The following is a 121,896-nucleotide window of genomic DNA, read 5'->3' as shown; positions in this document are numbered from 1 at the left end:
TCACTTTCCCAACGCCCGGTGGCTGAGTGGTAGCGCATCGCGCTCCCGAGTCACAGGTCCTGGGTTCGATCCTCGGGCCGGGCAAGGTTGACTCAGCCTTTCATCCCTTTTCAGTGGGTCGATAAAATGAGTACCAAGCATGCTTGGGAATTAAAAACACTGGTTCACTTTACTTTGTCTGTTTTACGTTTAATCACGTCAGAATAATTTGTATTAAATTATGTAGGAGGTCGCACTTTCAAAATAACATAGTCAAATTTATTACTTATTTGTATTTAATTCATTTTGCGATAAAAATTTTCTTATATTATTTATTGAAATTTAAATCTAAAACAAAAATAGATTTTATGTTACTAATTGAAATCTTCCTTAAATTCTTTCATAGTCGTTTTAGCATTATTTTTTTGTATATTTCTAAAATCTGTTTGAAGTCATTAATATACTAACGGGAAATTTGAATCTTCACCTGAAGGTATTTTCCCCCTTTATTTTTTCAAATAAAAGCTTTCTTTTCTTTACGATAACAACAAATGTTTTCGAATTCCAAGTTATAAGCACCGCTTCAATTTGTATAAAAATACATTTAACAGACATGTGATTGCCGGACAAAAAAATTATCTTACATTTTTTTCCCTCAATGCGCAGATTTTTTTGCTCCTTTTTTTTGTATATAGAAGAGAAATAAAAGACTTATTTTTATGCACGAAAGTAACTTGCATGAAACTTAAATTTTTTTTTTATTTAAAACAAAAACAATTATTTATTTATTTTTTTCACATCAACGCATAAAAGAATATAAAAAGATTCTTTTTCTTACTTTGCGAGTCGTCATCGTATACGAAAAGTAATAAAAAAATAACAATATGTATTAATGACGAAATCACACGAATCGGAAGCGTCACAAAGAGGTTCATCAACTGTATATTTCGAGATTCTCGTTTGCAATAAATATTTTAAAAATATCGAGAATTCAAAAAAAAAATAAACGAAAATAAGTAATGATAACTGTCATAAAATTAACTTAAATAAACATAGAATTATCGCGTCAAAGAGCGAATCAGTTGCATGATACAAATTTCCTTTATCATAATAATATCCGGATTTTTTTTCAAAAAAAAAAAACATAAGAAAATCAACAGCGATAACTGCCAAAATAAAAAATAAACCGATCAAAACACGGCATGGATTTAGCTCAAATTGAATGAGTCAAAAAGTGATGACTAGTTATTATCTAGATTACTCAGTCAGGGTGGGTAGCCAAATCTTTCAACAAAAAATAAGCACCTTTTAAGTACTTTTTAAGCACTTATATATTAAAACGTTTTTAAGCACTATAAACATTAACAAAATGCAAAATAATTTTCAAAGACTTTACATGATCATGATAAAAAAAAAAACTAGTTTCTGACAAAGAACTCTTTTTCTTGATTACATTAGCCATCATAAAAAGATCTAGAGATTTTCTCATTTCGATTTCAGAGAGTGGAAAATAAAGCCTGAAATTGAGAATATCTTGCAAAATGTAACTGAGTTGCACATTATAGTGCAATAATAATTCCCACTGAATCGAGCTCAGTATATGCACATGTTAACACCGAAAGCATTTCATCAAACATATAAAATGATTGGCGCAACGGTACGTCAAAATGCATTGTGTTTGAATGATTTGTTAAAAAGTTAATTAGAACAATGTGAAAACCACGCTTTAGCATAATATGTGGCGAAAATAAACGTGGTTAAGAAAATAATCTCATTTTCGAAAAGGGAAAAATTAAACACTTTTTAAAAACACCCGATAAAAAAAGAACCTTTAAGGACTTTTAAAAAACGAAAATAAGCACTTTTTAAAAACGTTACTCACTCTGCCAGTAGTTCATTAATTCCAATTGAAGTTATTATGGATTTCCCTCCCCAGAACTCGAAGTTTGGTCACCACAGGTGGCTAGCCAACCCGCGGAGCGGGTTTTCGACTTTTTGCGGCCACTGCGTAAGTCTACATCCTACAACCCTACTAAGCCCATCTGTCGAGGCTTCTAAAAGTGAAATGGTTAGTACATACGAAATTACAATTTGAGAAAAAACCAATTACAAACAAAATTACAAAAGTTCATCCAAAGTTGCGTTTTTCTCTAACAAATCAGCATAAAAAAGTCGTTATTGTGCGTGAATGAAAACTTAGCGAGACATTAAATCTGCCCTTTTGTTTTTCTCCTTAAGAACATTTTGCGTAACGAAATTTAAATTTTAGATTAACGAAACTCCGAACAAATTTGTCGGAATACAAATTATTAATTTATGGAAATCGGTGAAACAATAGTTTTGAGAGTCGTGAAATTCTGCGAATTGGCAGATGATGTTGTAGTTGTAGTTCATTTATGTAGCACTAGAGCTGCATAACGGGCTATTGGCAACGGACTGGGAAACATCCCTGAGGATGATCCGAAGACATGCCATCACAATTTAGATACTATGCAGAGGGGATGGCACCACCGCATTGGTAGCCCGACGACCTGCACGCAAAGTCCAGCACTTTACAGTAGAACAGTTTAACGAGGACCAATACCGCACAACCTCGATCCCTACCTAGACTAATCCAGGTGGTCACCCACCCGCACAGTGACTGCAGCCAGTGATGTTTAACTTCGGCGACCTGCTGGGAACCGTGTCTTAACGATCAGTCCAATGCGGGACAATTGGCGGAAGAATCACATGCCTGATTTAATTTTTAGAATGGCATTCATTTTTGTAGCTTTTTAAGATTTTTGTTTAAGTTTAAAATAAAAATTTCACTTATAATCAAATTAAATATGTAATAAAGCCATCCAATATATGCGCTGTTGCAATATGTAAAAACTGTTACCAAAAAACTCAAGGGAAATAAATTAGTCATTGTGTTCTGAAACAGGAATCGTTATCAAAACTTAAGAAAGAGAAATGTAAAAGGGAAGATGCATTTAATTCTAGAGCATCTAACATTTGCCCACAATTCTAAAATTAAATTTCTAAAACTTACTTGCCAAGAAAATATTCACAAAAGAAAAGAAAAATACATTAGATCGTAGCATTAATTCCACGATACAGTTTTTTCTCTCCATAAAACAAAGACAAAAAAATTTCAGTCATAATTCAAAAATTTTTTTATACTTTTATTAAGTTGTTTTTTTCTATTTTAATTCCATATGAATAATCAATGTGCCACAGCGAATGATGAATGAAATCCCTTAGAGTTGCTTGTAATTATATAAGTATTACTATTTTTATTTGATAGTTATTTAATATAAGGTGGTTTCAATGCTAAATTTTTTGAAAATACATTCTTAATATCAATTTCACCAACTGAACAATTATTTAATTATTGTAATATTTTTCTCATGCCTCACAATTTGTATGAAATGTAGCATAATTTTCTTATAAATATGTTTCTTTTTGCTTCAATGTACAATGCTTAATTTGTATTATGGAATGAATGCTTAATAACACCAATGACAAATGCTTAATTTGAGTACTGAAAAGAAATTTTATTTTAAAATAAGTTTTGAGAATTATAAATCAACAGCCTACTCATACATTACCTCTGTCCATTATAAAGAATGACATTGGTTTAAGCAAAAGTATGAAATAATATTTAAATTATACCATTATTTTAACTAAATGTTATATTATACTAAAATTTCTACGAAGTAAAAGTTAAAGCAAAATAATTGTATAATTTTTACATGATTTTGTCTCAAAATCTTTTGAATGTACTGAATTTTCCTGAATATGAATTTTAATAATATTTAAATTATACAAATAGTTTCTTAACTAAAAGTTCTACCCAGAAACTATTCATATTTATCTTAACAAAATAACATTAATAAAAACCAAAATATGATATTGTATTTAAATAATTTACAGCAGCTTTTAAGAAGTTCCAACAAATAAAAAATACAGCAATGAAATACCTATTAAACGTGTAGGGTAACTGATAGGAGAAATTTTCTCCACAAGAGACACATAACAACCTTGTAAGTCTAATAGCCTTGATTTAAGTTTACTTTTTAAATCTTTTGTCATTTTATATAGGATCTGTGTAAAACGAGATATTTAACAGAACCTGAAAGCATAAATAATATTAATTATTTAAAAACGATTTTTAAAGATTTACAGTGTTCGCTTTATTTTTAAACAGGCTGTACCAATGTGCTGATTAAATATTATTTGGAAAACATAATAGTATTTTCATAACATTTATGGAAAGGAAGAAAAATAAAGATTAGTAGATAATTGACAAAAGAGGATTTTTGATCTAATAGGATGTTTATGGAATTTGTTATTTATCTACCACATTAATTTGCCATGTATTCTCCATATTAGTTTTACACACACTCAATTACAGCTTTAGACACATCAGAATGATCTCTTTGTGGAAGCAGCATTTTTCTAAACACAAAAAAATAATACTAATTTTTTTTAAAATATATAAAATAGTTTTATAATATACTAAATAGTTATAGTTTTAAATATATCAAATAGTTTAATAGATAAAATAGTTTTAAAAATTGTTTAAATTTTTTTTTTGTACTTACAATATTAGTAAAATAATAAAAACAGTATGCATTCCGATGCCATTTTATATAGGATTGATTTAAAACGAGATATTTAACAAAACCATTTTTAAAGCCTTACAATGTTCGCCTTATTTTAGAACATGCCGCACCAATGTACTGATTACATATTACTTGGCAAACGCAATAGTATTTTCATAACATTCATTACTTATTTGTGAAAAGGACGAAAAATAAAGATGATTAGATCATCGACAAAAAAGATTTTAAAAAAGGAGTCTAATAAGATGTTTATTAAATTTGTTATTTATTTAACACATTCAATTACAGCTTTAAATTATCCCTTTGTGGAAACAACATTTTTCTAAACACAGCTTTTTTTTAATATATAAGATAGTTTTATAATATTTAAAATAATTTAAATATATAAAACAGTTTTAAATACATAAAACAGTTTATTATATAAAGGTTTTTTTTTTTAAAAAAAATAGTTTAAATTTTTTTTTTTTTTTTTTTTTGTACTTACAACATTCCTAAAATAATAAAAACAGCAAGCATTCCCAGCTTATATAGCAGAAAAACTTAACATTAACTTACACACATTTAAAACTTAAGCAGTGACTAGATTACTGAATCAAAATGAATGATTATTGATCACAGCAAATTGAACAATAATCAAATTAACAAAATACATTAACATCATAGATAAACAAGTCAAATCAAAAAACATTTTTTTAAACCCAAAAATTAGAAAATTTGTAATATTAGCAAAAAATATACTGATAGTCAAAATCAGACAAAAAAAAAAGATAAAGAAATAACAGTGGTTTACTCATTTAAATCAACAAAATAGTATAAAATAAAAACAATTAGATAACAGTAGGATAAATAAAATATAAAATTACTAACAGTATTAATCAGCAATAAGTATAATCAGTATAAAATTACTAATAATCGGTAATTTTATAGTAATAGTGATTTTACTATACTATTACTATAAAATTATAGATATAACAGTAAGATAAATAAAATATATAATAAAAAAAACTTAAGATTAAGAATATAAAATGGTATTTCTTTGATATGAAAAATCTAGAGGAAGTATGTTTATCAGAGTGCGTAGCCAGATTTCTTAACAAAAAATAAACACCTTTTAAGTACTTTTTAAGCACTCAAAATATATTTGTAATTACTTTCCAAAAAATAAAATCATAATTAGAATCTATGCAGTAATAAAAAATGAAAAATTCTACTGCTTAAAGTTCTCAATTTATAAATATAAAATTCAAAAACATTTCCAAAAACTGTACATAATCATGATAAAATAATTATTTTCTGATAAATATAACAGAGAAAATTGCATTGCAAAAAATCATGTGTTTTTTGTAATTTAGAATGACAATCGACATAGCAAAGGAAAAAATTTCTATTTAAAAGATAGAAAATTAAGCACTTTTTACAAACCCCGAATTATATAAGCACCTTTAAGGGCTATTAAAATAACGTATATCAAAATTAAGTATCTTTAGGCACTTTTTAAAAACGCTATGCGCCCTTTGTGTGAACATCAACTTTGGAAAATAGAGCAAAAACTATTTTTTTAATGTTTTAGCAGCACAGCATATTATTAAAATCAATAACTTTATTTTCAAATTCTCCCTTATTTCACTAAGTTCTTCAACTCGTACGAAGTTATTAAAATATTTAACAAGTGTAGTTAAAAGTTGATTTGTCCTTGAATCACAACTACAGCATTGCCACTGATATGGACTCTGTCATCAACAAGCTTCATATTTAGGTCACCACCCCGAGCAGAACACTGTCGAGCTATAGAAAAAACAAACATTTAAGTGAATCTTCTTGATAAATTTGTTATGTCAAAAAAAATTTCTTTCTTAGCATTTTCACAGATGAAAACATAGATAAGGGAAAAATCCAGTACATTTTACAGAATAATATAAATTTCATGATAATTGTTGCACTAAATATTTTACACATAGAGAATTTTAAGGATTTTTATAGTCATCAAAGTAGTAAAAAATAACTGCAATATTTTCCAAATATGATTGACATTAAATGAGGTTGAAATATTATGTAACATGTTTACTCATAATTTTAAATAAACAATTCCTCAAAGATAGTTAAAAGATTTTTTTTTTATTTAATTTAAAAAGAGAGTTCTAAATAAAAGAAACTGAACATTTTATAACAATATAACTGATTTCTATAAATGAGGTTCGCTTCATTATGTATTAGTAATACTTATTTAAATATTCAAGCAATAATCTGTACAAAAATTCTATTTCAATATGTATCTTTTTAGGAAACTTACTCAATTTTAAGGATTTTTTTCTAAAATGTACAAGATCCAGGACGATTTTAATTAAACCAGTAGAAACTGGCGAAATCTAGTAGAGTAGGCAGCTATGCATTATATATCCATCTAATGTTAATTTGAATTTTTACATCGAAGAGCTTCTTCTAAAACCTTGTTATCTTGAATTTCTTTCGAAATAAAAAATTAATTTTTTCGTACAAATCATGAGATAAATTTATTAGCAAACCAATTATTTTCTATTTACTGCATAGTTACCTTTGTCTGACAGTTAAAAATAAAATTATGATAGTTGTAGTTGTAGTTAATTTACGTCACACTAGAGCTGCACAATGGGCTATTGGCGACGGTCTGGGAAACATCCCTGAGGATGATCCGAAGACATGCCATCACAATTTTGATCCTCTGCAGAGGGGATGGCACCCCCGCTTCGGTAGCCCGACGACCTGCACGCGAAGTCAAGCACTTTACAGTAGAAAAGTTTAATGAGGACCAATATCGCACACCCTCGGTCCCTACGCAGACTGATCCAAGTGGTCACCCACCCGCACACTGACCGCAGCCAGTGATGCTTGATTTCGGTGATCTGCTGGGAACCGTGTCTTAACGATCAGTCCACTTCGGGACAATAAAATTATGATTGTTGTATTCTTACTTATGGTCAACTATCATTACATACATATTTTATAGTAGTTATTCTTATGTTTCATGACTGAACTTTTTAAAGTATAATCTTAGAATATATTTTTCTACTTTTTAGAACATATTTCATTCTGAATTTGTTATCGCGAAAATCTTTTACTGGCCCTTCAACTTTGAGACATCGAGAGTATACTGTATATATATATTTTACACTAAAAAAATCTGATTTACAGTTAAAAAAAATAATGTAAATACTTGCGAACAACTGCTAACACTACAAGGTTTGTACCACGTCAAGAAAAGACAAATTCTTGACATCAAAACAAATTTTCATGACCCAATTTTCACAAAAATTTGCTTAAATTTTTTTTAATAGAAATTATTTAATATGCGTAAATGTTATTGAAAGTATTTTACATTCATGTTATTATTAAAGTATAAAAAACAGTAGACATTTTTCGATCTATCATCAACCAAATGTACTGATATTTTATTAGGTGAAATGCTTTTCTGCAGCATTACACATTATTCAAGTAGACATATGGAATAATACTGTGTTAATTATTATTTTTTCAAATATAATTATTTTTTTATGCAAATTGATATTCCACACAAGAATAATATGGCAGTAAAAATTCAAGTAAGTTCAAAAATATATTGATGTAACAGTTTTAAATTATACTAAAAAAAAAAGACTTTTTCATAATAAAAATATGTCATGCAAAGATATAAATATGTCATGTAATTACATTATGTACTAGTAATATTTATTTAAATATTCAAGCAAGCAATAAATTGTGTAAAAATACTACTTAGAGATTTATTTATTTTAAGAAAACATAATAAATTTTAGGGAATTTTGTTAAATGTACAAAAAACAGGAGAATTTTTATTTAACCAGAAGACCAAGAGAGACAGGCGAAATTCAACTGGTAAATCCTGTATTGTTGGTAGCTATGTATAATGTTGTGATTTTGGTCAAAAAAAATCATGACTTTTCGGGATCTTTATCAAATTCATGACTTATCTGATTTACGGGACAGGTGTAGCTGCGGTACAGGTACTACCAATGCTATAATATAATGTCAGAAAACTTAAAACAAAATTATTTTTGAAATGTGTAGATTAATTTCATACATGTAGAAATAAAATAAAAAAATCACCTATATAACTATCTCAATTTCGAAATTTTTGTGGCTTACATTGATTTTTCTGTAGCACAGCAGTATTGTAATTCATCATGATTACTTTTTCTGTAGAATAAATATTAATTTTTAAACTAATTCTACATTTAGTTACGAACACCGGGAATGATAATAATGCCCTCCGTGGAAAAATTTCGTCCGTTGCTTGGCAAATTTTGATATCTATTTCATTTTTAGAAGTTTCAAATAAAACTAGAATTCATGGGTGTCATTGACAGGGGACAGACAATGGATATATGTGCCAAAATTAGATATCTCTCAAAGCATCTCACAAAACAAAATATAATATTTCATGGAGAAAAAAAAAAAACTTTCAGTAAAATAGGAGAAAATCTTCATTCTCCAAAAATATCAACACATGCACTGAATAGAATGTTACAATATAAAATCAATTCAAACACCGTATGAAAAAAAAAAACTTATTGTAGGGGTGCCCAATCTTTTTGAGTGAAGGGCCACTTGTACAGCAGGTAGATCAACGAAGGGCCGCACACATATTTAGTCCTGTTAGTGGCAAATATGACGATTTTTATATAAACATTATGAAGCACTAAATATTTTTTTCAGTAAACTTAACAACATATTTGCAGAAAATTAAATAATTTTGATTATTTGAATTTATTGAAAACTAAAAAAAAACTAGTACTTTTTTTTAAAAAACTTTTTCTATTTTTCACGTTAATTAATTTATCACACACACACACATATATATATATATATATATATGGTTATATAAATTCTAACCAAAAAAAAAAGCTTTAAGAATGAAAGTGCAAAAAATATATGCATTTTATAGAGTAACATAGATTTGAATTAAATATTTTAATTAAAGGAAATTCATGATGTTTAAACAAAAGCCAAATTAAAAGAATTTTTTTAATTGAGTTCGGAAGTTCTCGCGGTTCGCACATCAACAGTCAGAGTGCTGTAGGTTGTGCATCCTTATAATTAGGCTACAGATAAACGAATTCAAAATAAACACATTTTACATACCATAAAAAGAATTCTGTTGAAGAGTTTTAGACCAATATGGTGCAAGCACTGAATGAGCAGAACCTGAAAAGTAATTTAATTTTAATAAAAAGTCAAAACATATGACTAAAACATGAAAATATGATTTAAAATTTTTTTATTTTTAACAAAAAGTAGTATAGCCAAAGAATTCAAATTAATTTGAACTCGAGACAACATAGTTTCCAATTATAAAATGAAAAAAGGTAAAAATTTCTAACACTCAAAGTTACTGTCAATAATTTAAGATTAACAAAAAGATATCTTTAATTGAAAAATTCATAACCAGGGCTCAAAATTAATGATGGTTCGTGATCCCTAGAATTTTAATCAGACCATCATAAAATAAATAATCCATGGCCTCTTTGACCAGCAATCAATGTTAACAAATGGCTGTTTTGGTTATATGATTTTTAGTCACAAAATAGCAGATTTTTTTCATAATTGAGAATGAAGCTCCAATTGACGATTCCATATTATATTATAATCCTTGTCCATAATCTATTCTCCATTTATTTTGTATTTCTTTTTATTCTCCATATTCTATGATTTTATATTCTCTGCATTTATAACATTTCATTTTAACATTCCAGCTATTAACTTAAAATAAAAATTCAAAAAGAGACAAAAGACCATTGAAAATGTGTATGAATTAATACTTGTTCGTTGTACTAGTGACTAAATTTTCGTAATTTCTAACCATGATTACAATCAAGTATCAATCAAAACAAGTTAGAACTGGAGCCAACTCTAGAACAACAGATTTTTCAATTATAAAGTGAATAAAAGTAAAAATGATTAAAATTCAAAGAGAAAATAAACTTTAAGGTTAAAAAAAAAGTTTTTTACAAAACTAAATTCATGCATCCTTTTTAAAAGAAAACTAATCTTAATTTGCTTTTGAGTTAATATTATTTTTCTAGCAACATCATTTTGTAAATTCTTAAATAATAAAACATAACAAAGATGTAGAAAAGAAGTATGTATTCATATTTCACAAAAAATACCTCATTAAATTTTTAGAAAGCCGTGATGGCTGAGGAGATAGAGTGCTCGCCTTGCAATGAAGTGAGCTAGGTTCAAATCCTAGCAACGGCTGGTCGAAACGAATTTCGCATCCAGCTTGTACCAACCACAGTGCTGACGTGAAATATCCTCAGTGGTTGATGGATCATGTGTTAGATACCCTTGCCGTCAGGCTAACCGTGGGAGGTTTTTCTCTCAATGTAAAGGACATACTGGCTATTTCCATCAAAAAAGTCTCCACGAAGACAAATTTCTTCTAATATTTGATCCAAGAGTTCCCTTGTCTTCTGGATTAGGTTCAAAATTACAAGGCTACAGAGTTGAACATTAGTAGTTGTAAATTGGGTCGGCTGTTCAACGATGGTTATAAAAATAAATTTTTAGCAAAAAAATATTAAAATTAAATTTATGATGAAAAGATAAATTCTTTTATAAAAGATCAAGCAAATATTACAAAATTAAAAAAAATATTAAATATTACTATGTTTTGAATAACCAGGCCTCAGATCCTTCACTTCCAAAACAGGTCTCTTTAATCTCTCTACGCCCCAAACTGTTCTAAAAATCACTCATTTCCAAACATTGTATCATATGTTTCTCTAGATAGATTCCTATGCTTCCAGCTTGATCACAACCAGCATTAAACAAAGTTTTCCTCTTTGTTGGTTTGTGGTTTCAAATCAATATACTGATAAATACAAAATACATGAAACACGAAGGCACCCATTACTTATCAACTGCATATTTTTAACAATTACACTTGTACTATTTTAAAAATATTTGGATAAATCAGCAACACCAACAGCATTAAACAGCAGGCTAAGCTTAAACAGCATTGCATGCTGACACAAAAACGAAACAAACAAAGGACATAAAAAAGGAAATGAAAAAATGTTAATAGCCGCAGTAATGAGCGCTACTCGTTTTATAACAAATCCACGTCGTAATAGAGACAATAATATCTATTACACAATTAAAAATAACAATAATGATTTGAAAACAAAAACAATGGCCCTCAGCAGCAAAAATTTGCAGAATATTTAATAATTTACACGATTAGAGAAAAAAAGTGAACCTCATATGTTAGCCTCTCTTACTTTTTCAAATATTTAATTCAGTGTGTTGTGACCAACTCCCAACACAATCAAAAATCATTACAGTGGGAAAAGTTGACATGCTTTGAGCATTCCAGAAAAGAAATTTGAACAAAAAAAGTGAAAGACAAGAAAAATCACGGTCAAGAAGAGAAACAATGGCGGTGAAGAGACAAAACAGAGCTGGGACTTGATCTCATTTATCTAAAGGCTGGTGACCAGAGACCTAAGACATTTCAACAGGGTGGCCACTTAAATCAGATTTCAAATTTTCGTGATTTTTCCAGGTTTTCCAGATAAAAATCTTAAAATTTCCAGGTTTTTGTTTCTTTTTTCTTATAAAGTATAGGATGTGTACTAGAAAAGTGTCTATATTATAAAATATTTTATTCAAAATGTTATTTTTTTAACATATCATCTTGAAAAAAATAATTTATTTTGACAATTTTCAAGATTTTGTATTTATTTTTTAATGTTTTGGCACAAAATTTTGAATCAAAAATCATATATTGACCAACCAAGGAGCCTTTTTTGTTTAAAATTAAAATATGTTATAAGAGGTTAAAATGAAATAGAAAAAATTAGCATTAATGCAACAATTGTAACAATTTGTCGACAAACATTGCTGTTAGTGATTGTAAAAAAATGTGTGATTGGTTGGTTTGCTCAGAAAAAATAATTCACAGATTTCTTTGAATAGAAGTAGAAAAGCTTTCAGAAAAAGAGTGCGATATAAAATCTATTATCATAAAATTATAACCAACTAATTTTTGGAGAATTTTATAAAGTTAAAAATACAAAAACATTTTGTCAAAATAGAGAATAAAAATAACCACCAAAGCATCGGAACAAACTTGAGCCATAAATGGATTTAGCCCAAGGAAAAAAATTAAGAACAGAAGCTAATATCCTAATCCCTTGTTCCACCAGAATCTTACCTAAATTTTCCTAAATTCCCATAGCGGTCAAAATTTTCCACATTTGTTTAGCAACCGTGGAAGAATTTTATATGGCATTCTAGTTTAACAGAACTATAATGGAGCAAATTTTGATGCAAGCAAAGTATCGCTAAGTTGATGATATTTCAACTGTTTGGCGATACATTTCCGTTAAAAAAAAGTGGGTATAATGGATGAAATAATTTAAATTAAGAAAATTAGCAAATAATTTAAATTAGTGAATTTGACAAATCATCAAAGAAAAATTTCCAGCTTTTCCTTAAAAATCCCTGATTTTTCCAGGTTTTTATCCAAATTTCCCTGATATTTCCAGGTTTTTTCCAGTATAAAAAAATTCCCTGATAATTCCAGGTTTTCAAGGTTTTCCAGGTGGGTGGCCACCCTGTTCAAACTTTCTTACCTCATATTTAAAGGTAATGAAGCTTTTTGTCTTTCATTAGGAAATATATTTGCCAGCTTTAGTTTCTTGGGGTGATTTATTTTAAAAGAAAAATAGATCAATAGAGGCAAAGTAATAATGCAACCTGTTTACACACAAAATAATTAATGGCTATATACCATCAAAAAAGCAAAAATTACAAAACCTCTTTTATTTCATCGTTTTTTCTTGCATAATCGTAACTTTAACTTGTTAATTATACAAAATAATTAAGATAAGATAAATACCAGTCACTGGGTCCTCAGCTATTCCCAACCAGGGTGCAAAGTAACGGGATATAAAATCATACTGATTTCCAGCATCATCTTTGCAATCAAATTTGTCTTTTGCTTCCAAAGTCACTATCACGCCAACCACTTCAGAAGATGCAGATAATAATTCATTTGCATTATTTTTGAATGATTCAAACTCTTCCCTGAAAATTTAAGCGCAACAGTAAATTGTAACAGAATCATAAACACAAACAGAGAATATCAAAATAAGTATTTTCAGAATGTTTTTACTGAATTTTTAGAACATAAGAAAATCAAAATTTTTCTTAAGATTCTATGAAAATTGCTTACATAGAACTACTTTTTAAAAATATTAATATAAACATTTCTTTATTATTTTTAAAAACGCAAAAAATGAAATTAATAAGGGGTCCGAACGTTGTATTGTTGTCCGAACCAAACTAAGAAGACCATATTTCCCAGAGTGCAGCTACTCCCTATATTTTGAAGTTTAAGAATCCAAATATGTAAAAAAAATATATGTTTATTCAGATAAAGTAAATTTTTGTGTTTGATTTCGTAAATTAATAAATAGTTAGCACTAATTAGCGTATTTGAGGTCACCCCAGAAACCATTTAGATTGACACTTGGTATGTGAAAATTTGATCATTAGCACAAAAGTTATTTAGGGTGATATCTTTTTCCTTTGTGTGCATTGAACATAGAAGATATTTAAAAGATGGTAATTTTTTTACACAAAAGTGACATTTACAAAATTTAAAAAGAGATAGAAATTTTTTTTTACATAATATATTTTTTCTTATCAACACAGAAAAGAATATATATATTGAAAACATTACACAATTACTCCTTTTTCACATTTTTATGAGTCTTCATAGCATTAAAAGTAAGAGGGAAAAAAAAAGGATTTTAAAAACCATGAAATTTAAGGCAAAAACTGAGATTGATGATATAGTTATCATAAGTAAGTATCATAATATTAGGTTTTTGAAAAATCAGCAGCAATAACTGCCAAAAAAAAAAAGAGATTTAAATGCTGTACGGATGTAGTGCAAATGAAACGTGTCAAAAGGCATTTACATAAATGTGTGATTTGAGTTACTAGTTTTTTAAAATAATATTTTATGAGAATATAAGGATTTAAAAAAAAGAAACACAGAGATATCATGGACTACTATAAAATGGATTTAAATCTTCTTAGTAGAATGACGACTAAAAGGCGCAATTCGAAATTTTCCTATTGATTACCTTGTATTCTGATTATAGTAATATCTCAATAAAAATTAATTCAATCTAATTGTAGCAAATATATCACATTGGATAAAATAGTTCTTCAGTTCAAAATCGGAATTGGCAACAAAATTGCTGCTCATTAAAATATAAATTTAAAGAAAATGAGCAAGAAATGTTTTTTTCCTTCTTGTCTGTTTTTTCCTTCTTAGGAAGAAAAAAAAAAGAGAGCGCTGGTGCGAGCGGAATAAATGCCTCGTTAACGAGATTTTGAGTAAAAAAATTTAAATTTTAGATTAGCAGAATTCCGATATATTTCTGTCAGAATATAAATGATTGATTTCCGGAAGTCCACTATTAACGGAAATATCACATGCCTCATGAAATGTAAAACATTACAAGTAAAATAAACTGTTTACAAAACCAATGCAGAAAGTAACAGCAATTAAGGAAATATCTTAAAATAAATATAATTAATAACATAATGGAGCAGTATTAAAACAATACCTATTAACTTCATTACACAGTCTAATCAATAGTTTTTTAGATTCTGATAGAACAACATCTTCTACTGGTAATGAACCGACAACAGCCTGGAAATGTAATAAAATTAATATAATACGATACAATTCACAGACAATTAAGAGCAAATAAAATAAATATTTGAATTACCTTAACTAATTTATCAAACTTCCCTTTCACCTAAAATAAACAATAATAAAAATGTATGAAATTAAAAAATGTCAAAACCATTTCAAAAAAATATTTTGAAATACATAAATGTTGACATAATAATGTGCAATTTTATGTTCCTTTTTAAAACTAAAATTAACTCTTTTTTATAATAAATTTTAAATCCATTTTCTAGTTAACACTAAAAAAAGTGATGTTTACATCCACATAAAAAGTTTAAATCTATAACCAAATACTACCCTGCAGTTTCAGTAGAAATCATAGTAAACAGATGGAATAGATAGAATTGAGAATAGAGAATAGAATTAGGTACAATTTACTGTAGTGCTTTTTTTTCTCTTTTTTTTTGTAGCCTGAGGAAACACTTCTATGTGTTTCACATTTCAATCAAAGCAAAATTTACAGTAATGTAACATTTTAAAAAATAACTAGACAGTAATTTTTGAAAATTTTGCATTTTTTCTCATTTAAATAAACAAGTATCAAAATTAACAAGATAATTGAAAATTATTTTTAAAAATTTAATGAAAGTCATTAGAATTAATGAAATAATAAATGAATGAAATATTATATATAATAAATAAATATAATAAATGAAACAAATAAAATATTTCCGTTACTATTTTTAGATTCTATGTTATATTTTAAACTTAGGTGATCAAGTAACAGTTTCAGCAAACATGTGACTGCTAGAAGAAGAAATTATCTTAAATTTTTTATTCACAATACTTTTTTTTTAGTACTTAATTCTTTTTGTACAAAGATAAATAAAAGCCAGTCATTTTTATTCATACACAAAAAGAAATATATGCATTGAAAAAAAAAAACATATTCCTCCATTTCCGCACTTTGAAAATCATCAATGCATGAAAAAAAACTATAAAAATTGAAATTTATGGGCATAACTGAAAAAAGAATAAAGATTAACCCAAGTGTATTTACAACGAATCGGAAGCGACAAAAAGGGGTTCATTAAATTTATGTTTTGAAATTCAGACGTCTTCTCGATATTTTTAATATGTTTACTAACATATTAAAAATATCGAAATTTTAAAAAATATACAGTGACAAGTAGTGATAACTGTCGAATAATTGGGTGAAAAATTATATAATTTTCAATAGAAAATACTTAAATGTGTGATTTCAATTTCTCATACCACAATAATACCGTAACTTTTAAAAAAGCATGTGAAAATCAAATGAGTGAATCAAATTCCTCCCTTCTAAATAATATTGTACGTAAAATTAATAATATGAATTAAAAAAAGTCACTACAAAAATAATTGTTTTGTCATGCCAAAAAGTAGCTAATAAATGGACCAAAAGAATTATGCATATTGTAACAAGGCGTAAACAATGAAGGGATTTTAAAAAAACATTGAGAAAATTTGTAGCATTAACAGCCGATAAAATGGTTGAAGTACCACAGGAATGTTATAGTATAACAGTACTTACAATAGTATTCAGATAAATCAAGAGCATCAAAAAGTGATAACTCAAATGCACATTTCAAGTTTTTTATGTAGTAATAATATCAGAATTTTAAAAACTATGTGAAAATCAATTTCATTAATTGCAAAAGAAAAAAAAAGATTGAAACACAGACCCCTTATGACACATTGAATGTCAATTGTAAATTTCCATGTTGCGTGATCATACTAAAAATTTTTTTAATCTGGTTGTAGGCAAATAAATCCTACTAAATAAATAATTCTTCTGTCACAAATCAGAATTCGCAACAAAATTACCACTCATAAAAAATACAAGTTTCAAAAACAATGAGAAAAAAAAGTTTTAAACATTTGCTATTTAGGAATTACTCTTTAGATTATCTTCATGCTTTATGAATCTTATGCTTTAGTGCTTGTCTCAGTTGATCATTAATTTGAGACTAAGTTATTATGGAATATTTTTTTACAGTCATGTGTTGTTGAAATTATTCCAGAGTTGCGTTTTTCTCAACTAAATCTGAGTTAAGAAGTCATTATCACATGTGAATGAGAACTTCATAGGAAAAACAAAAGAGGGTGACAAAATAAGTATCAAAGACAGAATAAGTGTTGCATTAACCAGATTTCACTTAAAAGCATACCTGTCAACATCAGAAAAATAAAATAACAGAGATTTTACTAGTGACATTTTTTTAGGCTATGAGTAAAGTTTTGATACATCATGCATAATCACATAAGTCAAAAAGAGAAATTCAAAATTGGAAATAATATAAGCATTTACATTTAGTAATGTAAAAAAATTGTATATAAATCTTAATCTAAAGAAGATTTTTCTTAAAACCATTATTTATAATTACTTAAACTATAAACACTCAACATACAGCTGTAATGGCAATAGCACCATCTGTTGAGGAATAAGAAAAGTATTTTCGCCATTAGCGGATATTTTATGGCCAAAATTTTATTTTTTAAAATTTAACAGGACATTTAATTAAACAGGAATAGTCATAAAATACAGGAGAGTTGGCAGGTATGTGTAAATAACTAAATGCAAATTTTAGATTAGAAGATTTTAGATTTTTTTTGTGAGAATATAAATTATTAATTCACAGAATTTCATGGATTAGCAGAAGAATCACAGCCTGGCTCTAAGGATTGATTTCTACAACTACACATAGTGTAAAAAACACAATTTCTAATTTTTAGCATTTCAGAAATTGCCTTTAAGACAAAGATTTTATATGTCTTATAGAAAATGTAGGTAAAACTTAGCATTTAAATCAACATTACTTCAGTGTCTGAAACATGGTTTTTATGTTAAAAATTTAGTCTATTTGAGTAAAATAAATTTGCAGACAAAACACCAATTTATAGCTGTCAATATTACAAAATTAAAAGAGATTCTTTATATTCAAAAATTGTAAGAGACCCAGCTATAGCTGTTTTGGGTGTTCAACCTATATTTTGTTTTTCTGCACAAAATCTATAACAGGATGCGTAGTCAGATTTTTTAACAAAAAATAAACCCTTTTTTAGTTTTTTTAAGCACTCAAAAAGTATTTATAATCACCTTCCAAAAAAAAAAAAAAGAAAATCATAATTAGGATCTGTGCACAAATAAAATTTTTTTTCTTCTATCATTTAAAGTTCTTTATTTATCAACATAAAATGAATAACTAGTTTCTGATAAATATTGCAGAGAAAAATTTGAAAATCCTGAATTTTTTGAAATTTAGAATAACAATGGACACGGCAAAAAAAATCTCTTTTTAAGAGATAGAAAATTAAGCTTTTTTTACAAACCCCGAATAAAAAAGCAACTTTAGAGGCTTTTAAAAAACGTAAATAAAAAATAAGCAACTTTATGCACTTTTTAAAAACGCTGCGCACCCTGTGTAAGATTTAGAAACTTGAATTTACTGAGCAGTGCAAAAAATGTACAAGGTTAACAAGGAATTTAAAATTTGATATTTAGTTTGAAAATCAGTTACTGTTACATTTGAATTAAAAGATACCCTTTGAGCTACTTTGCAACCCTCAGGTATGCAACTAAAGAATTGAATTTCGACGTGATGAAAGGGACAATTTATGAACTTGAGTTTTGTTTTACTTCAAAATTTCAATTTCTTCAAAAAATTACTGCAATTTTAAATGCTTTTCTAAAAAATTTTTTTTCATTCCTTTTGCTATAAGTAATACATGTTTATTCATGTTGTAGACAATTTTATCTCTCTCTTTAGATCTTCATTTTGTATGCTCATACTTGAGTTGATGTTGAAAGTAAAAAAAAAAAAGAGTGAGAGAGAATTAGAATTAGATGTTGCCAAGTATAACTTAACACTTTTATTTAAATTTTTAAAAATATAAAAGCCTTAATTAAAAAAGAAAAATTTCAAATTTAAACTGTTATATAAGGTCATTACTTATTGCAATGAAATAAAAATACTTCATTTTATTTTATAATGTAACAAAATTTTCCTAAGTTTCCTTTTTTCAAGTATAATTGATTATTTTCAAATCCAGACAATCATTCATTTTGCTAGGATTAACAAATTAATAAAATGCGCTTGCATAAAATTATAATAACTCTATACAGTCAGACCTCAATATAAGGTCACCCTATCGGACATCACAAAAGTGACCTTATAAGCGGGGTGAATTTAAAATTAAAATTGCCTTCTAAGGAAGTTAAATAGGCTTTTGTTAGAAAAGAGCTCCCCTTGCCTCAGATAAAAATGACCTTATAAGCGATAATGATTTCTAACACTTGACCATATAACCGATCATCTGTAACAAAGAATTCCTATTCAGTGAGCCGGGACTTTGGAAAAATGACATTATATACAGGGTGACCTTATATGCAGATGACCTTATATCGAGGTCTGACTGTATTTTTCTCCTAGGGATCTATGATCTTTATCAATTTTTGAAAATAAACTTGAATAAATTGAAAATATCAAATGAATTGACAATCACGGGATAGGAGAGCAAATCCACCTGGTTACATTAAAAATTACATTACAAGAAAAAAATTATACATAAGCAATTTTTTCACATTGATTGGGTATTTTTTACAACTCATTTTTAATATTAAAAATTGATGACATTTATAGGGATGTTAAAAAAAAAAGAAGTTTTACTAGGTTTTTTATACTGAAAAATATGAATGATATATATGATTTATATGAAAAATATTAAAAATATTTTCTCCATAATAGAAATATATTTTATTCTTACAGTTATTTAAACTTAGGAAAAAGAAAAAAAAACCCTTTTTATGTTTTCTTTTTAAACATAAAAATTTCCTTATCAAGAACTTTGAGAAATGAAAAAGTTATACAAAACATATTTTAATTTTAAATTTAACAAACTTAATATATTTTTACAAATTAATAAAATACATTTAACATCATTTATTTGAGCATGCACATTTATACATAAAACATGTACAAAATATTTATCATAAATGTTCTTCCCTTAAAAAAAAACTTTTTTAGATTTTTTTATAGACATTTTTTCAATTTCGCTAAAAACTGAAAGATACACATGACACATACTAAAATGGCACTTATAATCAAGAAGACCCTTTAAAAATTGAGACCTATAAAATGAAAACTAGTCAGTAGACTTATAAGTTTAGTAAAAATAACTTACTGATGTAAAATTATAGGCAGGCAAATCAATTTGTATCTTGTTATCATTTAGGCGTTTAGCTTTCAATGTACCACTAAGAGTTTCGAATTCTATTATTTCTGATTTGTTATCTAAAAGAATAAAATATAAAACTCAAAATCGAAAAATAAATACACTATTATCAGCAAAACAAAACAAAAAAACTCTTTACATTTAACCTATGACAAAAGTTAAAACTTTATTAAATTTTAGTCAAATTAAATACAACACCAAATTATAACTCCTAATAATAATGAAGTGGAATCTTGGTTGCCTGATTCCTAATTATCCACAAAGAAGTTATGGTATAAATGCTAACTTTTTCAAAATAAACTAGTAATAGAAAAAAAAAAACTTTTATAAAGTCAATTCCTACTTAGGTCAATGAAGAAAAATGTTATTGTAGTTACTTTTTATTAAATAATTTCAATTTTTTCTACCATATAAAACTAAAATTAATTTATTAAATTTAATTAATGAATTAATATTTGAAAAAACTGTATTAACATCAACTGTCATGCACAACAAGTTTTAAAAAATTTATTTGAATTTGTGCGGATGAATAAAATGTATTTCATTAACAATGGAAAATTTGAACAAGATATAGGGAGAGTCTGAACTAACAGTAGGAATTAAAAAATTTGCAAGATTTTCATACCAACAAATTATACAACAAAAAGATAACTAATCTTTAAAAAAAATTCTAAACACATTTCTAATATTAAACATTGATAACATTTATTCAGGCAAAAAAAAATATTTTTAGTATGTTGTTCATTCTTAGATATAAAAAGTTTTCTTCCAATTAAAGACTTTTTAGCAAATATTCTTCTTTTAGAGATTTTTTGATAAAAATAGGGAGACATCAATATTTTCTATAGTTCAGAAGAAGATAAAAAATAGGATAATCCTGTACCAATGGGTTTGATTGATTAAATGTAGGATTTAATGGCACGAAGTCCAAAGAAGGACATGCTGCGCCAAGCAAACGGTTTTAAAATAAAAGTAAATGTATATTACAAGTATGTATATTACAATGCATAGGTAAATGCATATTACAAATTTTCCTCATTGAAAATCACACGGAATTTATTAAACTAGATGCAACGAAACAGATGTATTCAAAGCTGAATAAAATCAGATAAAATTGTGAATAGGATAAAACAGTTATATACAGTATAAAAGACCAATTGCGCGTAGAAACACAAAAGTGTTAGGATGATGAGAGTCACCTAACAAATCCTGCAGAGTTAAAATAGAACTACCGAAAAAAGTAAGACGATGACGGTTAAAACATGGGCAGATGATTAGAATATGATGAATAGTGAGCAAAACTTTACAAGTGTTGTATTGGGGAGGAGGTTCCCCAAATAACAAATTTAGGTGGGTTAGCTGAGTGTGGCCGATTTGGAGACGGCCTAACTTTACATCTGCATGCCGCAGACTCAATACAGGATATGGGCTAAAATATGTTTTTATTGAGTGCAACTTGTTATAAATTTTTAGATCCCATTGTTGTTGCCAAACAGATGTGATGAACTGCCGAATATAAGCTTTTGTGTCTAAGAAAGGTACAAATAGAGTTAAAACAGAGGTGGCAGATCATGCAGCCCACTTATTGATTGTGGAAGTTTTATGATACAAGATCCAAAGGAGGATATGCAGTGCCAAACAATTTATTGAGTCAGATCTAATGGTAAATTGCACACAATAATTTGTCATAAAATAAATGAAACTAATAAAAGACACAGATTTTTAAAAGTTCATAAAAACCGATAAATAGCGTAATTCTATAAAATACACAGTAAAAGTAAAACGGTACATGGGTAAGAAATAAGAGTGAATAAAATCAGATAAAACAGTTATATACAAAATAAAATACCAATAGCTCGCAGAAATGCGAAAATGTTAGGATGATGAATTTCATCTAACGAATCCCTCATACATAACATAGTGCTATTAAAAAAGGTAAGACGATGTTGGTTAAAGCAAGGACAAATGGTTAAAATGTGATGAACCGTAAGTAAAACATTACAAGAGTCGCATTTGGGAGGAGATTCTCCAAACAACAGATGAATATGCGCGAGTCGAGTGTGGCCAATTCTGAGACAATTTAGCTTTACATCTGCCTTACGTAGTCGCAATACAGGTAATGGATCTATATATATGGTTTGATGTTATAAAGTTTACTTTGAGTCTGAAGGTCCCAATGCTGTTGCCAAAGAGACGAGATGAACTGCCAAATATGTAGTTTAATGTCTGAGAATGGTACCGATTTTGTTAATTCAGTAGTTGCAAATCGTGCTGCAGAATCAGCCAACTCATTCCCTAGTATACCGACGTGACTCGGAATCCAGCAAAATGAAATATCAAATCCCTTCTTGTGAAGAGCGATTACCTGTACCAATGGGAGGTCATTCCCCATTAAACATAGACTTTAAAGAAGCATCATCATAATTTTGGTTCCCGATTAAGCTTTTTCATTTCTATGGTGTAAAATAGTATAAATAAATAAAATAAAAAAAAGTAAAAAAAAAAATCAATAATGGATAAATAGATTTATAAATAAATAAATAAATGATAAAAACATCATACATTTAATCCAATAAATTATCATCCTAAAATATGAAACAAAGGTGCAAGAAAGCAAAAAATAAAGGCTGAACTGAAGAATCAATTTTTCAATTAAGTCACAAAACAACACAAAGAACATTTTTTCGAGTAAGTCAGAAAAAATTATTATAAAAAATACTAAATTACTAAAAATATTGAACAAATAATATGTATTTAATTGAAATAAAAACATATTCAAACAACTGACAAACTTACTTAAAAATAGAAGGAGGTAAAAACAATAAAAATGCAATATGTAAAGATCTTGAACTAAAAAACTAATCAATAACAAAAAAACTAATCATTAACAAGTTGGATAAATATAAAAATATTACTTAAGATCATAAAATTGTGACATTAATAAAATAATTTTTAAAAAATCTTATTTTAATAATAAATATCAAACTAAAAAATAAAGAAATAAATAAAAATATATAAATTAATTGAAATTAAGTCAAAATTATAATAAGCAAAATAAAACCAAATTATAATAAAATAAAGATTTATTAAAATCATCAAATTAATGATGATAACAAAGCAAAGAAAATTATAAAATAAAAGGTCAATTTAACAATCAAATTAAATAAAAACAACACTTATTAATTTCCAAACAGAATTGTTTGCTAAAAGAAGCACTAACAAAAATATTAAAACCTGGGACAAAGCAAGATATGATGAGACCAATTCTTAATCTTAAAATTTATGAATAAGAAGAACTAACTTATTGATTGTGAAGGGAAAAACATTGAGGAAATGTATTACAACTAAAGAGAGAAGGCTGCAATATGTTTCATGTCTCTTCTTAACAATAAACAAGCAATATACAAATAATAAAAAAAAGTAAACTCCTACATAGGCCAACAAATTTTTTTTTTATTTTCCTTAATTTTTATTAAATAATTACCATTCTTTCTCCATATAATTACCATATGAAACTAAAATTAATTAATTAAGTTTAATTAATGAATTCATTTTTGAAAAAACTGTATTTACATCAAGTATCATCTACAAGTTTAAAAAAAATTTATTTAAACTTGAATGGATGATTTTTAATGAGTTTAATGAGTTTATTTAATGAGTGAATTATTTAATGAGTAAATTAATATTTTAAATAAAACTGTATTAAGATCAAGTGTCATCCACTACAAGTATAAAAAAATGTATTTGAACTTGCGTGGATGAATAAAAAGTATTTTGATCAAGGATTGAAAATTTGAACAGGGAGATATAGGAAGAGTGTGAAATAATAGTAGGAATTGAATAATGCTCTTCTCTTCTTAATAATAAAGTATGCTTATGTATAAACAATATTCTGCCTTTATTTCTTAATAAAAGCAGATGAATTTTAAGAAAAGCAAATGTAATTTCACTTGCAAATGATAACCCAACTCTGAGAAATCATGCAAATAAAAAATGCTGTTTCTTCAATAAATATAAAATGAATAAGCATTGTAGACGATAAAAGCTTTTTGTTTGTAACAATAGTGTATTATCCAAAATTATAAAATAATATTTTGTCACAATAAATCAAGGAAATTGAGAAACAAAAGTGGATTAAAAATACTTTCAAAACAGAAATTTTAAGTTCCTTAACTCAGACAGCTAATTGACAACACTCCAGAAAAGCTGTAGAATAATAGAATCTCAAGAACACATCCAGAAAAAACCTGATTATTTTTTTCTTATCCTTGAATTACAATTGAAAACAGAGGAGTGAAATCCCATAATTTGATAGAGTGTCAAATTCCCTGAGAATTACCAGATTTAAGGTAAAATTATGATTTTCAAATCAGGTTTTCCCCCAATATTCCCAGTATGTACGAACCGTAATATTTTTATAAAAAGGATTGCATTTTAATAAAATATATATAATATAAATTTACAGCATAATATATAATTATGTATATCTATTTATCTGTATAAATATATATATATATGCATACCCGCCAACATTGGAGAAATAAAATAACAGAGACTTTACTAGTGACACTTTTTGGGGCTATGTGTAAAGTTTTGATACATCATGCGTAATCATGTAAGTCAAAAAGAGAAATTCAAAATTGGAAATAATATAAGCACTTACATTTAGTAGATGTAAAATTTTTTTATATAAATCTCAATCTAAAGAAGATTATTTTAAACCATTATTTATAATAACTTCAACTATAAATACTCAACATACTGAAGTACTGGCAATAGCACCATCTGTTGAGGAATAAGAGAAGTATTTTTTCCATTAGTGGATGTTTGTTTTATCGACAATTTTTTCTTTCTTTTATTTTTAATTTCTTCAACAAATACAGAGAAATTTGAGAATAAACTGGTAAACAGGAGACAGACATAAAATACAAGAGTCTTCGTTAAAAAACAGGAGACTTGACAGGTATGTATGTGATATAAAAATTTGCAATTACATTAATTGTACATAAATTTTCACATGAACAATTAAACAATTTGTCTTGAAATGGGACCAATATAAATACATTCAGAGGTCCACAGCTGATGGTTAGTAACTAATATCAGTCTTAAATTGTTATAATGAAGTTAAAATATCACATTACATTAAACAAATAATAAAAAATATTAAGCAAATAATAAATAAATATTCTGTTAAAAAATTAATTTATTGCAAATTGCAGAATAATTATTTAAACTTCATGTGAAAAAAATAGGAATGAAATTGACAAAAGGACATACTTAAAGCAAAGAATAATACGGCTGAAGATGCCAGAGTTGCATGCCCACAAAGGTTAACTTCACAGGTTGGGGTAAACCATTCCAGACCAAACTTATTGCCTAAAGATAAAAAAAAAATAATAATAATAAATTCAAGAAGAATAAATTATAGGAATTTAATATTTTTTAAAAATTTAAATATTTTAAATTACCATCTAGCATAGTTACTTCTATTAATCTGTTCAAAAATAAAATCTATACACATTATGCAGAATTAATGTGCATTACAGTGATTTATATGATTTATAACACATCGTTGAACAGCCAACCCAATTTTTTGGGCTTACTACTAACGTTCAACTCCCGTAATCTTGTAATTTTGAACCCAATTTTTTGGGCTTACTACTAACGTTCAACTCCCGTAATCTTGTAATTTTGAACCCAATTTTTTGGGCTTACTACTAACGTTCAACTCCCGTAATCTTGTAATTTTGAACCCAATCTAGAAGACAAGGGAGCTCCTAGATCAAGTATTGGGAGAAATTTGCCTTTTGGGAGGACTTTTTGTTGGAATTAATCCCCATTTGCATTACATGGAGAGGAAAACAACAAAAACGTCCCACATTAGCCTGGCGGCAAGAGGACCCTAATCCTTTGCTGTCTACCACTAAGGATATTTTATGCCAGTACCGTGGTTGGTACAAGCCGGTTGAGGTTCTTGTATTGACCAGCCCATGCAGGAAAGCGAACGCTCTATCCCCTGAACCATCCCAGTGCGCACTTAAGTGATTAAACATAAAATCGTTTTAAGGAATGACTTGGTACTATTATACTTTATACTTATTTTGACAGTGTCTTTAATCAGAGCTTGAAATTGAAGGTGGTCCATTACTATAGTAGTTTTTAAACAGATCCTTGAAAACCCGAGCCTGCCTCAGGATGGCAATCCATTAATAACAGTTTTGTATTTTAAACTTCTAGTTTTCAGTTTTTAACATCCTCCTCGTTATCTTGCAACAAGCCATTATTGCTCTAGGGGTAGAGCGTTCGCCTCTCAATGAGTTAAACCGGGTTCAAAACACAACGATGGCTGGGTGATATGAATTCCACAACCAGCTCACACTGACCACAGAGATGACGTAAAATATCCTCAAAAGTAGACGAATCATGGGTTAGAGTCCCCTTGCCATCAGGTTAACCGTGAGAGATTTTCCTCTTCATGTAACACAGATGCAAGTTAGTTCCATCCAGAAGACCTCCAAAAAGGCAAATTTCTCCCATTTCTTGATCTAGGAGTTTCCTTGTCTTCTGGATTGAATTCAAAATTACAAGGCTACAGAGTTGAACATTAGTAATCGTTAACCCGAAAAATTGAGTCGGCTGTTCAATGACAGATGTAAAAAAATATCTCAAGACCATGTTTTCCTAAACTAATGATCAAATCCTAACATTTAAAGAAATAATTTAACTTAAGCTTTATCTAAGTTTTTAAAAATAAAAACAGCTTAAAATGTATTGGTTTATAATTATAAAATTTTTAAAAAAAATTTATACAAGCATTAAAAAATAGATTTAGGGTGACCTGGGGTAATTCCTGATCAAAAAATGCAAACATCTATTTTGTGAAAAAACTATTCAAGATAGAATTTTAATATTTACTGAAAGTTTGAGGCTATATGAGATGAGTCCTATGCCTCCTTCTTTTGTTTGAAAATCTAATTAGAATTTAAAAGATTTTAAATTTTTAGTGATCAGGAATTACCCCTGGTCTTGATCATTTCTGGGGTAATTCCTGATCACCAGTTTTTATTGTAAAGGGGCTGTTTAAAAATAATTATATAATGGTAATTAACAAATAAGACATCAAGATCAAACAAATAAACCCAAAAGATATGTTTAAGCAGCTAATAAAACTATTTATTTAAAAGCAAGAAGAAAGATTAACACTTTAAATTTTCCAAAAATCATGCCATACATTTTAGGCAATCAGCCAACTCATTCTCATGTTCTTCTGAAATATAAGTGAGTTCCCTCATGGGTTACTTTTGCTGGATTTTTTAACTCCATTAAGTGAAAGTGTAAAGTAAAGTAAGGTATGTCAACTCAACAGCTCTGGCAGCAGCTCTCACATTGAAATTTTCATTTTCAATCATTAAAAGAAATTCACTAATTTTGCTTTCTAGAAGCTTAGTATCCTTTTTAGGCTAATAATTTCTCACCATATTTATACTAAGCTAATTTATAAACTTAAAAATTATTCTAACAATATACACACATAAAATTAAGATAGAAGCAAGGTATGACAAACCAGAAATGGTGCAAATCAGAATACAGTCTTGTACCTATACCGCTAAAAACAAATTTTGTGATGACAGTTAAAATATATTTTATAGTTGTTCCACTTAATAAATATGAACTGTTATTTAAGAAAAGACAATTAGCTATTTATTAGCTATTTTATATACTATTTATAAGAAGAAATGACAGTGATCAGGAATTACCCCAGTGATCAATAATTACCCCATCTGTAGGGGGCAACATTTGATACAGTTTTCTATAATAAATTATAATGTTTACAGTAGATGTGAAACAATTAAACAAACGCTTACACTATTTTTATATCAAAGAAATATAAAGTAACTCAAAATATTTATTATTAAGAGAAGGAGGGGGATCTTAGCAGAAATGTGCACATTTTGAAACCCATCTTTGAAATTGAAAATACAGAAAGCAGTTTAAAAGATACTTATTTTGTTAGATAAAACAAAAAGCTATTATTAAGTAAATGTGGTTATACTTTAGTAAAGTGTACAAACATTCTTGTCCATGTCTCAAATTTAAAAAAAATTTTTTTTTTTTAAATATAACTTAGGTGATCATTATTTACCCCAGAAACAGAGTGATCGTGAATTACCCCGGGTCACCCTACATAAATAAAAAAAGAAAGAATAAATGTTATAAAACACTGCACTAAAATTAAATACAAATTATTGCCATTAACTGCTTAAGATTATACTGATTAAAATAAGAAATAATGGAGAACATTAACTAATTAACAAATCATATGCATATAAACTATAAAAAAACACATATTAAATTTACAATTACAAATAGCATCCTATTTTTATCAAATACTGTAACAGTGTTTTCACTACAGCGCGAGAATCTCGCTTATTTTTTTCTTTTCTCGTATTAAAAAATTATTAATGCGAGAAGATCGCGCACTCTATTAATCAATTTCAAAATGAGCGAATTTTGGAAAAAAAATCGTTTTCTGCAATTTTGAATAAAATCAGTTTCACTTTTCCTCCTTGATCTTTCATTATGATCCCTGTAGCATGATCTAATCTTTAAAATGAACTAAAAAAAACTTCACGGTACATAAACTAAATAATTTTTAAGCTATGCATACTTTTTTTTTTTAAAAAAAATGAGATTCTAACTAGTTGTTATAGTCAAATAATAAAATAATTTTCAAAAACATGGAAATTAATTTTAAAAAATTAAATAATCATAAAGGTATAGCAAATTAACAAAAAAAATTAAAGGTATCAATTATTTTGTCAAGCTAAACAGTTATTAAAGCATCTTTCAATGCCCAAGTACCAAAAATTTTCATTGGAATCTAGAAATATATATTTTGGTCGCCTTTTTAAGTTTTCTTGGTGACAAACTATTTAAATTATTTGTGTTTCCATAATACTCAATCACTATTTGTAGAGAAAAATAAATAAAATGCCCATATTATACAATAAAATATATTTATTTCAAACAATATATGCGGAAATGTTGTTTATTCTTAGCTTATTTTTAATACAATTTATAAAAAGTACAATTCTCAAGCGTCCCCCCCCCCCCGAGCATTACTCGGGTATGCCATGCATAAAGACAGTGCTGTGATAGAGTTATTATAAGATTAGACTAAGTAGGGCATTTGCTCATCTCTCCTACCCTTGGTAATAAAATTGAATTTTTGTTAAAAATCAGAAGGAAAAAAAATTGGTTTTGTATTTAAATATGCAAATCTTGTTTTCAATTTACCATATACATAAAATAGAAAAGAATGCAGCCTTTAGAGCCCTGTATAAAAACAAGAAGACCATAAAAATCAAAATTATAGATTTAGAAAACTAGTCTTGTTTATAAATCATTCGATTATTTAAATGGGACCCTTTAATGCAAAATTCTTTGTTTGTAAAAACCACTAATGATGAATACATAAAAATGAAATGATGATATAAAATTTCTAGAAATTTTTTTTTTAATAGTTTGTCTGATTTCAAGTTTGATCTGAACTAATCAAAATCTACCAACAGTTTTGATCTAGGGATAAAAAGAAAAAAATTCATGTTGAACAAATAATTATTTACCATTATCAAAAGTATCTTCTCCCAATCTTGTAAGAAATGCAGTTTCAGAAAGGTTCATTTCAGCAGCTATTTCTTGTTTACTTTCTTTAGATACTGCCTACAGCAAATTCAAAAACTTTAAAAACATCGTTTTAATGGATATAGTAATCAAAATTAAAAGACATGGGAAACACAAACCGTTAAGAGGATGGTAGTTGGCTAGGTTCGCAAAAACCTAGCCCGTGTGGGTTTTTATATGGGGGAAATATAAGACAAGTTTTAATGAAATTCAAATGTTAAACAATTCATACCTTAACCAGGCTATGAGTTTAAAAACCCTTAAGAGGATGGTAGTTGGCTGCTTTTTTAATGAAAAAACCTTAATATGTCTTTGGATAATTGGATTTTTTTTCCTGGTTTTTTCATGAAATAATTCAATTTTACCCAAAGATAAGTATATTTTTTAAAATATATTCTACATGAATTCTTACATAGTTTGTCTAAGTAAAGAACTTCCCCTGTCATAAAGTCTGAGGCCATCTGTTGCTATGGAAACAAGAATAGCACATTTCAGGAAGGGTAGCTTTTCTTCACTCTAGGGCTAACACAATAGACTGAAAAAAAAGGATGTCCTTTCTCGTACCTCATTCTACAGAACGTACCTCATTCTACAGAAAGGATATTTCTACAGAACACAGCTTTCTTTTAGATACAATAACCTTTTAAAAATATTTCTAGAAAGTGAGGTCTAGTTTGTATTTTGATAAAATGTTCTCTTTTACCAAGGAAAAAAAATATTTATTTTGAAAATTTCTTGAATAAATTTTCAAAATCATTTTTCTTCCCCTTGTGTTAAAATAATAGAAATCAAAGTATATTAAAATAGTAATATTTTATAATTGAATTTTTTTAACAATTAAAAACTTTAGTAGCAACTTTTTTATTTAATTAGACCAAAAAAATCCACAGCATTTCTTTCAGAGCTTGTTTGAGAGATCAGACATATTCTGCCCCCTTTGAGTTTATAATCAGGGGTCTGTCCAGACATTTTGTGAAAGGTCCGTTTTTCGTGAAATTGTGAAAAAATTACTCACATTCTTTCAACCAGGGTCCGCTTTTATGAATTAGTGCAAATAGGGTCCGTTATTGCAAAAAAAAAAAAAACTTTTTCAAGGAGTTTTTAAATTGTAAAGACATACAAGATTATGCTCAACACTGTAAAATTATAATTAAAAAAATTAAATTTTAAAAAATAAACAACAATTGCTGCTTCTAAATTAGAGATGCAACATACAAATATTTGGTATTTAGCCTATACTGCTGAACGCAGAATATTCATTTCGGACGAATAATGGAAGAATCGTCTGCCGAAGACAAAACTTAATTCGTTTACATCCATCTTTCTTGTTTTCGGCCCTGGGAAGGGCTCATTCGATTAACAAAATAATAATGAAGATAAACAAATTTGTGAAGGGTCCGATTAAAGGAAAAATCATTTTGTGAAGGGTCCGTTTTTAAGTTAAAATATTTTGTGAAGGGTCCGTTTTTATGAAAAGATATTTTGTGAAGGGTCCGTTTTTATGAAAAGATATTTTGTGAAGGGTCCGTTAACGGACCCAAATTTCTTCTAAACAGACCCCTGATAATGCAAATAAATTATATGCAATTAGGTGAATGTGTATGCACATCACACATAATTTGCTTTATAGATAAGTAATGTATTATAATTTAACAAGTTTTTTAATTATGTATTTAAATATGCTAAATTATTAAATAAAACAAATTTTAAAACCTCAGGAAAAGGTAGTAAGCACACAGCAGCACTATTCCCTTTAAAAGGTTTGTTTGTAAAAGCATCAGCCACATACAAAGGAAAAATAACTCTTCCAGCAAATGACATTTTACAAAATAATATAAAAATAACTATATAACAGATATAAAAATACAAATAAGAAAACAGATGGTTCTAATTTTGAGTCAGTTGATGATAAGAAGGAAATGATAAGAACAATTAAGATTTGTTGTTTATGTCACGTTCCAACGCACTCATCGAATGAAACTTATTCCATTTCATTAGATCAGATATTACATAGACTCTATTAACATTTCGTACGTCAAAAGTTGAAAGTTTATAAAAATAGTACATTTCGAACGTAATCAAATCTAACCGCTACAAAAAGTTCAGCCATGTTCACTGCTAGTTTCTTTATTTGATAAATGTTAATGACAAAGTTTGCAACTGAGCAATACAAGTATACAAGAGACCATTCTCACTGTCTGGGATTTTTTCGCATGCCAGCATTTTTGGAATGGTTTGGGGGACAAATTCCTCCTCGTTAGCATCTTTAGCACTTCGTACGTGAAAATATGATTATTAGAACGAAAGTTATTCAGAGAGATATCTTTTTTTAATACCCACCGTACATTGAATTCAGTTTAAGCCACTCGCTGAAAAAATTGATAGCGCAAATCCACCAAATGGCGAAGATACTGATTTCGGCGTTTTACCCGTTGTTCCAACATGTCTCACAAATTTACAATGAAGTTGAAGTCAGGTGATTTTTGCAGGCCAGTCGAGATGTAATTGAGTGTACGAGTGTTCATAAAACTAGTCACATGAAACCAGTCTACATTGCTGTAGACATCTTGAGCAATAGGAATATCGACAGCACATACTCTTCATGAAAAGATGTTGACTGAAAGGCAACACTTGTTTACCCAGAATGTTCAAATAAACATGTTGATTCATGTTATTGGCCACCTCAGTGAGGGGACCGATGATCAGGACGAAATGTTTCACCTGGTCTTCAGAGCACTTGACGACACGCGTCATTTGAATAAAGACAAAAACGTAATTTTTCAGACCATATTACACTCCACCAGTTAGCAACTGTCTACGTTCGGTTACTTCTAGCCCACTGAAATCGTCCAACTTTATGTGCCTGAGTGAGCAATAGCCTCTTACGAGGCGTTTGACTCCGAATGTTTATTGTATTCAGCTCCCGTCGAAATATTCTCTTACCAACAGGTTGGGATGGACCTTCATTCATTAACTGAAGCGATTCCTGTCGGGTTTCGAAGAGCTTTCGATTGATAAATCATTAACACGTCGTCCGGTCCTAGTGCTGGATCTTTTTCCGACCACAATTCTGGCAACGTTTTTTGTGATCACCTGTATTTGTGACCACTGCTTGTATACACGTTGAACAGTTCGCATCGAGACACCAACAAATCCAGTAACTTCATTCACCGACACGGCCAAACACAATTACCGATTTTTGCCACTTTGTCACACTCTTATACTTACCCATATTTACACACAATTTTTGCTTAAAACAAAAGTACCTCTCTAATGGCTATTTGCCTTTGATTGTGTTGAGGCAGTGCACGCGCATTTGAGCACGTCACTTGACCACTGCGTTATAAAAAGAAACCTAACGATTCATCGATACTTGCGCACTAGAGTGACTAATTTTTTGTCCGGTGAGCTTATAAGCCATTTAGAAATATGTATACATACTTACTAATTATTCCACATTGTGAGCCCTCCTAAATTGGCATAGGGCCTCCCTGGCCGAGCGGTATCGCCGATCCAAACGCTCTGTTAAGCGTGGAGGTAGCGGGTTCGAATCCCGCTGTAACCCTGGATGTATTCTTTGTGATGTCTTTCTCTGAATTGTTCTATCTATATTTTCTACTTGACAATGACTTATAAGCCTATATATTGAGCACACAAGTCAGCAAATGTATGTAATTTCAATAAATCAAATCATTTAATTTGCGTTATGGTGGTAAAGTATGCTATAATATTATACCTGACAGAGATTGAATATTATTGGTTAATATTAACCCACAGGCGGTTAAGCAAAAGGGCAAAATTGGAAAAATGTTTCTTCACTGTACATTATTTCTCTATCCATTAACATGGAAAAACCGGTTTTGCTATGCAAAAAAGACTGCAGGTTAATATATATATATTAATAATGTTTTAATATGAGGGGTCAAAGAGGAGAGATATGGGGCAATTTATATGTACAGTTAATGAGCAACAATATCTGCATTTTAACGTTATTATACGCATTCAGAAAAGGAAAAAAAAATACTTTTAAGTAAAATAAAAAAATACTTTTAAGAAATATAATTTCTCTATACTTCTAAACTCTGTCGGTCCATCTGGTTTTACCGATGTATAACAATCTTTTTAAGTAATTTATATTGTTTGTCAAAGTAACCATATTGGACAATATTGTGAGCCTCCTAATTTGTCTATAATTATTTCCTTTGGAATTTTAAAATATAATATTATAGTCTAATATCTGACCAAGTTTGAAAATTATAGTTAAATAATAATGGGAGATATGGGGCCATCTATATGCACTGTATATGATGAACATTTTCTTAATTTTTACGCTTCTATTATAATGCTAACTTAAAAAGAAAAATCATATTATTAAGTGAAGGATTTTTTTTTAATATTAAAATATTGTAAAATATATAAAAAAATGTTTTTATTCCTAAATTTTAATTTTAAAAGCTCGTAATTGCTGGGTATTGAACCATATTGTGTCACATTATGGGCATCCTAATTTTTCTATAATTATTTTCTTTTGTATGATATTATATTATATTCTAATACCTGACCGAGTGTGAAAAATTATAGGTTAATATGAAGGGGAGATATAGGGCCATATATATGTAAAGTATATGAGAAACAATTTCTTAATTTTTAACACAATTATTATATTACTCACTATAAAAGAAAAATCATATTATTAAGTAAAAGAGTATTTTATTTATGTAACAATATCGCGAAATGAATAATAAAATATAGTTAATCTTTAAAGTAATTTTTAATAATATGTAGTCGCTGGGTATATCGAACGAGGAGTCACCGGCAGTATCACTTTTTCGTCCTTACTACTAAACCCATTTGGATGAGAGACTTAAAACAAACTTTTTTAATTAATTTCTTCCGTTTGTCATTTAAACGCTATGTTCCGCACTATGAAAAAAATATATACATACTTAACTAATGTGCCTCATTTTGCGGGCCCTCTAATTTTTCTATAACTATTTTCTTTAGTATGATGTTATAGTATCTTACAATATAATATCTAACCGAGTTTGAACATTATAGGTTAATATTAAGGGGTGATATATGGTCATTTATATATACACTATAAGCAACAATTTATTCAATTCAACGCCATTTTAAGTACTTTGATATATATATACATACAAACTTAAATATTGTGCCTTATTGTTGGCCCGTAATTTGTCTGTAATAATTTTCATTTGTATGGTCCTATAATATTGTGTAATAATACATTACCGAGTTTGAATATTACTGGTTAATATTAAGCGGAGATATGGGGCAATATCTTTATACAGAGTAAAAGCAACAATTTCTTCATTTTCAAGCTAGTTCACGCACTTTGATATCTACACAAATATACTTAAATATTGTATCATATTGTGGGCCTCCTAATTGTCTATACTTTAGCTGCATTGTCTATTTTTTGGCCTCCTAATTTTTTTGTCCTTCCAACTGAAACATCTGCTCCAGCTCCCTGTGTCAAGAAAACTGGGATGGGTCACGTTTTGGACAGTTTAAGACAGAATTGTTTAAAATAAACTATTTTTAATTCGAATGCTTTTTTGCTAAATATCATTTAAAGGTATATATCAAGATTTGCGAATGGTTTGAGTAAAGAATTTTTAATTAAGATTTACATTACATTTTATTGCTAATTTGCTAATTTTTCAATATTACCTAAAAATTGTAAAAATAACTTTTCCTTAACTACATTCATCGAGAAAATAAGTAAAATAAATAAAAAATAAATAAACAAAAATGATAAAAGAGGAATAAATGAAAAATAAATGATGCAAAAAGGTTTATTGGATAAGTGGCATTAAGCATTATTCGATCTTTAAATAAATAAAAGCAATGCATTCCCACAACAGCCCATTGTGAGCCAAGAATTTGATAAAGATTAAGGGTCCACAATTTCATGGCAACCGCAGACCTGTCAATTTTTATGAATTTTATTCGGGGAGTTTTCTTAAATATTTAAAGTGGTAACAGAATTTCTCTTTTAACAGTAAATGGTTTAAAAATATTTTGACCAATACATTTTGTTTATATATATATATATATACATATACGGACAATCCTCGATATAACGTACGTTGATTAATCGAATTCTCCGATTAAACGAATATTTTTTCTGTCCCGACAAAAAGAGTGCTAAAATGCTCTCATCTAACGAATTTTAAGCTTTGAATTAACGAACAACAATCTCTGGGGAAAAAAATTCGTTCATAAAACTAAAACTTTGAATTTTTCGCTCTTAAAATTTTGAATATTTCACTCCTTAATCCAAGTATGCAATTATATGTATGCATTAAGTTTTAAAAGCAAGTAGCATTAAAGAATTAAGATCATTTAACAGTTTAGTTTCTAACGTATAACTTATAATTTTTAAGTTCGTAGTAAACAATGATGATTTTTTTCATTATCTGTATATCTGTAAGTAGTTCGCGTAGATATTTTTTTCATTCCATACTCTTTACAAAAACTGATATTCGATTTAACGAGCGAATTTGTCTGTCCCAATCAATTCGATAAATCGAGGTCCATCTAAATACATATAATGTCGGAAAAAAGCAAACAGTATTTCTTTTGGAGATGGCGACATTTTACCGACGTTTGCTTAATTTATTTTATAACTACGGCGAGAGCTACAACTTATGGGTTGGCAGCTCTGTCACCACATGATTGTCGTAATATGGTCAACATTGCACAAGATTGTCCTCTTCTTGTCAGTCAAGTTGCAACCCAAGTCAAAATTTTTGATCATTTTCCATTGATGGACCAACATAATTTTGATGGACCATCATGAACCATTATATTTTCTGATGGTAACCAACATAATTAACCATCTCCCCAATGTAGGAATTCGGACTGATTTATGATGGTCCAACATAAGAATAGCAACTTGTTTTCATGGTTTGCTTATGTTGAACCATCAAAAATTTCCATCATAGTTTCTTAGAAATCAAATGTTGGAACGATCATAAACAACCATCACCCCAATGCAGAATTCCGACTAATTTATGAGTGGCCAACATAAAAAAAATCTAATTGTTTTGATGGTATATTTCTGAGAACCAACAAATATTCCCATTAAACCATCATAAAAATGTAAAACCATCATGGACCATCACAGATTGTTGGTCCATGAGAATCAAGCTACTTTTTTATTTTGTAACCGTCGTTGAACAGCCGACCCAATTTTATGGATTTACGGCTACTAATGTTCAACTTCGTAACCTTGTCATTTTGAAACCAATCCAAAAGACAAGGTAACTCCTGGATCCAGTATTGGAAGAAATTTGCCTTCGTGGAGGACTTTTTGATGGAGCTAACCCGAAATTTGCGTTACATGGATAGGGAGAATACGAGAACCTCCCACAGTTAGCCTGACGGCAAGGGGACTCTAACCCATGATCCATTGAGGATATTTCACGTCAGCACTGTGGTCGGTGCAAGCCGGATGCGGAATTCGTATCGACTGCTGACCGATAATCATCAGAGTATTAAAGTAGCATTTTCAATCATGACATGATGGAAGTTTGTTGGCATATCAAAATCCATGAGCGCATAATGAAAAATGTTTCATTGTGAGGAAACATACATTCACCGCGATCTTGTGCGCTTTACTTAGAAAAAGAAGCAGGTTTTAGTTGATGGAAAAACTTAAAAAGAAATAAGGAACAGTTCAACATAAAGCAAATAATGTTACAATAAATTAAATAATTTAATATAGATGAACTATCATCTTTACATATTCCATAAATTATGCTTTGAGAGGTCTGCATTTTTTAAAAGACAAAAATTCCTTGTTTTTTCTCAGTTTGTAAGGAAAAATGCTAAATTTCCTGTATTTTCCCTGTTGTTTTAGTTTATTTTTAAATTGCCTGTATTATCCAGGTTTTCTCTGTCAGAGTGACAACCCCTGACAGAGCCTCATTAATAGGAAGCCTATTTATAAAAGTAAATCTGAACCTACTGATGCTCGTTTTCTAGAATTGACAACTGGAAATTTTTTTAAATTGATCCAGGAGATAACAGGCTGAATAGTTCCTGAGAAATACAATTTTAAATATCTGACTTTTTTGAGTGATCTGATGTCTATAGATCAGATAGCGGAATGATCATGCTCCAAAATCCTTATCCAGAACTAGTAAGAATTCTATTTTTGTCAAAAAATATCGGCTTTATTGACAACTGGGAAATTTTTAAAATTGATCCAGGAGATAATGGCTGAATAGTTCCTGAGAAATAGAAATTTAAATATCTGACTTTTTTGAGTGATCAGATGTCTATAGATCAGATAGCGGAATGATCATGCTCCAAAATCCTTATCCAGAACTAGTAAGAATTCTATTTTTGTCAAAAAATATCGGCTTTATTGACAACTGGGAAATTTTTAAAATTGATCCAGGAGATAATGGCTGAATAGTTCCTGAGAAATAGAAATTTAAATATCTGACTTTTTTGAGTGATCAGATGTCTATAGATCAGATAGCGGAATGATCATGCTCCAAAATCCTTATCCAGAACTAGTAAGAATTCTATTTTTGTCAAAAAATATCGGCTTTATTGACAACTGGGAAATTTTTAAAATTGATCCAGGAGATAATAGGATGAATAAATCCTGAGAAATCTAATTTTAAATATCAGACTTTTTTGAGTGATCAGATAACTATAGATCAGTTAGTGAAATGATCATGCTCCAAATTTCTTATCAAGTATTAATAAGAATTCTATTTTTTTCTTCAAAAAAATGTCGGCTTTAGTTGGCTGTCACAAATAAATGTACTTTTTGCAACACTCCAATGTTGAAGGGTTAATGTAATAAGCACCAAATATTCTTATATAGGTATAAAGTATTTCATTGATATCTTTTGTGATTATTAAAGCAGTATATCAATACTAAGTTTTAACACAGATACTTCGGAAATAAGTATATTACGGTCCCTTGAAAGAGATATGTACCGGAGAAAATTACTTGATAGTGGTCAATTTTTCCTATTATGAGGTTAGCCGCGAGCAGAAGCATGATGCTAACTACATTTTATCTTTATCCTAATGGAATGAACTACAAATTACGTGTTTTGCTTATTTCAATAACGTAAAGCCACCAATTAGGGCAAAAAATAATATTAAATAAAAAAGTGAAATTATTATAGCTATATTAATTGGTAAACTTTGTGGAAGAACCAGGTGATTGACATTTTCAGAACAAAAGGGAAAAAAACTGTATCCTAACTACTTTATTACCAATTAATTATTTGGAGGGACTAATATTTATTTGCTTTATTTTATTTACCACTGCCTATTTTAAAATAAAAATCCTGCAAGCATACTAAAAACTGATAGGATAACTTATGTTAAGGTTAAAGTGAAGACAAAAACAGGATCTGTAATATCGAACATGCCGATATTGATGGAACCATTTTCTGTTATATTCTCTGATTCATTAATACCCCTAAAAATTTCACTTACCTGGTTCTTCCACCAAGCCCTTTAATTTTAACGCTTTTCAGTTCTGAGCATGATTTCGTATTGTTTCTTTGCTTATTTTTTTATACACCCCGTGCGAAGAAAGGGTATTCAGCTAGCTTGAAATAAAAAATAATTTAATCTAAATTTTTGTTTTGAAATTTTAAGAAATTTGGTTGCTTAAGGGAGAGATGTGCAAAATTTGCATGATTCTTTCCTGAATCTCCATAAATTTTATTCAATTAAAAAAAAGAAAACAATCTAATTACAAAAGTGATTATGGTACAAATGTTGAACAATCAAAAGGTGTAGAAGATTCACAATGAAATGTTTCGTGGAATGCAGAAGATTTTGATGCGAAATCATTCAGTCTGAAAAAGAAATAAAAAAAACAAACTATGAAATTTGAAAATTTGTTGTTTTCCAAAAGAGTGGTAGTTGCCAATATAATTACCTTCTTTTATTTATGATATTACGAGATTCCTTTACGTCAGCTTCACAGAATGTCTGAAATCAAAAACATAAAATCACTTTTTTCCCACTTTTTTTAAAAAGGTAAATACGATTGTTCTGTTCAACATGTCGTAAATGATTGTTTTTTCAATCGCCTTACTTCTATTAACCAAAAATATTTAAATACTTCTTTATATTGTGTTTTTAAAAAGTATGTGGGGAATCGAAATTATCGACTATGTCAACCTTCATCTATCAAAAGGTACCTCATGATAGAATCAAGTTAACATGTCTTATATACTAGTGAATTGGTATTTAATATTTATAGTGGTAGTTACGCCACATTACTCCCCTTCCAGAATTTTATCTGTGATAGAATTCGATGAACAATTACCACAAGTTGGTTAATGCTGTTTATTTATTAACTTCAATTTTTGCTCATTATATATTTTTTCTACCAAGCATTTCGCTCGTTATTTTTTTTTAATAGCTTTTCGCTATTATTATTTTTTTTCCTAGCATTTCTCTCATTATTATTTATTAACCGGGAGACTTTATTTACTTCACCGGATTTCTTTTTTTTTTTTAAAGCAAATCAACTGTTTAATGTGGATTCATCCATCAATATTGACAATTTCTTATCACGTCCGTAGGCTACCAATGTGGGGGAATTAATTGCTGACTTATAGCCTGCTGATGGATCATTTAAAATTATGTTTGATATTGTTTAATTTATTAACGTAAATAGAACCTTCGTGTTAAATTTGTAGAAAAAACATAAAGTTTAATATAAATTGAGGATATTCATATGCTGGAACAGAACTTATTTTTTTTTCTAACACTAGTTTCAATAAAATAAATCTGCGAGAGTGACAAAAAGAGTGTTCCATAAATGTTGCGACAAACTTCAAGGTGAGATTTTGTGCATCATAAAGAACCCAAGCCAAGAAATGTTATTGTTTATATTTTTAAGAACCCAAGCCCAGAAACGTTACTGTACGACGCTAGCGGAGTTACCTTATAGTCAATTGTTTATACGTGTGCAGTTGGAACAGTTACTTTTATTCACCTAAATTATCTTAACTTTATATTTATATATACCCTAGCAACAAAATAATTTGGGCCCTCATTGAACCAATATTGAGCCGATTTCAAGCCCAACTGGGACTAAAATATAATTGCTGCTAGAATATATATATATATATATATATATATATATATATATATATATACAGTTGAACTCGTTTATAACGAGCATAAAGGGACCGTAACATTGTACTCGTTAAATCCGAGTGCTCGTAATAAACGGGTCCTTAAGGCAGACGTGCAACCAGAAGAGAGGGGGGGGGGCTTGGAAGGTCAAATGATTGAGTTGACTTAAAATTTAATTAATACTTACTTACTTTATTTACATTAATTAATTTAATCAAATACTTTTCTTGCTTAATAAATTAATTCTTACTTACTAAATTTAATTAAATACTTTTATCGGTCATGACCGATAAGGCACGAAATCGATACGCCACCGCCTACTCTCACGTGACTTTTCCCATGCTTTAGATTAGAGCGATAAGGGCAATTAAGTTTCAGTTCGCGGTTTTTTTTGATTTCGCGCATTTATTATAATTTTGAAAAAAAGATAAGACTAGAAAGATGAGAAAAAAGATCGCAAGACAGAAAAATATTGCTCGCTAAAACCGGGTCTTTCTCGTTAAAAGCGACTTCTGTTCCATAGACTTAACATTGATCCAACCAAATATTCTCGTTTCCCTCGGTAAATCCGAGTTCTCGTTAAATCCGAGCTCGTTATAAGCGAGTTCGACTGTATATATATATATATATATATATATATATATATATATATATATATATATATATATATATATATATAACCGTCGCTGAACAGCCGACCCGATTTTCGGGTATACGACTACTATTAATGTTCAACTACGTAGCCTTTGTAATTTTGAACCTAATCCAGAACACAAGGGAACAACTGGATCAAGTTTTGGGGGAAATTTGCCTCCATGGAGGACCTTCTGATGGAACTAGGAACTAACCTGCATTTGCGTAACTGGAGAGGAAAAACCCCCACGGTTAGCGTATTGACAAAACATACCGTAGATTGTAAACGTGGCGATTGCAGGTGGAGTTGGCGATGGATTACGCGTAAATGTGGTGGGAGAACGAAATTACATTAACCTAAGCAGTGTAATTCGATATTTTCTTCTTCTCATCGACTAGCCATTATGAATAAAAATAACTCATTAATTCCTTTTAGCAGAGAAAATAAAAAAGAAAATAACACCTTTTTATTGTCAGGATGACTTTACAATTACACTGTATTCATATTTTATTAAGCGCTATAATTTATATTTTATAAAACGATCTAGTTTTTTGATAAAACAGATTCAATTTTTTAATTTTTTTTACAAGAATTGTGTTTGCGAAGAAATAAAAATAATTTATTAATGAACCAATCACAAAAAATAACGTAACATTTTAATACCATGTTTTATTGAAACGCTATTTTGAAGAATTAAATCTATTTAACTTTTATTGTAAGAAAACATAACCTGTTTTATTTTAGTGATATTTTCTATGAAATCAATATTCTCTATAAAAGAATAATGTAAGCTTTTTTATAAAGATTATTTTTTTAGTAATAAACAAAGACATATTATTTACTAGAAAAAAAATAGAGTATTCAAAAATGTTATCACGCTTTAAAGTAATAGTTTCTTGTAAACGAAATAATCAATATTTTTAAAATAAAGTTTGAAAGCGTTTGTTTCATTACTAGAAGCATTCATTATAAAAAAAATATATATTAAATTGCATAATTTTATGAAATGACTTTTTTTTGGAATGAGATGAGATTTTAAACTTGGTGAAAAATTTATTCAATTCCTTAATATATATAAAAGTCGGTAAATACTTCATTCATTATGGAGGTCATAGATAACTTGATACCTTTTCAATATAAGAATAATAAATGCAATTAATAGAAAATGCACAATTTTAAAAATATATTTTATTTACACGCATTGCGTACAGGTCATAATGCAACTATCATACGTAACATAAATTTATAGATTCCTAAATACTGTTATATGAGTTTGGTAATTAAAAATATAATTAAAAAATAACATAATTAAAAAATAACATAATCAAAAAAAATTTCAACCTTCAATTAAATACTTCCTGTTGTCATATATTAATAATAATTATAATTTTTAGCAACTTTTTTGGGCACAAATTTTTAATTCTCGAACTTAATACTATCCTTTATATGAAAATATCAGAAAATTTATAAAAGAAAAACCATATTTTAAAATTGAGACATTGGCGACAACAGAGGTTAGATGTATCTGCTGAGTTTAAATAAATTACATGTTATAAAACTCACATTTAAGATTTAGATCAATTTTTTATCAGGTCATAAGAGTGTTTTTTAATAAATAAATGTAGTGATTGTTTGATTTACAATTGTAAGGTCCTGGGTGTTTAATGTTAAGTTATACATTTCTTTAGAAATAATATTTGAAATATGCAAAGCAGGGCGGCATTCATTTCAACTTAAAAATCATCAACTTAACTTTCAATAACTATAGATAAATAAAAAACAAAAGTTTGATAAAAATTTTAAAAGAAATACTTTTAGAAAAATTCTTTCTAAATAATATTTAAAAAAAACACAATCGCTTCGTCTAATGCCCTTACTTCAACCTCCTTCGAGTTATGCTTACTTTATAAATTTAATCTCAACTTTATTTTTCTTTTCACTTTTAAACTGTAAAAGACTTTTTCTCCATTTGTAAATTATGAAAAAAGTTATTAATCTGATTGTGTAAACAGTTAATTTATTAAAATTGAACATTCTCAATTAATTCCTTTTAATAGTCATTTATATTATTAATAATAATTATTTGCACAAAATTATAATAGAGGAAAGTTTGATTAGAAATTTAAAAGTTCTTGCAACAATAATTAGGGAATTTCTATTGACAAATTCCAGTAATTTTTTTTCCGGAACAAAATACATTTTTATTTAAAATGGAACGGTACTGACTTAACATTTATACGATAAAACACTCTCTAATCGCTAACACCGATGACAGGAAAAAAATTTAGTTTTTTTTTTCTTTTCCACAAAAAGTTTAGAACTTAAAATGTTGTTCTTTCATTATAAAGCAATAGCATAATATTCTCGTATCATGTAAAACTTGATAACGAAGTTACTTATCTACCGTTTTACAGTTATAAAATGAAATGATTATTGAATTCTACTTTTTTGTAAATGTTATGTCCTAAACTATAAATTCCTTCATACGTATTAGCCAACTCCACAGCTTTGGTAGCCAAGACTTAAAAATTTGTAGCAGTTAAAGTGTATTTATGAGGTAAACACAATTTTGATTAAAGAAAACTTTTTATGATTTGTAAAATAAAAATATAATGTAAACAGTAAGCGTTCAATGAATTTTACGATTATTTTTATAAAACTGTGTATAATGAACATTTCAACAAAAAAAATTAGTACAAAATAGCTGCTAATAATTCTCTTAAACATTTATAAATATTATACATTTATAAATTTCAGCTTTTCGCATTATTGCTAAATAACCTCTACGTCGAAAAATATTTAAGGAATTCCATAATAACTGAAAATTAAATAAAATTTTAAAAAAATTGTAAATGGTTATCGAGCAGAACCATTAAGTTTAATTAATGAATATAGAATTAGTAACAAAGTCACTGCTGAACAATAATTTTTTTTTTTAATCTTTTAAGTAAACAAACTTTATTGTAATAATCATTTCATTATTAAGGATTAGAGGTTATTGTGAAATTATTAATTTTAATAAGTGGATGAGTAGGTAAAGAAGTTCACTACTCGAAATACGCGTATACATTTTGTAGTGATTGGCTCACCGCTAGAGGGCGAGTTAATCACTAACCCAATTAAAGATTTCAGAAGAGAGATTAAGAGGAGCCGGCGCGTAGGCTGGTCTTTCCTCGATAAGAGAATATTTTTATAATTCTATGTTGGCCGCTGAGGGCCCTTATTATATACTCATAATTGTTTTGTTTATCGTTTTAAATTTTAATAAATATTGTTTTGTTGTGTTACATTGGATATATTTCAAAAACAATAGTGCACATGACATTGAAAGTTATGAAAATACAGAAGGGGGCTATGGAGGTAATAATATATAATTTTTTTTATCTTAGTTTTATTACGATCTTCTAAAAAACGCTAATAAACACAATTATGTTAACAAATACAAACGATTATGTCGGGGCTATAACAAAAAAATACGCTTTATATTTCATTTAATGCAGGAGAATCTAATGAAGATCAGCTTATTTGAAACTCTGAAATGTGACACCCATATATAACTTGGTGAATGATAGATACGTGATACCGAAAACAAAACAAAAACATAAGCACACAGCTGTTTGGCGATTTGCGAGACGCTCCTTCAACGCCGATAGATATTTTCGCCAACCCCTTTACAATCTACGGTATGTTTTGTCAATACGCCCACGGTTAGCCTGGCGACAATGGGATTCTAACCCATAATCCGTCTACCACTGAGGATATTTCACGTCAGCTCTGTGTTCGGTGGAAGCCGGATGCGGAATTCGCATCCACCAGCCATCGTTGAAATTCAAAACCGGTTCAACTCATTGGAAGACGAACGCTCTATCCGCTAACCATTGCGGCACAATGTTTTTTTAATTTTTTTTAAAATAATTATTGTTGAAAATTACCTTCAAATGTCTTCAAAATTAATTGTTTTACCATAATTTTTTGATTTGGTGACCTACTTAACAATTTCGCCAAATCGTACGATAAAACAGTCATTTCTTTTTCAGTGTAATATTTCACAATACTTATTAGAAAACACGAAGAAACATTGAGTGTTACCTGAGCGTAAATGATGAAGAACATCTGATTTTTTGTTATTCCTGGTAGAATCACTTCAGGGAATGATGATCTAGAGTGCTTGAAGCTCTGAAACATAGGCTCATGAATAATTGTTTCATCAAGAATAAGCTTTATTACAATAATGGAAGAGACACTTTTAGTTTTTTTAAAAATTTCTCAAGAAAGGATTATTTTGTAACTTCAGAAGTTTCAAGCGATTCTCATACATGCGATTTTTCATACTTAGCAATAAGATTTAAAGCTCTCAGAGATTAAGGAGAACGGAAAAAAAAGGATTTTTTAACACCCTATTCCAGAAAATGAAGCAATAAGCGTATATCTTATATAGATTACTTTAATTGTTATTTTTAATAATCGCATAAAGTTTCGTAAACCTAGAGAAAATATTAATGGAGATATGGACATTTTAAAAACAATTAATTTTTTGGCCCTAAGCTTTTTTTGCTATAACTTTATAAATATACGATGGAATAATTCAAAATTTCAATTTTGGAGCAATTTAAAAATGTATTACTAAATTGTTGATTTAAAATTTTAAAATAATTCGTTACAAACAGGACAGCCGTGGAGTTTGAATCCAGCTGTGGAGCTTGAATCCAGCCGTGGAGTTTGAATTCAGCTGTGGAGTTTGAATCCAATTTGGAGTTTGAATTCAGCTGTGGAGTTTGAATCCAATTTGGAGTTTGAATTCAGCTGTGGAGTTTGAATCCAATTTGGAATTTGAATCCAGCTGTGGAGCTTGAATCCAGCCGTGGAGTTTGAATTCAGCTGTGGAGTTTGAATCCAATTTGGAGTTTGAATCCAGCTGTGGAGTTTGAACCCAATTTGGAGTTCGAAGCCAGCCGACCGAAGACTCCCCGTGTAGTAAATGATGACTGGTGTATGTTAAATCTCTCGGGTCACAAAGTCCTCCATGCTTCCATAACAAATTATATCTCTTGGGGCACTGGATTAGAGATTGATCGTTCTCTGGTTCAGGTAAAAATTACGATCTGTGGATGAATAAATGGATGTATGAATGGATCCCTTATAAATGGGAGTGGCGTATGGGTGTGACAGAAGTCGAATTCTTGGCCATAGATGGCGCCACTGGAAAAAAAGAACAATCGCAAACCTTGCCTTAATGGACAACAACCACAACAAGAAATATCCCATTTGGTTATAATACGGGGACCGGAAAGTAATGTCGTTTCGGCGCATTAAATATTCGTTGGCCTTAAAAATCAATTCATTTTGTTAGATCCATTTCGCTCCGGTATTGAAAGGTTGTTGCTAACGGGGGTAAATACGTTACTGATTAACAATAAAATCTTGATAACAAATATCAAACGGACCGAAACGACATTATACTTCCACCTAATAATTGACTAAATGTTGAACTCAAGTGAAGTTTACAATCATTATACATATTCGCAAATCTTGATAATCAAAGTAAGAGAATGGTTAACTTTTATGACCTTTATCCAAGTTTTATATTAAATGAACGAAAATGGTTTGTTCAACTATTGAACTCATTTTTACGGACTGTGGACATGAGCTATTTTAAAAATTTTTTTAATCTTAAATCTTCAATTTTTTTCACTTTAATTTGATAAAATTAAATTATTACTATAACAAATATATGATGTATGGTAAAAAGAAGGAAAAAAAAGTGGTAATATGTTCTAAAATATTACTCTAAAAAGCAGAGTCACGAAACATAAGAATAATAACTTTTAAATATGTATGCAATGATTGTTGACTATAAGTCTAAATACAACAATGATAATTTTATTTTTTAAAGTAAGACAAGAACAATAATGCACTAAATAGAAAAGAATTGGTTTATAATGAACTTAGATTGTGATTTTTCCGAAAAAATTCATATTCAATTTCAAAAATAATTCGACGTAGGAAGGTTTTGAGAAGAAGCCCTTCGACTTAGGTATTCAAATTAACATTAGATGAATATACAATAACAAGGAGAAAAAATTTTTTTTGCTGACATAACAAGATTTTCGAGAGTATACTGCCATTTCAAATTTGGCAGTTTCAGTTACTATTTAGAAATATATTAGTATACTTTTAAAATGATTCACTGCATTTGAATACGTTCATTCACTATGCAATTATATATTCCAGGCATTGAAGACAAAATTTCTGTAGGTCAGGACAAATTTTTTTTCTCTATTCTATTTTAAAAGCAATAAAAAGTTTCTGTTGCATACATAGGCATTTAAGAGTACGCCATACAACGGACAAAATTTTTCGTCTCAATTTCTCTTCATTGATAATCTTAAATTTAAAAGAAAGAGAAAATAAGTTCAGGCAAACCTAAAATGTCATAAATGTATGATTATTGCATTATTATAAAATTAGCAATGATGGAGAATTTGCAAGGAAAATTTTTCCCGTGGTATGGCGTCTTCTTAATATCCACTTACTTCATAAGCCATTTCCACAGCGCAGACGTCAAATAATACTTCCTTCATCAAATTTTCTTCCTTTATCTGAAAAAGATAGAATTTTGGAACTAATGGTATCGTATAAGCGACTTACTTCTAACGTTATAGTCATTTGAATTAATGTTTCCATCCCTAAATTGTTTAAAATAGATTCCTTTATATTTGAATCTGTAAAAAATTTTACTTATCTAGGATCAGAAATAAACTATCAGAATGACATCAATCCTGAAATCAAAAAAAGAATAATCGCAGCCAATCGCTGCTTCTATGGTTTAAGATCATTATTGAAATCTCACTTAATAAAAAGAAAGACTAAGATCTTACTTTATAAGGTATTAATCAAGTCAGTTTTGACTTATGCTTCAGAGACATGGACTTTAACAAAAAGGGAAGAGAAGTTGTTAGCAACCTTCGAAAGGAAGGTCCTACGAACCATCTTTGGCCCTATACTCGATAACGACAACTGGAGGAAAAGATATAGTTTTGAAATATATCGAATCTTTGATGGCGATGATATCATTTAATCTATTAAATTAAGTAGAATGAGATGAGAATGAGCCCAGAACGAACAGCATTAAGAGTCTCTAATGCAACCCCCTCCAATAAAAGGCCAAGAGGAAGGCCCAAAAAGAGATGGAAGGATTGTGTGGATGAGGATTTTGCCATCCTAAAAGTAAAGAACTGGAAAACAATTGCTGGGAGAAGGGCAGAATGGGAAAAGCTTCTGAGGAAGGCCCAGGCTCACAAAGGGCTGTCGTGCCAATGCTGATGATGATGATGAATCAATGTTTATTACTAGGTAAAATACGAATATTTCCTTTAAATAAAGGAATCGATCGCTATGCAGGTTGGCGTGTTCAGACTAACACAATGTTGGTAAAACAGTGAAAACTGTCTGAGTGTTTTCGTCCCGCAGTGGACTGATCTTAAAGACACGGTTCCCAGCAGAACATCGAAGTCAAGCATCACTGACTGAGGTCAGGTGGGTGAAAACATTGATAGGGACCGAGGGTACGTGTTATCGGTCCTCGTTAAATTGTTCTACTGTAAAGTGCTCCACTTCGAGGACAGGTCATCGGGCTACTAAAGCAGGGGAGCTATCCCCTCTGCAAAGGATCAAAATTACAATGTCATGCCTACGGATCATCCTCAGGGATGTTTCCCAGATCATCACCAATCCTATATATCATTGTATCTATAGATTATTGTACAGCTCTAGTGCGACGTAAATAATGTACCTTCCTGACTGTTTTCTTTTTCTTGTTGTTGTGAATATTAAATTATTTAATTTTCTATTTAATTCAAATCTTATTTACATTTTGGAACATCCTTTATAATTTGCTATTTATCCAGTTATGCATTAATTAACATTTTTGATATTTCTTTTTTTTGAACCATGATATAGACTTTTTCCCTCGACCTATTGAATACCATTTATTGCCACCCTTTCTTTACATGCTTATTAAGGTTTCCCTTATTCCTTAAAACGAAAACATTTCGCGGATTTATTTTGCAAGATTTTCTCTAACTTTTATTGAGGAGAACTTCGATTTTGTGCCTTCATTCTCTCAAAATGATTAAATAAAATTAATTTGCTCTTTTTAAAATCCTGTGCCTGTTTGTACTGCTAGCACGAAGTACTAGCAGTACAAGTTTGCACTGCTAGCACCCTTAGAAGTCGACAGGCTTATAGTACTTGGAAAAAATGGGAGCATGATTAGTAAAATGCTCGTAACTTAACATACATAACAGGATGCGTAGCCAGATTTTTCATCAAAAAATAAGCACCTTTTAAGCATTTAAAAAAACATTTTGAATCACTTTCCAAAAAAAATTTCATAATTAGGATCTGTGCAGTAATAAAAATTATTTTTTTCAATCGTATATATTTTTCAATATATTTTTCTATCGTTTCAAGTTCTTAATTTATAAACAAAAAATCAATAAAATTCAAAAACTTTACATAATCCTTTTAAAATAACTAGTTTCTGGTAAATATTGCAGTGAGAATTGTGAAAATCATGCATTTTTTTTGTAAATGAGAACGACAATCGATACGGCAAAAAAAAAAAATATCTTTTTAAAAGATAGAAAATTAAGCAGTCTTTACAAATACCGAATATAAAATGCGCCTTAAAGAGCTATTAAAAAATGTAAATCAAAAACAAGCACCTTTAAGCACTTATTAAAAACGCTATGCACCCTGTATGAATGAAAAAAAAATAACAAAAGAGTGCTGAGACCAACATTTTGCTGAATATGGAGCGGTTGAGGGGGGGAGGGAGAGAAAAGGAAATTTTCCAATTCTCCGCAGCTGGGAGAGAAAATAAACGAAAAAATCGAAAATGTTAATTAATGTATAACTTGAAACCAAAAATAGATTAGGAGATAGGAAGTGATTATTAAAGCGTGCGAGAGAGCATTTAGTTTAGAATAATAAATAAGAAAGATTTGTTAAAGAAATAACAAAAATAAAAAGATTACTTTAAACTTTTTATGTTATATATATATTTATGTAAAGAGTACTATAAAGAACCAGTGTTGCCACATTGGGCAACAAGTAGCTTATTGGGCTACTTTAACAAGTCTACTACTGAAAATCAAATTGGGCTACCCGCTACTTCTTGGGCTACTCATTATTTAACGAACGCTACAAGATTTAAAAATGCACTACAGCGATATGTATGTTTTAAATCGTAGATTCGTGAAATTGCAAAGATATGTGTGGTAAAATGCAAGGGGAGTATGATGGAGAAAAAAAAATCTTTAGCTCCAACCATTAGTAACCGTTTATCTTCTGGAAAAATAAATTACGTGACCTTTAATCTGATTTCTAACGAAATATTTAATTTGTCGAAATTTTTAACTCCATGTAATTAACTCAATGTATTTGACTCAATGTATTGTTAAATTTTTTTTTTAAAATTTAGTATATATATATATATATATAACGTTTTTTTTTTTCGGGGAGGGGCTACAAAATGTTCGAATCCGTTGCTTTTCAATCTTGAGTTCTGGCTACACTGTAAAGAACCATTTTTGGTGGAAAATTGTTCTTGAACAAATAACATGTAAAATCACAATAGAATAGTTTAAAATTTTCAATTGTAATTATAAAACTTAATACTAAGCATTCAATTAAAAGAATGGTAAAATTATGTTGTTTTTTTTAATGTTGAATTAAGGTGAATGGTTTTAATGGTTTGCTGAATTAATAGGTTCAATTTACTTCTCAGGTTAAAAAAAACGATAATTCGTTTCATTAACTTCGTTTTTCTAAGTTGGAAATGAGCATGTGTTGCCATTAGAGTTTGATTGGGTGATAAATTGGTTTTCTTTAGTCAAAAATAACATCTGTGGTAATTAGTTTTAATTTGATTTCATTCCAATGACGGAGTTTATATTGATATATTATAAGGTTATATATCACATTATAAAAGTGCACAAAAAAAGCAGACCAGTCTGAATAACTTTTGATCTAATGAATAGATCTTCATGTTCTAGGGCCCATCATAATGGCTCAAGGGAGTGACTCAAATATGCTAATTAATAAGTGCAAACGATATTTTAATTTGCGAAATCAGACTCAAAAACGTAATATTTCTGAATAAATATATACCTTTTTTTCGACGGATTCAGATTTTTGGCCCCCGAAATATAGTGTAGCCGCAATCCGGAATCCTAATTCCGGATTGCGCAATTAGGAGCAATCTGCAAAATATGGTCTTAATATTTTAGTCGGGAGAACGCTCCAAAGTTTGGACCCCTTCATGTTAATTTTCTTTTACAGCGTATTCCGTTATATCTCGAGAAATAGTTAAACAAAGTGAAAATTTTTGCACGCAATTGTAAAATTCGTTTATCCAAATATAATTCCAAGCAAAAAATATTCTTTATTAAATATTTATTATTGAAGTGAAACTTCTAATGCGCCTTCCAACAAGGTTGCGTTAAACGTTTAACCCTAGCATGGCAACGAGCTGCCTGTGATCCTTGCAGGAGATTTTAATGTGAATTTCTCGTTACCTGAAGCTGAAACATTATTAACCTTCCTTAAAGACAAATTTGGATTGGAAATGATAAATGGTAGGAATGATCCAACAACCAAAAGGGTAACTACCATTGATGCAGTTTTTGCAAGAAATATTGAAAAAATAGAACTCAAACATTTCGTATCCTATTTTAGTTATCATAATCCCATTGTAAATGTTATAGATTTGGATATTTCTCCACTCGAAAATGATAATTAAAAGATGCGATCAATTGTGAATTGTAAGCAATGTTAATAAAGTTTGTCTTAAAGAAACAATCTGATTTCACTAAAAATCAATTTCTATCCCTTCCTATTTTCATTTCCACATTACGAAGTTTCACTTCTTCCGCGCGGAGGGATTCCACGCACTCTGTTTTTTATTTTATAATCGTCGAAAAAATTTTGTATTGTGAGGTATACAATTTATTTTTGCTTCATTTTAAAGAATATAATTTTCCATGGTAAAATGCAAAAGTTTAGCAAAATCGGTCGGGAAATAGAATTTTAAATATCTCACTTTTTTTAAATTCAATTTCTCAAGAACTTTTCGACAAATTTTGTATTTAGCCATGTAAGATTATATTCTTTAAAATTATGCAAAACAATTGTATACCTAACAATTCAAAAATTTTTCTACCATTATTAAATACAATAATAAAAAATAATTAATAATTAATAAAGGTAATTTTAGGCATGAAATTATCTTTTAATAAACGGATTCTGTTATGGTGTACAAAAACTTTTCAATTCACCTAAAACGTTCTCGAGATGTAACGATATACTTAAAAAGTAAAATTAACATTAAGGGGTCCAAACTTAGGAGCGCTCTCCTGATCAAACTATTTTCCAGATTGCGGCTACCCCCTAAGTTAAGGGGTTGAGAAATCTGCATTTGTCGGAGAAAAAAAAGGTATGTCGAGAAAGTACGTTTTTGTATCCAATTTCGAAAATTAAATATATTTTAAGATTGCATATTTTTTAATATATTTTTACCATTAAGATTGAGTCTTAGAACGTGAAGATCCGAAGCGTGAAGAACGATAAGTTATCCAGGATGGTCTTTTTAGTTTTTTTTTCTTCTTTTGCGCACTGTACATAAATTGGTGGCTGGTACAATTTCATGAATGACATGGAGAAGTTGATTTATTACCTGAACTGATCCAAAGTTTGTATCTAAATTTTGAATGTATGGAATCGTGGATGAGCAGATGTCAGTCTTTTTCTCTAAGCATCCTGTAAGGATTTAATATATAGCAAAGATAGCAATTAATATAGCAATAGCAATTAATATATAGCAATATATAGCATTAACATAGCCAGTATCGGTAATTTTTTACAGGATGTTCCTTAAAACATCCTGTAAAGTAGAATTATATTAATTGCAAACATTTTTAATATTTTCTGCAGAGATTTTTGTCACATTAAATAAAGGCAATGCATCTCTTTTCGCAATGATATATAAGTTACGGTTTACTGCAATTAATCAGTTAGCATCAATAATCGCTGGCTATTATTACTTAAATAATTAAGTAATCATCTTTTCACCATTTTCAGGTTAATATTAATAATTACTAATGAAGTTTGCATCAGTGCAATTAATTCTCTTCAACGCATTTGAAATGGAGACTTAATACGCATGAGTATCGAAAATTTTCCTCCTTAAAGATAATGGCGAAATATACAAAAATTAAAGTTAACAATAAGGGGGATCTCCACGAAGAGAAATTTCTCTTAATTCTTGATCCAGGAGTTCCCTTGTCTTCTGGATTGGATTAAAATTTACAAGGCTACGGAGTTGAACACTTGTAGTTGTAAACCCGCAAAATTCTTCATCGAAGGTTATAAAATAGAATAAGTATGTATTTATTCAAAGAAAGTGCGTTTTTTGTCTTATTTCGTAACTTAGTTAATAATTAGTACTAATTAATTAGCATGTTCGAAGTCACCCCCTGGAACCATTAGGATTGACACTTAGGACGTGAAAATCCGATCATTAGAATGAAAGTTATTCAGGGTGATATATTTCTTGCACACTGTACAAAGCGCAAAAAAGAGGAAACAAAAGAGGAAAGAAAAAAAACTACTCTGAATAACTTTTGATCTAATGATTAGATCATCACGTACAAGGACTCAGTCTTAATAGTTAGAGGGGGTGACCTCAAATAGGCTATTTAACTAATGCTAATTTTTTATTTTTCAGCATTTACCTAAAAAAGAAGAGAAAAAAAAATCATCCCGAGCTTCTTATGCATGCAAACATGATATATTCATTTAAGCTCTCTGGTTAAAAGAAAGTTCGCAATACTAGATATCAGTCAGTTTAAAACTCAATTGAATTTAATGACAAATGCTTCTTATTTAATTCCATTTATACGCTAAAATGTACTTGCGCACGAAAAAAATTAAATACACATTATGTAAGTGCGAAAAAGAACTCACTTTCAACAAACAATTCCTTGTAAAGTTCTCTGGATAGTATTGTTCCGAGGGAACCGTAGCTGAACCATCTAGTCATAAATTAATAAAGCAATAAATTAATTAATAAAGTAATAAATTAATTGATTATATATATACACTGTTGTAAGAAATTAAGAGAATTTGCAGATCTGGTCGATTATCTCTATAACTACTGAACCGATTTTAATGAAATATGATCTGTACATAATGCAAACCATTCAACAATTGTAATGAACACGCATGATCGTGCGTAACACTCGTTGGAGTCGTAAGGTATGAAACAACGATTGCAGAAAAAACAAACAAAAAAATGGGTAAATAGGGATATTTTCCCAGGCCTTGCAGTGTAATTTCATACTTGAAATAAGGCAGTTTATCATTTCTTGTGGCAATTGTCCTGCGGCAATTTCATACCTTACGACTCCAACGAGTGTTACGCACGATCATGCGTGTTCATTACAATTGTTGAATGGTTTGCATTATGTACAGATCATATTTCATTAAAATCGGTTAAGTTGTTCTAGAGATAATCGACCAGATCTGCTGATTCTCTAATTTCTTACTCCAGTGTATATTGGAACAATTTAGTAAGTCTCGAAATGACTAATAATAGTTCTAATCAAAAAACTGATTATTCGTCTCATTTTCCGTGGGCGAGTCTAAACATTTGTAATAAGCAGGATGTGACTTAAAATAAATACTATTTAAATTAGAAGTTGGAAACCAAAAATAAGCCAAAATGAAATTTTAAAGTTAAATATGTTAGCAAAAACAGCACATCAGCGTGCTGCTTTTGCTAATATACTTATCTCTCAAACCACTGACCAGGTGAGCAATTCAAAACCATTTTGATGTACACTGTCTGTGCCAAGAGCATGCGGACACCCACTGGTATGAAGAACTTAGAGCGTCCTGAGACACCTATTAATAATGTTGTCGGTCCCCTTTTATGCATCGATGACAACCTGCACAAGTCTGGGTAGACTTTCCACCATAAGAATTGACTTCCATCACAGCTAAAGTGAGTGCTTACCTGGCTACCTAATCTGCACTCCAAAGGTGTTCTATAAGATCTGGAGAAGACCTTGTCCAGTTTTTGAACACCCATTTCGTCAAACCACATCTTTGCAAACCTCGATGTGAGAATGGAGCAGTTATAAGAAAAATGGGCCGAAATATTCTCACGCAACAACTATACCTTGGCTCTAGTTGGGCTCAAAATTGGCTCAATATTTGTCCTATATGAACATGCTCCAAAGGGACCAATATTAGGATGTCTAGAATTTTTAACATGGGTCCTATGCAGTGTCAATATCTGCCTATATAGGGCCAATATAGGGCTTATATTGGCTGAATAAGGATTATAAATTGTCGGGAGATTTTAATAATTTCATATAGGGCTGATATTGATGGTTTCAAGATGGCAGTAAAATATCGGGTGAATTGGACCCGATATAGGGCTCATATCGGAAATATAGGGCTCATATCGGAAAATATCGGCCCTTTGAACCCTTTTTGAGCTAAGATTCGTGAATATCGGTCCAATAAGAGCCCAAGTTATTTTACTGCTAGGGCTGCCATAGAGTTGGGACACTGCAGTATTCTCCAGAATGTCCACATACATCTCAGAGTGCATGTTTCCAATCACAGGAGCTGACGGACGTAAATCAAACCACGAGAAACACCCCCACACCATTATGTTTCCACCACCCTAACAACTGGTATATTTTTGGCTAGATAGTGTATATTTGGTTTCATCTTGACCACTACAAAAAGAATTTATCGTCATATTATCTTCAGCGAAAATTCTGATTCAACTTTCAACTGGAGTTCTGTGCCTGATGACAATTGTTTCTAGAATGTTACAAGTAATATTTTTCAACATTTCATCATCTAATAGAATTTATTGTCAGTCGAAATTTCTACTATTTCTAGATTTCTGTTTAGTTCCATGTCTGATGGCACTGCAATTTTTGACTGTTTTCTAAATTGTGTGAGCTGCCCCCCTTCCCATTTATCGTTATTTGGAATTTTGACGACTTTTCCTTTAAAAAATAATATGCCAATTACTCAAACTAGTAATTTGCATGTTAATGCATGCAAATTACTAAAACTAATTACGAAATCCCTTTACTAATGCAATAACTAATTAATAAATGCAATAACTAACTACTAAAAGCAAAAAATTGTTACATTCAAACTACTAAAACTTACTTGAATGTGCTTGCAATAATTTGCATGTAAATGAAAATTACTAAAACTAATAAAAAAAATTAGTCCATTCAAAACCTACGTTTTTCATCCCATTATAGAGAAAATTATTCTGTTTTTTATCAGATTAAAAAACCAGAATGATAGCGCATCATTTTCCTAATAAACTTCCATCAGCACCCAAAACCCGACTCTACGACTTTCGAAAAGAAATGGGCGCTAAGATTTCCGTTTTTGGTCTGATAAAAAACAGAACTATTATCTTTCTTTTTAATCCCATTTGAAGTTTTAATTTAATTGTATTATTTGCATTCGCAGACTTGTTGGTGGAAAGATAAAATGTGTGACTTATACATACTTTGACACTTCAGTGAAATGAATCCCTTCAGTTGTGAGGAGTGTAAGCAGCAAGTTCCTGTACAAAAGAAGAAAAATATTTTGTTTTATTTTATTATTTATGTTTATTGTAATTTGACCAACATTATAGGACATACTTCGCAGTGGACCACATAAGTCAAACATCACTGGCTGCCACCAGTAAGCTGATGGATAAACATTTTGCATGATAAACGGTTTTACCGAAAAGTATTCGAATTCGTGCGCAGCAGATCGTTGGGCAAAAAGCGGGTCTACCTTCTGCAGAGGATCATAATTGTGACAACATGCCATCGTATCATCTTCAGAGATGTTGCCCACACAGTCGCAAATGGACCATTATAGGGGATAGAACGCTTGTCAGTGAACCGGGTTCAAATCCCTGGGATGTCTGGTCGATACGAATTCCTCATTCGATTTGCACAGAGCTGACGTAAAACATCCTCAGTGGTAGATGGATCATGGGTTAGAGTCCCCTAGCCATCGGACTAACCATTTGAGGTTTTCGTGCTTTTCCTCTTTATGTGACGTAAATACGGGTCTCCTCTCCATGAGACGTAAATACTTAATACAGGAGTTCCCTTGTCTTCTGGATTGGGCTCAAAATTACAAGACTACGAAGTTGAACATTGGTAGCTTTAAACTGAAAATTTGACCAGCTGTTCAACGACGGTTATAAAATAAAATAGAATAGACCATTGCGCAGTTTTCATACGACGTAAATAAAAAAAAAGTACCACTACTACTTGTTTTAATTCATTTTATCTTTTGATAGTTTTAAAGTTACGACAATCATCCTTAAGGCTAATTAGAAAAACTCACTCAATCAAATTGAATTTGCTTAGGCTTATTGACAATAAAGCTTTAATTAAGGCTATTTATATAGTAGGCTTTAAAATCCTTAGTTTATCGTAAACTTCCTGAAATAAAATCAAGCACATTGAGCAATAAATGGTATGTTTTCTAATTAGCCTAAACATTAAGTGAGGGAAAGTGTCAGGTTGGTAAGAAAGTACTATTTAGCCTAAGAAAAGGATGGCTGTTGTTTGCGAAAAATCTGAAGAGTTGGGTACTGGCACTGGGAAACAATCTTTCCTCTTTCTGCTGCACGAGATTTTTTAACAAATATTATGTACTTTTGAAACTCTGGTTTCAAGTATGTAATCAACTTCACTCTTACACGTTGCAGTTTATTGAAGTTATACTTCTTATGCGACTTCCAACAAGGTTGCGTTAAACGTTTAACGCTACATTTTTATTGGCCGGGAAATCACGTGGTAGGATCCAGTTTTCCCTCATTCATTTCCATATTGTTTTGGTTCTCACTAGCATAAAAATAATAAAAGTCATAAAAGTATTGTTTTTCTATAAATACTTTTTTAGTTTGTTTTGATACACATATAATTTTTATAGGGTAGTATTTTTTATTTTCAAATTTAGTGGATAACAATTGTAAAAAATGAGTGAAAACAATCCCACGGACAATGCGACGGATTTAACGTTATGTCAAGGTACGTCTCTTGTGAATATCAATTGATTGTTTCTCTTCTGAAATTACATTATGACGCATTCACATACATTATTAATACAAATACATTTTCCAGGGCGAGACGATGAGGCAACCACAAGCACTTCCACTGGTTCAAAAGTCCACGAGGGAAAAGTGCACAATATTACCGTTATTACAGAGCAAGGAAGCAAGCGGAGCAGGAAAAAGAATCGTTGAATAGAACTAGTGATCCTTCTACGACTGCTGATTCTTCTACAATTAACGTCGCAGGTTGCGAAGTTTAACTTCTTCCGCGCGGAGGGACTCCACGCACTATTTTTTTTTTTTGTAATTTACAGACGTGCAATTTTCAGTACTTCTACTGAATTCGGCATTTTTAATTCTGATTGAGTTGAGGATGTTGACTTTCACCGGTGAAGGTTGTCAATCATATAGTTGCTTTGGTAAATGTCCAAAATATATACTAGATATAGTTTAGTGCCTCTGTCCGGTATGCCCTACATCTATGTTTTTAAGGTTCAGTGCCACTACCCGATATACATTTGACCGGTATACCCTTTGTGGTGACCTGCCTACTACAACAACACGCTCGGGACGTCGAGTGCGCTTCAATCCGAAATATTTGTAAGAAAAGAATCGTTAGCACTGGAGGGGGAGTACTGTGGTGACCTGCCTACTACAACTCAACGCTGCCAGTCTCGTATCCCATAGCAACGAGGAACACAAAATAAAGAATATACTAATGTTATCTTTCTGCTGCTTGATATTTCTCCTGTTTTTTAATATGTACGTTATTGTTATTATTCGAAGCTGTTAATATATTATATTTTATAATAAGAAGCGAGTCTACTTATTTCTCACAAAAGTATTCCTCCACACCCTTCACTATACTAATTATTTTTAAGGTTCAGTGCCACTGTCATGTAATCGGTACTCCAAACACTGATGTTTCTCCTAATCTATCCTCAGCAAATATTAAAATGTCGAATAAGTATAATAATATCGACGACTAAATTAATATCAAATCGGATATAACAAACAAATCGGATATTCACCAAAGTGAAAATGTGATTGTTGACATTCACCAGTGAAAGTCAACATTCTCTTGATTTCGTTCATTCACGGGTAACATCTCTGCTAAGTGTCTCCACTTTCCTAGTGCAAACCTATGCATTCTTTAGAAATTTAGAAAAGAAAAAAGCGAAATATTACCTGGATACAGTGTCTTCGTCTTCCTCAGAGAATGGATTTCTCAACTTCTGGAGTTCCTTCACAATGGACTGTCGTCTCAGTTCAATTATGACAGAAGTGTAGTTGTTTAAGTGGACCTTCATTGAAATTAAGTTTGTTAGGAAATTCGGTTATTCAAATTAGGTTTATATTAGTTTTAATTGGAGGGGAAAAATCAACTATGTGGTATTATGAATAGAGCAAGCATTTTGATTCCCTAAAACATCTTTCATTATAGGGAAAAATGTCCATAAAAATGGAAAAGAATTTTCTTATAAGTAAAAATTATTTCAATCGCAAATCTCTTTTCTTTGTTTCAAATTTTTATTTTAACTATATTTAATTTTAATAGTTAGAGGACTTCGCTTACTAAACTCTGTGGTTGCTTCATCATTTTTTTTTCATCTTAAAAGTTAAAATTTTTTTTAAATAAGATATGTATGTCAACGTGTATGATCGAAATCAAGAAAATGTTGACTTTCACCGGTGAATGTCAACAATGACATAGTCGCTTTGGTGAATGTCCGAAATACTTGTTATATCCAATTTGATATTAATTTATGCGTTGATATTATTAAACATTTTATATTTTTTATTTCATAACCGTCGTTGAACATCCGACCAGATTTATGTTTTACGACTACTAATGTTCAACTGCGTAGCCATGAAATTTTGAACCCAATCCAGAAGACAAGGAAACTCCTGGATCAGTACTCCAAGAGGTATGATTTGTTATAGGAAGACTTTGTGACTTGACAGATTTAACCTGCATCAGTCACCATTTGCTAAATGGAGCGACTTCAGCCGGTGGGGATCGAACCCGCGACCTCTTGGACTTGGGCCCAGTGCCCTACCAACCAGTTTCGTTATATTAATATCTACTGAGGATAAATTAGGAGAAACATCACTGTTCGGAGTACTGGTTAAATGCATACTGGACATTAGCACTTCACATTTAAAAAAAAACAATGCTGTAGGGCATACCGGGCAAATGTATACCTGGCACTGAATCTTAAAAAAAACATCAGTGTAGGGTATATCGGATAGTGGTACTTAACAAGACCTAGTATAGATTCCGAACAATTACCAGAGCCACTATGTGATTGTCAATATTCACAGGTGAAAGTCAACAACCACCAATTTCTGTCATTCACAGTAACATATATGTCTAAAAAATATATAATTCTTATAATTCTATATAAGTACGTTTTGTAATTGTGTCAATCGTAACGAAAAAAATGGACACCTAAATTTGAAAAACAATCAAGCGCATACCTGCCAGCTTTTGCAGTTTCTTAAAATAATTTTCCGAGCTGGTATTAAAGTGTAAATTTGATTATCAATTACAGATAAATTTATTTTCTTGTTTTGCCAGACCTTAATCCTGCAGACAAAACAATTTCATGCACTTATTTATAGATAATTTAATCATCTGTAGTGATAGTTAAAATCATTTTCATTTAAAATTATAAATCCAAACAATGAAATATAAACTATGATTTTAAACATAGAAATAAAATTTATCTGAAAATCTGGAAGAATAGTACTGCGTAACTTTATATAAAGATAAAAAAAAAAAAACTTTGTATAACTTTATATAAAGAAGGAAAAGAAAACACCAAATCAAACTCGAGCTTATAAAATTAAGATCTCAAGAGAGATAAATTTTTTTTCTATTACGAATAATTAGTTTAATTTAAATTAAAAAAAGTCAAAAAAATTCTCGAAAATGCACCTGAAATTACAATAAGTTTCAAAAAATTTAGAACTTCGAAAGAAAGAAAAACTCGCTTTCAGTTCATAAAAAATGTCCCTTTCAGTACGGTAAATTTCAACTTTGCATTTCTGTGGCCTGCAGAGCGGTTCTCATGATATCTTTTACTACAAGTTTAACAAGTTTCAAATTTCATACTTTAAATAATTTTACAAAAATGCATGCTTTACGATTCCAAACTTAATGGACTAGATACGTAAAAAAATGTTTATTAAAAATTATTTTTTGAATGGATGTATGAATCTCTGGCTTAACGAATTTTATAACTATGCGAAAAAAATACTTCCAATCGTTTAAAAGTTCTTGAGATATACCACAATACGCAAAAGTAAAATTAATATAATGGGGTCCAAATTTTAGATCGCTCCCCATGCCAAAATATTCGGACTATGTTTGAGGACAAAGAAAACAAATTCCCAAAAAAAGTTATATTTATTCCAACAAAGTAAGTTTATTGTTTAATTAAAAAAAAACATTTACCAAATTAATTAGCATATTTAAGGTCATAGCTATGAACCATTAAGATTGAGTCCTCATTCGTGAAAATCCAATCATTAGATCAAAGGTAATTCAGGGTTATTTGTTAACTTTTTTTCGCGTATCGTATATGTCAGAAACTAAAGCCTCACTATAAATGATTCTTACCCATAAATTTCTTGTTTTATTTTATAGTGGATTTCTTGTACTTAATTACATTATTTTGAATCCAAACTAGTTAATATTTGAAAGGAATATATATGTTTCTGTGAATGACCGAAATTGGGTGTTGTTGACTTCTCATCGGTGCATGCTGACAATCACATAGTGGCTTTGGTAAATGTCCGAAATATATACTAGGTCTAGTTAGGTACCACTGTCCTGTACATATTTGTCCGGTATAACCTACAATGATGTTTTTTTAAGGTTCAGTGCCACTACCCAATCAACATTTGCCCGGTGCGCTTCGAACATTTTTTTTTAGGTCATATTTTCCGGTGATGTTTTTTTTAAGGTCAAGTGCCACTGCCCCGTATGCATTTAAGCAGCACTCCTGAAGCTGTTATTTCTCCTAATCTATTCTCAGTAGATATTGAAATATTGAATTAATATAATAATATCAACGAATACATTAATATCAAATCAGATATAACAAATAATTCGGATATACACCAAAGCGACTGTTGATATTCACCGGTGAAAGTCGACATTCTCTTGCGACTTTATTTTAATTAAAATACAAAATTATTCTTAATAAAAACTTAACGTATGGCTAATTTTTTTAACTCTACTAATGAATATTGATTGTAATGTTGTCAATAAATAGAGAGATACCCAAAATTATGACCACATAGGGGTCATTCTCACAAAAAGGTGATTTTTTAAGTCCCTTAGTAATAAATATTAGAAAATACAGAAGATTTCTAAATATTTTTCTTCATCATTTTGCGTTAAGTTCTAACTAACAAATCATATGCATTTCTGCTAAATGTATTTAATATTTCATTCTTATTTTTTAATAAACATGTCTTCAAAATCCCCTCCGTGGACGTCCCTACGTCTGTGACACAAAATAATTTTTAATGGCTGTTAAACAATTTAAATGTTATTTTAATGATTTTTGTAGTTTTACCTACTTAAATGTTTATAGTAACTTTTTATTTAATATTTTTTTTAAAAAAACTATTTTTATAAAATAAATGACTAGTAAACTTTGTCCATCAAAAATGAAATCTCCCTCCGTGGACAATTAATATAGTTGGTAAATATGCAATAAAGTGCAGCATATGCGAAATCCCTATAAGACAGCTGCTGGGAAAGGTAACCATTCCATTTTCTAATGTTAATTATCAGTTGTTTTGTTCTCTTTGGATTGTTGTGTTCAGCGGGAGTTTGGCAAAGTTCTCACCGTATACTCCGTGGACATTATAAAGAAGATAAGGGAAAATTATTTTATTTTTGATCGATGAATTTTAGATTGCAAAAATAGTATATTTAATAAAAAGAACCGCCCCATTTTTTTAACTTTAAAATAAAAAATCAGTAAAATTCAAGAACAAGTTTTTGTCTCCTCCGTGGACATAACAAGTCCACGGAGGAGAAGACACAGTCAATGGAAGAGACAATGTGTTAGATAACCATAATACAATTTTAATAATTAAAAAACTATTTTCTTTTAATTGATATTTTTTTAAATGGAACAAATGGGTTAATTTGTTTGTATTTTTAAAGAAATTCAATTAAGTTTAACTTTTTCTTATATGAGAAGTAAATAATGGCAATTTTTCTAAATAATTTCTGTGATGTTTAACATTTTTTTTCTCTTCAAATTTTAGGAAAAAAATGGTAAAACCAAAATGTAACAAAAGAGAGCAATCAAATGTTCAAATGCAAAAGAGAAGGGAACAGAAAAAACTTAGAATGTGACAAGCTAGACAGAAATTAAAAGAAAACCCTATATTGTTTGAAGAAAGTAAAAAAAAAAAAAAAAAAAAAAAAAAAGGAAAAGGAGCAAAAAACTTTAAAATCTGTATCAGAAAAAGATTTACCAGAAAAATCGTGATTAAATGTACCTACATTTCTAGAAATTGATAGAGCAAGCCGTTTGTGCCCAGGGAAAAAAGAAACAATAACAAGAAGAAAAGAGGAAAAACAAAAACTTTATTTGGATGACAGTATGTTTAACTTGCATAAAATGTTCATAAAAGAGTACCCTCAACACTCAACTTTCATGTGGAGTTTGAATTTTTATTTCAATAGTCTTTGCATTTTAATTTATTAATATTCAGTAAGAGTTACTTAAAAAATTGTACACCTAGGTTAACAATGGATGTTTCCTTTCATAGCAGCATTATTAATCGGAAGTAGCTCTATCTCTAATAATGAAATATTTTATTATTTACTTATTAATGTTAAACTCATATCAGTTGTACTTAATAATTAATGAATTAGTCTTCATTGACATTTTATATTTTATAACATAAAATGTCTTCTCCGTTGACTAGTACATCTTCTCCGTTGGCAAGGCAGAATTTAAAATATTTTAAATCTTGTAAAAAATAAAATAGAAAACTTAACCATTATTATAAGGACATATAACAAAAATAAAAAAAGGCATTTATGTAATTTTTATCACTTTTTTAATTACTTTAATTTAAGAAAATTTTTAGTCTATGTATACCTTTTCAGTGAGAATGACCCATAAATAGATAAATTCATAATTTCGGTAGGAAATTGCATCTGATACTTGTTAAAGTGCTTACTTGTGGCAGCGTGCGTTTTATTGCTCTGCTATCAAATGGTTCTTTGACGCGATCAAGGGACTTCTTTAATTCAGGCAGCTAAATGAAAAAGGATATGTTATTTAACTATTTATTTATATTTCTTTCGTGTAATTTCATGATTAAAAAGGCGTGTTCTTACTTGTTTGCTCGGTTTCTTCGTTGGAAAATGGCGCTGAATGGTTTTGTCTACATCTTCTGCCATTTGTTCTACCTGTTTTTGTACATATATACATGTACATTAATTATATGTCTACAAACTATTAAGATTTTATAATAATTTTATGCTGAAGGCAAGTATGGACTTGTTTCTTAAGAGTTATTAAAATAAATAAAGCCACAAAGGCACCAGACAATCACAATTAATTATAATAGGCCACAATAACAGTTTCAATGAATGCAATGAATATATATATATATATATATATATATATATATATATATATATATATATATATATATATATATATATATATATATATATACAGTCGAACCTCGCTTACTTGAACCTCGATTTCATGAAATTTTCGATATCTCGAAGAAAAAAAAATTTCCTTCAAATTTCCTATACACTCAATGTTAAAAAAACTTGATTTCACGAATTTTTTTTCCAATCTCTCGATAACTTGAATTTTTTTCTCCATAAATAGTGTAGATTTTTTTTCTCCTGAAAATAAAAAAATATAAACTTTAAAAAAAAAATGGACATAAAGATGTCAGTGGCATGGAATGATGTGTCTCTCTCTACGATAATGAATGGCTTCAAGAAGGCTGGATTCATTTAAAGATCACGAGAGTAGTCAAACAATCAATATCGTTAATTCTGCTGAAAACTACACCGAAAATGTTCGGGATAGATTCATGAAACTTAAAACGTATCAGATTCATGACGATAGATTCATGAAACTTGTAAACGTATCAGTGGCATGACAATGATATCATCGCTCAAACGAAAGCTCATGGAAAATAATAACGATTAATGAAAAGATAAGAAGGAAAATTACTAAAATAAAATATTAAAAATATATATTATATATGTTACCAGCAAAGTAAGAAACGTCGGCATTGTATATAATGGCGGATGTTTTTAGGCAAATTATGAAATATGAGAAGTATTACATACTTTCCCTGGGATTTGTATATAATACCTAGGCATTCTATAGAATGACAAATACTATTGAGGCGAAGTATGAAAAAAATTGTCCTGATGAGGTTATTTTGTAAATGATGTGCATTTCTCAACAAAAAAAAATTTATTCTGAAAAAATAATGAAAGTGCCAATAAAAAAATAATTTATTCAAAATGCGTAAAGAAAAATGTAAGTTGTAGAACACATAATTTATGCCCTTCTTATTAAGGAAAGCAAAATTTTCATATAAGAAATAAGAAATTAACCTACTTGTTGCAACATGGCAGGCTTAAATGACATTTTGAATTATAGAATTGAATTGAAATCGGAGATGTATTTTATGCTTTGCCGGTAGCATATATATATATAGTATATATTATATATATGTTATATATATTAAATATATGTTATATATATAATATATATGTCATATATATTAAATATATATATTATATATATATATATATATATATATTATATTATATATATATATTATATTATATATATATATATATTATATTATATTATATATATATATATATTATATTATATATATTATATATATATAGTCTCTTTCTTGGACATTTATAGAGATGTAGTACAGGGCACTTATTACAAACTCCGAATAAAAAGAGCACCTTTAAGGGCTTTCAAAAAACGCAAATAAAAAATAAGCACTTTTTAAAAACTCACCCTGTAGTACTATAGAGAACTAGTACTGTAATTTGGTGGCAAATCAACCATCCTTTGTCAAAATTTGAATCTGAGTCAGGAAGTAGTCGATTATGATATTTTGTCTGAAATAATTCTACAATTCTTCAGTTCAAAAACTCACAATTTAGACTATATCCAACTATTATAATATACTCTTATAGAAAAATGTATCCCTAATTGTTTCAGAGAAAACTGTGACAGTCTAAATCTTTTTAGTTTTTCAGTAATTTTTCAGTACTCAAAATTGTTTATGTCAGAAGGGATGCAAGAATAACGCATACCTGGGATAGGGAGTTATCCCACACTTTTAAGAAAAATTAAATAAAATTTTCCACCTTCACAACTTTTAATAAATGTAATAAATGTAGGGATGCAAGAATAACGCATACCTGGGATAGGGAGTTATACCACACTTTTAAGAAAAATAAAATAAAATTTTCCACCTTCACAACTTTTAATAAATGTAATAAATGTAGGGATGCAAGAATAACGCATACCTGGGATAAGGAGTTATCCCACACTTTTAAGAAAAATAAAATAAAATTTTCCACCTTCACAACTTTTAATAAATGTAATAAATGTAGGGATGCAAGAATAACGCATACCTGGAATAGGGAGTTATCCCACACTTTTAAGAAAAATAAAATAAAATTTTCCACCTTCACAACTTTTAATAAATGTAATAAATGTAGGGATGCAAGAATAACGCATACCTGGGATAGGGAGTTATCCCACACTTTTAAGAAAAATAAAATAAAATTTTCCACCTTCACAACTTTTAATAAATGTAATAAATGTAGGGATGCAAGAATAACGCATACCTGGGATAGGGAGTTATCCCACACTTTTAAGAAAAATAAAATAAAATTTTCCACCTTCACAAATTTTAATAAATGTAATAAATGTAGGGATGCAAGAATAACGCATACCTGGGATAGGGAGTTATCCCACACTTTTAAGAAAAATAAAATAAAATTTTCCACCTTCACAACTTTTAATAAATGTAATAAATGTAGGGATGCAAGAATAACGCATACCTGGGATAGGGAGTTATCCCACACTTTTAAGAAAAATAAAATAAAATTTTCCACCTTCACAACTTTTAATAAATGTAATAAATGTAGGGATGCAAGAATAACGCATACCTGGGATAGGGAGTTATCCCACACTTTTAAGAAAAATAAAATAAAATTTTCCACCTTCACAACTTTTAATAAATGTAATAAATGTAGGGATGCAAGAATAACGCATACCTGGGATAGGGAGTTATCCCACACTTTTAAGAAAAATAAAATAAAATTTTCCACCTTCACAACTTTTAATAAATGTAATAAATGTAGGGATGCAAGAATAACGCATACCTGGGATAGGGAGTTATCCCACACTTTTAAGAAAAATAAAATAAAATTTTCCACCTTCACAACTTTTAATAAATGTAATAAATGTAGGGATGCAAGAATAACGCATACCTGGAATAGGGAGTTATCCCACACTTTTAAGAAAAATAAAATAAAATTTTCCACCTTCACAACTTTTAATAAATGTAATAAATGTAGGGATGCAAGAATAACGCATACCTGGGATAGGGAGTTATCCCACACTTTTAAGAAAAATAAAATAAAATTTTCCACCTTCACAACTTTTAATAAATGTAATAAATGTAGGGATGCAAGAATAACGCATACCTGGGATAGGGAGTTATACCACACTTTTAAGAAAAATTAAATAAAATTTTCCACCTTCACAACTTTTAATAAATGTATTTAAAAAATCCATGCAAAAAAAAAGACCACATTGTGGTCATAGAGATTAGATACCTCCTGTAGGGTTGAGTGGGGGATAAAGTGCCTGGTCAGTGCTTCCGTGAGTGGCTGTGAGGCGTACTGCTCGATCAATGCGATGCAGTCCATCCACCTGAGGCTGTTGCTGTTTTGGAGGTGGTGGCTGAACTCAGGTACGATGTGTTTCTCAAATGCAGAATAGAAACGCCAGCCAATGTAGTTGTAAGCACTCCTGTCAAAAGAGTTTGATCATCACATTTTAGAAACAATAAGCGGCAAATTTTATATAAAAAAATGTCTGAATGCAAAGTTCGTAAAGAAGGCATTAGCATATGGACGAACTGACCGTTTATGTTTGCATCTCTATATTTAAGAGGAAGTCCAAATTATTATACTAAACTCAGTGGCACGACAGCCCATAAAGGAGACCAAGGCTTACTGTGCCCATCTCAGCTTTCTTGACCTTGGGGTGAAAGCGCAGTTGTTCCGGTTGGGTGGTCAGCCGAAAGCGGAATCCCCAGTGTTTAGTCTCCAAGTATACTTGGTACGCATTTTATAGACCCCTTGAAGGGATGAAAGGCAGAGTCAAGCTTGCCCGGCCTGGGGATTGAACCAAGAACCTGTGGCACGAGAGTGCGAAACGCTACTACTCAGCCACCGGGTGTCAGTCCTACTTATTATTAATCAATATTTCACGTCGCTGATAGTAAAACACGGTTCCTGGTAGAACACCGAAGACAAGTAATACTAGCAGTGGTCAGTGTGTGGGTGGAGAACCACTTTGATACTTTGATCAGTCAGCGAAGGGACCCAGGGTATGCGGTATAGGACCTCGTTAAACTGACTTCGTACGGGTTTAAGGAAGCGGGTGAGCCATCCCCTTGGCAGAGAATCAAAATTGTGATGGCATGTCTTTGGTCCATCCCCAGGGATGTTTTGCAGACCATCACCAATAGCCCATTGCGCACCTCTAGTGCGACGTAAGTACAGTACTACTACTACTTGACTATTTAACGTTGATGTCAGATGTCTCAGTTCAGACTCTTACCATGAATGATTGATTACATTTTCACGAATTAGTGCAGCAATTGTTAAAAATGAATAATTTTGATTCAAAGTGAGATAGTTAAAGCTATTTGTCAAAGGATTCAAACGATAAAACTGCAGACTCAATAATACAGTGATAAAGCATACTATGAATTAGGTCAACTCACTTACGCCAGGTGGTTGAGTGGTAACGCTTCGCGCAATCGTGTCGCAGGTCCTTGGTTGGATCCTCTGGCCGGGCAAGGTTGACTCAACCTTTCATTCTTTCAGGAGGTCGATAAAATGAGTATCAAGCATGCTTCGGAATATTTACTATTGCACCCAGAGCCCAAAGGTCAATAAAACTGAGATGGACACAGTAGACCTTGGCCCTCAATGGGCTGTCACGCCACTGAGTTTAGTTTAATTTAGAACCACAGTTATGCTACTTTTACTTTCATTCTCTACGCTTCAGTATAAATTTTCTATTCGCTAAATTGATGCTTGAATTCATTCCCTGTTGCTAAATTTATAAATGGTATGAGTTTATGATTTCATGCTAAGAAAACTGCACTTCAATTAAAAGACAAACTCTCAATCGCTGAATTTCAACAACAACAACAAAAAAAGTCTATCTCTATTTATTAAGAAGACCATGAATTTTTTTCCTAACTTTTTTCTAACATTATAATTTAGACTACAATCTAAAACTATTTTTTGTCGATAGTAGCTTCAATATGATTAATTCAATAATTAACCAATTAAATCACTAAAAAGAGTTTCTTTTTGATTAAAGAACTTACTTAAAAAAAACTCTGCTTAATCGCTCATTAAATTATTTTTGAAATGAAAACTAATACGATTATTAAATCCTTTAATAAAGCTGTAAGTAAATCACATAGATTTATTTTCCTTCCTTTAAATTTTTTTTATATTTGTTATTGGGAGAAGTAAAATCGTTTACCTCACAAATAAAAATGGAAACTTAAAAAAACAATTACAGAAATTGAAGAATTAGGAGAGCTATTTTATTTTACGTCGTACTACAGCTGTACAATCGGCTATAGGCGACTGTCTTTGAAACATCCCTGAGGATGATCCGAAGACATGCCATCGCAATTTTGATCCTCTGGAGAGGGGATGGCTCCCCTGCTTTGGTAGTTAGAGGAGCAGTGCGTGAAGTCCAGCACTTTACTATAGAACAGTTTAACGAGGACCGATACCACTCACCCTCAGTCCCTACTCAGGCTGATCAAAGTGGTCACCCACCCACTTTTTGACTGCATCCAGTGATGCTTGACTTCGGCGTTCTACTGGCAACCGTTTCTTTACGATCAGTCCACTGCGGGACCAAGAATTAGGAGAAAATTAATCAAAAATTATGCATACGTGTTTCACTATGCAATCTATATTATATAAAACGCTAATACGCACGTATGTATCAATAAAACCGATGATATTCCTTTTCTCGCGTTGGCAACAGTTTTCATTTTTAATTGATAGGCTTCGGCGCGCAAGAGCACGTAGAGCATCATATGGCTAATCTATATTATATAAAACGTTAATACGTTTTAATTGATAGGCTTCGGTGAGCAAGAGCACGTAGTGAGCATCATATGTCTAATCGGGTGAATTCTCACCGAATTATCAAAAAAATTCTCACAAAATTATCTTCATCGAAGCCGATGCTTTACATACGGCGTTCAGTACTATTTCATATTGTTTTACAACACATGGTTTTAGCCCTCTGGTGGGAAAGACTTTAAAACAAAACTTACAACAGTTACTTTTCTCAATAACTGAAATTTAGAATAGTGTGATTACGAAAAATATGTGAACTGTTTGCGCTTTCAAATTAATATTGAACGCACAGGTTTAGAATTTTCTACAGTGAAAAGTTTTCGGAACTTCAGTGTTCAAAAAAGTATACAAAAGCTAGACGTTAAGAACGTATCCAGTGAGCGAGCAAAGCGAGCATCGGATTGCGAAGCAATCCGAAATGAACTGCGAAAGCAGTTCCGGGGGTTGGCGAGCGCCAGCGAGCAGGGGGCGAAGCCTCCTAGTATAGGACTAAATCTATTAGATTCTTCTACAGCAAAAAGAATGCTTAAGGAGGTTTGTTTCTTCATCAATATTGAATAGAACATATAGACAAATTTTTGTAATTTAAACTCATTTTACTATTTGGTATAATTGTCCTACTACTCTTTATTTACAAAAAATTTTGATTAAAGATAATCTTCTATCAACTAAAATGAGTTTCATGAAATTCTTGAATGAAGACAAGCACTGATAATATCAGGAAAATCATATAAATAGTTTACCAAGATTAAGAAATATGTTAATTATAACTGCTTAAAGAAACAATTGAAACCCCCTGAAGAAAGCCTTGTCTGAATGAAATTAACTGAGTGAATCAGGCTGCATGTTTTTAAGCTTTAACTTTCCTACCTGCCGACCAGAATGTGTAGTGGTCAGGAAAATGGCCTCACATCAGAAAAGTCCTGGGTTCATATCCCGGACAAAGCATGGATATATTCTTTCATTCTCTGTACTATCTGTCCGTCTTGTGGGAGCAACGTTGGCCCACCTAATATGATGCCCTTGAAATAGTGGCCAACAAATCTGTCACACTAGTACCTGAATGACGAGTGTCAATTGGGTAGGTATTGAGAAAAAAAAACTTTAGCCGGTCGGATTGTGTAGGGGTCAGGGAACTGCCCTTGCATCAGAGAGGTTCTGGGTTTGAATCCCGGGAGAGGCATGGATGTCCTCTGTACTATCTGTCCTTATTGTAGGAGCAACGCTAGCTCACCTAATATGGTGCCCAACATATCTGCTCTGTAAAAACCTTAATTGGCGAGATGTTAACACAGGTAAGCAATGAAAAAAAAACTTTCCTACCTAAAAGAAATGTCCTTCAAATAAACTATATAATCCCTTATCTCCTCTTTACAATGAAGTTCAACTGCAAAAGGTGTGTTCAGGTTGGCAGTTTTCTGTACAGCGTTTATTAAAACATCCCATTGGTACTGGGGAAAAAGATACAACTATTAGATCTTATTAGATTAAATTACGCACACAATAATTTATTTGTGAATAGAATAGTGATGCTATTAGCATAGCTTGAAAAAGATTATGATATTAAACACTATGGTGCATTTTTTCTTTTCGGAATAAACACGTTTTTCCCTTCGACACATTCGAATTCGATCCTGTTTTTCGCTTGAAGGAGCAATCTGCAAACCAAGAGTCTCAACAGATGGAAGTTTGTTGAAAGTTTCGCCATATGTAGAAAATCGTGAGGAGATATATCAAAATGGGTTTTAATTGCTTGAAAGTTTTGAAAGGCAGTGTAGGTAGCGAAATTTTTGAACAAAAATCTCGAAAGCACTTTTCAAGCATTAAAAAATATTCTTAAATTCCTTTTTTAAAAAACTAGCATTAAAAAAAAACAAGTAGATGTTTGCCCGGGGGTGGCTACGAATTGGTCCTTTTCTGTGCTGTTTTTTTTTAAATTTCTCGACCGGGAATATATATATATATACATATATATGTATACATATATATGTATACATATATATATATATATATATATATATATATATATATATATATATATATATATATATATATATATATATATATATATATATACATATACAGTGGTGGCCAAAAGTGTGGACACTTTTTGAAAGTTTCATGTTTTTCAACTTTGTGTGCTTGTAGAATATATTAATTTTCACTTAAATACAAACGTTTATATATCAAATTGAAGGGAATTTCATGTAGAAGTTAATTATAAATACAGTATTACAATATCTGTATTACAAAAAAAGTTATGCAACTAATAGTTAGATCTATCTTAGATTCGCATTTTTTTAAAGTGATACTTACACAATCAATACTTAGTAGGATAACCCTCATTTTTTAAGACAGTTTCACAGCGTCTTTTCATCGAGTGAACGAGTGTTTGGAGTTCATCTTTCGTAATCACATGGTGCCAAGAAACAATTATAGCTTCAATAAGTTGTCTTTTATTGGATGGACGTTTTTTTCGTACAAGAATTTTCAAACGTCGCCACAAATTTTCAGTTGGATTGAGATCTGGGCTGTTTCCTGGCCATGGTAATATATCTATGCCTTTATTTTGAAACTATGCTTTGCATACTTTTGCTGTGTGGCATGGAGCTGAATCCTGCTGAAAAATAAATGGTGCGTTGTTGGGAAAGAGATACCTGATGGAAGGTATCAATTTTGGTTTCAGGGCAGTTTCGATGTATTTTTTGGCATTCGCTTGAATTCGGCCCACACCATCTGCAGATATCCATGCCCAAATCATGACATTTGTTGGGTTTTTTGTAGCTGCTTCAATGCAATCAGGGTGAAGTGCTTCACCTACTCTACGTCTCACATATTTTCTACCATCACTACCAAAGAGCGATATTTTACTCTCATCTCTCCAGATTACTTGCTTACATTGATTTTCTGACCATTTAATGTGTTTTTTTGCCCACTTAACTCGTTTTTCGCGTTGCTTTTGATTTAAATATAGTTTTTTCCTTGGAATTCTAGCTTGTAGTCCAAATCCTGATAACCTTCTTCTTATTGTTCTCGAACTTACTGCAATACCCGCTGCATTCATTTCACATCTAATGGCATCTGATGAAATTTTTCTATCTTGAAGCTATAGCCGTTTAATTTTTCTATCGGCAGTAGCACTTGTGCATTTTTTTCGGCCTGATTTGGCATCCTGAATGCCAAAAAATACATCAAAACTGTCCTGAAACCAAAGTTGATACCTTCCATCAGGTATCTCTTTCCCAACAACGCACCATTTATTTTTCAGCAGGATTCAGCTCCATGCCACATAGCAAAAGTATGCAAAGCATGGTTTCAAAATAAGGGCATAGATATATTACTATGGCCAGGAAACAGCCCTGATCTCAATTCAATTGAAAATTTGTGGCGACGTTTGAAAATTCTTACACGAAAAAAACGTCCATCCAATAAAAGACAACTTATTGAAGCTATAATTGTTTCTTGGCACCATGTGATTACGAAAGAGGAACTCCAAACACTCGTTCACTCGATGAAAAGACGCTGTGAAGCTGTCTTAAAAAATAAGGGTTATCCTACTAAGTATTGATTGTGTAAGTATTACTTTAAAAAAATGCAAATCTAAGATAGATCTTACTATTAGTTGCATAACTTTTTTTGTAATTTAGATATTGTAATACTGCATTTATTATTAAATTCTACATTAAATTCCCTTCAATTTGATATATAAACGTTTGCATTTAAGTGAAAATTAATATATTCTACAAGCACACAAAGTTGAAAAACATGAATCTTTCAAAAAGTGTCCACAATTTTGTATATATATATATATATATATATATATATATATATATATATATATATATATATATATATATATATATATATATATATATATATATATATATATATATATATATATATATATATATATATATATATATATATATATATATATATATATATATATATATATACACATGCATAAGTGCGCATATCCTAATAATATTATTGTGGTTCAATGAATTGTGAAAACATTGAATAAAATAGTGTGAAAACAATGCTTTTTGCATAATTTGTGGCAAAAACTGACATGATAAAAAAATTTTCATATGGGAAGAGGAAACTTGGATGGGATGCTTTTCTCATTGAGTGTAAGGACTTTTTAAAAACACTAAATGAAAAAAGTACCTTTAAGTGCTTTTAAAAATCGAAAATAAACACCTTCAAGTACTTTTTGAAAGCGCCGTGCTCCCTGAGGAAGTATACTTCGATTTCATAATCTGAACAAAGTCTGCACTAATTCATTAGCATTTGATATACCCCTCAAACAAATCAAATAAAGATCCTTAGATCAAACAAAGATCTTCATCAAAGTGTATAGTTCTTTTCTTTAAAAAACTTTTATAAGTGTGCGCGCTAACAACATAAATTGAGTTTTCAATCTTAAAGTTTCAAGTGCTATTGTGTGTGTGTCAAATATTTCTAATTCAACTTCTCACTAAACTCGCTTTCTTTAAAACGTCGACATTTTTATGAAATTATTTCAGTCATGCTCACCTCTGGTATAAGCCTGTTCAATTCATCAATGGATTCTTGGGGTGATATGTATGAAACTGTATTGCACGGACTCTCTGCCGACTGTAAAAGAGAAATAATTATAACATGAAAGTGTAACTGAAGTTGAATGTCAAAAATTTTATAAAACTTCTCAAAGCAAGCAGATTATTCACACTACTGCTGCAAGGAAATCTTTGTTATAACAGATAGGGTATCATCTACCTTCTTACAAGAATTCCAGACAATCTTATTAATTATCGTTGATTTTTTTTAAAAGCTCATATTGCTAATATCAGCATTATTGGAATATCTTAATTATGTGTAAATATTTATTTACACATAATCGTGGTAGCAGAAACCCTCCAGCTCAGCAACGGGGCCCTACGGATTATTACGGCATTTGCATTTATGATTTCTTTTTATTTTTCAATACCTACTGTTAGTTCATACTCTCCCTATATATCTTGTTCAAATTTTCAATCATTAATAAAATACTTTTTATTAATGATTGAAAGTTCAAATAATTAAAAGTCTACTAGTGTCCTCCACTACAAATATAAAAATAAGTATTTTGATTCAAGTTCAAAATACTTATTTTGATATTTGTAGTGGATGACACTTGATATTTATACAGTTTTTTCAAATATTAATTCATTCATTATATTTAATAAATTAATATTAGTTTTAAAGAGAATAAAACATTTTTAATTATTTAATAAAAAGAAACTAAAATAGACATTTTCTTTGTTAACCTAAGAAGGAATTGACTTTAAAAAAAAATTTTTATATCACTTGTTTTGATCAAATTAAAATAAAATATATATATTTTTAATAGGGTATTATCATTATTTTTTTTCTTTAAAAAAAATCGGACGTCTTTATGGAAAAATAATATTTATTTGACTGATATTAGATTATAATAAATAATATTTACAATATATTCGATACTCAAATAATATGGAATTATTTTATGAAATTCTGAAAGTTCTTTTATTTCCCTTTTGTTTTTTCAATTTTTTTATTATTATTTTAGATAGTTGTAATAGTTGGATAGTTGTTGTCATTAAATAGGGATGAGTGAAGAACGAAAAGGAATTTTCTGATGGATTAAGCGTTAGTCATTCTATTAAATTTTACTAAGAGCGATTCAGTTTCACACATATTTTAAAGATATCATCAGTGATAATTTCTAAATTATAATTGATAATTTCATCAGTGATAATTTATAATTTCTTACTTTCTACTAGTTCTATTTGAAATAAAATTATTTATTGCTCATATAAATATTTAATTATTTTACATTCGCTGTGTCAGATAAATTCAATAAAGAACATGACGTGGCAGCATGCGTGGTTCACGTAATGCTAGAATATATACTTTTATAGTTGATGATACCCCGCGCCTTTTTTTTTCAATTCCTACGGTTAGTTCACACTCTTCCTATATATATTTATATATCTTGTATCTTGTTCAAATTTTCAATCGTTATTAGATGATTCATCGGTTGACTTTCATTTAATCTATTATTTGTAGTAACTAAGGATAAGGTTCTTATGGAATCACTCAGAAAAGTGACTGAACCAATTAACACAGATTACTTCATTGACGTCAGTTTCGATGCAACGTCCTCGATGACCAGCAAATTTACGTTTCAAACGTACTGTAAGAGACTGGCCACTAGATGGCACACTAAACTTCCTTTTAGGTTTCTGTTTGTTTCCAAAAAGTAGTAGGAGTCGAGATTAAAAAAGATGAATGGCGGTTTCTGAAACATGTTCTGTCTAGGTTAATATTTGCGTGTGATATGTCAATAATGTTTGTGATGCGCATCTACAACTTGTGAATAAATTATTTAAGATGCAGGCGACTCGTCTTTTGTGTGAAAGTTTAAAAGTCTTTACAGTACCAATAGGCGGCCCATTTCAAATGCATAGAGTTAAATGTTTTTTTCCCCTTCATATCTTTCCTTTTTCCTCCCCACGTTTGATGCCATCACAGATAGGAATAATTTTCTTTTTGAGTTGGTTAAATTATGTTAGAAATATTTTCGAGAAATTACGCATTCGGTCTGTCATTTTGAGTTGTTGATGCTCACAAATTCGGATTAACATTTACCTACCACGTAAAACCTGGAAGTGCCACGATTGGCTCGCAATGACTCTACCTTTTACTGTATATTCCAATTATCCTTGAACTTCTTCTCTCATTGAAGTTGTTTAGAATTACATTTTCCTTTTTTTTGTTTTCAAAACCGTAAATACAGTTGTTTAGATTATCAGCTTTTCGTAATTACTTCATTAAACCTGGGGATCACATCTCATCTGGAATCTTTTAAAATTATCCAAAAATATTCTTATACTATTACAACCGTCGTTAAACAGCCCACCCAATTTTTGTGTTTACGACAACGAATGCTGAACCCCGTAGCCTTGTAATTTTGAACCCAATCCAGAAATCAAGGGAACTTCTTGGAAGAAATTTGCCGTTCGTGGTGGACTTTTTGATGGAACTAACCCGTATTTGTGTTACATTGAGAGGAAGACCACGAGAATCTCACACAGTTAGCCTAACGGCAACGGGAACTTTCACCCATGATCCGCCTACCACTGAGGATATTAATCATTAGCTCTGTGATCGGTGCAAGCCGGATGCGGAATTCGTATCGACCAGCCATTGCCGGGATTCGAGCCTGGTTCACCTCATTGGAAGGCGAACTCTCTAAAAGATTCTTATGTATTTTAACTGTCGTTTTACACAAATTTTACAAATTTTAACTGTCGTAATTCTTATGTATTTACTGTCGTTGAACAGCTGACCCAATTTTGAGTTTACGACTATTAATTTTCAACCTCGTAGCCTTGTCATTTTGAACCAATCCAGAAGACAAGGAAACTCCTGGATCAATATCAAGAGGTATGATTTGTTATGAGAACATGAAGGACCTAGTGACTCGACAGATTTAACGTGCATCAGTCACCATTTACTACACTGGGAGTGTTCGGCCGGCGGGGATCGAACCCCCGAACTCATGGACAAGGGCCCAGTGCCCTACCAACCAGGAAGAGATTCTTATAGTAGCTTTCAAGAAGATTAAAAACAAAGGAGTTCACCTGTTTGATCTTGGCGTACCACATTTCCACAGAAAAGATGTCGTCTGCATCGCTTATTGACCTGTCGTAAGGAGCCCCCAGCAGGTGGAACGACGAGAGAAGATGAGTCTTCAGTTTCATGTCATCTCGTATTTCTTCGGCCATTTTTCCCGACATTTGAGGGCCACCCGGTGACAGCTAATTAAATATCAGGTGTCAATAATATTCATACGCATTAAAAATCAGAGAAAAGGAAAACATTTATTATTATAGTCAGATGCGCTCGTAGTGCAATAATGGACGAAGAAATTACTGTTTCGGGTAAAAGGAGAATTATAGTTATCTGGCTGTAATGGAGTCCATGGCCATAGACGCACTATTAGATTCTGTGTAAAATCTTAATATTTAGGGGATACTATACAACTTTATTGTTTTTACGCGACTGAAACAGGTTTGCACTTGTTTACGTTCGTGTATCAATTGGCTAACATTGTTATGCAATACGTTAAAAATAGATACAAATAGGAATAGATATAAAAAATCTCCTGAATAAAAACCCATTACATGCATGTTTAAATATAAAAGCATCGCGTATTAAATCGTGCCAAACATGTCATTATTAAAACAGTGCGTCTAATAATTTGGTCTAATTATTATAACATACTAAAATAATATCCGATATAACAAATATTCTATATCATATATCATCTAATTTAACCAATTAATACACGAGCGTAAACAAGAGTAAACCGGTTTCGGTCGTCTAAAAACAAGAAAGTTCTGTCCACTGATATTAAACTTTGCGTGTACAAAACTTCGCTGATTTAAATCTTCAACGCAGAACTTAGCAGGCAGGGTTGCAGTTAAAAAGTTTTTTTTTCTTGAGGGGGAGGTTACTTTTCAGCGATTTCCGGGAACGGATTAAACACTCTCAGGGGTTGACAAACTTTTTGATCATCGACCCCTACTTAATTTTTCGAAATCTCCATCGACCCCCATAAAAGTAATTTTCTGTTAATTAAGATATAACTCTATTAGATACTGTGTTTGTACATTTATTTTATGATTTTGAACATTTATTAAAGTAATAGTACATAGTGTAACAATAGTTTTATGAAAAATATTTTAATGTTGAAATATAAATACCTTATTATTTATGAAATAATAAATAATTATAAGTAGAAATAATAAGTAAAGTAACTACGGATTTAGTGCTTCTTAATCAATGACATGGGTGTGTCTGGTATTTTTTTTTTTTTTTTTTTTTTTTTTTTTTTTTTTTTTTTGCAAGGTTCGTTATATTGGGCTCAAAATTGGTCAATTTTAATTTTAAATCCCCTCGAAACTCCATATTTAATTTATTTCTGTTCTTAGTTAAGATTGAATTTACGTGACTGAAACCGGTTTTAACCATATAGGAACTTTGAAATGCTATCATAAATGGCTGAGCTATTTCGCAAAGTCTTACATATTTTTGCATTATATTTATATTTGTCCAAAATTTGCTTATTGCTAAATTTTTAAAAAGCGTCTTTGCTTCAAATCCCCATAATAATTCAGCAAGCTCATCTTGCAGGTTGATGTCCACGTTTTCAATTTGAGCAGAAAATGGCACAATAATCCAATCAGGGATGTCAATGTTTTCCGAATCAACAAAACGCAGTTTAAAATCGTCGCTCAATTTTTGAAGATTACCTGTATATATTTCCAAGTCTTTTATTTTTAATTGTCACATATCTGAAAAACACTGATAATCCTTCGACCAATCGACCCTTCCGGTTCGGATCGACCCCCATTCTACCCCCTGGCTCAGATCGACCCCCGCTTATGTTAAATAGACCCCTTTGGCGACCTCTGCTCTAATGAACAAATTAATTTTAAATTATGAATTATTTTGATTCGCGTAAATCATAGGTTTCCATTACATAAAAAAATATTCTATCATTAAATAAATAAAAAAACTATAAAAACTTAGCAATTTAGTATTTTTACTTTTACTAGAATTAAATTAATTATGAATTGAAACCTTTAAAAAATTGACTCGTTGTTATTGACGAGTTTTTATTCCATTTTTTAAATTAAAATTATATAATATTAAAAACAATTATTTATTTTCATATTTTACTCGTTATTTTGAGACTCCTATTCTATTTAGACAAGGAGTTATTCTACTTACGAGCATACGAAATTAGTCTCTTACGAAATCAGAGCATCGAATGGGTAAGGTAAGCGAGTCGGCAGAATATTTGATGGTCCCATTCATACATTTTGATGGTTTATGTTGGTTTCAGTGCGATTCCTGATGGTCAAACATCATTTGATGGTCACCATCATCCAACATTTCACATCATGGTTTTTGATATGACAACAAACTTCCATCATTTCATGATGTAAAATGTTACTTTAATATGTTACTTTAATGTTCCTTTACTGTTACTTTAACGTTACTTTAATGTTCCGTTGATGGTTAACCATCAACGGAAGTTTTATTCTTCTGAAACCAACAATCTGTGATGATTAAACATTTTCCTGATGGTTTAATGAGAATTCTTGTTAATTCTCAAGAATATACCATCAAAACAATTAGATTTTTTTATGTTGGTCCATCATAAATCAGTCCCGTTTCCTACATTGAGTTCATGGTTGTTCACGATCTTTCCATCATTGATTTCGAAGATACTATGATGGAAATTCTTGATGGTCCACCATGCATTTCCCTGATGGTTTCATAATAATTATTGGTGGTTCAGCAGGGATATACCATCAAAGTAATTTTTATTTTATTTTGGCCTATCAAATATCAGTCCTACATTAGGGTGATGGTGGTTCATGATCGTTCAGACATTTAATTTCTAAGAAACTATGATGGGAACATTTGATGGTTCAACCTGAAAAAAATCAACAAAATAAGTTGCTATTCTTAAGTTGAACCATTATTGCAGCCTCATCGAAAGATGCGAGAGCCCCCTAGCGAATACGAATAAGACTCAATAACTTTTAAGAACAATTTGAATGTGAACGGTCACTTGATACAAGCGCTTGGCGCTTTTCTCCTTTCTTTTGTAACTCATCTATTTTTGTTGTTCATCTTTTATCGTTAGGTTTATGAAATTACACTAAAATGTTAATTAGCTTGGTCTTCATTCGTGCTTAGATATTTATTATTAAATATATTGTTTCTGCCAACCCGGAAATAGAATCTCAGGTTGACGTTTCAGCTTCGAATATTATTAAGAACAGCAAGGTAAGTGATACCTTGCCTTTATTTGATTGTTTGAAGTAGTACCGCCATCAGTATAGAACAACCATCATAAATCAGTACAAATTCCTACATATGATGATTTCCAAAGTCAAACTTTTTGACTGTCCCATCAAAATATTTTGATTGTTTACGTTGCTTTCAGTGAGATTAATGATGGCCAAACATCATTTGATGGTCACCATCATCCAAAATTTTACATTATGGTTCTTGATATGAAAAATGCTACTTTAGTACTGTGATGGTTAACCATCAAGAGAAATATGATTCTCATGGAACAACAAATCCATGACGATCTATGATGGTCCATGATGGCATAAAAGGAATTCTTTTTGGTTCTCAGGAATATAGAATCTAAATAATTGAGTTTTTTATAATGGACCATCATAAATTAGTCTGAATTCCGACATTGGGGTGATGTTTACTTGTGCTGGATACAACAGAAAGTATAATGGTTCATGATGGAATTATTGATCGTTACCATCACGATTTTGTTGGTTCATCAATGTAAAACCATCAAAAATTTTGACTTGGGTTTTAAAGAGTACGCGAGAAGACAATATTTTATCAACGAAATCTGATTATCTTTCCTTTTTTATTCACTTTTCAGATCTTTTAGAAACATATACGGATGGAAATTTTTAATGGTTCAACATGAAAAAACTCTCAAAACAAGTTGCTATTCTTTTGTTGAACATATCATAAATCAGTCCGAATTCCGACATTGGGGTGATGGTCACTTGTGTTGGTTACAGTCAAAAGTATAATGGTTCATGATGGAATTATTAATGGTTACCATCAAGATTATGTTGGTCTATCAATGGAAAACCATCAAAAATTGTGACATGGGAAGATGTAGTTGTTAGGCTTTAACTGAGAACTACGGAAAAGGAACTTTGCTGAAATAAAACAATATACAAACTTTGAGGGATCTGTTGGAAGCGGAGACTTCTATTGTGTAAGCGACAGGAATTCCAAGGAGAGCGAGTGCTGCCAATCTTTCATTCTGAGTGAGCAGGGAATCGTCATAGAATGTGTCCACCACTGGCCAGGTTCCAATCCCGAACCTCTTAAACAAATCTCTCAGAATTTCGTCTGGTTTCTTACCACCGTCCTGCAAACCAGCTGCATTAAAAAAAAAGAAATTAAATCTTCAATTTGATCAATAACTGTGAAAATTATACTTTCAGCATTTTTTTAAAATTGTTTGAATGGAAAATTCCGGGACTAATAATTCTCATGAGATATCTTCTTAAGTGTTACTATTCTTATAATGGTTCGTTCCCAGGTTCGTATCCCAGTCACGGCGTTATTTCATGTAATGACGAAATTAGGTTAGTTGAAGTTGACTAATTGAAGATTGTGATGAAAACAGGATCGCGAAATTGACAGATGAAAACTGGATCATAATTACAATAAAGCTTATATTTAGTATTTGTAGAGCTCGAGATACAAAATTATATTTTATTCATAATAAGACTTTCTAAGTTAAATAATAAATTTTGTATCATCATATTAATACAAGACAGGTCATGGGAGATATATGACTCCCATGAAATGCCTAATCAAAGGCAAAATTTAAAAGTGTTTGAATTGTTCCCAACAGAGTGTTAGGAGCATGGGAAGAGATCCATGGTTGGTGATTTATCGAAAAATAATACGGCCAAAAATGGGGCCAAATCCCCATAATCAATATTAAGTTGGAAAATAATTAGGAGAAAGTGAATCGCCAAAATGACCATGACAATTGACAAACCAATGACATGACCAAATGACAATTAGTATAACCACGTAACTGAAACATATTTGTGGTAAGAAATAAAGAGTTACAAATGGATTTTTGCTTTCAATTTAGTCGGGACAGTGATTTAATGAGTATTACATTAGTATTGAAATCAAGAGTTAGCCGTTACATTAATCGTTAAGAAAAGGATAAAATATTATATATTCGCTTATTATAAAATGTAATAAAAATTAAATAATTGATTTCATTTAATTAAAATTTGGTAAAGAATGATTAAAAATAAACATAAGCTTAAGAAATAAAGAAATTTTAAAAGCTAGGAAATATGTAATGCCTACTGTGGCATCACAGGTGAACAGGGTTCGAACCCCAACGGTGGCAGTTCACTACGAATTCCGCATCTGGCTCCATGAAGGCAAATTTCTCCCAATACTTGATTCAGAAATACCCTTGTCTTCTCGATTGGATTCAAAATTACGAGGTTACGCAGTTGAACATTAGTAGTTATAATCCCAAAAATTGGGTAGGCTGTTCAACGATAGTTATAACATAAAATAAAATATCATTGATTTTAAATTATTCAGTTTTTTAGAAACATGATGTTTAAGATGAATTTCGAACTGCTAGTACGAAGACATAGCCCTCGCGTGACATTGATTCTCGAGCTTTTCTGACGCAACAAATAAAAAATAGTTAGTTAAAGAACGTGCAATAAACACCCTTTTTCGAAATAGAGATGTGACTCTTTAAACATCACTGATGTTTAGCTTTAAACATTTGAACGAAAGAAAAAAACAGAATCGTCCTAAGTTTTATTATTGACAATTTCTATTGTTAAACCTATGAGAAAGTTTCCCTAATGAGTCAAATTGGCATCTTGTGACGTCGTTGAGCCTTCTTATGCAAAAAATAAACGAAATAATAACTAAATGTATATAAATAATAACTAAATAAATAATAACTTCTGAATATAAACGAAAATTGATTCTGAAGCATGCGATAGAGGTTTTCCCTTTTCTCAAACACACACAAAGCACATCTTGTAGAATCAGTTGAACTTCTTAATCCGGCGATCAACTTTCTTATGGGGAAACAAACTTTCAAAAGTATAGTCTGTCTACGGAAAGAACTCCTCTTGTCATTCGTCTGGAGCAGTGGCAGTAACTATGGTTACGAGGCTCAACTATTTCAAAGAGGGGTGATGGTGAATATTCAACAGGTTATGGCGTGAGAAAGGGAATCAGAGGAGAGAGAAGATCCCCTCTGAAATACGCCGTTTCTTGTTTCCATAGCAGCAGACGTATTCCGACTTTGTGGATAGGGGAGTTTTTTTTATAGACAAACTGTAGACAGTTGGAAGGCTCCGCCCTGTTCGAGGGGATTCGATCACAAATTTTTCGATCACAAAAATTAACATTAATAACACAATAAAAGAAAACAAATCGAAAATGCTTACGTACAGAATTCCACGCACCTCTCGTAAATGGATTTTGCTGAGGCTATTCGTTTATCCGTTGATGTTTCTAAAAGATCTGAAAAAGAAATTTAAAAAAAAAGACAATCAGCTTTCATTGATAAAATATTGTATTCTCGCGTACTCTTTAATACCCAAGTCAAAAATTCTTGATCGTTTTTCATTCATGGACTAACATTATCTTGATGGTAACCATCAATAATGCCATCATGAAATATTATAGTTTTGATGGTAACCAACACAAGAAACCTTCACCCTAATGCAGGAATTTGAACTGATTTATGATGGTCCGACGTAAGAATAGCAACTTGTTTTGATGTTCTATTCAAGCTGAATCATCACAGTTTCTCAGAAATCAAATATTGGAACTATCATGAACCCCCATTATCCCAATGTAGGAATTCGGACAGACTTTTAATGGTTCAACTTAAAAAAAACCTAATTGTTTTGATGGTATCTTCCTGAGAACCAGCAAGATTTCTCCTTAAACCACCGTGAAAATGTATAGTTGGAACCATCCTGGACCAGTACAGATCGTGAGTCCATGAGAATTAAACTCTCTTGATGGTTAACCATCATAGTATTAAAGTAGCATTTTCCATCGTGATGGAGTGATGGAAGTTTGATGGCACATCAAAAACCATGAACGCAGGATGGAAAATGTTGGATGATGGTGACCATCATGAATCGCACTGAAACCAACATAAACCATCAAAATGTTTTGATGGGACCATCAAGAATTTTGACTTGGGAAGTTTGTGTTTATAGAAGCTTTTCTTTACATAAAAATACTGAATGTAAGGTAAACACAGAAGAAAATCGATATTGAAAACGTCATCTAGGGGGAACACTGGTTCTGTGTCTCGAGTTCTAGTTTACTGGCTGAGGAATAAAGTTAAATATTTTTTTAATGATTTTAGCAGATTGTAATTTAGGGGTTAGAATCCTTTTGATGTCGTGATAACTTTGGAAGTTTTAGTGGTTTCTTTCACCGTGTAATGCAACTATGGGTTAGTTCCATCGAAAAATCCACCACGAGGGCCATTTTTTCCCAATTCTTGATCCAAAAGCTTCCTTTGTCTGCGGGATTGGATTCAAGTTACAAGGCTACGGAATCAAACATTGATATCAATAAACCTGAAAGTAATCCGGCTATTTAACGCCGGCGCTATAAAATAAAATAAAATATAAAAAAGATCTCTGGTAACTCCTCAGACTACTTTGATCAGCAAGAAGATCTTTAAAGGTTTGTGATTGTTAAGAAGACATTCAAAGATCAAATTTATTCAGAATATGAAAGAAGATTGGTGACATATGCAGAGATAACATGGTAAAGGAAATAAATAGTTAAAGTACGAATTGTCAATCTTACTCTTTAGAAAACTAAGCGTTCCTCTTGGTATTGTTGTTCCCAGAGATTTATTCATTTCGCCACAAGAGTATTCATAAAAATTTGAACAGGGATTCCAACTATCTTCCATTTTGGACAGAATTTGACTGGCTGAAAAAAAGATTTACAATTTATAAATTTTTTTTCAATGTGTCAGTAACATGAATGTGAAAATTAGCAACGAAGCTATTTTAACGAGAAATAATATAACATTTATGCTATTGCTCTGTTGCGAGTAAAAAATGTAAATAAAAATAAATCTTTTCCTAATCATATATGAGGAGATTTTCCTTTTTATTTCGCAAATCAATTAATACCCATATAAACGGAATATGAGTCATATAATCTCGAGCAAGTAAAAAGAAGCAGAACAAATAAATATGTAGCAAGTAAAAAATTTAAATAAAAATAATTTTTTTCTTAATCATATTTGAGATTTTTCTTTTCATTTCGCAGAGCAATTAATATTAATACCCATATAAATAGAATAAGAGCCATATAATATCGAATATAAACGGCACGATTAGCTCAATTCATAAGGACAGCACTTTTCATCATTACAGGAAAAATAATTAATAAAAAGAAAGATTTTGAATTTATTACCTGTTTGAATGCATTCCTTACTCAAGCACAAAGTGGGTCCTTCATCTTCTGTTCCTGTGAAGAAAAAATAAAAACTATTTCAGAATTGAAAATGCCTGCAATTCAAGATTGAAAAAGTTTGCAATTTCTTCCAATTATCTCCTTAGTAGCGTGCTGATATCATAAGTGGAATACACTTTGTCCAAATTGCATTTTTTGCTTATCCTATCTGATATTGAAAAAAATACTGAAAGTATCTTAGTCTATATAAAAATCTAATGATGGTGTCTCAGTTTTCCATTGTTGACTTAGCATTTCTATTGGACAGAAAATCACATGGTAGGATCTAGTTTTCCCACATTAATTTTCGTATTAGTTTGGTTGTCATCAGCAAAAAAGTTGATATAAGTCATAAAGGTGTTTTCCTATAAATATTTTTGCATCCCTAACTTAAAGGTGTTATTATACCTGTGTTATTATTACGTTTTTGATTTGTTTATTTTCTAAATGAAGAATTTAAGAGGATTGTTTTCATTATTATATTTGTTACAATAACGTAATTCTACGTTACATTTTAAGATAAAATTATTTAAATCGGTGTCTGATCTTATTAACCGTTTATTATTCTTTGGTGCAAATTACATTGATATACTAGGATGAATTATGGCTAAAGAGATTCGTTAAATGATTTAGAACTTAACTTTCAGTTTCATGCACAAAGTGATGAATGCAGAAACCTCTAATATACCACCTGAAATATACCTCTCTTTAATGATGAACCCTACAATCAGCGTGTTTCAAATTTGCTGTAACATCAATACAATTCATACTTTGAACCTATTTTTGAGCTTGTTAAGTCTCTTCTGAACATATCGTTCTATTCTCGACACGACAAAAAAATTGCATTTCTGAATAGTCAATCCAAGTTTAACAACTGAACAAGAAATTAAAGTTCTTTACTTTCTTAAACACTAGGCATAAGCTTACTGCCCAAGTCAAAGTTTTTCCACTGATGGACCAACATAATCTTGATGGTAATCATCAATAATTCCATCATGAGCCATTATATTTTTGATGGTGACCAACATAAGTAACCATCACCTCAATATAGGAATTCGGACTGATTTATGTTCGTCCAACATAAAAAAAACAAAAATACAAATTTTTTTGATGGTATATTCCTGAGAACCCGTAAGAAATCTCATTAAACCATCATGGAAATGTATTGTTGAAACCATCATGGATTGTTGATTCATGAGAGTTAAACTTCTCTTGATGGTTGACCATCAGAGTATTAAAGTAAAACTACAATGCAAAGTAAAATATGCCAACAAACGTTCATCATGGAATGATGGAAGTTTGTTGGCATATCAAAAACCATGAACACATAATGGAAAATGTTGGATGATGGTGACCATCATCCAATGATGTTGGACCATCATGAATTGAACTGAAACCAATATAAATCATTTACATTTTTTGATGGGACCATCATGAATTGCACTGAAACCAATATAAATCATTTACATTTTTTGATGGGACCATCATGAATTGCACTGAAACCAATATAAATCATTTACATTTTTTGATGGGACCATCATGGATTGCACTGAAACCAATATAAATCGTTTAAATTTTTTGATGGGGCCATCAAGAATTTTGACTTGGGTAGGCAAAGTCCCTGATTTTGGGTTTGGGGGTGGGGGCTGGGTATATTATAGACGTAACTCTTAAGGCATCTCCTTATATTTAGAACACAAAACGATAAAGTGATTTTAAAAATCTCAATTCGTACAACGTCCGATTTAACCGCTTCCCTTACCTAGTATTTTAGGGGAGGGGGAACGCGAAAGATCAAGATATTTTTTTTATTTCATTTATAAATACAAAGATGTAAAACAAAACATAATACGGAAGTTTTACATTGTACATTTCATTTCTTATGTGTAAAAAAACATTTATTTACCATCAGTTTACTATCCCGAGCTATTAAGTTAAATATTAGTCTTTGCATGATAGTTTTTAAAACAAGGGACAACACAAAGTGATTCTTTCCTAACGTCAGTGAAGTGATACATCGTTTTTTTTTACTCTTTCCTTCTAAGTAGATTCAACAACCATCGTTTATACAAACGCTCAAAACACGTGTGCAGTCCCACAATTCAACAGCGAAACTCCCAAACAAAACTTGGCAAATCTCCAATTACAGCAGATTATTATTTTTTGCTTCTGGCCTAGTAAAAACGTGATAAAACAAAACACAATGACAAATTCTGCCACGCCCGAATTCTCTCAGGATAATATATACCCGAGTTATTTTATTTTATTTTATATTTTATAACCGTCGTTGAAAACAGGACCCAATTTTCGGGTTTACGACTACGAATGTTCAACTCCGTAGCCATGTTATTTTGAACCCAATCCAGAAGACAAGGGAACTCCTGCATCGAGTATTGGGAAAAATTTGCCTTCGTGGAGGACTTTTTGATGGAGTTAACCCGCATTTGCGTTATACGAGAACCTCCCATGGTTAGCCTGACGGGAAGGGGACTCCTAACCAAGATCCGTCTTACCGCTGAGGATATTTCACGTCAGCACTGTGGTCGGTGCAAGCCGGATGCGGTAACACTGTATGAAGAACTGTGTTGAATTTTAATACTTTTTTTTTAAAAAAAGACTATTTAAAAAAAACTGTGCTGAGTGATTTAGGCAAATGAATAGCCTTAAATAACAAATTTAATTGCAGTGGCGTTCATAACATCCCCGCAACCCCTCTCTCCAGGGGAGCTCACGATGTTTGAAGTGCATGCCCCAGAAAAAAATAACATATGAATTATAAATAAAACATTTTTTTTCTTTTATAAAGGTGTTTCCTTACTTCATTTACAAATACTAATAACCCTTAACTAATCTTTAAATATAATTATTGCTTAGTTATAGATACTTCGTTATATTATCTCTTTTATTTTATAACCGTCGTTGAACAGTAGACCCATTTTTTTGGATTTACTACCACTAATGTTCAACTCCGTAGCCTTGAAATTTTGAACCCAATCCAGAAGACAAGGGAACTCCTGGATCAAGTATTGGGAGATTTTGCCTTCGTGGTGGACTTTTTTGATGGAAATAATCCCCATTTGCGTTACATGGAGAGGAAAACCACCTATGGTTAGCCTGATGGCAAGGGAACTATATATATAGTTCCCTTTATAGCACATTTCTTCCATAGTTCCCTTTATAGCACAACGTATAGCACATTTTCTTCAGAGAACAGTAACTAATCCTTAAATATAATTATTGCTTATAAGTTATAGATACTTCGTTATATTATATCGTTTATTTTATAACCGTCGTTGAACAGTAGACCCATTTTTTTGGATTTACTACCACTAATGTTCAACTCCGTAGCCTTGAAATTTTGAACCCAATCCAGAAGACAAGGGAACTCCTGGATCAAGTATTGGGAGATTTTGCCTTCGTGGTGGACTTTTTTGATGGAAATAATCCGCATTTGCGTTACGTGGTGAGGAAAACCACCTATGGTTAGCCTGATGGCAAGGGAACTATATATATAGTTCCCTTTATGGCACATTTCTTCCATAGTTCCCTTTATAGCACAACGTATAGCACATTTTCTTCAGAGAACAGTTGCAGAACCGAGAACAGATTTCTTAAGCACCCGTGTTTCAGTTCACCGACGACATGACGCTTCAACTTAAAAGGAAAATAAATGCGGATGGTTGCAGCTGAATATTATTCTTTAAGATTCAACGTTCAACCGATTTGTTGTGAAAATAAGAATTGTTATTTTATTAATGCAAATATCTTAAGAATATTTCAATTTGTGGCCGTTAACGAACAGTCGTCTGCCTGAAACAATGAACGCCCACACATCTACTTGAGAAAAAGTCGACCTTCAAGATCAACGTACGACCATCCTAATAAAACTTAATTGAAAGTATAATAGAACGTCTGATGTGAGCCCCACGTGAATGAAATTCCATTTTCTTTTGGCTGAAACTCAAATGAATGGAAGAATCACAGCACATTTAATAACAATGGTTAACGCTGAAGTGATACGAAGGGAAAGCAAATGAAATAATTGCGTGCTCTTTTTTCTTAATGGAACAACTTTGTTTTTCGATAATTCCAATTACTAGGTGCGTAACCATATTTTTCAACAAAAAAATAAGCACCTTTTAAGTACTTTTTAACACTGTAGAGATTGAAATACCTGTATTGCCCAAAAGCAGTCAAAATGACTGCATTGTAAAAGAATAACTGATGTATAGAAATTTGTTTAAAATTAATTTTTAATATTTTTATATTATTTTCAGTTATATAACAAGCTATTGGTAAATATTAACAATAAAAAAAACTATTTGTTGTACCAAAAGTCACAAAATTCTAAGAAATTGTGTCACCATTGCTTTTCTAATTGAAATTAAAAAGCAGGCAATCTTCCTTAGGCAATCTAGTGTAAAGCACTTAAGAATATTTTTAATCACTCTAAAAAAAATCATAATTAGGATCTATGCAGTAATTAAAATTATTTTTTTTCTGTAGTTTAAAGTTCTTAATTTATAAACATAAAATCAATGAAATTAAAAAACGTTTTCAAAAACTTTACATAATCATGATAAAATAACTGGTTTCTGATAAATATTGCAGTGAAAATCGTGAATTTTTTAATGTCAATCGTGAATTTTGTAATGGCAATCGTGAGTCTCATCATTAATAATTGTCTTAAGAAATAATATAAATCGTTCGAACAAAATAAATTTATTACTTGTTGAACAAATTTGAAATTAAATGTATTTGTTCCCAACGGACTGAAGTAAGAATAGGAGATCCTAAATTGGCGACTTATCAAAATATAACATAGCCAACCCCGTATAACAAAACTGAGGGAATTATAATAACCCTGTAACTGAAACATATTTGAGGTAAGAAATTAATAATAAAGAGTTATAAATATATTCTTTTGTTTTCGATTAATCACGGCAGAGAATTAATGAGTCTACAATAGTATTGAGATAAAAAGTTAGCCGTTACATTGATCGATAAGAAAAGAATAAAATAAATAAAAAAAATTTAAATTTTTTTTTTATTTTAGTTACTTTTTATTAAATAATTACAATTTTTCCTCGTTAAAAAAAATATTTTATGAAAGATTGAAAATTTGAATAAGATATAAAGGGAGAATGAACTAATAGTAGGAATTGAAAAAAATTAAAAGCAAATATGAAAGCATTCCTTTTTTTTTTACTTAGAAAGCTCAGTACATCATTTGAAATAAAATAAAAATATTTGAGAGAATTACGAAAGTTATTCTGAAGTTGGCCAGTAACTAACTTACTAAACTACTAAAAAGTATTATTAATATGTGCGAAATAATCGGAAAAGGATTCAACGTAGTCAGAAAACAGCTATTGAACCCAAGTCAAAACTTTTGATGATTTTCCATTGATGAAGCAACATAATTTTGATGGTAACAATCAATAATTCAATCATGAACTTTTATATTTTTGATAGTAACCAACATAAGTAACCATCTCTCCAATGTAGGAATTCGGATCGATGTATGATGTTCCATAAGAATAGCAACTGATCTTGACGGCTTGTTAATGTTGAACCATCAGAAATTTCCATTATAATTTCTTAGAAATCAAATGTTGGAACGATCATGAACCACAATGTAGCAATTTGGATTGATTTTTGATGGGCTAACTTAGAAAAAAAAGTTCTTTTGATGGTATATTCCAGCTAAACTAACAATCATTCCGATTAAAACATCATGTAAATGTATAGTTTTAACCATCATAGATTGTTGGTCCATGAGAATCAAACTTTTCTTGATGGTTAACCATCAGAGTTTTAAAGTAGCATTTTCCATCTAGAATGATGGAAGTTTGCTGTCATATCAAAATCCATGAATGCATGATGGATAATGGTGACCACCAAATGAAGTCGGACCATCATAAATCGCACTGAAACCAACGTAAACCATCAAAATGTTTTGATGAGACCATCAAGAATTTTAACTTGGAAATCGATGCTTCGAATTTTGAGACAATGATGAACTCTTTGGGAACTTATACTTTACGGGCTGCACCATATTTAGGAATTTCCAACTATTAATAAAGTATATTTAGTTTCTAACCAATTGAATTAAATTGGTTAAAAATGGAATCAAATTGAATGTAAGTATTAATGGCTCAAGGTAAAGGACCTTATGAGCCAAACTGTCTGAAAAATTAATAAACAGAGTTAAGGGATACTGTCATATCGGTATTTTTGGAAAAACAATTTTCACCATTTGTCAGAAATTAAATGAAATCATTAAAAAATCAAACGCGTTAAGCAGAGAGCTATTGTGAAAGTTAATAACAGTAAAATGATGGTAGCATTAAAAAATAATAATAATTACGTATCATTAACTGGTGAAAGCTACGACGAAAAGAAAAGACAATATAAATACATTCTAAGAAAATATTAATTAAGGATAGCATCTCTTTCTTTTGTTGTTGACTTTATGGATAATTAACTGAAATTTCTTTCTTTTGCAGAAAAGAAAAAAAAAACATTAAATGGCCTCTTTTTCAGTTCGTACTATTAGTTTACACTCTTCCTATATCTTGTTCAAATATTCAATCGTTAATAAAATACTTTTACTTCATCCACTCAAATTCAAACACATTTTTTTAAACTTATAGTGGATAACACTCGATGTTAATGCAGTTTTTTTCAAATATTAATTCATTCATTAAATTCAATTTGTTAATTTTAGATAAGACTTAGAATTAAATTTAGAGAAATTTTTTTATTTATTTAATAAAAAGTAACTAAAATAATTTTTTTCTTTGTTGTTCTAAATGGGAATTGACTTTATTATTTTTTATTTTATTTATATTACTTGTTCTTTCCTCTCAATTTGAGACTCTTTCATGTGGGAACCCATGAATTGAGCGAATTTTGTCTTTAGTTTTTGAGAGATGTTAGTCGGATGTGGAGTTATTTAGGAGGGTGAATTTGGGTGAGTTTCCCATCAGCCCAAAAAAAAGAGCTCTTTATTAACAATAGCTTACTTGACCCTTTTTTCTCATTCTATTGATTTCCTCTGAATCATACTTCTTATTTCCCAATGCCTCCTCTTTCCATCTCATCATTTTAGAAGGGGTGCATTCCTATGAAAAAATCCCCTTTTTTCCCCCATGAGATAGTTTTAAAAACCTATTTCGGGAACGTTTCACATATATTGTATTCGATGAATCTGAATTTCTTAAGGAGGAAATAAATGAGGCAACAATTATTTGAATCATACTGAGTTTGATCAAAATTAATAGAACTCGAGGCTAAAAAGAAAAAGTCCACTTATCATTACATATGTTTAATGCGAAAACAAAGATTTAGACATTACGGAAATAATGTGATATGAACAAGGAAAAAAGAAAAAAGTAATCTAAAACAAAATAAAAATTCAATTCCTACTTAGGTCAACAGAGAAATTTTTTTTCATTTTAGTTACTTTTTATAAAATAATTACAAATTTTCTCCCATATGGAAACTAATATTAAATAATTAAATTTAATGAATGAATTAATATTTGAAAAAACTGTATAAACATCCAGTGTCCTCCATTATAAGTTTAAAAAAGTACCTTGTTATTTTTTATTTAATTTATTTTTTAAACTCCATATTAAATAAAATACTCCAAAATTAAATTTAAAAAAAAAAATTAAATTAAAAAAATTGAATTTCCTTGCGCCCAGCTAACCGAAAAGTACCAACAAATATTCACATTACTTTATTCAAGGAACTATAAATTCAAATCGTTTGACATTATAAATGGTATTGTTTCTACTACTAGTCTAAATGATAGAGTATAGACAACCAACTTCTTTTATTTTTTGTATATACTTACACGCAATTTTAAATTATAATTTCAGTTTAAATTATAAGTTTAAATTAAAATTTCATACTTCTTTTGAAATTAAAAAAAAAACGCGCTTATAGTTTAAACAGCTATTCTATATTGCAAATATTATTTATATATATTGTTTATTCACAACCTAATATATAGATATCAGAAGTCTGAGTAAATACCAAATTGATTCTAATACTTTATATTTTATTTTATTTTATAATCGTCGTTGAACAGCCGACCCAATTTTGGGTTTACGACTGCTAATGATTAACTTCGTAGCCTTGTAATTTTGAACCAATCCAGAAGACACGGAAACTCCTGGATCAGTACCCCAGAGGTACAATTTGTTACGGGAACATGGAGGAATTTGTGACCCGACAGATTTAACGTGCGTCAGCCATCATTTACTACACGGGGAGTCTTCTGTCAGCAGTGATCGAATCCACGACCTCTTGGACATAGGCCCTGTACCTTACCAACCAGGTTATCCCGTCCCTTAAGTTGATTCTAATAATAATAATTGGCACTTTTACACCAGAGTAAGTTTTCTTGCTTTAAGCAATTTAAAAGGGAAAAAGTAGAGCATAACTTTTCTTCAAAATGAAATCAGACAAATTCTGAACTTAAAATCAAAGAAAGAAATATTTTGAAAGGTAAACTTTTTGCAACTAAACTGTATATAGGAGATCAATATAATTTATATTTTTAAATCTATTTTGTTTTTTATGGATTTAGTAAAACTGGACAACAATAATATTACTAGATAGCGAAAAAAAAAACAATCAAATTATTTGTTAATAATAAATCTATAAATTTTTGTAATATCGCGCGATTTATTTCTGAATTTCATCAATACATTTCTTCAAATTTGCATTCCATTTCATGTTTATAGTTCGATGGAACAGAAAACAACATGAAGAGCTTTTTTGTAGCGTTGTCTTTGTAATGCTAACCATGCCAACATAACGTAAATATATGCAGCATCTAAAATAAGCGCGAGCATGCGCAGTTACTTCAAATCTTACGCACGCGAGATGATGTAAAAGTGCCCTATTGGAATTTTGAGAGAGCATTCCAAAATCTTACCTCCAAATGATATTCCTAAGACAATAAGGAGAATAACAGTAAGAAGTAATAGGAAAGAGAAAGATATCAGTGTTTTCTCCAGGGGAGTTCTTTCTTGCAACCAACGACTGCAGCTCAACTTTTTGTTCCTAAAAAAAGAACGTTCGTCACATTTTTGAGAACTTTGTTTAAAAGGAATTTTTGCGTGCTTTTTCAAAAAAATATATATATTTTCTAACTATTAAGTAAATTTTAATAATATCATGTTAATGCTAACAGTTGATTTATCAATTAAAAATTGATTCATCAATCAATTGATTCATACAATTAATTCATCAGTTACATTAATTTTTAAAAAAAAATGCTTTAATTTTAAATCATGATAGTTAATTTCAATAATATCATGTTAATGCTAACAATTTATTCATCAATTACAAATTGATTCATCCGTTACACGAAATTTTTTCCAAAAAAATATTTCAATTTTAAATCATGAAAATTAATTTAAAAAATGTGTTAATGCTAGCAACTGATTCATCAATTACGAATTGATTCATCAAACAATTAATTCATCAATTACGTTTAAAAAAATTGGGAAAAAAATGTTTAATTTTAAATTATGAAACTTATTTTCAATAATATCATGTTAATGCTAACAATGCATTCACCAATTTACAAATTGATTCATCAAACAATTGATTTATCGAACAATTGATTCATCAATTACACAAAAAAAATTTCAAATATTTTAATTTTAAATCATGAAAGTTAAGGTCAATAATACCAACAATGCTAACAATTGATTCATCAATTACAATTGACGGCAGATGTTTAAACATGCAGCTTGGACAATTTTTCTACAATTTATTAAACGTGTCTAGTCAATGGTTTAAATTTTTTTTCATCATAAATTGTTATTTGATGGGAGGAAGGAGTTTAACTCAGTAAAGCTTGTATCATGCGTTTATAATTCAGTATGACAATATTTAAAGACAAAATTACTTTACAAAAATTTTACCTGAATAAAGATTTATTATTTACTGATTATACTTTAAAAAGTAATAAAAAAACCCAGCAAAATGTTAAAATCGATTTTCGGAACTTCATTAAAATGCACTAACAATTTTCTAATTGAAAAATACATAGAATTTAAAATACAAAAAAATTAATAAGCTTTTTCTTGAAATAAACCATCATAATTTTCGAAATGTTGCAATGAATGAAATCAATAAATAAAATCTTGTATGATTCACATTTAAAGCGATTGTGTTTGGTAGATAAATTCTTTTTATTGAAAACTTTTGATAATCAATTGTTTTAAAAGAAAAATGGCACATTACAAGAAAAACTTCAAATATATTTAAAGAGGTTAAAAAAATATTAATTGCCCACAAGGAAATTTTGTAAAGAAAATTTTACATTGAAAATTTCAGATCTCTATATAATTTCCGAACATTTGATCATCAATTCATTAAAAAAATTAACAACTAATTAAAAAAAAAAAAATTATAAAGTCAATTCTTACTTAGAGCAGCAAAGAAGTTTGTTTATTTTAGTTACTTTTTATTAAATAATTACAACTTTTTCTCCCATATAAAAGTAAGATAAATTCATTAAATTTAATGAATGAATTTATATTTGACAAAACTGTATTAACAACAAGTGTCATCCACTAAAAGTTTAAAAAATAAGTATTTTAACTTGAGTGTATGAATGAAAAGTATTTTATTAACGATTGAAAATTTGAGCGAGACATAGGGAGAGTGTGATATAATAGTAGGAATTGAATAATAGATGATTGACTTTAATTAAAAGACAACAGAACATATTAATTCCATAATGGATTACTTCCGTTTTTGACTCACACAATTCTCCTAACTTCCTTTTTTTTATTTATGTTTTTTTAGGGTTATTGTGTTCCGCGGCCTCGGAAAATCAGAGGTTTATGCAATATTTTATTTGGTATTGATAACTAAAAGTTGTAAACGTACTGCTTTATTTTTATTGAACACATATTTTCCTTCTATTTATTGCTTCAAAGCACAATCTTTATTGAAACAAATTATTAAACAGTGCAAACGATCAAAATAGTCAAACCAAGTTTTACAAGATTTTAATAGGAAGAACAAAATAAAAGATTTACATACACCTCAGAAAATCAGAGGTTTATGCAATATTTTATTTCTGTATGGGTAACTAAAAGTTCTTAACGTATTGCTTTGTTTTTATTGAACACTTTTTTCCTTCAATGTATCGCTGCAAAGCACAATCTTCAATGAAACAAACGATTAAAGTGTGCAAACGATTAAAGCTTTACAAGATTTTAATAGGAAGAACAAAATAAAAGATTTACATACACCTCAGAAAATCAGAGGTTTATGCAATATTCTATTTCTCTATGGGTAACTAAAAGTTCTTAACGTACTGCTTTGTTTTTATTGAAAAATTTTTCTTCTTCTATTTATTGCTGCAAAGCACAATCTTAATCACTTATTTTAAGAAAAGTGTAAGCAAAAAAATTACATATTTTGTTACTGTTTTAAGAATATAAAAGAAAGATAAAAACAAACCACTCATTAAACGTACTGGTTAATAAGAATCAATTATTCATTTTTATTATTTTCTTTTCAGATTCAGGAAATCGTTAATTTTTTGACAGCTAACGTGCTAAAATATTATACATAAAATTACTAAAATTATATATTTTACTGTCAAAATGTTCTTTGTTTTCAGGAAAGGGAAAATAGATGGATAGTGGGAGAGCCAATTATTTATAAATATAGCCTATTAAAACTAAATTTTATTAGTTGAATGATTATTGATTATAAAAAGTATTTTAATTACTCAATCATAAGATTATACGGAATAAAGCTACATAATAGAATTACTTTATATTATAAAAAACCAGTTTTAAGCCATTGACTTTAACTATAATTATTCTCACTTTGAGAAAGTTACTTTCCATTTTAATAAAAACAAAACAAAAAAGCTGAAAGCACAAAATATATTAAATAGTAGAACAGTTGAAGATCAGATCAGAAGATTAGTTGAAAATTAGTAATCGTAGAGTAGTAGAAGAGTTTAACAGATGGATTAAAATACTTCTGTATTCAAAATTGAACAGAAAAGATACCATTAAATAAGAGGATAGATAAATATATAACATTTATTAATTCTACGATCATGACAACCAAAACTTCTTTGTTAGGGATGTTGACAATAACATAGTCGCTATGGTAAATGTCCGAAATATAGACTAGGTCAAGTTAAGTGAAAAAGTCTTATAAACTTTAATATTTTCAGATACGAAGTTAGAAACTGTCGAAATCGCTTATAAATTACTCTCTGTTAAAATATAAACATTAGAAATAAAATAGAAGAAAAGAATGTTGGTAATAAAAAATTATTTGTTTAACTAGTCCAATGGATCGATCTATGATGGAGATTTCATTGAAAGAAATTCGAATGAAATTTTAAAAAAAATGACGAAGCCGTATTCCGAAAAAGACGAATGATACAGAGAAAGAGAAGAACTCACCTCATCTTTTAACTTCCTCGTTAATAATGAAGATGATCAGAAGAAGAAGAGTTTTCCTCAGAAGATGAGAGGGGGAGTGTGGAGAGGGTTATTTTAAGCAGACGACTCTCCTAAACGTTCCGATGTTGTGATAGGCCGATAGCCAACATCGGTCATCTTCAAGTAGACATCCAGCCACACAGGTGACAAACTGAAACGCACACAGGAGTAATTTTTTTCAAGACTGATTATCCGTCGAGACTTACCAGACTATTAGACGCACTGTAAGATTCCACGTAAAATCTTAATTATCAGGTGGTACTATACAGCTTTGCGTTAGTGTATCAATGAGTTAAATTAGACGATACAATATTAATTCGACGTTTGGATAAATTAGACGTATTATATTGTAATAATTAGATCAAACTATCAGACGCACTGTAGTTCCTTAATAATTACATGTTTTGCACAAGTTTATAGGCAATACTGTTATATTTAAACATACATGTAATGGGTGTTTATTCAAGAGATTTTTCATATACATCCAATTTGTATTTATTTTTAACCTATTGCATTACAATGGTAACCCATTGATAAGCGAACGTAAACACGTGAAAACAGGTTTCAGTAACTTAAAAACAATAAAGCTGTATAGTATACCCTGATAATGAAGATTTTACATAGAAACTTACAGTGTGTCTAATAAGTTGGCCAAGGAGCGTATATTATGAGTTCTGTCGAACGCTTCCATAACGAGAACGTAAGAACCTACTCGTTAAATCAAGGCGCTCGTGCCATACGCATCAAGCAAAATTATCAAAAATTAAGGCTTAAAATAAACATAGAAAACTGCTTAAAAATAGATTATTTTTATTTAATTTTTCATTAATAATAATTTATATTTCCGCTCCTGACTCGCACCGACCACAGTGCTGACGTAAAAGATCCTCAGTGGTAGACGGGTCATGCGTTAGAGTTCCTTTGCCGTCAAGCTAACCATGGGAGGTTTCCGTGGTTTTCGTCTCTATGTAACGCAAAAGTCGATTAGTGCCAAAAAATCATCCGAGAAGGCAAATTTCTCCCAGTGCTTGATCCAGGAGTTCCGTTGTCTTCTGGATTGGGTTCAAAATTGCAAGGCTACGGGGTTGAATATAAGTAGTCGTAAACCAACTCCCCCCCCCCCAAAAAAAAAAAAATTATAAATAAAAAAATTGGGTCTGTGTTCAACGACGGTTATTAAAAAATATATATATAAGAACCACAATTCTTAGATTGCGACTACCACCCCCAGTTTCAAGACTCAAAAATCCAAATATGCAAAAAGATATGTTTATTCAGAAAAAAATACGTTTTTGTATTTGATTTTGATTTATGGTGGCTCAGGTGAAAGAGTGTCCGCCTTTAAATGAGGTGTCCCGGGTTCGAATTCCAGTAATGGCTGGTCGATTCAAATTTCGCACCCAGATCGCACCGACCACAGTGCTGACGTAAAATATTGTCAATGGTAGACGGATCATGGAGTCTCCTTGCGGTCAGGCTAACCATGAAAAGTTTTCGTGGTCCTCTGCTAATTTCTCAATATTTTTAAATTTCTTAAATGAAACTTCTACAAAATTCAGATATGGACGGAAAAGTCTTGAACAGTTGTCAAGAAACTACTTCTTTTAAAAATCCATGGTTTAAATATATTTGCTAAAATATTCTGTTATCAATCAAGTTTAATGTTTAAAAAAAAACACTAGGCTTAAAATGTTAGTGGATGAATTAGTAAACATATCTTTTCATGTCCTATAATTTTAAACAAAGCAAATCATTACTGTTATCATATTGAAGGTATACATGAAATAACATTTAATTACTACATAAATTTTTAATTTGATATTTTAAATAACTTATTTCAAAAACAAACAACGTTGATTCAGCTAGGCTTTTTGAAGAGAGATTATTTAATAGTTTCGAATTCGTATATCTAATAGTTTCGATTATCTAATAGTTTTCAGATTCATGATCTGTAACAATAGTTTAAATGGTAGAAATAAATAATTGATCAGAAAAAAAAATCACTCACCTTTTTAACGCTTACATTATTTCGTTACTCGGCATCAAATTCTAAAAATTTAAGTTTTACATCATAGGAATTTACTGTTCGAAACATTTTCTTTAAAAGAAAAGAAAAAAAAATGCAATTCCAAAAAAAAAAAAATCCGATTGTGTTTCCTTGATACAGATATATTTTACGTGACCAAAATAGAAAACTGTTGAATCAAAATATCATGCTCTATTGCAAATGGTGACGTAATAATAAAATGTCGTTTTTTTTCTTCAATTCTAAGCATACCCAGAAAGCATGTAACCTCACGGCAACCCTGTGTCAGAATTTTATTTTTACTGTCACGAAAATGTTTGTTGTTGTTGTTCATTTACGTCGCACTAGAGCTGCACAATGGGCTATTGGCGACGGTCTGGGAAACATCCCTGAGGATGATCCGAATACATGCCATCACAATTTGGATCCTCTGCGGAGGGGATTGCACCCCCGCTTCGGTAGCCCGACGACCTGCACGCGAAGTCGAGCACTTTACGGTAGCACAGTTTAACGAGGACCCATACCGCACACCCTCGGTCCCCACGCAGACTGATCCAAGTGGTCACTCACCCACACACTGACCGCAGCCAGTGATGCTTGACTTCGGTGATCTGCTGGGAACCGTGTCTTAACGATCAGTCCACTGCGGGACCGCAAACCGCATGAACAACTGTTTTAGGTTTACATTAAAAGGTTTTTGTTCAGTGAAAATAAACTTTATTTTGCTATCTGGGATAATTATGCTTTTCCCGTAAAACAGAATCGCATGGAAATCTTATTCGGATGCAAAGCTGTAAACACTGTTTTTTTTTAAAAAAAAATACCATTTAAATTAGTGATCAGATGATGTTTAAAAAATAGGACCAAGTAGAACTAGGTTTTTTAGCTGTTCACAAGTCGACTGTTTGGAGCAGGTCCATTGACTCTGCTTTTTGGGCAACATCTACTCTTATTTATTTCTTCACATGCATGTCTCATGGTTTCCAGTAGATCACTGAAGACAAGCATCACTGGTTGTGGTCAGTGATCGGGTGGGTGATCACTTTGATTAGCATGTGGAGGAACCAAGGGTGAACGGTATCGGTCCTCGTTAAACTGTTCTACCGTAAGGTGCTCCACTTCACGCGCAGGTCGTCGGGTTACCAAAGCAGGGGAGCCATCCCCTCTGAAGAGGATCAAAATTGCTATGGCATGCCTTTGGATCATCCTCAGGGATGTTTTCCAGACCGTCGTTAATAGCCCATTATACAGCTGTAGTGCGACGTAAATAAAGTACCTACCTACCGAGTCATAGTGTAAGAAAAAATAAGCCTAATGTGATAAGAACGAGACAATTATATTTTCAGGGAAATTCGAACCTCCTACCTCCACGTTTTAAAGCACTTGGCGGAAGAGCAATACACAGATATGTTTCCTAGACCAAAGCCAATAGCACAGCGTTCAGTTATAGGGTCACGTAAATAAACGTTCTTTTTTAATAAAATATAAGAGGATAAATGTGAATATTTATTTATTTAAGGAAACAATATGCATTTGTTGCTCAACTATGCGTTCAATAATAATATGCATTCACTGCAACAATATGCATTCATTGCTTGTGTGCTCAATTAAGGCTTATAAACCTTTGACAAATATAGAAGGACAGATAGCACAATACAGAGAAAGATAGCATGAAGATACATCCAGGATAACAGTGGGATTCGAACCTGCTACCTCCACGCTTTAAAAGCGAGAAGCACAGATTCTTTTCAGCAACTCAACGCAACTCAACTCAATTTACATGAAATACAATAAAGCTGGCATAAACGGTTGTATCGCATTTCCTTCCCACAGTTGCTAAAGCGAGATTGAAACTCTAAACTTGCTTCATAAAACGTAATTTAATTTAGGCAATTGAGCGTGCATATGCTGATTTGTAAGAAAACCCAATTTTTCAACTTTCCTATTCTAATTGAAGTAAGTGAAACAATATTTATTTTTCAACATTTTTTAAACACGAAATTTTTAAGTTAATACATTGAAATACTTAGTTTAAAGTATATAATCTAGCAAATTTAAGATCTTTGTTCTTGTGAAGTTTTGTTCGAAATATTTCAATTTCAACGAAGTTTCGTTTGGTTGTTCGAAATGTGGAGCTACAGTAATTATATCTAAATTATTGTTAATATTTTCAGTTTGTCATTTTACCGTATTTTTTATATAAATACCTTATTTTATATTTATGCACAATTAATAAAAATTAGTAAAATAATAATCAAAACGCATTCAGGGAACGTTTTTAATGATGAATTTATGAAAAATTTAAAACGTTTAAAGCATAATTTGTGGTTTAATTTAAAAGTTCAGAATGATGACTTATCTTTTAACGGGATAAAAAACGGGATTTTTTTGTTTGCTTTTTACCACAGAAATGCAAATGTGTTATCATTAGCTCTGAAAGTTTTACTGATTACATTTTATTTCTCTATTTTTTTTTTAATATTTAATGTTAGTCTTGAGTGTGTGAAAAAAACTATTTTTGTTTAAAAAAAATCTAAATTAGTTTCTGAGGAGAGTTCGTTTATTAAAACGATCGTATAGAATATGTCTGATTTAATTTATGATAAAAACAAGTATTCAGCCCACTGCTCGTCACGGAAGTAAGACTCAATGATTGTATGACCAATGTTAAGATTATGGAAAAGAGTTTAGCGTTGCGTACCGGCCACGTTTACATCTCTCTTCACTTATAGTTCTCAAAGCATTATTAAAAGATAAAAATAAAACTATTTCACTTATTTATTGTCATGTTTAGTAATTTAGTTTCTTCAAAAATTTTAATAAAAAATTTCCAAGTTCATATTAATAAATCTAAATAGTATATTAAAAATTTTCACAATTAAAACATAGTGTTTCTAACTTGTTTTAAATATGCATTTCCGATGGTTTCTGTTAAGGAACAGTTTCTAAACTCTCCACAAAATGCTTTTTTTTACTGTCATTTTAAAACATAATAGAATGACAAATCTTTTTTTTTCTTTTTTAACAAATAAATGTATGTCATTTATTTGCTAGTATCGAGCATAATATAGAATGACGTATGACTAGAATATCGAAGTTTGAATTTTAAGACTAAGAAGTAGAGATATTTATTTTATTTAAAATTTATATAAACATAAGATAATTGTCATAAACGAAATTTTTTATTCGTAATTTTTACAAAATAACGCCAGTTTCAGTTTAAAGAAATTTAATTTCTTTTGAATCTTAAAACATTATTCAAAATATATAGCTATTGAATTGCAGAGTTGTAAGTATTTTTAACTTGCCGATATCAAGTTTGCTCTCTCACGCTAGAAAATTAAATATTTTGAGACTAAAATTTCGAATTTTCCGATTTCGACTTTAGTTTGAAAATGAGATCCTGGCACTTCATAATGGAATATTTTAAATGTGTTTGCAAATACAATTTCTACTTTACAAAATAGGACTTTGCTAGTACTTATTCAGCTTTCTATAATATTCTATGAATCATATGGATCTCTGATCATTAAAATTAATATAAAAATAAGTTTCTAAATTAAGTTATTTTGCAATCAAATACGTTTTTCTAAAACAAGAATAAATTTAAACGTTTGAAATAAAATTCAGAGTTTAAAACAAATAGAAGATTAAAGCCTCTTTTTTACCAAAAAGTTCTAACTCTCAAAATCAGTAAATTGTAAAAGAACAAATTTCATTATTTAATGAAAAATGAATGTATAGCAAAGAAATTATAATACAATATGCTCAACGCTTGCAGGGCTTAAGTATGATTATATTTAAACACATATTTTTCAAACAGACTGATATATTTTTAAGAAAAAAAATATTCTTTTAATTAAAGAGCTTTGGTTTTGTCCTAGCATGTAAAATTATGGATTTGGTGGTATTAGCTGATAAAGCTTGATTTATTTGCACCTATTTAAGCTTTTTGTTTTCTTTTTATACTTATGTTTGCATTTTATAACCGTCGTTGTCGGAGCCTAGCCACTTTACCAGTCGGAGCCTAGCCACTTTACCAGTCGGAGCCTAGCCACTTTACCAGTCGGAGCCTAGCCACTTTACCAGTCGGAGCCTAGCCACTTTACCAGTCGGAGCCTAGCCACTTTACCAGTCGGAGCCTAGCCACTTTACCAGTCGGAGCCCAGCCACTTTACCAGTCGGAGCCCAGCCACTTTACCAGTCGGAGCCCAGCCACTTTACCAGTCGGAGCCCAGCCACTTTACCAGTCGGAGCCCAGCCACTTTACCAGTCGGAGCCCAGCCACTTTACCAGTCGGAGCCCAGCCACTTTACCAGTCGGAGCCCAGCCACTTTACCAGTCGGAGCCCAGCCACTTTACCAGTCGGAGCCCAGCCACTTTACCAGTCGGAGCCCAGCCACTTTACCAGTCGGAGCCCAGCCACTTTACCAGTCGGAGCCCAGCCACTTTACCAGTCGGAGCCCAGCCACTTTACCAGTCGGAGCCCAGCCACTTTACCAGTCGGAGCCCAGCCACTTTACCAGTCGGAGCCCAGCCACTTTACCAGTCGGAGCCCAGCCACTTTACCAGTCGGAGCCCAGCCACTTTACCAGTCGGAGCCCAGCCACTTTACCAGTCGGAGCCCAGCCACTTTACCAGTCGGAGCCCAGCCACTTTACCAGTCGGAGCCCAGCCACTTTACCAGTCGGAGCCCAGCCACTTTACCAGTCGGAGCCCAGCCACTTTACCAGTCGGAGCCCAGCCACTTTACCAGTCGGAGCCCAGCCACTTTACCAGTCGGAGCCCAGCCACTTTACCACTGTAAGTTCTGTTTTATGAAGCATTCAGAAAAAATTTATGTATTTTAAATTATTTAGAAAACATTATGGGTTGCAAAGATATATTTGAGTGTGTGTAAAAATTGGCGAGAGTTATATTATTTGCATACTTAGTTATTTTTCAAGGGGGAGTATACATTTTCAATAGAAACTCATTTTTAAATCTTATATGCTTAAAAATTGAGAGATAAAAATTATAATTCTAAGGAAGGACAAAAGCTAATGATGGGTATTAGTGAGAGAAATGAAATATAAAAGAGAGGATGTGGAAAGAAGAAAATTGAGGATAAAAATAAGCACATGAGAATTTATTACAAAGTTTAATTTTTCACCGGTTAAATTCTTCTCAATTTAAGATCCTCAAAATAATGAAGTAAAGGAAATCTTAAAGAAGTTTATAATTGTTAAGAGGGGGGAGATATCCCCGTAGATGCTGAGTATGTCCTTTTAAACATGCCAGGACCTGACGAGAGACAATATAATATGTCCAACATCAAATAGTTATCCAAATTTTGCGGTTGAAATAATGAGACATTATTCCAATATAACAGTCACTTTTCCCGAGCACTTAATTTATTGATTTATTAGCCTGCCGACAAATTGTAATGTAACAAACATAATATTTAGATTTTTCATGGTTAAATATTTTTATTTTTTATTTTAAAACCATCGTTAAATGGCAAGACCAAATTTAGTAGGTGTACGACTAACAATGAACTCATCGACTAATGATTTTATAGAATTTCAGTATATTGGAGGTATGTCCTGTTTTGTAAGGACCGCGAATATCGTCGGCACTGTACTTTTTCCACAATGTCTACGAGGTGCGTCAGGTGGTTAATCAGTAGGGCTTTTATAGTATTCCAGTGGGTTAGGTAGTGTGGTTTTATAGAATTCCAATATATTGGAATTATGTCCTGTTTTGTAAGGACCTCGAAAGTCGTCGGCACCGTGCGTTTTTCGTACAATGTCTACGACATGCGTCAGGTGGTTAAGTAGCAGGGATTTTATATAATTTCAGTATATTGGAGGTATGTCCTGTTTTGTAAGGACCGCGAATATCGTCGGCACTGTACTTTTTCCACAATGTCTACGAGGTGCGTCAGGTGGTTAATCAGTAGGGCTTTTATAGTATTCCAGTGGGTTAGGTAGTGTGGTTTTATAGAATTCCAATATATTGGAATTATGTCCTGTTTTGTAAGGACCTCGAAAGTCGTCGGCACCGTGCGTTTTTCGTACAATGTCTACGACATGCGTCAGGTGGTTAAGTAGCAGGGATTTTATATAATTTCAGTATATTGGAGGTATGTCCTGTTTTGTAAGGACCGCGAATATCGTCGGCACTGTACTTTTTCCACAATGTCTACGAGGTGCGTCAGGTGGTTAATCAGTAGGGCTTTTATAGTATTCCAGTGGCCTGGGGAGTGCGGTTTTATAGAATTCCAATATATTGGAATTATGTCCTGTTTTGTAAGGACCGCGAATGTCGTAGGCACTGTGCGTTTTTCGCACAATGTCTACGACATGCGTCAGGTGGTTAAGTAGCAGGGATTTTATATAATTTCAGTATATTGGAGGTATGTCCTGTTTTGTAAGGACCTCGAAAGTCGTCGGCACTGTGCGTTTTTCGTACAATGTCTACGACATGCGTCAGGTGGTTAAGTAGTAGGGATTTTATATAATTTCAGTATATTGGAGGTATGTCCTGTTTTGAAAGGACCGCGAATATCGTCGGCACTGTGCTTTTTCCCACAATGTCTACGAGATGCATCAAGTGGTTAATCAGTAGGGTTTTTATAGTATTCCAGTGGGTTAGGTAGTGTGGTTTTATAGAATTCCAATATATTGGAATTATGTCCTGTTTTGTAAGGACCGCGAAAGTCGTCGGCACTGTGCGTTTTTCGTACAATGTTTACGACATGCGTCAGGTGGTTAAGTAGCAGGGATTTTGTAGAATTCCAGTATATTGGAGGTATGTCCTGTTTTGTAAGGACCGCGAATATCGTCGGCACTGTGCTTTTTCCCACAATGTCTACGAGATGCATCAAGTGGTTAATCAGTAGGGTTTTTATAGTATTCCAGTGGGTTAGGTAGTGTGGTTTTATAGAATTCCAATATATTGGAATTATGTCCTGTTTTGTAAGGACCGCGAAAGTCGTCGGCACTGTGCGTTTTTCGTACAATGTTTACGACATGCGTCAGGTGGTTAAGTAGCAGGGATTTTGTAGAATTCCAGTATATTGGAGGTATGTCCTGTTTTGTAAGGACCGCGAATATCGTCGGCATTGTACTTTTTTCCACAATGTCTACGAGGTGCGTCAGGTGGTTAATCAGTAGGGCTTTTATAGTATTCCAGTGGGTTAGGTAGTGCGGTTTTATAGAATTCCAATATATTGGAATTATGTCCTGTTTTGTAAGGACCGCGAATGTCGTAGGCACTGTGCGTTTTTCGCACAATGTCTGCGAGGTGCGTCAGGTGGTTAATAAGTAGGGTTTCTATAGTATTCCAAGTGGTAAGGTAGTAGGGTTTTTATAGAATTTCAGTATATTGGAGTTATGTACTGTTTTGTAAGGACCGCGAATGTCGTCGGCATTGTGCGTTTTTCGCACAATGTCTACAACATGCGTTAGGTGGTTAGTCGGTAGGGATTTTATAGAATTCCAGTATATTGGAATTATGTCCTGTTTTGTAAGGACCGCGAAAGTCGTCGGCACTGTGCGTTTTTCGTACAATGTCTACGACATGCGTCAGGTGGTTAAGTATCAGGGATTTTATATAATTTCAGTATATTGGAGGTATGTCCTGTTTTGTAAGGACCGCGAAAGTCGTCGGCACTGTGCGTTTTTCGTACAATGTCTACGACATGCGTCAGGTGGTTAAGTAGTAGGGATTTTATATAATTTCAGTATATTGGAGGTATGTCCTGTTTTGAAAGGACCGCGAATATCGTCGGCACTGTGCTTTTTCCCACAATGTCTACGAGATGCATCAAGTGGTTAATCAGTAGGGTTTTTATAGTATTCCAGTGGGTTAGGTAGTGTGGTTTTATAGAATTCCAATATATTGGAATTATGTCCTGTTTTGTAAGGACCGCGAAAGTCGTCGGCACTGTGCGTTTTTCGTACAATGTCTACGACATGCGTCAGGTGGTTAAGTAGCAGGGATTTTATATAATTTCAGTATATTGAAGGTATGTCCTGTTTTGTAAGGACCGCGAATATCGTCGGCACTGTACTTTTTTCCACAATGTCTACGAGGTGCGTCAGGTGGTTAATCAGTAGGGCTTTTATAGTATTCCAGTGGGTTAGGTAGTGTGGTTTTATAGAATTCCATTATATTGGAATTATGTCCTGTTTTGTAAGGACCTCGAAAGTCGTCGGCACTGTGCGTTTTTCGTACAATGTCTACGACATGCGTCAGGTGGTTAAGTAGTAGGGATTTTATATAATTTCAGTATATTGGAGGTATGTCCTGTTTTGAAAGGACCGCGAATATCGTCGGCAATGTGCTTTTTCCCACAATGTCTACGAGATGCATCAAGTGGTTAATCAGTAGGGTTTTTATAGTATTCCAGTGGGTTAGGTAGTGTGGTTTTATAGAATTCCAATATATTGGAATTATGTCCTGTTTTGTAAGGACCGCGAATGTCGTAGGCACTGTGCGTTTTTCGCACAATGTCTACAACGTGCGTTAGGTGGTTAGTCGGTAGGGATTTCATAGAATTCCAGTATATTGGAATTATGTCCTGTTTTGTAAGGACCGCGAAAGTCGTCGGCACTGTGCGTTTTTCGTACAATGTCTACGACATGCGTCAGGTGGTTAAGTATCAGGGATTTTATATAATTTCAGTATATTGGAGGTATGTCCTGTTTTGTAAGGACCGCGAAAGTCGTCGGCACTGTACTTTTTCCCACAATGTCTACGAGGTGCGTCAGGTGGTTAATCAGTAGGGTTTTTATAGTATTCCAGTGGGTTAGGTAGTGCGGTTTTATAGAATTCCAATATATTGGAATTATGTCCTGTTTTGTAAGGACCGCGAATGTCGTAGGCACTGTGCGTTTTTCGCACAATGTCTACAACATGCGTTAGGTGGTTAGTCGGTAGGGATTTTATAGAATTCCAGTATATTGGAATTATGTCCTGTTTTGTAAGGACCGCGAAAGTCGTCGGCACTGTGCGTTTTTCGTACAATGTCTACGACATGCGTCAGGTGGTTAAGTATCAGGGATTTTATATAATTTCAGTATATTGGAGGTATGTCCTGTTTTGTAAGGACCGCGAAAGTCGTCGGCACTGTGCGTTTTTCGTACAATGTCTACGACATGCGTCAGGTGGTTAAGTAGTAGGGATTTTATAGTATTCCAGTGGGTTAGGTAGTGTGGTTTTATAGAATTCCAATATATTGGAATTATGTCCTGTTTTGTAAGGACCACGAAAGTCGTCGGCACTGTGCGTTTTTCGTACAATGTCTACGACATGCGTCAGGTGGTTAAGTAGCAGGGATTTTATATAATTTCAGTATATTGAAGGTATGTCCTGTTTTGTAAGGACCGCGAAAGTCGTCGGCACTGTGCGTTTTTCGTACAATGTTTACGACATGCGTCAGGTGGTTAAGTAGCAGGGATTTTATATAATTTCAGTATATTAGAGGTATGTCCTGTTTTGAAAGGACCGCGAATATCGTCGGCACTGTACTTTTTCCCACAATGTCTACGAGATGCATCAAGTGGTTAATCAGTAGGGTTTTTATAGTATTCCAGTGGGTTAGGTAGTGTGGTTTTATAGAATTCCAATATATTGGAATTATGTCCTGTTTTGTAAGGACCGCGAAAGTCGTCGGCACTGTGCGTTTTTCGAACAATGTCTACGACATGCGTCAGGTGGTTAAGTAGTAGGGATTTTATATAATTTCAGTATATTGGAGGTATGTCCTGTTTTGAAAGGACCGCGAATATCGTCGGCACTGTACTTTTTTCCACAATGTCTACGAGGTGCGTCAGGTGGTTAATCAGTAGGGCTTTTATAGTATTCCAGGGGGTTAGGTAGTGCGGTTTTATAGAATTCCAATATATTGGAATTATGTCCTGTTTTGTAAGGACCGCGAATGTCGTAGGCACTGTGCGTTTTTCGCACATGGTCTACAACATGCGTTAGCCGGTTAGTCGGTAGGGATTTTATAGAATTCCAGTATATTGGAATTATGTCCTGTTTTGTAAGGACCGCGAAAGTCGTCGGCACTGTGCGTTTTTCGCACATGGTCTACAACATGCGTTAGCCGGTTAGTCGGTAGGGATTTTATAGAATTCCAGTATATTGGAGGTATGTCCTGTTTTGTAAGGACCGCGAATGTCGTAGGCACTGTGCGTTTTTCGCACAATGTCTACGACATGCGTCAGGTGGTTAATCAGTAGGGTTTTTATAGTATTCCAGTGGGTTAGGTAGTGTGGTTTTATAGAATTCCAATATATTGGAATTATGTCCTGTTTTGTAAGGACCGCGAAAGTCGTCGGCACTGTGCGTTTTTCGTACAATGTCTACAACATGCGTTAGGTGGTTAGTCGGTAGGGATTTTATAGAATTCCAGTATATTGGAATTATGTCCTGTTTTGTAAGGACCGCGAAAGTCGTCGGCACTGTGCGTTTTTCGTACAATGTCTACGACATGCGTCAGGTGGTTAAGTAGTAGGGATTTTGTAGAATTCCAGTATATTGGAGTTATGTCCTGTTTTGTAAGGACCGCGAATATCGTCGGCACTGTACTTTTTCCCACAATGTCTACGAGGTGCGTCAGGTGGTTAATAAGTAGGGTTTTTATAGTATTCCAAGTGGTAAGGTAGTAGGGTTTTTATAGAATTTCAGTATATTGGAGTTATGTCCTGATTTGTAAGGACCGCGAAAGTCGTCGGCACTGTGCGTTTTTCGTACAATGTCTACGACATGCGTCAGGTGGTTAAGTAGCAGGGATTTTATATAATTTCAGTATATTGGAGGTATGTCCTGTTTTGTAAGGACCGCGAATATCGTCGGCACTGTACTTTTTCCCACAATGTCTACGAGGTGCGTCAGGTGGTTAATCAGTAGGGTTTTTATAGTATACCAGTGGGTTAGGTAGTGTGGTTTTATAGAATTCCAATATATTGAAACTATGTCCTGTTTTGTAAGGACCGCGAATGTCGTAGGCACTGTGCGTTTTTCGCACAATGTCTGCGAGGTGCGTCAGGTGGTTAATAAGTAGGGTTTTTATAGTATTCCAAGTGGTAAGGTAGTAGGGTTTTTATAGAATTTCAGTATATTGGAGTTATGTCCTGTTTTGAAAGGACCGCGAATATCGTCGGCACTGTACTTTTTCCCACAATGTCTACGAGATGCATCAAGTGGTTAATCAGTAGGGTTTTTATAGTATTCAAGTGGGTTAGGTAGTGTGGTTTTATAGAATTCCAATATATTGGAATTATGTCCTGTTTTGTAAGGACCGCGAAAGTCGTCGGCACTGTGCGTTTTTCGTACAATGTCTACGACATGCGTCAGGTGGTTAAGTAGCAGGGATTTTATATAATTTCAGTATATTGGAGGTATGTCCTGTTTTGTAAGGACCGCGAATATCGTCGGCACTGTACTTTTTCCCACAATGTCTACGAGGTGCGTCAGGTGGTTAATCAGTAGGGTTTTTATAGTATACCAGTGGGTTAGGTAGTGTGGTTTTATAGAATTCCAATATATTGAAACTATGTCCTGTTTTGTAAGGACCGCGAATGTCGTAGGCACTGTGCGTTTTTCGCACATGGTCTACAACATGCGTTAGCTGGTTAGTCGGTAGGGATTTTATAGAATTCCAGTATATTTCAATTATGTCCTGTTTTGTAAGGACCGCGAAAGTCGTCGGCACTGTGCGTTTTTCGTACAATGTTTACGACATGCGTCAGGTGGTTAAGTAGTAGGGATTTTGTAGAATTCCAGTATATTGGAGGTATGTCCTGTTTTGTAATTACCGCGAATATCGTCGGCACTGTACTTTTTTCCACAATGTCTACGAGGTGCGTGAGGTGGTTAATCAGTAGGGTTTTTATAGTATTCCAGTGGGTTAGGTAGTGTTTTATAGAATTCCAATATATTGGAATTATGTCCTGTTTTGTAAGGACCACGAAAGTCGTCGGCACTGTGCGTTTGTCGTACAATGTCTACGACATGCGTCAGGTGGTTAAGTAGTAGGGATTTTATATAATTTCAGTATATTGGAGGTATGTCCTGTTTTGTAAGGACCGCGAATATCATCGGCACTGTACTTTTTCCCACAATGTCTACGAGGATCGTCAGGTGGTTAATCAGTAGGGTTTTTATAGTATTCCAAGTGGTAAGGTAGTAGGGTTTTTATAGAATTTCAGTATATTGGAGTTATGTCCTGTTTTGTAAGGACCGCGAATGTCGTCGGCATTGTGCGTTTTTCACACAGTCTACAACATGCGTCAGGTGGTTAGTCGGTAGGGATTTTATAGATGTCCAGTATATTGGAGTTATGTCCTGTTTTGAAAGGACCGCGAATAACGTCGGCATTGTGCGTTTTTCGCACTATGTCTGCGACATGCGTCAGGTGATTAGGCAGTAGAGCTTGTGTAGTATTCTAATATTTGTTTTGTAGCGAAATTTTAATGTATCATGTAAATATCTCAGCCTTTGAGTCAAAATGTAAATCTGTAATTTAAGCAATAGGCAAAGCAACGGGTTCCAAACAATGATAGTTCCGCCTAATATGAAGACTTCTCCCTTTTATTAAAGTTTACTTTTTTCAATATGTGTCCGTGTAACTTTTTGTCTCGTTTTTATTTGCCTTTGGCTTTTGCACTACAGAAAAGATAGGAATAAATAGAGTACAATGCTGTGTAGTTTAGTTTCTAAGTACATGTGTGCATCTTCGTATACTATGTAGAAAATCTACTTTAAATCCTATTAAATTCTATACTTTCAGGTAACAAGCGAGATTTTTTTTCTGTTATACATACTGGGCATTGCTGTATTTATCTAAAAATAAAACATATACGCTATAAGGTCAAGTGCAGAATCGCTGAGCCTATTCACCGCCGTCATAAAAACCTTTAAACGTTTCCTTTTTGTTTTTGCAAGAAATTGTTAAATTGTTCAAAGAATATTTTATATTTAATCATGACTCTAAGGTAAATAACGATTAATTAAAAATGTCTAAAGCCATTTTCAAAGGATTTATAACATTAACTTTCAATCCAGAATTTTGATTACGGTAACACACTTAACCTAAAGCTAATTTAAGTTCCGAAAGATTTTCAAAGTCGTATATTTACTATAGGAATTTAAATGTTTTGGTTTTAACATGCTCGAATACTCTCATATGTTTTAAGCTAAGAAGTAATTAATATAAAAATATGATATGTCTAATTTTTACTTTCATTTAAGTATGCAACTCACAAGATTAGAATTGCCAAATATAGTTGTAAACCCAGAAGTTTTCTTAACATTTAATTAATGCTTCATTTAATGTAATTTTGTAAATTATATCCATTGTTATGAATCATTGTATGTTCAGGTTTTGTTTATGTAATGTACGCTGAACATTGTATAAATTGATTACTATTCAATAACTAAATTGTAGCCCAGGTGCAAAACCTTTTCTGATTGCTGTTTAAAAGTAAAGTATGTAAATTAGAATTTTAAATGTAATTAGTTTTTTTTCCATAGATTTGTGAAATAGGGCATTTTAATGAAATGTTACTTATTACAGATTTTTTACTGTTACTTTTATGCATCGACCATAGTGCTGACGTAAAATAACCTAGTTTGTATGCGATTAATAAGTAGTTTTTAAATTTACTTAAGTTAGGTTGTATTTTAACTCTATTCTAGGCCTCTCTTAAGGTTAACTAGCGCCCTCTTGCGCTAATTGCGAAATGCCTGGAAGAAAAGCTTAAAGTTAATGAAAAGTGATTGCATTTTATTTTTTGAAAATAAATTGCCTAGATACCGCGTTACCAGGACTCTTAAAAAAAAGTTATCCGAAATGCTTAATTTTTACTTTTAAAATTTTAATGAAAGAGAATATCACAAATTGGTGGTTTTAAACCGTCCGCTCTAAAGCCCTGATAATGCTTCATAACCAGACGACAATATGCATACACTGGTGTTAAAGTTAAGCATATGTTAAATTTATGCAATAATTTTGCACCGCGCTGTAGTTTAAAATCCGTAACTTAGTTATGAATTCAATGCACTTTAACTGAAACAGTTTTAATCTCTTTGCTAGACAGGTTCGAAAAAAACCGTAAAGTTGAAATAATGAGTAAAAATTTAAATCTTGTAATAAATTCTTTTAAAAATTTTTTTTTAAAAAACGTGAATTTTGCACCTGGGCATTTGTAAACAGTAAAGCTATGCTGTAGAAATTGTATAATGGAATGTTGCTGTTTTAATGGAATTGTACATTTTTCTATTGTATTTTTCACTGACAATGTACCTGGTTAAGCACGATGTTAAATTACTACTGTATTGTTTACATTTTCTGCAATTGTTGTAAAATTTTGCCATTTGTCATTGAAAATAAACCTTTTGTAAAATTTAATTGTAAAATATTTTGTTTCACGCTATTTTACAAACCGGAGTGTCCCATTTAAATAAAGCCACTTTGATCTTTTGCCACAAATGAGCCAAACCTACATTTATAATCTAAGTAGGGACCACCACAATTAACTACCACTTTTGAGACTATTTCTGTGGACTTTGGCGTTGAAGAAAACATTTACGCAGGGGTTTATCCAGACATTTTGTGAAAGGTCCTGTTTTAGTAAAATTGTGAAAAAACTATTCATAAATTGCTCAATAAGCGTTAAATCACATTCTTTCAACCAAGGTCCTGCTATTGTAAATTTGTGCAAATAGGGTCCTGTCCTTGCAAAAATTGCTAAAAACCTTTTCAAGAAGTTTTTAAATTGCAAATAGATAAAAGATTCTGCTCAACAATTGCTGTCTACTAAATTAGAGATGCAATGTACAAACATTTGGTATTTAGCTTGCGTTGCTCAACGCAGAATATTCATTTCGGACGAATAATGGAAACAAAATTTACCACATTTTTAATAATTTCAAGTGACGTAATTTAAATAACACAACTTAGTGATGTATCACTTTTAATGTGTTACGCATTAAGTAAACTTAAAGAATTCTTAAATTTATAATATATAAAAAATTTGCAAGAAATTAATTTTTATTTCCTGTTTTATTAATTTTATATTCTATTAATTTCATGAATAATTATAAATTTATTAAATGTTTACTTACAACAACAACAAAAAAATTATGACTTAATATTAATAATAATGCGCACACGTTGTTTGTAAATGTAGAAATATCTTCTTAGAATACTACATTTGGTATTTAAACTTAGGGAAACTTACTTTGTCTCGAACAGTCCTTCCCCCCCCACCCCGTGAAGAGTTTATTCGATTAACAAAACAATAATAAAGATAAACAAATTTTTGAAGGGTCCGTTTTTATGAAAAGATATTATGTGAAGGGTCTTTACGAGAGACCAGGCGAATATGTGCATCCAATGTGGAAAAGGAGGAAACAATTTATCAAAAACAATTTAACAAAACAAATAAGTAGATTAAAATTTATTCAAAATATCTGTGCGAGGCTCTTATTTAGAGAGTAATTACATTAAGATGTTCAATTTGAAAAATAAAAAGGAATCAGACTTTCAGTAAAATATTAAATGTGGATATTAATTCTTTTAACATCTACAAACGGTTTTGGTGTGGTGCATAATATTTCAAGGAAACTGACCACTGACTACTTAATAGATGAAAAAAACAATTTCTTCAATGTAAGAAATTGTCGTTTCATCTTTTAATAAGAAAACTAAATCTTTTTTTTCTTTTAACACTTTATTCTACTTCGACTAGAATTTGAACTTTTTTTCCTAATCTTGAGCAAGTATTTAAAAATATGGCATAGTAATGAAAAATACCCAAAAATATAAACTAATAAAAAAAAAAGTCTGAAAATAAAAAGAAAAAATATTCCAAAATCTTAGGATATAACGATATTAAATAAAAAGAAACTAAATAAAAGAAAGCCTTAAGAAAAGCATTAAATGTTCGAGCTTTAGTAATGAGCATATTTAAATATTATTTTAAAAGCGAGTTTGCCATAAAGTTTTTTAAATAAAAAAACTGAAAGTATATAATTTTGATATATAAGTAAAATAATACGAAAGTATTCGTATTTAAAGAAGTATTTGGTGCTGCCATCTCTTAGTTATTTATAAAACTATAAACTTATAGTCCATTCTGTGATAATTTTGTATAATTATTTATATCGCTCATGGGCTGCAATAGCGGCACAACTCAAAAAAAAATTTAAAAAAATCAAGTTTTGAGATAAGTGGGTTTAAAGTTTACATTGCTAAGCAAAATGCTTAAGAAATACTTTAGTTTGCTTCAACGAAGATTACCTTCAAGTTGAATTATGAATTGTGCAAGTATTGCTGCTCTGTTCTTAGTCCTAACTCCTAAACGAGTGTTTTTTTAAATTGAGTTTTTCGATATATATATAGTGTGCGTGTTACCGAAAAAAAAACGTTCTGATGAGGTTATTATGTAAATGATGTGCATTTCTCAAAAATAAAAATATTATTCTGAAAAAATAATGAGAGTGCCATTAAAAAAATTATTCAAAAAGCATAAAGAAAAATTAAAGTTGTATAAAACATAATTCATGCCTTTCTTTTTGAGGGAAACAAGATTTTCATGTAAAAAATAAGAAATTAACCTTCTTGTTGCAACCTGGCAGCCTTGAATGACATTTTGAATTTGACATTTTTTAATGACGTTTTGACGACTCGGTGATTTATTTTATACATAGCCGGTTTCTCATTTGGCATTCGATAGAATGCCTAAGAAATGTATGAAATAGAAATCATGCATTGCCGGTTAGTTTTAGATATTCTGTAGAATGCCGGATTTCAAACTTTGCTGGTAACATATATATATACACACACAAAAAATTTAAATCATAATTGTAGCCCATTATGATTGTGATTGGCTCATGGCATTGTTTAATTCTTAAGATACAAAAGTCCACTATTACCTTCAGCATAAAATTATTGTAAAATTTTAATAGTTTTAAATAACAGTTATCTTTGATATTATTAAGTGACAATTATTTATTCATTTCATTTAATACTAAACAAAAATGGAATGCATGCACGAGCAACAAAGAACACAAATTATGTGAAGTCATACATACTACGTTGTTATATGAATTGCATTGGTTTCCATCTCATTTTTAAAGAGGCGAATGTATTAAGAGTTGTATGAGCAATAACACAGGGTTCGTGTAAGGAATTCCATACCTTTTTTTCGAATAACAATTCCTGAAATAATTTGGAAAAGTACTTTTTTATGAAAAAAAAATTCAAGCCAAAATATGTTACTTACAGTTTAGGAGAAAAATATCCCAGAGAAATTTCAAGAGCATGCACCATTGTAAGTCTTCATAGAAAAATTAAAAGAAAAAATAATTAATTGCAAAATAGTAGTTTAAGGCAATACATTTTTAATATTTAGAAATAAAAGCAAAAACTTCTTTTTTTTTATAACCGTCGTTGAACAACGGATCCAATTTTTTGGGTTTACTACTAGTAATGCTCAGCTCCGTATGTAATGCAACTCATAGCTTAAGTATTGGGAGAAATTTGCCTTCGTGGTGGGCTTTTTGATGGAACTTGCGTTGCATGGAGAGGAAAACCACGAAAACCTTCCACGGTTAGTCTGACGGCAAGAGGACTCTACTAACTTCTTAGGCTATCGTAATTTTTTTCATTCATTTGGACGTTAGTCTAACCGATGCACCTAAAGAAGAGGCGTGTTATAATATTCAACTTAAGGAGCCCGTCCCGCAGTGGACTGGTCGTTAAGATGCGGTTCCCAGCAGATTACCTAAGTCAAGCATCACTGGCTGAGGTTAGTGTGCGGGTGGGTGAGTACTTGGATAAGTCTACGTAGGGACCGAGGGTGTGTGGTATTGGTCCTCGTTAAACTGTTCTGCCGTAAAGTTATCGATTTCGAGTGCAGGTCGTCCAGCATTAACATTTGTAGTCGTAAACTCGAAAATTACTCGAACGACGGCCATAAAAAGAAAATAACTAAATGCAAAAGTATATTGCGGCCTCTCTTATAGTAATACCATATTTCCTGTTTTTCACTTCATAACAAAAAATTATCAGTTTGGCATGTTTTCGGAAATGTTTACAGAAAATATAGAATATAACAAACAAAAAAAAAAAAAAAAAAGAAAAGAAAAACCGGAGAAATCGCGGCTTCGTGCCGCAAAACAAAATATCGATTTGTGTTATGTGACCAAAAGAAATATTTCAAAACGCTTAATAAAAACGATTGTTTTATAAGGATATTAAAAAAGCAATAATAAATAAAACACAACATTTGGAAACATTGACAAGTCAACATTTGAAATTATTTACATTAAATGAAAATTTGAAGTTAATTTTTTCCGGATTATCTGTTAATTAAAAATAAAAGGAAAAAGAAAATGTTAACTTTGGAATTGTTCTTGTTGGCGAAAGGACATCAGCTCAATAACGCATTTTGGACAAAAATGTAAATACATTCTACTAAAAATGTACCAAAATTAATCTTAAAATGAAATCATTATTAGCTGCTAAAATTTTTTTTAACTAAATCGAATCTTAATCATGCTTATTAAAAAAAGTAATATTTCAAAATAAAAAATGAAAAAACTTTCTCGAAAAAAGTTATTATAAAAACTTTTAAAGTAAAAATTTTAAGTTTTCCATTTTCGTTTCAGAGTTTGGTAATATGTAATAAAATCCTATTTTAAAAATTAATTCGAATGACTGATTCGAATGAAATTTTTAGTTTTCCATTTTCGTTTCAGAGTTTGATAATATGTAATAAAATCCTATTTTAAAAATTAATTCGAATGACTTAAAATTCAACAAATAAAATATTTTAAAATATATATAACGTAGCATTTTAACGTCTAACAATTTAAAATAATTAGTACTCTAACAAATCTAACAATTTAAAAAGTAATCTAATAATTTTAAATGTGATTAAGATACCTGATAATTTTGGAGATTGATTAGAGATAAAGTTATAATCATAATTAATATAATAATATAAAACATTAATAACCTCAGAATTTAAGCTATGATTAATTTACCCAACTATTTTGAAATTTAAAAGTTCAAAATAATTTGAAATCTTTTTAGCCTAATAATTAAAAGCATAATTAGCATAATTACAATGATAATTTGAAATCTAATGAATAATTTTGAACTAAAGAATGTGATTAATGCAATATTTCGATTTCGAAACAATCGGATAATTTAAAATGTAATCCATCTCACAATTATAAAATTTAAAGTTATTTAATATTTTGCATTATAAAAATTTATAATAATTTGATATTTTATTAATTTAAAATTTTGTTCTATGATGAATCTAATATTTTAAATTCACCTTTTTTTAAATCATTTTTCAAGACTTGATTAAGATCAGCCTTAATAATTTGAACTACTAATCTAAAAATGATTAATAGTTTGAATAATCATTACTATTTATCTTTTTAGAGGGAAAAAAAAAATCAAATTTTGAGGTTTGATTAACAAATAGCCTTAATACTTTACATCATAATAAATCTAATAATTTTAAAAAAATT

General features: G+C 30.9%; 2 protein-coding genes across 4 annotated transcripts; both read right to left on the bottom strand.

Moving 5' to 3' along the window:
- Positions 1-5,620: 5,620 nt before the first annotated feature.
- LOC147812731 (phenazine biosynthesis-like domain-containing protein 1) lies at positions 5,621-32,248 on the bottom strand. The gene is made up of 9 exons (XM_087158693.1): positions 31,969-32,248; positions 30,198-30,294; positions 25,849-25,947; positions 20,521-20,630; positions 15,395-15,424; positions 15,230-15,315; positions 13,486-13,673; positions 9,723-9,785; positions 5,621-6,374 (listed from the first exon to the last, which is right to left on the bottom strand). The coding sequence occupies exons 1-9, from the start codon at positions 32,074-32,076 to the stop codon at positions 6,265-6,267; spliced, it is 891 nt and encodes a 296-aa protein (XP_087014819.1). The 5' UTR covers positions 32,077-32,248; the 3' UTR covers positions 5,621-6,264.
- Positions 32,249-39,948: 7,700 nt separating this feature from the next.
- LOC107443949 (neprilysin-1) lies at positions 39,949-102,494 on the bottom strand. 3 transcript variants are annotated; one of them, XM_087158691.1, is made up of 20 exons: positions 102,334-102,494; positions 96,770-96,897; positions 87,778-87,831; positions 87,157-87,285; positions 85,771-85,842; positions 83,489-83,691; positions 79,329-79,505; positions 76,219-76,299; positions 73,003-73,130; positions 69,109-69,304; positions 65,590-65,661; positions 65,430-65,507; positions 60,399-60,514; positions 57,660-57,716; positions 55,073-55,140; positions 53,784-53,866; positions 48,580-48,645; positions 46,136-46,222; positions 40,202-40,254; positions 39,949-40,118 (listed from the first exon to the last, which is right to left on the bottom strand). In XM_087158691.1, exons 4-20 carry the CDS (start codon positions 87,263-87,265, stop codon positions 40,025-40,027), a joined length of 1,740 nt encoding a protein of 579 aa, XP_087014817.1. In that variant the 5' UTR covers positions 87,266-87,285; positions 87,778-87,831; positions 96,770-96,897; positions 102,334-102,494; the 3' UTR covers positions 39,949-40,024. The 3 variants fall into 3 exon arrangements, with proteins under 3 accessions (XP_087014817.1, XP_087014816.1, XP_087014818.1); XM_087158690.1 differs by lacking the exon at positions 102,334-102,494 and adding an exon at positions 100,287-100,426; XM_087158692.1 differs by lacking the exon at positions 96,770-96,897 and having other exon boundaries at positions 102,334-102,449.
- Positions 102,495-121,896: the final 19,402 nt, after the last annotated feature.

The sequence above is a fragment of the Parasteatoda tepidariorum genome, chromosome 3 (assembly GCF_982258835.1).
Source record: "Parasteatoda tepidariorum strain Cologne lab strain chromosome 3, Ptep-v5.0, whole genome shotgun sequence".
NCBI lineage: Eukaryota > Metazoa > Arthropoda > Arachnida > Araneae > Theridiidae > Parasteatoda > Parasteatoda tepidariorum.
This window is presented reverse-complemented; position numbering and strand designations above follow the sequence as displayed.

Coding starts and splice junctions, on each gene's coding strand:
- LOC147812731 (XM_087158693.1), bottom strand. CDS start 32,076: ATGTCATTTGCTGGAAGAGTTATTTTTCCTTTGTATGTGGCTGATGCT. Junction 20,631..25,848: donor CGTATTATTCTTTGCTTTAA/GTATGTCCTTTT, acceptor TTATTCTTTTAG/ATAACAAATCAGAAATAATA. Junction 15,425..20,520: donor CTGCCTATAATTTTACATCA/GTAAGTTATTTT, acceptor TGTTTATTTTAG/GTGAAAGGGAAGTTTGATAA.
- LOC107443949 (XM_087158690.1), bottom strand. Junction 85,843..87,156: donor AACGCTTAGTTTTCTAAAGA/GTAAGATTGACA, acceptor TTTCTTTTTCAG/ATCTTTTAGAAACATCAACG. Junction 83,692..85,770: donor CGAGAGGTGCGTGGAATTCT/GTACGTAAGCAT, acceptor TTTTTAATGCAG/CTGGTTTGCAGGACGGTGGT.